Source organism: Peromyscus californicus, unplaced genomic scaffold, assembly GCF_007827085.1.
Source record: "Peromyscus californicus insignis strain IS unplaced genomic scaffold, ASM782708v3 Scaffold_2__1_contigs__length_46816999, whole genome shotgun sequence".
Lineage (NCBI taxonomy): Eukaryota > Metazoa > Chordata > Mammalia > Rodentia > Cricetidae > Peromyscus > Peromyscus californicus.
Window position 1 is genome coordinate 42,520,057 of NW_026294540.1, and position 143,739 is coordinate 42,663,795.

Below are 143,739 nucleotides of genomic sequence, written 5' to 3' on the forward strand. Positions count from 1 at the left end.
CGCAGGTCCTCTAGAAGAGCAGCAAATGCCCTCAACTGCTGTGCCATCCCCCAGCCCTGTGCCATTCTCTTTTTATTTCTACTGTCTGCCATAGTTTCTTTCCCTGTTCTTTCATGGGTGTTGTCAAACCTGTGTGATCCATTTACTCTTCTGCATGCCGCGGTCCTATGTTACCCTAGTTCCTGAGCACTTATACCCAGATGGCCTACCTTCACTCCAGATGCATTTGTCCAACACAGAAAGGCAGGCTGTTTTAAGTCCATGAGCCCCTTCCCTTACGTATATAATCCTATGACTTGGCCAATCAGAGGCCAAGCTTCAGAAACACTCTCGGCCCTTCCTGGTTAATCCTTCATGATATCATTGCTCTTTGCCTCAAATGTGTTTCTCTGATTCTGTGTGTAGCCCTTTAGTTCAGCTCCTTGTTGGCTTATGCAGCTTCTCAGGCTGTTGCAATAGCCGTAGCCCGGGCTCACAGTCATCTGACTGGACCTTTCCCTGGTGTGTTCTGCACTCTGCCTCAGAGTCATCATGAGGGGCTGCTTTGATTAGTGTGATGCTCTCAGAACACTCTGTGTCAGCCGGTGTTTCGTCACTGTAACAAACGCCCAGACGATCAACTGAGAGGAAAGCCTTACTTTGGTGCACACGTTGGAAACTACAATCCACACTCCACGGGCCTCACTGCTCTGTGCTGAGGCCACACACGATGATCTCAGCACACGGTGGAGCAAAACCATTTATCTCATGGATAAGATGCAAAAGAGGAAATATCAGGGTTCTCCAGTTCCCTTGGAGAGCACAACCCCAGTGATCTAACCTCCTTCTCGTAGGCTTGCCCTCCCAAGGGTTCCACCACATCTCAACGGTGCCATGGTCTGGGGACCAGACCTTGAACACTCGGGCCTTTGGGGGACATTCCAGATCCAAATGACAGTGATATGGAAGGCAGTACGATTTTGTGAGCCTGCGTGCAAGGCCTCAGTTTCCCTGCTTGTACCTACTATGCCAAATACTTAAACAAAAGGTGATTGTTTTGTGTGCACTATAGAGGGGAATGTGTTGATTCCAATCCTAGGTCTTTAAATCCTGCACCCGGGATCTCTCGCTGGCAGTCTTGTCTTGTCTACGATCACACGCCTATTTCAGCATTTCTCTGTTTCTGTCTTAACATTTCTACATTTATTTATTTATGTATGTACTTACATAAGTATATGTGTGCGGAGAGCAGACAAATTGTGGAATTTGGTTTTCTCCTTCCACGACGTGGGTTCTGGAGATCAATCTCAGATAGCCAAGCTTGGTGGCAAGGACCATGGCCCCCCAAGCCATCTCACCAGACCAGCTTCTCTCTTTTCATTATTGTCCCCCACACCCTTCATTAAACCGTGGTGGCTTCCCTAAAATAAAGATATTTAACATGTACCCCAACATTTAGGTTTTCCTTTTTCCTATGTCCTTCCAAAGACAGATATTAATGCACAAAGCAAGCAAACACAGACTAGGACATGCCCATGCCCATTTGAGACCTAAAACACAACAATTTGATTTAAGCAAGATGCTTCCAACATCTGCTTGACTTAATGCTTAGAAAATGCTATTTCTGAAAATGATGTTTTTGTTTGTGTAAGACTATTATGCCACAGCTATTTTACTGTTATTGAAGTTGAGAAATTATGTAGAAAATACATTTTTAGACGGAGGAAAGAAAAGACATAAAACAAGCTTTGGCTTGAGTTTTTCAATTAAAATAAATGATGGCTGTATCTCTCAGCCTAACGTTTCTCTTGTGGGTGAATAAGCGGCCGTCAGGTCCTCATGGCCGCCGTCTCTGTGGGCCTGGTTGCTTGCACACTGTCTCTCTGGCTGGACACCCCAGGCTTGCTGAGGTTTTCTCACCCCCATGTCAGTACTAGTCTGAGTACTAGCAGTGTTCTCCTGGCGTGACTGATTGCAGCCACACAGTTCCAGTCACAAGCGAACTAATCTCTCTTCCTTCCCTGCCATTAATGCCTCTTCTTTCCTCTCTGGCAGTCCGGATGCTCCCCACATGGTAAGACCTCTATTCTAATCCCCCTCTCTCCCCAAAACTATCCTGGAAGGTCTGGAGGCCTCTTTCTCCTATGAACCCATAAAAGCTGTTCAAGTCCCCTGGATTTCTAGTCCTGCTTTGTCGACCGTCATCTGTGTGGTTACCGGGTAAATAGTTCAGAAACAAGGTGGCATTCTCTGCCATTCTGTCTTAAGTGTTTCCGAGTTCCTGAAGGTTGCATTCCCAATCTTGTTTTATGCCCTAAGATTTATTTAGCATGGTATCTTTTCAGAGAGAAAATGATTTTAAGCTGTGCTATTAGAATTTTGATCTTGATTAGTTTATTTTGGTTTGGGTGCCAGGGATGGTATCCAGGGCCTTACACATGATCGCCAGGCCAGTGCTATCCCGATGAACTGCAACCCCAGTCCCTGGACACGGGCCCAAAGGCCCAGGTGCAAAAGGTTTAACTCCCAGACTGGTGCTCCTGGAAGGAGGTAGAGCCTTTAAGAGGTAGAAGGAAGTTAGGTCATTGGTGGCACGCTCTTGAAGGAGGTTGTAAGACCCACCCCCAGTCTGTCAGTCAGTCTGTCTGTCTGTCTATCTCTCTCCTGCCATGACTTCATTACATGTTCTTTCCACGTGAAATGGAGCTCAGTGAGTTATGGACTGGAGCCTCAGAAAACTGCGAGCCAAGAGAACCGTTCATCTTTTCCGGTTGATTGCCTCAGGGATCTTATCAGGGTAAAGGAACACCAACTAATGCAGGGAGAGAAGGCCGAGTATCGTATTTACCAGTAGCTCCCCTCTTCGATTCTGGGCTATTGGCAGCTCCCTCTCACCCTTCAAGTCAGTGGAGTCTGAAGTGACTATGACACCCTCACTGGTAGCTTTTCATTGTTGATGCTTGGCTGTTTAGTATTCTCCTCCCATGCCACAGGGATGGTGGAGGACTTAGCTGACAGGGCAGCTAGCCTGGTCCCTCACAAGGGGTGATGGTTGGGCTGGAAGGTCACCCTGGCAGCAGACTTAGCATGACCAAGACAGACTCTGTTATGTTAAATCGTGTTATTTGGGGTTGTCTCTCGGTATCACTCGGTACAACAGTCCATTTAACTGTCTACTATTATTTTAAATCTCTAGTGGGTGGGGCTTGAACTGAATGACTGTGAGCCAAAGCAGGCTTGTGGGAGAGTGAGTCCCTCAAATACAGCCTGTCGGAAACTGGATGTGCTGTACCCAGCACAGTGAGGGAGGCAAAGGGCTTGGAGTGGGGTTCAGATCCACGTCATCAATTTACAAGCTATGTGTCCTGAACTGGCCAGCCCCAAATCGACAGGGGCTTCACCTCAAAATCCTCTTTATATTTGGAAAAAATATTGAGGATCCCAAAGAGAGTTTGCTGAAGTGTTCTTTTTCGGGGAATATTTACTATGTTAGACACAAAATTCAGAAATTTAAATACATTCATCAACTCACCTAAAGTTAGACAAATAAATGCATCATGTAAGTACACTATATTTTTAATGAAAAATATTCTTTCAAGAGGCAAAGTTAGTGAGAAAGTTCATTGACTTAGAGTTTGTAACTCTCTTGAGTGTCTGATTTACTAGAAGGCAGGGGCATTCTCAAAAACGGTCTCTTCATTTCAGCTCTTGTGTTATATTATTTCAGATGAGGTAAATGAAGAAAATCCTGCTTCATGCAGACATGCAGCTGAGAGACATTAAAAATAGTTCATCAGTCCTTTTATATAATGATGAGTATCCTTTGATTTGACATCCAAACTTGAGACAATTGAAAATTTCTGAAGTTTATTACTATGTATAGTATGAGGCTGTTATTATTTGTTGTTGTTTATCTTACAGTCCATTTACCTATCTTATACTTTAGGTGCAAATTTTTTGATTTTATAGGTCATTTGAAATTACTATCTCACCAAATGTTGTGAAAATTGCCTATAAGAGAAAAACCTTCCATTTTAGAGGGAAGTTCCTTAAGGGAAGTGAACAACTCAAAGGTTTTAGGAAGTTCCTGAAACTGACCAGATTCATAGGGCCCTCCACAAGTTCTTATAAGCAGAGGCATTTAGACAGGCTGAGAGCTACCTAGAAAACCCTCAGACAAGCCAGACTGCCTAGAGCAGTGGTTCTCAACCTGTGGGTTTTGATCCCTTTGGGGGTTGAATGACCCTTTCACTGGGGTCTCCTAAGATCATACAAAACACAGACATTTATATTATGATTCATAACAATAACAAAATGACAGTTATGAGGTAGTAACGCAAATAATTTAATTGGTTGGGGGTCACCACAATATGAGGAATTGTATTAAAGGGTCACAGCATTAGGAAGGTTGACAATTACTGGCCCAGAGACTCAGAGGAGCAGAATTGTCTGAAAAAGGCAGCGACCAGCCAAGCTGTCTCTACGAGCCTCAGGCCACCTGAGCTGCCTGAAAGTGATGTCCCAATCCATGGAGCTGCCTGCAGGTGTGCAGTGCACTCCAGGTTTCTGGCTTCCATGACCTGTTAGCTGTCCTTGGCTGGGCTTGGTGATACAGCTGTCTTGGAGTTGTTTCTGCGCCTGTGAGTAACGCCTCACCCATTCCCTGTAAATAACCCCAATAAAACACATTGGTTCACCAAGTTTGGCTTTGGTACTATCCTCATTTTAGTCTGCCATGGGTTCCCTATATGGGGTGAGTAGGTGTATGTTCACACCTCCCTAGGAGCAGAGTCACACAGCACTGAAGGATGGTGTTTGTTCAGATGTTGATGCTTTTCACAGTGTGATATGAAGAGTTCAGATTTTATTTCTCTCTCTCTCTCTCTCTCTCTCTCTCTCTCTCTCTCTCTCTCTCTTTCTTTTTGATGCAGCCACTGGTCCCATCACAAGGTCTTTAAGGATTGAGAAGCTGTGGCGTTCTCAGCAGCAGATATACAAGTTTCTCAAAAGTCTAATTTTGCATGAAAGTTTGTGTTTTATCACTGGCCACAAATTTTATCAGCTGTCTTCCTTGAAATGACAAGCTCACTTTGCTTATTTGTTTATTTATCTATTGAGCACATAAACATTTGCCTGGATCCTAAGCCCAATAACTGCTATTTTGTGGCCTTTCTCTCAGTCACATCCAGCTTTCCCAGAATAAGCAGCTAGTTGAGCTTGTCATTCAAGGGGACTCACACGTGCTTCTTCAGGGGCCTCACGTTAGCTATGACATGCAAGGACTTTCACGTTCACCTCTCAACTCATCACACAAACTACTAGGAACAAAAAGACATATATTCAGGGGTGTAACTCAATAAACCCAGTGCTTCCCACTGCTTCAGCAAGGACCCGCAGCTCGGCTCCTCATCCCTCTCCTGGTCCAGCCTGCTGCCATTCCTTGGTCATTGCTTTCATTTGGGGCTGCTTCTGTGCCATTGCTGGGAAAGCCTGTCCAGAACAAGCTAACATGTTAGCATTGCTACAAGAAATAGTTTGCACTTTGCAAGCCCAGATACTCTGAAGCGGTCTCAGGGATCCCCTTAGGAACTCTGCAAGCCCAGATACTCTGAAGTGGTCTCAGGGATCCCCTTAGGAAACCATTCAACCATCCCAGGTTTGTTTCTGTTGCTGTGACAAAACGTCCTAACAAAAAGCAAAATGTGGGAGGCAGAGCCAGGTGGATCTCTGTGAGTTCGAGGCCAGCCTGGGCTACCAAGCGAGTCCCAGGAAAGGCGCAAAGCTACACAGAGAAACCCTGTCTCGAAAAAAAACGAAAAAAAAAAAAAAAAAAAGCAAAATGTAGGAGGAAAGAGTTTATTTGGCTTACGGTTCCAGGTTGCAGGCCACCATTGTGGGGAAGTCAAGGCAGGAGCTTGAAGTCGCTCATCATATCACAACCTCAGTCAAGAGAAGAGAAAATGCACACATTCGTACTAACACTCAGCCTCCTTCCTATTCTTACACAGTTGTGACCCCCACTTAGGGGATGGTGCTGCCCACAGTGGGCTGGTCTCTCCCCACCTTAATTAGGGTAATCAAGGCAGCCACCCACGGACTTGTCCATAGGCCAGCCTGAGCTAAACAGTCCCTCACTGAGATTCTCTTCCCTGGTGAGTTCAGATTGTGTTAATAATGAGCACTAATCACCACACTAACCCATCTTAGACAACATGGCAGTAGTCAAACTGGAAAATCGAATGGAAGATTAACAAAAGTACGTATAAGGCACTTAGGATGCTGCCTGGAATACGAGAAGCCCCCAGAGCATCACTGTGTACCAACTGATGCTGTGAAGGCATCCTGCTCATGTGCTAGTGTTGATTGTAACCTTTCATTTTTCTCCACACACTCATCCTTCTGGCAGATACCCACTTTAATTAATTGCTTCCTCAGTGCCCTTCTGTTCTCTCCTTCTTAGCGCCAGCCAGGATCCACTCAAGTACAACTGGTCTGACCTCTGTCACACTGTCACGGTGACCCCTTCCTTCTATTTCACAATGCTTGACCCATTAAAGAGCACAGTTGCCGTCACAGGCAGTTCTGGCTTCTGGTGTTAGACCCTCTCGAGATTCATCTTATTATTCTAGAGATTGGGAGTCTGTCTGAGGCAGAAGAATCTAAAGTTCCCAGCAGGCCTGGGATACATACACAGTAAGACTCCATCTCAAAGGAAAACTGGAAAAAAAGAATAGTATTTTTTTTATCATTGAGATTAGGATTTTTTTTTTCTGGTGAAGGTTAATGAAATAATGTACTTAAAACTAACTGCCAGAATGCTTACCTATGGCATGCATTTGTCTTCTGTATCGGTTTTTTTTTCCTCTTCGACCTCTGTCTAGTCCTCTGCAACATCACCACTGAATTGAATTTCTCATGCATTGTTCATTCATTTGGTCGCAGTGCACGTGGGTATCATCTGTGACTTCATCACATTGTGAAATATTTATTCATCGCTTCTCTGAGAGAGGCTGCAGTTAGGACACAAGACAGGCAGCAAGAGCTATGGGCCCACAGTGGAAGTTGTGTTCTTGTTGGCAGCCAATATAGCTTCTCCAACAGCCTCAGTGCTCTTCCATGAAGGTCAACCTCCTCGGCAAGGCAGCTAGGATGTGGCCCTAGCCAGCTTCCCTTTGATGCTCTTTATGAGACTACTCATTTCTGTCTCTGAATGGTTACAGTTTCCAGCTTACAGGCCAACACTTGCCTGTCCCCTCTGTTTGGAATGCCTTTCTTTATCTGCCGCAGCTTGCCTGTAACTGTCATCCTGAAAGCCCTTCCCCCACCCCTGCTCCACGACTTCCCTTCTCCCTTGCCCTTCCGTCTCATTCTGTTCCCAGGCTCCTCAAAAGACGTGTGCTCATACATGGCTCATGGTCACTCTGTGTGTCTTGGTCCTCCGGGTGGGGAATGATACACCAGGAAAGAGCTTCCCCCTCCACTGTCATGCCATAGGAGAGCCTGGCACACATAATTCCTCCATGAGTGTTTGTCTGTGGATGCGTGAAAACGTTCTCCACTAATTTTGGCCAGCTTATTTAGTCAAGATCCTAATCTTGTTGATGTAAAATGACCAGCTAGTTTTTAGCAATAGCATTGAATTTCATATAGACTGTGCAATAAGTGGAACACACACGTCATTTCCTGATGCTCCTGATTTTCATGATGGACTCCTGGTCTTTATAACCATGGGGTGGGGAAGGGGTCTGACTCTGGGAAGGAGGACAACATAGCCAAGTGGATCATTTGGTTCTAATGAGAAGTTCTAGGAGGTGGCTCATTTGTGGACAGACACCTTTACACTTCTGGGACATTCAGAGAATAGAAAATCAGATGTCAAATGGCTTCAGATTTCTGGGGCTTGTTTGGGATGCCTCTAGAGGTGAGATGGTGACCTGAGTTGTGTTTCTTGGCTCTAGGTTTGGAGTTGGTAGGTTGTGAGAAACCTTTGGTGTAACATCTTCGGGTGAAAATCTTGGTTGAGTGTTTGGTTTGACAGAAGGTACCTGCCTATGATTTTTAAATAGTTTTGAATTAAAGTGAAACAAGACCCTTGGATTTGGAGATATCATTTTAGATCATCCAAGTGTTTTTCATGAGCACTTGCTGTGGGATGTGGTCCCAGGATGGAACATTTTGCTGTCTCTTATCTTCCTGTCTTTCTTCCATGGAGGTGAAGATCCTCTTATAACCATGAAGGTTAAAGCATTTGGTGAAATGATCTCTCCAGTTACCTAAGCAGAGTGCAGATTCTGGGTTGAGGGAAAGGCTAGCCTGTTGTGGGATACTTGTACACTGTATGAAGATGGATTGCCGTGATTGCTGTAATAAAAAGCTGAACGGCCAATAGCTAGGCAGGAGGTATAGGTGGGACTTCTGGGCAGAGAGAGGACTCTGGGAAGAAAGAAAGTGGAGTTACCAAGCAGACATGGAGAGGAAACAGGAGGTGAAAGATGAAAGAGAGGTAACGCCACGTGGCAGAATGAAGATTAATATAAATGGGTTAATTTAAGTTATAAGAGCTAGTTGAGACAAGGCTAAGCTAAAGGCCAAACTTTCATAATCATTAAAGTCTTGGTGTCATTATTTGCAGGATGGCAGTCCAGACAAAAAAAGTACTACTACATTTGGCACCCAATGTGGGGCACGTAAATCCACATAAGGCCTGAGAAAGCTTTCTGGCGACCATGGTCTCTCTGGTAGGCTCAGTGCTAGTGGCATACAGAGGTGAGGCTCTCTTAAGAGGCCCTGCTATCAAGCACTTGAATGGGGTTTATGAGCAGCAAATGGCTATTCGGTGGCAGGAGATTAGGTAGAAATGCTTACTATAGTTTAGACCCAGAACTTCCCAGAGCTGGGGTGGGCAGACCACCTCCAGGCCAGGGCTTCAGGCATGAGGCTCTACTCTCACTGACCCACAGTGGGCAGAGTCAGCCACCAGACCCTGTGTGCTAAGCAGAGCTTTGTGGTAGAGGGCCTAGCTACCACTTAGCAGTTTAAGGTTTGGCTCACCATCAGAGAACACTGCAAGTGAACAGCTGCAGGCACTTAGTAAAGTCAGGTCCAGGCCAAGAAAACCTCTGAACAGGTTACAACATGCTTTAAAATGTGCTTAGATTCTGAAGAAAGAAAAGAAAGTGAGTATCAACTTTAAAATACTTTAAAAATAGTAAAGTCTTTAAAGAGAGAATAAAACAATATGAAAAGAATAAGCCACATAAAGACAGGAAATACACAGGATGTCTGGATCCTGTATGGTGTTTTGTTGACTTAGAATTTTTTATTTATTTATTTATTTATTTATTTATTTATTTATTTATTTATTTATTTTGGTTTTTCGAGACAGGGTTTCTCTGTGTAGCCTTGCGCCTTTCCTGGAACTCACTCGGTAGCCCAGGCTGGCCTCGAACTCACAGAGATCCACCTGGCTCTGCCTCCCGAGTGCTGGGATTAAAGGCATGTGCCACCACCGCCCAGCGACTTTGCATTTTTTAAATGCTAATGAACAAAAAACAATAGCTGCTGAGAGACATTGGATTATGGAAACTGCTAAATTAAGCTAACCTATATATTTAAAAAATGTCTTAACTTCAGAATGGAAGTCAAAAAATATGTTGTGCTGAGGGAGAGGTTTTGCTTTTGTTTTCACAGGAAACAAAATGCTATAGATTTCTTCAAAATTAATAAAGATCAGATTTGATTGGGGAAGACTTCCTGAAAATCTTGGCTACAGACATGAAGAAAAAAGAAATCAAGGAAAACTATAAGACAGGTGACATATATGCTGCTCCCTCTACATGGGGACAGCTCTGAGACTGGATGAGATGTGATAAATCTTGTTGGCTACAGAGTCCTCATGACTTATTATTACATGCCATCCTTTCATATGACATGGATAGAGATTTATATTACAGTTTGATTATACAGTCCAAACAAACATAAAGTTAGCAGATGCCTTTTACCTGCTCAAACACAAAACAAAAAATCATCTTTAGCTGATTTGAGCATACCACAATTCCATACTTGTGTTAATATATATATATATATATATATATATATATATATATATATATATATATATATATATATATATATATATACTGTTATCTTTAAAGGTTTGTGTGTTCAGAAAAAAAGGATCAGACACCAATGAAGACAAGTAGCCCAGGTGACCCAACCTGTCAGAATGCCTCTGTTATAGTGTCCTCAAAATTCTGAATCCAGAACAACTTCAAGGATGCTAGCGGTTATTTTTGTTATAACACACTGTATATATGCTTCTACTCTTGTTTAAGGTATTTTTTATATTGATACAACTTTAAGGTTATTTTTTGTTATACTGTATATATGTTTCTATTGTTGTTTAAGATATTGTACATGTTCAGCTCATTTAAAAATGCAATATAAAGTTCTAGTCCTTGAAAGCTATTATTACAAACTGTTTAGGATAATTAAGAAATGCAGATTAGTAGTTAGTCATCCTTAACAATCAAACTTGTAGTCATATTAGGTATGTTTTCAAGGTTAAATGGATATATTTTAGATAGATAGGTGGTGTTCAAACATTTCAGGCTGGGCGGTGGTGGTGCACGCCTTTAATCCCAGCACTTGGGAGGCAGAGGCAGGTGGATCTCTGTGAGTCTGAGGCCAGCCTGGGCTACAGAGTGAGTTCCAGGAAAGGAGCAAAGCTACACAGAGAAACCCTGTCTTGAAAAACCAAAAACCAAAAATAAAAACATTTCAGAGACCTACAGAATATGACATTTAAGATGTTTTAATAACATAAGGCTTTTCGTGACAGTGAGACATGTCTGATCCTGGCAGCACAAATCTAGGATGATGGACATTGAAGAAACTCCATTTGGAGTTGACTTTTATTGTGGTAAAGTTAGCCACTGGGCAAGAAAATGCCCTTGCATTAGCTGCTGTACAAACTAGAAAAGCAAGACACAAAAGAAAGTGACTGTCAAACTTTGCCAAAACAAGATAGGACAGTCCTTCAAAATTCCTGCTTCATAGAAAAATCTGCCAGATATCCTAGGCCTATAGGCTGAAGATGGATTCTCCAACATTGCAGAGGAACTTTGGGTGACTGTCCAGGCAGCCAGCTGTTTCTGTCATTTCTGTAGTTTTGGAAGTTTCTTGCTCTGTATTTCCTGTTTACTCAGGTAATATTATATCCTTCTCAGGTCTTTGATGGGGTTGAAGACTAGATAGTTATAGTTACAGTTTTTATTGTTACCAAATTCAGAAAAGAAACTCACAAAAGAGGTGTAAAGTTTATAAGGTTGAGAGACATAAAAGCTTAAATTGTTTATCTAATAAAACGTTTTAAGGTCTAGAAAGATATTTTTAGGATGGTAATACAAGTTACGATGAAATGGTTTAGGTATAAAACTTTAGACTCAGCAAGATAGTATAGATAATAAAGTAATCTCTCCAAATTTGCCAAATACAAATGGCCTGGACATGGTAAATGTAATTCTTACTTGATAATTGTTCCTGTTGTATATAGTTTTACTGTGTTAGAATTAAAACATTTCCTTTTCATTTAGACAAAAGGGAGAAATGTTGTGGGATATTTGTACACTGTGTGAAGATGTATCGCTGTGATTGGTGTAACAAAAAGCTGAACAGCCAATAAAAAGCTGGACAGCTAGAGGTATAGGTGGGACTTCTGGGCATGGAGAGAACTCTGGGCAGAAGGAGGCAAAATCACCAGGCAGACATGGAAACAGAAGGTGCAAGACGGAAGAGAATTAACAAGCCTTGTGGCATACCGTGGGTTAATGTAAGTGGGTTAATTTAAGTTATGAGAGTTAGTTGAGACAAGGCTAAGCTAAAGGCCAAGCTTTGGTAATGACTAAAGTCTCTGTGTCATTATTTGAGGGTTGGCAATCCCAATGAAAAAAGTGCCACACTAGCCAGTGGTTAACGTATGACGCTGTGGCTCTGAGTTAATGATCTGAAGTCCTAAAGAACTACTTTTTTGCCTTTCTTGTCCTTCAGATTCCAGGCATGACTTTAGTTTGGGAAACAATCCTTCGGATCCTTCATAATTCAGAAAGCCACTTCCTGGTGTGGGAAAGGAATTGACCTCCTGGAATGTGCCAGGGGTTACTAATTTGTTTCAGGCCTAAAGCTAGGCCTGGAGGGACAGCAAGAGTCTGAAGCTGTCCAGTGGCCTTTGCCAAACAGGAATGGGAGGCCTGAGGGCCCATTCAGAGTTCCAGCAGAGAGGCAGCAGGCTGGAGGGGGCTACTCAGAAGGCTTTCTCCCAGTCTATCATATGGCTTTTGATTGATCTGCTGCATGCATGCCGTACCTCTGTCTGGGACCAGACCCCTTCATCCTCTCAGCCCAGAGACGCGCTGTCTCTCCTTTAAGAAGTTACGCAAAAGTCACTTCTGTTTTTTATGATCAGTTCCAAAGGGCTTGATGGATGTCATATATTCCTCTGTGTTCCGACGTGTTCCTGCCATCTGCCTGTGCTGAAGCATCTACTGCATGGCAGGCTACGGACATTCTGTCTCTCTAACTGGACTAGGGAGTTCTTGGGCTCAGTGCCAAGTGCATGTCTCAGGGCCTAGCAAAGGCCCATTAGCCAATAGTACACTGTCATTTGAATAAAGAGTATTGCCTTAAAAACCTGGCGTTGCTCTAAGATCAACCATCCATAGAGAAGCTGTTAATTAGACTGTTGGCTACTAATGCCTTTATGAATATGTATTTACATTATTTTCCTTAGGTATTTATATAGATTGTTTTAAATTACTTAAGTTTTAATTATTTAAAAACCACCAACCTGTTCCAATCATGTTTCTAGAGGGTCCTCGAGAAGCAATAGCTTGTGCTAGCTTGAGCTTCTCACCCTGCCCTCCAACAAGGAAAGCTGGACAATCCCAGAAGCCAGGATGGCGGTGACAATTCAGATTAAGGTGAGAGAATCCTAAGAAAACAGAACTGTGGCCTGCTCTTCTCCATGTCACTATACTGGAGTGCTGGAGATTTATTTTTTTCCTGTGGAGAACTGTCCCCTCACAGTGGGTCTTACAGGCAAGCCTCAATCCTGTGTCTGTCAGTACCACTGTGAGCAGATTTCCTCTGAGAGTCTTTCTACTAGTGATTGGGAGAGGACTTCCAGGGAGTCTATTTATCATATGACCAGAGTCACTGAAAGGCAATCCCTTTTCAAATGTGAGTTATGGAGCTGTGGGATGAGCCATTTATCATTGTCCTCCGTGGAGAGGCAGAAGACGGGCAAGTTCATTACTGAAAGGATGTGCTATTGTCCTTAAGGTCCAATTTCCCACACTTGTCCTGGAATACAATTATGTTGTATTGTGATGAAGCTTTTCAATTAAAAATTTGTATTTTATTGATTTCAATTATATGTACATGTGTGAGTCTGTTTGTAGGAATGTGCATGTGAGTGTGCCTGTAGAAGCCAAAGGCATCAGATCACCCGGGAGTTTGAGTTACAGGCAGTTATGAGCCAACAGATGTGGGTACTGGGAATGGAACTCGGGTCCTCTGGGAGAGCAGTACATGCTCTTTAAACACTGAGCCATGTTGTGGGATATTTATACACTGTGTGAAGATATATTGCTGTGATTGGCATAATAAAAGCTGAACGGCCAATAGATAGAAAGAGATTAGGTGGGACTTCCGGGAACAGACTTCTGGGAAGAAGAAGGGTGGGTCACCAGTCAGACAGAGAGGAAATAGGAGGTGCAAGATGAAAGAGAGGTAACACCATGTGATAGAAGATAGATTAATATAATTGGGCTAATTTAAATTATAAGAGTTAGTTGAGGCAAGCCTAAGCTAAAGGTCAAGCTTTTATAATTAATAAGCAGTCTCCCTGTTGTTATTTGGGGCTGGCAGCAGAAAAGAAAGTCCGTCTACAGAGCCATCTCCCCGGCCTCTCAGGATAGATTTTGATGAAAACTCTGATCCACTAAGCTCTCAAAGTTGTTTTTCTTCAGTTGAGTTACTTGGCACCTAGACTCTTCTCTCAATTTACATCTTGTTTATATTGTGCTAGAAGCTTTAGAATTTCCCAAGAAGGGTCAAGGAGTCAAAGCAAGTCAGCTAAGAATTTAGAAAGAATCTAGCACTGGTCTTCATTAAATGTGAGACCCTAGTCAAGAGATTGGCACTAGTCAGCAAGAGTGGAGTTGCAGACACATTGAAACTAAGAACTATGACTGTCAAAGTCCTTATGAGCAGGCCTGCTCTGAGAGTCTTTCTACCTGTGATTGGCAGAGAGTCTCCATTGAGTCCATTTGTCCTTATGACCAGAGTCACTGAAAGGCAACCCTGACTGCCTCCAGACTGGCATGGTTTAAACTCAAGCCAGGGATACACACTTGGTCTTATTCATGTCCTTAGAAATGCAAGAGAAAACCTGTGTTTCTGGGAAGGGTTCTCTGATTTTCTCTTGTAATTGTTTTCCTCTTCAGTCCAGTACAATGTAATTAGGTAAGCCTATCAGCCGGCAACTCTTCCTAGGTGGGAGGGAGACCCTTCACGGTTCTGTGCTGGAAGGGACTCTGCTTATGAGGCTCTCCTACATCACTATACTCCTCTATTGTTTTCTTTTGTTTTTCAAGACAGGGTTTCTCTGTGTAGCTTTGCTCCTTTTCTGGAACTCGCTCTGTAGACCAGGCTGGCCTCGAACTCACAGAGATCCGCCTGGCTCTGCCTCCCGAGTGCTGGGATTAAAGGCGTGCGCCACCACCGCCCGGCTTACTCCTGTATTTTAATTGATTCATTTTCATTATATATTTTGAATAAAAGTGTACCCTTCCTCTTCTATCACGGTGAACACTCAAAAGTACATTTATAAAAAATTAGCTTTACATCAACATCTATTAAGAGCGAAACTCCGGGCCAAAGCTATTGATCAAATTCCACTTAAATAGAGGATATTAAGTAAATTACTTGAGCTGATTAAAAACACCTTCATCAAAGTAGAACATCGGTGCCAACAATATTAAGAGTTGAATTATCGATTTTGCTTTTTATAAAAACAGAATATAGTCCATTAGCAGGGAAGCGAAACGATCCCTCCTCCTTCACTTTGGGCACAGTAAGGGGAGTGAGTGATCTTCTGCTGGGGATGGGGAAGGAAGGACCGGGAAGGGAAGGGCATGAAGGCAGAAAGGAGGCCCTGAGGTCAGAACCCCAGAGGAGGAGGAGGAGGGCGCGGTCCAGTTGGGCGGCAGGACCACCTCCATCCGCGGCTGCTGCGAGCGCACACTGGGGCGCTCCCGCTCCCGGCCGCCAGAGGGCGCAGCCCGAGCCGGCGCGGCGCCGGGAAGGAGGAGGGGAGCGCGAGAAGGGTCAGGCGCGCAGGGCGTCCGCGCAGCTCGGCTCCGGGAAGGGCGCGCAGCCTCCGCCTCCGGGATGCGGCCGCCCGCGCTGCTGGCGCTGCTCAGCTGCTCCGCGGGTAAGTAGCGCGCGGCCCGGGCGCGGCGTGGGGAGGGAGCCCGGGGCTGCGGGCCGCCCCCGCGCAGTTCCGGCTGCCGCCCGCCCCGTCCCGCCCCGTCCCGGCCGCAGCGCCCTCTAGCGGCGCCACCCCTGGCCCGCGCCCTCTCCATCTCCGCCTTCTTCCGCCGGGGCAGGCGGGCCGGTGGGGAGGGCGCGGCCGGGTCGGGAGCCTGCGCCGCGCAACTGCTAGAAACTTTGCGAGAGGCCGCGCCGTGCCCGCCCCGTGCCCGCCCCATGCCCGCCGCCCGCGCGCCCTGCCGTACACACCCCGCGCCCCACTATGTGCACCCCGCCCTGTGCGTCCCCAACAGCCCCGCCGCCGTGTGCTCCGCGCGTCCCTCCGAGTGCATCCCGCGCCCCGCCGTGTGCACTCCCTGCCCCACCGTTACCTACCTCGCGCCCCACCGCTTGCCGTGTGCACTCTGCGCCCCACTGTGTGCACTCTGCGCCCCACTGTGTGCACCGCGTGCGACCCGCGGTGCGCACCCCCTGCTCCTCGCCTTTAACACCCCACTCTCCACCTTGTGAACCCCCCCCCACTCCCCGTTCTCCACGCTATTCACTCATGGGCCTCATGTTCACCACTTCCCCCTAGATGTGCACCCCTGCGCCCCACCTTGTGCACATCCCGCGCCCTACCGTAGTGTGCATTCCTGGTGTCCCCCCCCCCTCCCCGTGCATATCCTGAGTCCCACCGTGTTCGACCCCTCCCTACCATGTGCACCCCACTCCCCACGCCCCCGGGTGCATACCCACATCGCGCTGTTTGCACCCGGCTCTCCACCTTGTTCACCCCCTGCGTCCGGCCCTGTGCACTCTGTTCCTCCGGCTGCGCCCTGCCATGGGCATCCCCTCCCCATGCTCAACTGTACGCACCCTGGATCCCCAGATGTGCATGACCCGTGTCCCACTAGGTGCCTCCCAAGTCCCCAGTCATACACACTCTGCCCTGCCTTGAGTACCCCATGCGCCCCACCGTGGGTCCCTTGCAACCCCACCCAACCTTACACAAGCTTCATCCAGCCGTTAGCACACCCTGTGCCCCAAGGTGCCTACCGTGTCCGTTGTGCCCCACCCCCCATCCTGATTTCCCGGGACTCCCCTACCACCTGCACCCCAGGAACCTACAAACTTGACCCGCCTTCTTCCTAAGGCAGTTGGGCAAGGAGGCGGGGGGGGGGGGGGGGAGGGAGGGAAGGGGAGGAGGGGCGGGGAGACCAGGGGTGCCCTGCTGAGCCTTGGGGCCTCGGGGTGGATTCCCTGGGAAAATCAGAGAACTGGTCTCAGGCAGTCCCGTTGCCCAATCCTTTCTTTCCTGAAGGCGTTTTTCCTCCCCCTGTTAGCTAAGATGTGAGAAAAAGTTAAAAAGTCACTGTGAATGACTTTTTATGATATTTGTTCAAGTTTGAAAGCGTGGGTTAAAAAAAAAAAGGACTCTTTCAGCTTGTCATTATAGTACTTTCTCTAACCCTGACTTGCCTGTGTTTCCTGTCTCTGAAAAGGCAGAATTTCAGATTTTTAGAAATGGCGGAATAGTGCAGTTTAGGGAAAGACTTAGTCCACCAGAGCCCTGACAGCTCGTTTTTATTTGGATTTATGCTTTCCGAATAGGGACATTTTTGTTTTGCTTCTGAATACCCCTGGCATTTCTTCAGGTGCTCACTAAGTGTGAGAAAATTGAGCTAGATTAGCTCGTAATTAATTGTTCACTCACATGATTAATTTGGCAACACTGTAATTTAAAATGTTAGGGCACCTTGGACCTAGAAGGTGGCAATTGATCATGGGGAATTTGGCCAGAGATCATTGGTTGAAGAAGGCGTCGAGGAGCCCCGGGAGAAGGGCAGGCAAGAGGGTGGGGAACTGGTGACTGAGGCTGCCTGTTGCCTGGAGGGTTTACAGCTAACCAAATGGGTGGGTGGTGTCTGAAATTAGCATTCTATTTGTAGTATTGCCTTTAATAGTAATATTTGTATATCACAGATGCAGTATATAGGCTGAAAGCTACATGGGTTATTTTTGTATCTACTTTTTAATACCCTTAAGGGGATATTTGATTAGATAATACAGGAAAGGACACCCAGAATGAACTAAAATGTCAACACATTTTTAGAGATGCCTCCGAACCTCATGAAGTTGTTAGATAAGCACAATAAATGAGATACAAAATTCCTTAAAAAGTTCCCGTGAGAGGCTGGAGAGATTGCCCAGTGGTTAGAGCACTGGCTGCTCCTGCGGAGGACCTGGGTTCAGTTCCCAGCACCCACATGGCAGCTCACAACCATCTGTAACTCCAGTTCCTGGGGTTCTGATGCCCTCTGCTGGCGTCCATGAGTACCAGGCACTCATGCAGCATACATACAAACTGCATGCAGGCAAATTATTCATATGCTTGTAACAAAAATAAACGGAACAAATCCAAGTCCCTGTGAGACTCTTGGGTCTTGTGACTGGCTTCTGTGAGCTAGTGCAGGAGCGAGGCTTCTTTCCTTCCGGCCCAGTGTTTAGTGTTCTATACTTTGATATAAGGGGAGGGACATGGAAATGTCTGAAGGTGTGGCCCCCACTTAGAATTCTGTTGGAAGAGAAAATGTGCCATGCGCTCTGAGTCGTGGAATAATTTTGAGAGTTTAGAAGTACCATACCCCTCCCCGCCCTTTTTGTTTTTGGAGACAGGGTTTCTCTGTACACAGCCCTGGCTGTCCTGGAACTCCCTAGACCAGGCTGGCCTCGAACTCACAGAGATCCGCCTGCCTCTGCCTCACAAGTGCTGGGATTAAAGGCATGCGCCACCACCGCCCAGTTTACATACATCCTTTTAGGAGTGGTCTGACTGGGCAGATTCCTCACACACTAGCACATTTTTTTTTTTTTCATTTTGAGGAAAGTCAATATAGAAATTTTATTTTAAACCTGTGTGTATGCAGACAGAATTCATGGTGGATTCAGTTCTAGTGTCTGGAATGAGTTCCAGAGTGGGATTTACAGCCTTGGTCGCCATTCATTAGCTGTATGGCTTTTAGTGGCTTTGAACCTTCCTTGTTTTATATAGAACTCAAGGCACGGACTTGATAGACCCCTGGAAATTTTGCTGTCTCGTACAGTTTTAACACACCGAATCCATCATAGAAGAGACCGCTGTCTACCTTGCAGCCTTTGGCTCTCCTTTTCCTAGCCAGACTTATTTGGATTATATGGGTTTAAAAGGGTGGGTGGAGGGGTAATGGAGATGATGTCGTTATAAGATATTTTTAGGTGGCTCTTGCAAATTGGGGTGCCCAAGGAGATATCTGTAAGGATTATGGGGAAGCTCATTGAAAGTGGCTGGTGCAGCCAGGAAATAGACCTTTGGGGCTTAGTTCATCGTCCTTTTCGTTGAGTTGAGCCGATCTGGTGTCTGGAACTCTGAAGGTCACATTGTGACCGTGAGATGACCTTGAGAATGGAAAGAAGGTAGAGAGAAGGAAACAGCCTGGGTCCCGGACGGATGCATGGATGCGGGGTGTCACGCCAGCCCTGTCTGTCACCTACTTGCAGCCTTGTGTAGCAGGAGATTGTATGCAGCCAAACCCAATCTTAATTGATACCTCTGCGGAGAAGATGATTTGAACCAATGGTGAAATAATAGCTATTAGCTTTATCTTTCACATCCCTGTCTGTCCTCTGAGTGAGCCAAGATTGGATTTCTTAGCACCTGCCAAATTGGGATGATTTTTTTTTTTCTTCTGAGCCAAGTCTTGCTCAGATTCTTTTCATTACGGTGAGTCAGAAATTTTCAGACAGAAAGAGTCAAACCTAACTCCGAGTTTTTTTGTGTGGGGTTTTTTTTTTTTTTTTTTTTGGTGTTGTTGTTTTTGATTTTGCAAATTCCCCTTTTGTAGATACTGCTGACAGTGGCTGTAATTCTCCAGATAGATTTGTTGTCCTTTGAGACCCACCCTTAGCAAGATGGCATAATCTGCTTGGTCATGGACATCACCCTGTAGCTCAGTCCAACCCTATAATACCGTGACTTCAAAGTTCTCCCCCAAGCCCACAAGGAAACCTCGTGCAGTGGAGGAACAAGTTTGAATTGCTAGACAGAGTTGATTTCAAAATCATTAAAAAGACCATTAAACAGAAAGGCTGTTTGGAGTGTCATTATTCAAAGGTAAGTTTTGAGGACTTACTGTGTGTCGGGTGCTGAGATGTCCCAGGAACAAGGCTGAGCTGGCTCCACCCTGAGGGGGATGGTAGGAGGGAAAGGAGCATTCAGTAATTAAGCCAGAAACTAATTGCATCCTCGGACGCTTTGAGAACATGTCTCAGGGAGGTCTTGGCCTTCTGTCTGCTCTGGTGCAGCAGTTCGAGGCGACAGAATGACACTTGTTAATGGTGGGAGACTTTCTGGGTCACCTGTGTGGCATCGAGAGCCTGGGATGTTGTGAAGCAGTGGTTCTCGGCCCTCCTAATGCTGCGACCCTTTAATACGGTTCCTCATGTTGTGATGACCATCCCCCACCACACACACCACCATAAAACCATTTACGTTGCTCCTTCATAACTGTAATTTGCTACTGTTAAAGAATCGTAATGTAAATATCCATGCTTTCTGATGGTCTTAGGTGACGCCTGTGGAGGGTCTTTTGACCCCAGGGGGTCGAGACCCACAGGTTGAGAACTGCTGTTATGAGGCCTCCTACAAGGCACAGGACAGCTCCCACAAGGACAGCTCTGCCCCGCCATCATCATAGTGTTGAGGTTTGAGAAACCTTCAGATCAGTGAAGGCTTCCTGGAGGAAGTGGTCCCACCGTAAGCTCTGCCCGGAAGGGGAAGGAGAAACCAGGTAACTGAAGGGACAGGAAGCGTGCCAGCGGGAAGAAAGTGAGGTGAAGGGTTCAAGTGGAGAAAGAGCAACAGCTGGAGAGTGTAAGAGGTGGCAAGACATTCCGGGCCGGGTGAGGGGGGCCCCTGTATACCAGGTCGCTGACTCATGGGTGGCCTTGTTGAAGGGCTGAGCATGCTTGACTTCCACCTAGTGAAGCTGGTTCTGGCTGTTCTGTGAGACAGGGATTAGAGGGGCTCGTGTGGACACGGGTAGGAAGATGCCATCATGAAACCTACATTACTTTCTTTGTATGGTAGTTTTAAAAACTATTTTTAAAAAAATGAGAAGCTTCCAGACTCCATGATTGGTTGGGGTAGTGGGCTGAGAGGATTGGGGTCAGAATGAGTCACTTTTTTCGTTTCCTGTTTTATTTTTTTTTCACCTGGAGACTTCAGACTGGTGAGATGTCTCAATGGTTAGAGCACTCGCTGTTCTTCCAGAGGACCAGAGTGCGGTTCCCAGATCCACGTCAGCCAGCTTACTACTGTCTGTAACCCCAGCCACTAGGATCTGAAGTTCTCTCCTGGTCTCTCCAGGCATCTGCACGCACACATACACACACACACACACACACACACACACACACACACACACACAAAAGCACTTTAAAAAAAAATCCAGGGCCTTTGTGCAAGGTAGGCATGCGCTCTACCACTGAGCTACACCCATGCTCTGAAATACCAGAAGATAGTGTCTGGATTCTGATGTAGGCACTTAGAGGTGGGCCAGAATTAAAAGAATTGTTTTTATTGTGGTTAAATATATATAATAGAAAATCCATTAAGTATAAGTTGAGGTATACAGTCATAATTCGACTTTTAATTTTGAGGGGAAGGGTGATGATTTCTGGACAAGTTGAGTTTAGGGGATGGACAGTTAGAAATTTGGATCAGGAAGCTGGGCAGTGGTGGCACACACCTTTAATCCCAGCACTCGGGAGGCAGAGGCAGATGAATCTCTGTGAGTTCGAGGCCAGCCTGGTCTACAGAGCGAGATCCAGGACAGGCACAAAAACTACACAGAGAAACCCTGTCTCGGAAAAAACCAAAAAAAAGAAAAAAAGAAATTTGGGTCCGAGCAGGTGGTGGTGCACACCTTTAATCCCAACACTCTGGAAGCAGAGGCAGAGGCAGGTGGATCTCTGAGTTTCAGGCCAGCCATGGCTGTTACATAGAGAAACCCTGTCTTGAAACAAACAAACAACAACAACAAAAATAAAGAAATAAAGAAAGAATTTTGGGTCAGGAGCTCAGAGGAGCTCACCTACTGAGGAGGAACTTGGGGGTGGTTTTTGGAGGTGGCATTCTGAGCAGTTTTTTGTTTCTGTTTTTTACTTTTTTTAAGGGAGAAAGGCTGGACAAAATAATTCATTTGTGCTTTGCCCCCAGTGTACGCATGCCGGAGACATTTTGACTTTTGGGGAAGAAAGCCGTCCTCAAAAATAGGAAGCCGAGGGTTTAGGAAAGAGAGTAGCAGTCTCATTAGAGAGGATTTGCATAGATCAGCTATGACAGCACCGTTTTCTCCGGGGGGTGTGACTTATCTTCAGCTCTAATAGAATTCGCCAGGAAAGGGAAAAGGTGATCTACTGCTGTTTGTATTAGTGCATGCTGGGAAAAGCTCAAGGCCTCTCATACTTCACTCGAATTGATCTTCTGCAGATCCTTGAGGGCGACTGTGCACGAGTTTGTATATCGTTTATGAAGTGAAGGAAGAGAAGGATTTGAAAAGGACAAGGTCATTATGGAAATAGCCCCATGTAGTTCCCTTGAGTTCTTGGGTAGCTGTCTGTCCCGATGCGTGTCAGGTTTTAGTGTACGTGATAGTCCCCTCAACATTTCCAAATGCCTACATTTGTTAACATGTAGATTCCAGGTAACTTAGTCTGTATGGTATAGCAATATACATGAGGCTGGACTGAAACAAGACGGTTTAGCTCTTGAAGCTGAACATTGGTGGTGGATGGTAGGATGTGGCAAGAATGTATGCAGGCATGTAGGGAAGAGGCACGTGGGGTAGCCTGTTACATTACAACCCAGATCCAGTACCTGGAAGCCTAGGCTGCTCCTGAGTGAGTGGGTAATTACCCCTCCTTAGGTGAGTGCCTCATGACTGACTGACCATGATCTCTTCCCAGGCCCCACCAGCCTTCAGTGCTTACCAGCTGTACACACCAGTAGTTTTATGTCAACTTGACACCAGCTGGGTCATTTGGGAGGAGGGAACCTCAGTTGAGAAAATGCCCCGACCAGATGGGCCTGTGAGCAGGCCCGAGGGCCATTTCCTTGATTGGCGATGGATGTGGGAGACCAGATCACTGTGAGTGGTGTCACCCTGGGCGCTGAGCAAGCCACGAGGAGCAAGCCAGTAAGCAGTGTTCCTTCGTGGCCTCTGCATCAGTTCCTGTCCCTAGGTTCCTGCCGTGGCTTCCCTGGTTGACGGACGACAAGCTGGAAGCTGAAGGAAACCCTTTCCTCCCCCAATTGCTTTTGGTCATGGTGTTTTATCAGAGCAGTAGAAACCTAAGTAGGGCAACAGCAAAACCTCCAGTGCATCCCTCTGAGGCCAACCTTCTCCAAACCTCCCTTCCAGGGAGGTGGTTTTCTTGAGCTCTATTTCAAATGAGGCTTGTGGCTGTGTATTTTTAACAAGGGGCCCAGGTTACCTGTGTGCACAACCAGGTGTGGGAACTCCTTCTGGTCCACCCTAGGCTCGGGTACCACCTGTGACCACCACTGGGTGATTTTCGTGAACATCCATAACGTGTAGAGATGTCTCTGAACGGCCCTGCCTTGAAGAGGAGCTGTGTGATTGCTACGGAGCAGAACCCCAGCTCGCATCAGTCAAGGGGGCTTCTCCACTTAGGGAAGGAAGTAGGAACTCTAGAACCCAGACCCAGAAGTCTTCCACTGGTTCCAGCATGATGTTCTAGTTGGCTTTCTATTGCCGTGATAAACACCATGACCAGAAGCGACTTGGGGAGGAGAGGGGTTGGCTCACAGGTTATCGTCCATTATGAACAGTCAGGGCAGGAACTCAAGGCAGGAAATGAAGCAGACGCCATGGAGGGGTGCTCTTACTGACTTGCTCTCCATGGCTTGCTCAGCCTGCTTTCTGATACCACCCAGGACCCCCTGCCCAGGGGTGGCGCCACCCACAGTGGGCTGGGCCCTCCTCCAGCAATCATTAATCAAGGAAATGCCCCACACGCTGAGCTGAGGGAGGCATTTTCTCAGCTGAGGTTCCCTCTTCCCGGGTGACTCCAGCTTGTGTCAGGTTGGCAAAAATCTAACCAGCGTATATAATTTGACAGATTTTCATATCCTTCTGAAGGGACTCTCATGATTTTAAGAAGAACTAGAGCAGTGAGTTGTTCTAGCAAAGACTTTTAGTGCAGACACAAGGCAGTCTGCAGGCTTAGACTGTCTCAGACTGTAGACCGCACGGACTGAGAGGTGCTGGGGGGGACTGTCTGAATCTGCTATTCCATGCAATGGACAAGCTGTCCAACAGTTAATCGTGCATTGTGTTTTTGTAAAGTAGGCCTGGCAGTTATCATTCAACAGTGTGATTGCAGTGTAAAGGGCTTTTACAAAGCGCTCATTTCCTTGTGTTTGAATGTTTGCTTTGAGGTCCACTTCAGTGTGTTTTGGAGAGGGCCGTGTGAGCAGGGAGGTTTTTGGACTCTGTTTCATGGACATTCATGGAATGTCCTTATAAAGATAGGTTTTGAATCTCTCCTCCAAACTGTTGGAGTTGAAATTTTTTTTTTCCATCAATCAAGATGTAAATCAGAGAAGCAAATTCTCTTTCTTTGTAAATGTGTGTGGTTATTCCCATTCCTGTCCCATGTGCTGTTCTTGTAAATACAGTGCTCTTCCAGCCCACGGGGTCTCTGGGCCAGGCTGTCTTTCAGCCTGGTGTCATGCCACTCTTTATGGTCTACCAGTGCTGGGGCCTGAGGTCTTTTCTACGACCGCTCCTCTCTCTTGTCAACTTGAAGGACGTGAGTCCTTTAAAGAACTCTTTAAAAATTTCTCTTAAAGGGTGCTTGAGAGGTGGTTTAGGTGGCTCAGTGGTTAAGAGCACTAACTGTTCTTGCAGAGGACCTGGGTTCAAGTCCCAGCACCCACATCCAGAGGCCCATAATTGCCTGTAACGTCAACTCAAGAGAGTTGATGCCCTTTTTGGGTCTCCTTGGGCACTGAGTGTGTGTGTATGTGTGTGTGTGTGTGTGTGTGTGTGTGTGTGTGTGTGTGTGTGTGTGTGTTTTCCAGGGGTTGCCTGGAAGGGACCAGATTCTTGGCCACAGGTACAGTACCGAGTGAGCAGGCTTGTGGCTTCTGTCTCCTTGCACTAAGGCCCCAGCAGTGCTGGGCTCCCTGACTTCATTCTGTGCGCTGTTCCATGCAGAGAGAGCTGCTTTTGGAATCGTGTACTTAATTTGTTCAGCGTCCAGGAGCTGGCTCACCTCATATCTGCTCACCCCGTGGCCGATTCTTCCTGCCAAGTCCTGAAGGTGGAATCATGTGTTCTGTTGTTCTGCACAGCCTCCCTGGGCTCACCCCCCCCCCCCCCCCCCGCTCCCCCATAGCCACCTGCATACCTGCCTGTCAGGCTGAGGCTTCTGTCCCTCTGCCTGACAGCCTGAGATGCAGGCTTGCAGCTCCCCCATCTCATTGAGGCCCAGCTATGTTCTTGCACCAGTAGCCTCCCAGCTGGCATGTGTGTGTGTGTCCGTTTTTATCCCCCAATATGTCATTCAGTTCACTGTCTCAGAAGTCTATCTAGGAATCACAGCCCCATATTGCATTCCCTTCCTCAAGATGTTTTCATGCCCAAGGGGGAAAAAACTAGGTTCTTAAGGAACCCCTTCATTATGTTCATCTACCCCATAACTCCTGCCCTCCGTGTGTTCCCACCAGCAACTTCTCCTTCCCCGTCACTAACCCCCAGGTGTCCCTGCTCTGTCAACTCTGCCCACCCCAATCATCCTCCCAGGTGTCTCTGCCTTGGCCACTCCCTTAAGCTAAGTGTCCCCTCCCCAGCTAACACCGACTCACCCCCCTCATGTGCTTCCACCTCAGTCACTCACCCTCCAAGTTCCTAACCCGGGCATTCCCCTGCATAGGTGATTCCTCCCCGGCCACCAGGGGTCCCCAACATAGGGACTTCCTCCTACCCATCACCCCGTCTCACAGTTTTGTTTCAGCTGTTGTTACCCCTTCCCTTAGGCGTCCTGGCTCTTGTCACCCCCTCCCTCAGGTGTCCCTGCCCAGTTTCTCCCCTACACTTTATATCATCCCTCGGGTGTCCAAGCCCTAGGCATCCTGGCCTGTACCGTGCAGTGTGTGGGAAGTCTGTTTCTAGGCCTCCTCGGTACCTCACTGCAAGCCCTCTCTGGGCGTGGAGTCTAGTGATGCCCACCCAGAGCCAGCTCCAAGCCCCTTGACTGTGGACAGACGGGCTCCTCCGGGGGGCGGGGCCTCCATCTTCAGCATCACATGGTACTGGTACGGATTCCAGCAGACCGAGTTATTCTCGGTCGAGCAAATGGAAGTCCGAGCAAGTGAGGTCGGAGAAGTTGGCTGCTGACACCCGCGACATGTTGCACACCCCCCAAGGCCGCCTCCGTCACTCGTGGGCGGGTTCTGTGTTGGCCCCAGTGTGGAGGGAGAGGCCCTTCACCCTTTGGGTGGGGCTGCTGGGGGTGACAGGTCCGTCCAGGGAGGACGAGGAAGAGGAGGGCTGTGTGCCTGTGGCCTTGCTCTGGGCCGAGTCTGCTCCACTGTGGGTGTTGGCGTTGGCTTCTCTCCCCTCAGCGGAAGTGGGTTACCTTCAAAGCATTCATTAGAAGGGAGCAAATTGGCCTTGAGCTGTGGTCCTGGAGTGGAAGGCTCCCTCCTGGGACCTGCAGTGAAATTCAGAAGAGCTCGGGGAGGCAGGGCCAGCCCCTGGAGGCTGCCAAGGGAAAGGGAACCTTTGGTAAGTAGGTCACAGGAAAGCAAGCCAGCCCCAAGGCTTTCTTCCCACAGGGCCTGAGAAGAACAACCCCCTCTCCCCCCATGTTGGTGATTGTATCAGATTTTATGCCACCCTCCTGGCCTTTGGGCAGGACTTGCAACTACCTGACAGACAGATGGACAGTCCGCGTTGTCTTGGTCAGCAACATAACCTTCACTGTGGCCTGAGCTTTTTGTTTGTGTTGTTTCGGAGACAGTCTGTGGAGCCCAAGCTGACCTTTAACTCATGACCCTCCTGCCTCCCTCTCCTGAGCGCTGGGATTACAGGGGTGCACCAGCACGGTTAGCTTACCCGAGCCTTTCTCTCTGCCTCGCTGGACCCTAAAGGCTTCACTGTCGTCTCCTCGGTCCTCAGCTCCTCCAGAGGTGGAGAGAGCTGGACGCAGAGTGTGTTTTTTGTGGTTTTCAGTTTTGTTTGGTTTTTCTGATGGATGTTTCCGGAAGGGTGGGAATTAGGAGGCACAAGTGTGTTGGCTGCATGGAGGCAGCGTCTTCCATCCATCTGCAGGAACCAGGAAAGACCGGGGATGCGTGCTGCACATACTGCAGTTAGCACCTTCAGGCTTCTTAAGCACCAGGGCTTCATCTAGCCCATATAACTGCATCCCGGGCTACTTGTGAAATCTCGATTTATCTTGCCGTTACAGGTGTGCTCACACATTCGTTGGAGTGAATTATTTCAAATTTTCGTGAAAAGGGCCTGGTTTCTATTGCCTGCCCCGATATGCACTTTAAATATAGTCCTCCATCTCAGTTCACCAGAATTCATGTTGAAAATAGAGAAGAGAAAATGACTCTTAAACAGCAGTCTGGCACGTAAAAGCATGGTTTACCTTGGAATATTTCTCCAGCTTCACATTAAGGCACTAACGCCAAATTTTCAGAAATGCTTTCCCGTGCCAAACCTAGAAATCAGCATGAAGTGAAGCGGTGAATATTGAGCCCCAGGTGGTCATTCCTGGGTGTCCCTTTGGCCGGGAGGATATGGACTGGACAGGAAGAACCCTCCTCCCCTCTTCCTTCCCCTCCTTCTCCCTCTCCTGTTCCCCTCCCCCTCTCTGAAGTTGCCAGACCTTAATATTAAAATCGAAATGAAGTCAACCACGAACATTAAAAATACAGGACATCTCCTGTAGACGCGCCGCCTGGGCTTAAGGAACTTAAGGAACTCCGAGCAAGTACAGCATATTCCACACGCAGTGCTCAAGCCTCGTCATTTTACACTGTGAATTATTCAGCCTCTGTTTGTATTTATATTTCATATATTCTGCCTGCTCCTCTGATTAGCATACCCCAAATCTGCAGTGCGTCAAAATGCTGAAATTAAAACAACAACAGAAAAGGAAATACAAAAGCAAACAGTGAAAATGAAAGCCTTGGTTCTATTAATATCGAGACCTAATTTAAGACAAAAAATAGTTTAAGACTTTCACACTTGAGCTGTCGAGAGGGTTGTCTTTGCTTTGGTAGTACGAAGTTAATATTTGTGGGAATGGCTGAAATAAATGGACAACTGTTTTTCAACCTTATTTACCTCATTTTCTTACTCTTTTAACCCACTGACGCCTCTGTTTCATCTTTCCCCAAGAAACCTGGGTTTTGTTGGGAGGGATTCTGCAAATGACTCATCACTTTATGCTTTGATTTATTATGTGCCTATAAAATACACTTGGTGCCTTCATGATTTTGTTAGTTCGATTTAGATTATAGAAAAATGTCAGGCTAAGAGGGGGCTGGGAAGCGATGGACACACTCATGGTGTCGCTTTAAATATTACCTCATCTCTGCTGTGGGAAAAAGAGATTTTAGTTTCACAGTGGAGTGACGGAGACGATGACAGGCTTTTTATTTGTAAAGGATTTTTTTAAAAAAAAAATCGAGATCTGTGTAGTTTGGGATAGATAGAAGTCACATTAAGCCTTGTCTGCACGAAGGCCTGCTGTCCCCATCTCAGCAGGCGGGATCTGTGGGGCTCGCTTGGCTTATTGGTGGTCTCTTCCTCTATGAGCGGGTCTCCTTTAAACAGTGACACAGGCAAATATTAACTGCTTTTTTAAAGGAGAGGCTCTGCATTGGTGCCTCCTAGAACCAGTGCAGAAAAAGGACCTTCCACAGTCTGCTCTCCCATCTCAAGTCACTGACACAACCCCACGAGTCGTAGCCCACCGGCTTTGCAGACAAGTCAGATGAAAGAAAATTCCAAGCGTTAGATGATGCCAGTGGACCTCTTACATGAGAAAGTGACTTTATTTAATAATGGAGGAAATGATAACCAAGAGACCGTTGATTATCTAGGTTAGAAATAAGAACTGATTGGAAGGAGTGTTTTCCTTCCAGTGCTGGGGATTGGGCTGAGTAGTCCATGTTAGGCAAATGTTCTGCCGCTGAGCTATATCCTCAGCAAGCTGGATCTTTGAATGGAAAGCTACATTGACTTTGTTAGTGGAATGTGAGGCCCATACTGCTCACCACACAGCTGAAAACCCAGGAAACAAATTCATAGAAGGGAACAGGCTCGTTCAAAGCCCATTCTAAAGGAGACAGAGGCAACTCTCAATCTCAGATGTCCGCCTCTAGGTGTTTAAGGGGCAGAGAGCTTTTATGGGATTAAAAGGGGGGTTATGAACAGACAGTGGGCAAAAGAGCCCATGTGCTGGCCAGTGTCTTGTGTCTTCTGTCTTCTTTGGCAGGGCGAACCTCACCATGGACTGTTCTCTGTTCTGATCAGCCAGAACTTGAGGAAGGGCTTTCCTTCCTTCCCTAAAAGGATTCGGAAGAGGGAAGGTAGAAGAAGAAGAGGAGCACTAGATTTCTTTTTAATTTTAAAGATTGTTTTGTTTTATGTGTAGGAGTGTCTGCCTTCATGTGTGTATATGCTCCATGTGTGTGCAGTGTCTGCAGAGGCCAGAAGAGGGCATTGGATCACCCTGGAAACTGGAGTTAGAGATGATTGTGAGCTGCCAAGTGGGTGCTGGGAATTCAGCCTGGGTCTCTGCAAGAACAGCCAGTGCTGAGCCGTCTCTCCACCTTTCCCACACTATCCATCCATCCATCATTTATCTATCTATCTATCTATCTATCTATCTATCTATCTATCTATCTATCTATCATCTATCCACCCACCCATCCATCCATCCACCCATCCATCCACCCATCCATCCAGGATCTCCCTATGTATCCCTGGCTGGCCTCGAACTCTCTGTGTAGATCATATTGACCTTGATCTTGCAGAGATCTGCTCGAGTGCTGAGATTGAGGGTGTATGCCGTCACACCCCCAGCCACGGACAGTTTTAAATGAACTGCTGGAGGCTGACCGCAGTTTCTCTGGTCTGTAAGTTCTCAGCATGTTCAGTTCCTAGAGTCCTACGGTGCCAAGTGATGCTAACATGTGACCATGCCTGATGGCTGTTTGTTTCTTCAGTGATATTAGAGGTTAAACCCATAACCTTGTAGATGCAAAGCACATACCCCCCCACTGTGCTGTAATCCCAGCGTCTACATTTACTAAATAATTCTGGTTTTGGTATCTCTTCTCCTTGAGGGTTTGATTAATTAAAATATTTAATTTTCTTTTAATTATGTATATGTACATTTAAAATTTGTCTGCGTGTGAGTTTGTGCATACGTGAGTGCAGGTGCCAGTGGGGACCAGAAGAGGGCGTCAGATCCCTTGAAGCTGGAGTAACAGGTGGTTGTGAGCCACCTGACATGCATGCTGGGAATCATGTCCTCTTTAAGAACAGTAAATGCTCTTACCTGGTGACCCATCTCTCCAGTCTCAGAGTCTCTTGGGAGCAAATGAAATAAGACAAACCCAAAATATTAAGTACTCAGAAATAGGATTTAAATGGTATTTGGGTTAAATCTCTGCTTTAACAATTTGGGCCTTGACTCACATGCACGTGCGTGCGTGTGTGCGTGTGTGCGTGTGTGCGTGCGTGCGTGCGTGCGTGTGTGTGTGTGTGTGTGTGTGTGTGTGTCTGGTGGCTTGAATAAAATGTCCCCTATAGTCTCAGGCATTTGGTCCCGTGTTGGAAGCGCTGTTTGAGAGGCTTAGGAGGTGTGGCCTTGCTGGAGGAAGTGTGTCACTAGAGGTGGGCTTCAGGAGTTTTCAGTCTCTCACCGTGTGAGTTCCTGTCTGCCCGCGGTTCATGAGGTGAGTCCTCAGCATCCTGCTCCAGCCCCCGTGGGTGTTCATCCTCCATGCTGGACTCTCCTCCCTCTGGAACCAGAAGCCCCAAACAAACCCTTCTGTAAGTTGCCGTGGTCATGGCATTTTATCAGAGCAAAAGAAGAATAACTAGCACTGTGTGCCAGTATGTGCATGGGAAGGTGCATGTATGTGTGTAAGCGTGAATAGATCATATCGTGGTGAAAATAATTGGGAGTGGGCAATGATCTCTCTTCTACTGGATTAGATAGGCGCCGCCTGGCAAGGTAGCCTCTCACTACATACGTCCATACATACATACACACACACATGATTCCCAGCATGCATGTCGGAGGCTCACAACCACCTGTCACTCCGGCTTCAAGGGATCTGACGCCCTCTTCTGGTCCCCACTGGCACCTGCACTCACGTGTGCACAAACCCACACTCAGACACAAACAGATACACATAATTAAAAGAAAATTAGATATTTTAATAATTAATTAATCAAGCCCTCAAGGAGAGGAGAGACCCAAACCAGAATCATTTAGTCGATGTAGATGCTGGGATTACAGCACCATGGGGAGACCCCGTGTCTCAGTGTTACTGAGCTAGGTCGGCGTGCTGTTTGTTAGTCAATACGGTTATATTCCTGTCTGTGTGGAGTTTGTAATCAGAGCCTATTAGGAACGGTCCCCAGATATGTATTTCCCGTTGGCGCTGAGTTCTGCATGAATGATGGGCTGGGTGGGGGACTGGGGCGGGTGTACCGAGTGCGCAGTCGCAGGACCGCGCTCGCTGTCGGCCCTAATCCACATCCCACACACTGCGGCTCCCTGGGCTTGCGCTTCCGTTTCAACTCTGCCTTTTGAAATGTCATTCTGGAAATGGAAGCGATTAAACCGTGTTAGTCATTTACTTTTTAGTGTGACCGCGTCTTAGATTATTTCCTTTGAGCAAATGTTAACGGGTGGTGTGAGGCAGTGGATGTCTGGGGAGGTGGTGGGGAGGGGACGGGGTAGCTAGAGGGATCTGAGCGGTTGGGTTGTCTCCAGCTGGTACAGTGGCATTCCCCAAGGACCCTCCCATGATGCTTCCTAAGCTGCATTATTGCCTTGGTGTCCTAGAACACTCTATGCCGCGTGCCTGCCCTGGCGCGGTGCCCACCTCCTCTGGGGATGCTGCCTGGAGGACCCGAACCCCGGGCCCTGCAATGCTCTTCTCTATCTCCTTAGGAGAGACTCATTATACAGTGAATGTTTGTTTTGTCCCTTACCCTGCCGGACTCTTCGGCTTTTAGCATTTTGCTTCACATTTTCAGTGCTGTGTTATAGTGTTGTTGTTATTATTTTTAATGCTCAGCCTAAGTGTGCCTCTAAGGAGATCTTTGCCTTTTTATGACTCGAACTGAGAGCGCTCAATCATTCTGAATGGAGGATGATTTTAATTCCTTCAGTGTCCTGCCCAGGAATTTCAGAAGGATTCTGCATGTTCTCCTTCTGGCTTGTGAACGGTAGCGCCTGCGATTGATTCTAACCCCACAGCCCCAAACAACAAGCTCACCCCCAAAGACACTTCCGTTGCTTTGGCAGGGAAGATGGAGGTGGGAATTTGGACTACCAGCCCCTGCATCCTCAGGAATTTTCCTTTGCTAAGAAGGTATCTAAAGCAAGAATTTGAAGAAATATTTTTCCTACATTTTTTGGTTGTTTATAAAGATTCTAGTGGCTCTGCTGTTTTGTTTTTTGTTTTCCTGCTTGGTAGCCCCAGCTCATTAACTTTACAGTGATGAGAAATTTCAGGTCTAAGATAAAGAAAACCTGTAATACTTGTTTGTAGCAATGAAGCTGTTAAGAAAAGAGCAAAATGTATCTTGTTAAAATAGTCTTCCCCTCCCCTTATTATAAGCAGAATTGTTGAATGTGAGAACAAACCCAGACTGCTAATTTTAATGTAAACATGTTTCTCTTTTTCCTCCTAGCTTTTGCTTTGGTGTCTGAAGAGAGAAAGGAAAAGGTCAAGCCTTCCCAGGTACTTCCCTAGCTATCTAGTCTAAACACTCCCCGGACATTCTTTCAGATTTAATGAGAAATGTAAAGATTTTATCCTTAACAGTTAACATTCTTTTGCTGTTGTACAAATCGAGATATTGTTGAATATCTGTTTCTGTGTGTATATGTGCGTATGTGGATACTTGTGTGAGTGTTGTGAGTGTGGAGCCTTGTACGTTGTTCCTCGGGCTCAGTACGTGTGTGTGTGTGTGTGTGTGTGTGTGTGTGTGTGTGTGTGTGTAGTGTACTTGTGCGGTGTATGTGTGGGGGCATGTACATGTGTGTGTTTAGTTGTTTGCCCCAAACATGCATACGTGGAGGCCAGCAGAGGATGTCGGGTGTCCTGCTCTGTCACGATCCACCTTATTCCTTTGAGGTGGGGTCTCTCCCTGAACCTGGGGCGACCTCAGCGATCCTTCTGTCTCTACCCTTGACAGCTCCCAGGTTACAGGTGTCAAACCCACACCTGCATTTGTATATAGGTCCTGGGGATTCGAACTCAGGTCCCCAGGCTTGTGCAGCAAACAAGCACTCTAACCACAGAGCTGCCTCCTTCAGCCTTGCCTTGCCTTCGATACAGGCTCCTTCCTTGGCCTGGGTCTTGCTGGTTAGGCCGGCCATGCCGGCCAGCCCCAGGAATCTGCCTGTCTCCACTTCCCCAGCTCTGGGATGACAGCATGCGCCACCGGACCTGGCTTTTTATGTGGGTGCTGATGGTTGGATTCAGGTCCCCATGCCTGCGTGACAAGCCCTTTACCGACTGAACTGTCTCTCTGGCTGTCAGTATGGATTCTGAAGCCCGAACAGCAAGCTGTGAATACAGTTGATTGTTTTTGGTGTGTGTGGGCTCATGTGTGTTGTATGTGTGCTCACTTGCATGTGTGTGCATATGTGTGTGTGTTCCTCTGTCACTCTCCACCATAGAGACTGAGGCAAGGTCTCTCCCTGGACCCAGGACTCCCCTTTTCTGCTAGCCTGCCTAGTCAGCGTGCTCCAGGGGTGTTTGATTATTTCCTCCCACTCTGTACCCCAGCTTTTCTGATCTGGGGGGGGGTCTGTGCTCTGCCAGCTCCCCGCTTGCACCCTGCCCACCGAGCCATATGCTCAGCCCCAGAGTGTTTTGAAAACTCTGACTTAATAGTTCAGACAGACCGACTAGTTTCAGTCATTTTAGGAGAAAAGGTTTTGATACCAAGAGATCTTTGGGAAGCCCTACTTGGGTAGCTTTGTTTTGCCAAGTCTCAGGGTCTCCTGCCCTGGGCTTCATCTTCCAGTCTGTGAGAGGATGCTTGTGACAGGGGTGGGGAGAGTCCAAAACCTGACTACTGCTGCCTGGAAGATGGATCCATGTGGGAAGACATCCTGAGGACCAGATGAAGGACTCCACAGGTGACCAACTGCTGGATTCCTTGGACACTCAGAACCCGAAGCCAGGCTTGGGAGCTGGGCAGAGTGGGTCACACTTTTCCAAAATCTCTGAGCCTCCATTTTTGATCATTGGTGATGCTGGATAATTTCGTGTGTGTGTGTGTGTGTGTGTGTGTGTGTGTGTGTGTGTGTGTGTGTAAACCACTTGAGCTTTGCATGGGCTCAGTTTAACAGGTGAGCAAGAAACAATATTTAAAAACTGTGACTCATTTTGTTATGTTAATTAAGGCTCCATTGAGTCGACATTTCACTCCACAATTGGTATAAACTCTTTTGAATAGAATATTTCTTTGAGCAACAGAGCATTATCTAACTGTGCTATGGGATCCCTCCAAAGGGGAAATGATGCTAATAATTTCTTATCATGTTAGGACTCTTTAGGGCTAGTAAAAGCATTTGAACACATTTTATTTAATTTGATCTTCTCAATGACTCTGGTATTGCTAAGCAAAAAAATAGATATTCCCAGTTAAACAGAGGGAATTTGGCCTGAAAGCAATTATGTGATTTTACCAAGGACAAAGGATTATTAGAAGTTCAAGTTCAAATGTTCTGAGTCCTGTGTTTTCAGCCTGTGCTCCATTTTAATTATAACGTGTGTGTTTGATAGGATTGAGGCTTGCTCATAAAGAGTTTAATGTGCTATGCAAGGGTTATTAGCAGAGAATTAAAATTTTGTTTAATGAATTTAGAAATTATGCGTACTTAAAAACGATTTTTAAATTTTATTTCTATGTGTGTGAGTGTTTTGCCTATATGTATTTTCACCACATGTGTGCAAGTGCCCGTAGAGGCCAGAAGAGGGCATCAGATGCTCTGGAACTGGAGTTACAGGTGATTATGAGGTGTCATGTGGGTGCTGGGAACTGAAGCCTTGTCCTCTGCAAGAGCAGCCGGTGCTCTTAACTGCTGAGCCTCTCCTAGCACTTTTATGCAAACAACTTGCAAGCATCCCGTTTTGAATTGTCACTGTTCAGACCTTGAAGCCCAGGTAGAGGGGTTGACCTGGTCATGTCTGCATACCTGAGTTGGGAGCGGTGTGTGAGATGGACGTGCTAATAACAGATCTCTTTTTTGTCTGTCTAGTGGCTGATGTGCAGCCTTCACAGAGAGCACATTTTTTTTTTTGATTAATATTGATAGTCAGTGGAAGAAACTTGTGGCATCAGAGATCATAAAAGAAGCCCTGCACTTTCTTCCTTGGAAAGGCCTTTTCATGAGGGGAGCAGAAGACAGGATTTTAAATGTTCTGTCAATTCCTCCATTTAGCCCACTTTTCTTTCTCGAAGGGGAAATTACTCAAGACTATTTTGGTTCTGTTTCAATCCACCCAACTCAGCCGTTCCTTGGGTATTTTATTTTTACAGTTTACAAATTGAGTTGTTTGAAAAAGCTAATCATTTCCCTGGCTTTTGTGTCAGCCAGTCTGAGCTGCAGGGCTTAACAGCAAAGAAGAAGATATGGGATCCGGTTTGCTCTTCTCTGATGTCACCGAGCTGTGTGGTGGAAAGTCCGGCAGGTGTCCAGGGCTGTTGAAGTGACGCTGTCTGGAACCCCTGGCTCTGCCTGGGTGGTTTTCATCTTCCACGTTGCTGGAGGTGACTCTGGTTGTACATAAATGCGTGCTGTACTGATTGTTTTTCCAACGACCTCCAGGCTGGTGCTCTGAGGAGGAAGGGACTGGGAAGACCCAGGCTTTAGTCCTGGTTTTGTGGCCTGTGACTCGTGAGCCCTGGGAAATGGCTTCGTGTTTTCTGAGAGAAATGATGGTCTTGTTTGGAGAAGGGCAACATTAGACATGCCATCCTGTCCAGGGCTGTTGCTTCATCTAAACATTCTGTGTTCCCACAAACCACACAGCCGCAGCCGGTTCTGTGGCTTAACAAGAAGGGGCGCGGCGCCTCAGGCAGGGGACAGGGAGGGTCATGGTGGGAGCCGGTGGTGTCCTTGTGCCTGGCAAGGCTGAACTGAGAGTGGGAGGGGGTCTCCTGACCAGGTGTGGCCTCTTGATGTCTGCTGGTATGCCAACCCGGCTTGGAACAACACCTTCAGAGAAGGGGTTGAGCATCCCGTCTTAGTAGACTCTTCCCAAGTTAATAGTTTCATCAGGATTTCACGGTTGTTTACCCGGGGTCTGACAGAGCAGTGTCTGGCTGTGGCATCTTCTCTACTCAGTGGCCTTTCTACTCTGGAGGCAAGGGCAGTTTCATAAAATGCCGCCCATCAGGTCACATCCCTGTCTCCCGCTCTGTCTCTGCCTCATCACACGGTCCCTTTGGCATTCTTCGAGGACATTCCTCTTTGTGGCTTTGCCTTAGCTTTGAAGCGGCTCCAAATCTTGTTGGTCCAGGCTCACAACTGCATTTCTCATTTCAGCCTGTAAGAAAAATCGCATATTGGTAGTGTCTGATTGCCATAATTACAGCGTAGAGCTGCCAAAATGAAAAACGAGCAATTAGGAGGAAAGCCTCGTTCTGGTCTGAGGAGAAGGTGTTGGAAGTGGCAGGTTGAGTTGTTGACACTGAGCTTTGTCAGAGAAGTTGTGCATCTCCAGTGAGTTACTCAGGGTCAGAACAAGTTGTCTCTGTGCCTGTGTCTAGATTCGTGTGACCAGGGCTCAGCAGCCCTGAGGCACGCTTTCGTGCCCAAGAGGTCTAGTGACTGTGTGTGTTACTATAACAAAATGCCCGAGACTGGGTGATTTATAGAGAACTGGCGTTTATTTCTTTTAGTTCTAGAGGCTGGGGAGTCTAAGGTATAGGAGTGGAGGCCTTTTGTGCTTGAGTCATTCCATAGCAGAAAGCAGAGAAGGGCAAGGAGTATGTGCCAGAGGAAGAGAGGGCTGGACTTGAATTTATAACAGATCCACACTGCATAGTGAATTCACACCCACAATAGCACTGTGCATACATTACCTCATGAAGGTTCCATCTCAACACTGTAGAGTTGGGGGATGATCCCCTCCCCTCCCCTCCTCTCCCCTCCCCTCCCCGCCCCTCCCTGCCTGACTCCCTCCCTCTCTCCTCCCTCCCTCCCTCCTTCCTTCCTTCCTTTCTTTGTTTCACATGAGTGTTGTCTGTCTTGTGTATGTGTGCTCTGTGCTTGCAGTATGCATGACGTCCAGAAGAGGGCGTCAGATCCCTTGAAACTGGAGTTACAGATGGTTATAAGCTGCCATGTGGGTGCTGGGAACAGAACCTAGATCCTCTGCAAGAACAGCAAATGCTCTTAATAACTAGGTCATCTCTCTAGTCTCTAGGATGCCCCCCCCCCAAACGAGGTTTCTTTGTGTAACCCTGGCTGTCCTGGAACTCGCTCTATAGACCAGGCTGGCCTTGAACTCAGAGATCCGCCTGCCTCTGCCTCCCAAGTGCCACCACGCCTGGCTTGGGATGGCATTTTCAACACATGTTTTGAGAGACACAGTCAAGCCATAGCAGTGGCCACCATCTGTCCTCCTCTAAGGCTGTTTGTGGGAACCTTAGGGGTGCTTCTCAGGCAAGAAAGACTGTGTTAGCATTCCTTTTAAAAATGATTGACTTATTTTTATTTTATGTGCATTGGTATTTTGCCTGGATGTATATCTATGTGAGAATGTCAAATCTCCTGGAGCTGGTGTTACAGACAGTTATGAGCTGCCATGTGGGTGCTAGGAATTGAACCCAGGTCCTCTGGAAGAGCTGCCAGTGTTCTTAACTGCTGAGCCATCTCTCCAGCCCATGTGTTAACATTCTTTATAACATTGTGTCTTAGTTACTTTTCTGTTGTGATGACAAAACACCATGATCAAGGCAACTTACGAAGGAAAGCATTTAATTTGGGGCTTATGGTTCCAGAGTCCATGACCATCATCGTGGGTAGCACAGCAGCAGCCAGGCTGGTGTGGTGGTGGACAAGTAGCTGAGAGCCTACATCTGATCCACCAGCACCAGTCAGAGAGACACTAGGAAGGAGTTTTGAAACCTCGAAGTCCATCCACAGTGACTCACTTCTTCCAACAAGGCCACATCTCATGATCCTTCCCAGCAGTTCCACCAGCTGGTGACCAAGCTTTCAAATATATGAGCCTGTGGGGACCATTCTCATTCAAACCACCGCACATCATGTAAAGACAGTAGCTGGGAGATCTTTCATCCTGAGGAGAGCACTGCCAGCATTTGGACTATGTCTGACATTCTTATAGTGTTTTAGAGTTGACAAGGTCTTTAAAATTAACTTCTCCCCAAATGCCATTTTATACAGGGGGAATAAGCTTTTAACCCAAATAAATGACTTGCCTAAGATCACATACAGAGGATATAGCCTAAGCTGGAGAGATGGCTCAGGGGTTAAGAGCACTGGCTGCTCTTGCAGAGAACCTGACTTTGATTCCCAGTACCTACATGGTAGCTCACAAACATCTATTAATTCCAGGTCTAGGGGATCCAACGCCCTCTTCTGGTCTCAGTGGGTACTGCACACACATGGTGCACATACATGCAAGCAAACACTCACGCACATAAAATAGGCACAACTTTGTGGCAGAACTTCTGGAGCAATGCAGATGCTCATGGTTCCTGCTTTGCCCTCTTCTGTTCTAGCCTCCTTACTTTAGGGAAGCATTTAGCCCCATCCTCAAGTCCTGGCACCATGTGTTAGCCCAGATGATTTGTCTTTATTCACGGTGTTGCTAGTTCAGTTAAATGATGGAATTCATCTTTGTCTCTTTCATTTTAAATACAGGATTTGGAGCAGAGTAGTCTATCAAGGAAACATGGCGTAGGTAAGCAATGCACTTGTATTATTTTTACATATGTGTGGTGTGGTGAGTGTGTATATGTATATTTGCATGTGTATGGGTGCACGTGTGTGCAAATGTGTAGGCATGTGTGTGTGCCTATGATGGAGGCCATCCTGTGTCTTTCTCATTTGCTGTGCATTTTATGTGCTAAAGCAGAGTCTCTCCCTGAACTGCTAGCTCATCAATTTGGTAAGCCTCGTCGTCGTCATGGGCTATCTTGCCGCAGGCTTTTCTGTCTGCCCAATGAGTCTGGTTTTTATGTGTTTTTTGGGGATCCAAACCCAAGGCCCTGTGCTGTGCGGACAGCCCTTAATCCACAGATTTTTTTTTTTTATTAGCCAAAGGACATACTTTATTAGCTCCTGGGTTCTAGTTCTCTGTCTGCTGTACAGTTTTGGTACCCTGTAGTATCCAGTCTGGTGGGCAGCAGTGAGACCCACTTTGCAAGCGGCAGGAGCATCTCTTCAGATAGTGGAGGGTTTGCCAATGTGCTGGAGGTTACCACCTCCAAAGGGACGCTCCACAGGATTCCTGGCCACATCCTGTGCATGCGGCCAGCGGTTCCTCTTGGCGTTGTGCTTGTGGTAGGCACGGCCAGCCTTTAAGGTGGGTCTGTCAGCTCTGCCCCGACCACCCATCACACCGACAACAGCGCTGTTGGCCGAGGGAATGACCGTGGACTCTGACGGCGGCTTCACTTGGATCTTCCTGGTCTCCAGGCTGTGGGAGATGATGTAGCATAGTTCCTGGTGGCTCGTGCCAGCTTGCCCCTGTCCCCAGGCTTGTCCTCCAGACGACACACGATGGGTACCCTCAGGCTTGGTGTCCACGGGTAAAACATGGCTGATATTCAGCTGGGCCTTCCCGCTGCAGTTCACAAACTGTCCAGTGTGGATTCCCTCCGTGGCGATGAGCAGCTCAGTCCGCTTCATAAATCGGTAGGGATCGCGAAAGGCCACTTTCCTGCGGGGAGCACTGCGACAACCAGGGTCGTGAATGATATCCTTTACAATGCCCTTAATATAGCCGTGCCACTCAGCGAAGTCCACAGCACGCAGGCGCACGGCGCCCTTATGGTGTTTCATGTGCGCGGAACACGGAACCGGTGTCTTTCCGCTGTCCTCGGATCACGTGACCCATGGCGGTCTGCCAACAAGCACAACTGAAAAGAGGGATTTTAAAAAAAAAAATTTTTTTAAGATATGGACTCACTATGTAGTTCTGGCTGGCCTCGAACTCACGAAGATCCAGCTGTTTCTGCTTCCTGAGTGCAAGGATTGAAAGTGTGCGCCACCATCCCCATCCCCAGCAAGGAATGTTTAAAACCTGTATTTATTGTAAATTATAGTCTAGCGAAGTTAATTTTCCTTTTTGATAGCACTTATGAGGAATATTTTGTTGTTTGTGGCTAGCCTGAAGCTTGTCATCATGAAGACCTAGGGAGAGCATAGGAGAGCCGTTTTCAGAGCGGCATATGGCTTCCGATTCGAGTGAAGTACTTACTGTGGCATCCATTTATTGCTCACTCCTGGAGGAGAGACCCTGTCGATCATTGCCAGCTCTGAACATGTTTGCTGAAGGCCAGCTGTAGTGAGTTTAGAGAAACAGCAGCCTCAATGTACAGGAAAGAGGGGACTCACCTCTCACAGCTCTGTCCCCTGGGGAAGCGGAGAGTCAGGTGGCCGGGTGGCATTGCCAGTGAAGGCTACGGAGATCAGCTCTGGGCTCTGGCCTCAGCCCGAGTGTGACTCACTCGAGGGAACACTCAGGTCAGATGCAGAAAACATTTCTTACTTCAGATGTATAGAACGGCAGGAATGTAAGCATGTACACTCTTTCCAGCAACAGACTAGATTAATCTGGGGTGGGTTGGGGCCAAGGAGCATGTCAGTCGCCTGCCATTCATTATCCAACATTCCTTTTCCCTTCAGCCCCACCATCCAGACCCAGATAACTCTACCAAATGGATCCTGTCCCCAGGACAGTTTCTTTAGTCCCATTTTGGAAAGACCTCGATGCCTTAGGATTTACTTGGCTCCTGGTACCATTTCCAGCTTGAAGACAGTTAGTCCACAGTCCAAGCATCTAACCCCATGTATAAATCCCTCATGATCTGGCTTGGCTGGGCCCGCCTACCCTCGAACTTCATCACCTGGGCGCCATAAATCTTTTTGCAGAATGCTCCCAGACTCCTGCGGGCATTGGGATGCCCCAGAGCCTACCGTGGGCTCTATGGTAACCCCACTTCTTCCTCTGCTACTGTCCTCCTGGAAGTGTGCAGAAAGCTGCAGCCCTCCCAGAGAAATTCAGCAGATCCTCTGTGGCCCGGCCCCACTGCCCGCCCCTCTCCCACAGCAACCCGTGATCGACTCTATCCGGTTTGGTGTTTCCAGGCCCAGGCACTGGACTGGGCTCCGATGCCTCTGCACTGCTCCTGTGTTTCTGACTCTGAGCAGGTGACCGACGATGTTTGCAGACCGAGTGTGTAGCGTACCTAATTGTAGTCCACAGAAAAGGAAGGGCCAGTCTGATCTCAGCTATGTGAAAAAGTGAAGGACGAACAGGACTCACGCAATGAAGATGCCTGAAAGGGGAAGAACTGGCTTTTGTTTTTCTAGAAGAGCATTTTCCTCGCACGGAGGATCTGTTGTCTTTGTGAGAAGAACAGTGGGAGCTTTGCCGCACCGGCAGAGGCAGCAGGTCTTGCTTACGGTGGCGAGCCTAGGATGAGCCTTTTGACAGGTGGATTGCTGTAGTGCAGAATTTATTAGGAAATAATCTGGATTTATGAGATGCTGTAAGGATTACTGCAAAGAATGCCTGCATATCCACCACCCAGGTTAAGAAGTAAAACATTACTGAGAGAGCCGAAAGCTTTAGTCCTTATCCTCAGTTACGTGTATCACTTGTGGAGTCTTTGACACTTTTAAGTGACATACACATAGTGTGTATACTGGGGAGTTTTTATTGTAAATTTTACACAAACCAGAGATACCCAGAGAGAGGAAGGATCAGTTGAAGAATGGCCGTCATCATCTTGGCTCATGGGCATGTCTGTGGGGCATTTTCTTGACCCCTAACTGATGGAGGAGGGTCTTGCCCACTGTGAGCGGTGCCATGACTAGGCAGGTGGGCCTGGGCTGTACGTGAAACTGCCCTGAACAAGCCAGAGAGAGCAAGCCACTAAGCAGCGTCCCTCCATGGTCTCTCCATCAGTTCCTGCCTCCAGGTTCCTGCCTTGGCGTCCCTGGGTGATGGTGTAACCTGTAAGCCAAATTAACCCTTTCCTCCACAAGTTGTTTTTATGCATGGTGTTTATCACAGCAGTGGAGTAAATTAGAACAGTTAGCTACTTGATGTATATTTCGGCTTATATTTTACAAATTACTGATTTATACAGTTTTTTCCTTCTTTTTTTTTTGTATCTTGGCAGTATTACAGCATTTTCCCTATGAGATTTATCTAGAGTGTCTGGATTTATACATGTTGTCATAGTTACTGTTTTCATTAATTAGTAATAGTTAGCCCATGCTAATCAATTTTTATTGCTGATTTATATATATTACTGGTAGATAGTCAGGTTGCTTCCATTTTTTTCTTTCCACATGCTTTCTTAAGGTTGACTAAAAGGGTCACTAAGAAAAATACACCTTCAATTTAGTTAAAATTTGAAAGCAAATCCCCTAAGCTTATTTATTCCATTCCCTTTTTTTTAGTATTTTAAAATCATTTATTTTATGTGCATGAGTGTTTTGCCTACATGTATGTCTGTGCACCATGTGTGTTTAGTACCTACAGAGGCCAGAAGAGGGGTCAAATCCCTCAGAACTAGAGTTATTGATGTTTTTGAGCTCTATGTGGGTGCTGAGAAATGAACTCAGGTCCTCTGCAAGAGTTACAAGTGCTCTTAACCACTGGCCATCTCTCCAGCCCCTATTCTGTGCTTAATAAAAAGCCATCTTTACAACTTGGCTTTGGTAGGTAAGTTTATATCGGTTGTTCTCAACCTGTGGGTCACGACCCCTTTGGGCAAATGACCCTTTCATGGGGGTCTCATAGCAGATATCCTTCATATCAGATATTTACATAACAATTCATAACAGTAGCAGAAGCAATGAAATAATTTTGTGGTTGTGGGTCACCAAAACATGTATTAAAAGGTTACAGCATTAGGAAGGTTGAGAACCACTGGTTTATATTACTGCTTCAGGTGAAACAGATCACAGATAATGTTTTGCCTGAGATAGAAGACTCCCCTTGTAAACCTTACCCCTGCGCCCACTGTATGCAGCCTGGAAGCCAGCTTAAAATAGAGTATATCCGTGAAATGTTCCTGTTCATGTAGGTAAGGAAAGGAGATAGGCCATATCCAGTAGGTTGCCCAGAATTTCCTTTTAAAATTTTTATTGAGTTTTATTTAACCAAAGAGTATTTCTGATTATTTTTAGGACCTAGATGGCTCACTGTGGAGCTATCAGTTGTGTGAGTGTTTGGACAAGTGAGTAAATGAATGGAGCACTGGAACCGAATGGAACGATTAGACGTAACAGGGCACAGTTAAAGTCCCATTGGCATCCTTGAGCTGAAGTGTTAAAGATGGAGACCTCTGGTGGGAGGGAGGTCCTCATATCGATTTGCTGTAGACCTGGCTGGAGGCCACCAATGACGTCTCACCGTACCTTGGGCTGTTGTCTTGGCTCTGCTTCTTTATTACAAGTTCAGGATCTGAGGTGGCCTGATGTGCTTCTCTGAGACGTGACCTGGGCAGCAGCCACACCGGTTTGGGGGGTTCCCCCAGAGAGTTGGGGACTTGCTCCTCGCTCACTGTTGTGGAAGGCTGGCTGTATTGAGGTGGGTCCTGCCGTCCGTCAGCGTGCCCGGGGCACAGTCTTCTCTGCGAGGCTTGCCGCCTGCTCCTGCTTCTGTGGGATAGTTGTGGCTGGTTTCCTGGAGATAACACCCAGTCCTGGCTAGGTGCCTTGCGAACTGGGGTAGGGATTATTGCGTTGCTTATTTGAAAATCCTTGTGACCTTATGGGGCGTGGACAGCCGCTTTTAAGTGTTGCTGTAAAAGGTCATCCAGAACATTCTGGAAATACTGCATATGAGTTTGCTAAGGCTGCTGTAGTTTAGATATGACGCGGTCTCTCCAAAACGGTATGTTGAAGGCTTGGTCACCAGCCCACGGCACCATCAGGAAATGATGACACTTTGAAGAGGGGAGAAGCTGGGTGACTGGGACCAGGTCCTTGAAGGGGATCCTGGGGTCCAGGCTTCTTCCTGCCTTTCTTTGTTTTCTAGGCTTCAGGGAGGTGAATAGGCCCTGTTTGTCCCTTTTGTCCCCCTGTGACCACGGTCCCTGGCAGGAACAATTTATAGGAGGGAAGGTTTATCTGGGCTCCCGATTTCAGAGCAGTTCAGTCAGACAGGTGGGGGAGTTCTTAGTGGTGGGACTATGTAGCGTCTCCCCAGATCACAGCCAATCCGGAAGCAGAATATGAGCCAGGAGGCAGTGACCTACTCTGCAGGCAGACTCAGTATGATGGTTAAGGTTCCACAGCCTCTCACAATAGCAGCGGCAGCTGTGACCAAGCTTTCCAAATGAGCCTGTGAGGGACATTTCAAATCTGAACCACAGTGGGCACCATGCACCACACATTCCCTTCCATGACACACTGTGCCGGGGTCCCGAAAACAATGAGGCCGAGAAACCATGTGTGGGGACCACCAAAACTTAAGCCAAAGGAAACTTTTGCTTCCTATAAATAGATTGTGTTGGTCTTATGTAACAAAATGGTTTGTTTTGTCAGAAGTTTGGAGGCTAAAAGCTATGGTGAAGCTGCCTGTAGGGTTGGCTCCTGAGGGCGATGGGGGAAGACCTTCTCCAGGCTCTTTCTTGGCTTACACTGTGTTTTCACACCATCTTTACAATGTGGGTTTGAGTGTCCAGTTCCCCTCCTCTAAGGGTTAGGAGTAGTCATACTGGGTTAGGAGCCTCTGTCATGACCTCACTTTAGCCTGATGACTCTGGAAGACCCAACTCCAAACAGGATCGTGTTCTGAGGACCAGAACTCAGCACATGCCTTTTGGAGGGGGCACAGTTCACCCCATAGCACAGCGTAGGGTTATGTTGGGACCTTTGGGAAGTCACTGGGCCGTGTGGCAGGTTTGTTTTGCAGACACAGGGGGAAAGGTAGTTTGTTCCCTAAGGCGTGGTGTAATACGGTGAGCTTGTTTGCTTGACACTTCTAGGAAGGAATTTTTGGATGTTGCTTTAAAGGTAGAGAAGATAGTGGTTCTCGAGTTATATAAATAAAAATTTCTGGGATTGGTGAAGTGACTCAATGGTTAAGACCACTGGCTGCTCTTACAGAAGACCTGGGTTCAGTTCTCAGCACCCACATGGCAGCTCACAGCTGCTGTAATTCCAGTTCCAGGAGATCTGACGCCCCCTTCTGGCCTCCACAGGCATTGCATGCACATGGTACACATACACACATGCAGGCGAACACTTCTACACATACAATTTTTAAAAGTGTACCATTTCCCCTTCAGAGCTTGGTGCTTGAATGTTTGCCTTAAAACTGTGCGCTTATTCTTACGTTCATTTTAATCACTGTCAAAAAAAAAACAACTTGGAAACTTTTTGTTTGTTTGTTTTAGACTTAAAAGAAATTGTGTTTGTCATCCAGAGTCAAAGTAATTCTTTTCATGCCAAGAGGGCGGAAGAGCTGAGAAGGGACATCTTAAAGCAGGCAGCAAATCTGACACAGGTATGTGGAGAAGACCCGGGGTGGCTAGGGGTCGTTGCGTATGTACTGAGATATTTATGTTTCCCCGAATCTGTAGAAAATCATTTTTATTTAGGTGAGAATAACTCTCTGGACTCATCGTACTAATTTAATATTGAATATTGCTGAACACGTTCTCTCATAGTATATGTATGTTTAATTACAGGAGTTACATAATTTTGTAGGAGTACCATGGCTTTGTCATGACAGAATAAAATGGGAGAAATAACGTTTTAAAAGAACTAGAGCTAATTAACATGCAAACTCTTGGCAACAAGTTCTAAGGCAATTTTCATGTTGAAATAACATTTTCATTAATCTTACTGTAGCGCCCTCTCTATGAGGCTCTTCCTGTGTTTTTCTTTTTTAATTGGATGTTATTAATTGAATCTTTGATCTGACTTATAGTGTAATATCCCAGGATTATGGAGAGAAAAATATGCACACAGCTACATTTTAATGGCATTTGAAAGAGGTGTGAACTGAATCTCAGGCTGTTCTGAATAATGTAGGTGGTTTGAACAGGCTCCGCCTTCTCGTAGGTCATTCCCTTTAATTGGTGAGGGCATAGTGCAAGCCTCCTAGTGGGTATCTCAAGCCACAGAGGGACCCGGATTCTATTTGCCGTGTTCCTCCCTGGCACACCTGTATTACCTAGATAAAATTAATTTATAAACTAAGCACGATAAGAGATTAGCGGTATCTAAAAGCAGAGTAATTAGAACAGTGTATTGTAATGGAGCTGTCAGCACATTACCATGATGCTTTGGACAGCACCAGGGGGCGCTTGAATGATAGCGGTCAGCTCTGCCTGACAGGACTGGTCGTCACCAGTGGGTGAGTATAAACTGAGGCTGTGCTGGACACAGGCCTGTTGGGTGTCCTGGCAGGGCATTGAGACGGCACGCTATTTTACCGGATGTCTCAGAATAGCACGTAGTTTTAAGGATGACAGTTACGTATGATGTGTTCCACGGTTTTTCAATTGCAGTTGACTTGAGACTGAAGATAAGGAAAGGGGTCTGCTGTCCTGTCTGTAGATGCTTTCTTCTTTTCCTCGCTCCCCTGCCTCCTTCTCCACTTCCTCCTCCTCCCCTTCTTCTTCCCTTTTCCTCCCTTCCTTCTTCTTCTCTTCCTCTTTCTATTTCTTCTCCTTCTCCCTCCTTTGAGACAGGATCGCACTATGTAGCCCTGACTGGCTTGGAACTTGTTATATAGGTCAGGCTGGCCTTGAACTCACAGAGCTCTGCATGCCTCTGCCTCCTGGGTGCTGGAATTAAAGGCGTGCATCAACATGGCTGGCAGACATTTTCTTCTCTAAGAAGCCCAGAAACACAGGCACACAGACGCACACACAGACGCACACAGACACACAGACACACAGACACACACACAGACACACAGACACACACACAGACGCACACAGACACACAGACACAGACACACACACACACACACACCCCTCCAAGTCCCTCTCTCTGCCTCAGTTGCCTTGGCTCTCAAGACCGCCCATCTGTACTCTCCCTTGCTTGTCCTCTCTGTTCCACTAGAGGTGCTGATGAGAGGCGGTGTCGGAAGCCATGGGGAGGAGAAGGGAACACTTTTGGGTTCAGGCAACCATGAACTGAATAAACTCCCCCAGTGAGAGAGACCTTGTATGGTTAGTGATCGCTTACTCCCGTGGGAACCGTGGGCACACTTTTCCTTGTGTCCTGCTCTCAGAAATACCTTCCATCTCTCAGAAGCAGTGTTTATATGATATCTCACTGTTTAAATGGTGCTGTAGTTCTTGTCAGTAATATGGATGCTACCCTGCGCCAACTAAGCCTAGGTGATTGAATTCACTCCGTATCTTCTCTTCTGTACGGTCACTCCCACCCTTTTGTTTTTTCTCATGTCCTGGTGTGTGTGTGTGTGTGTGTGTGTGTGTGTGTGTGTGTGTGTGTGTGTGTGTGTGTGTATGTGTGTGTGCGCATGTGCACCTGACAGTCTCCCTGGCACTTCATGGCGGGTAGTGTTCCTGGGACTTGGCTCATCGTGATGATGAGACCTCTGGGTACCTTTTGATGGGAAGCAATAGAAATTATAAAGTGTTCCTTTTTTATATATAAAAAAAGTGATGCATATATATATGGAAGGTGCTGCTTGGGACTGGCTTGCCTGTTTTCTTTGGGGCTTTGGTTACTGAATACTTAACACTGATTCTAGGCTCTGGGGGAGGGTGGCTTGAGGCTCCCACCAAAGCCGGACCCATCAGTTGTGATTGGGAATGGAAATGTGCCCCTTTGTGTCTCCTGTGGTTTGGTTTGGTGTCTGGGGATTAGCATCAGCTTCCTGCACATTCGACAGGTACGAGCTCTACGCTGAACTTCACTCCCAGCTCCTCCCGAGAGAGGGGGTGGATCCAGAACAGTGGTGACCATCAACAGTTCCTGTGTGTGTGTATGTGTGTAGGTGTATATACATATGTGTGTATATATATACATGTGTGTATATGTATATGTGTGTGTATATATGTGTATATATATGTATATATATGTGCATATAAACAGGTGTGTGTATATGTGTGCATGCATGCACACTGGGGCCTGTGCATGTGTGTAGGCCAGCAGACAACCTTGGTGTAGTTCTTAAGCAAGCCATCCCCCACTTCCCTCCCTCCCTCCCTCCCTCCCTCCCTCCCTCCCTCACCCTTCCTTCTTTCCTTCCTTCCTTCCTTCTTTCCTTCCTTCCTTCCTTCCTTCCTTCCTTCCCTTCCCTCTTTCCTTCCCTTCCCTTCCCTTCCCTCCCCTCTCCTCCCCTCTCCCCTCCCTCCCTCCCTCCTCTGTCTGTCTGTCTGTCTGTCTCTCTCTCGTGCACACACGGGTGCAGTGGTGGGGAGAGCTGCCTTCCGAGCCCTGAGATGACAAGCAGGTGCCACCAGGCCTGGAGTCTCTGCACCGCCTTGGCCCACAGCTGCCAGTCCTGGCCCCACGTCTGTATCGCATACAAACCCGTTGGGTCTTTCCAGTGTGCGCTCTTACTCGCTACCTGTTTGACGTCCTCTTCCACAGATTTTGAAAGCAGAGCACAGGCTGAATCCCGTCAACTTTTGATTACTCAGAACCAGGCTGTGTTTGTGTGGCTCCCCCCGGCTCCCCCAAATTCATTCTCTTCTCTGAGTTACTTTCTTTTCTGTTGTAATAAATGTTTCTTTTCTTTTAAAAAAAATTTAAAAAGATTCATTTATTTGGCTTTATGTGTATGAGTATTTTTTGTCTGTGTGTCTGTGCATCAGATGTACATGGTGAAGAGGCCGGAAGAGGGCATCAGATCCCCTGAACTGGAGTCACAGACAGTTGTGGGCTGCCATGTGGGTGCTGGGAACCGAGCCTAGGTCCTCTGCAAGAGCAGCCAGTGCACTTAATGGCTGAGCCACCTCTCCAGCCCACAATGAATATCTCAAGGGCACAGTTCAGTCACATCAGGTATATTCCTGTTGGCAGTACATCTCCAGAGCTCCTTTACTCCATAAAACCAATACTGTGTACCTCTAAACAGCTCCCTGCTCCCCCTTTCCTGTAGCCCTCAGTAACTTTCATTTAACTTCCAGTCTCTCAATCCGACTGCTGTGGACGTCCTAGACGGGAGGGGGGGAGTCCTGGAATAATCATCCTTGGGGACTCGCTTGTTTCATTTCATCGTGTTTTTAAGGTTTCTTTGTTCAAAAAGAATGGCTGGGAGCTGGAGAGATGGCTCAGTGGTTAAGAGCACTGGCTGCTCTTTCAGAGGACCTGGGTTTGGTTTCCAGCACCCAAATGGAGGCTCACAGCCATCTGTAACTCCAGTCCCAGGGGATCTGACACCTACTTCTGGCCTCTGTGGGCACCACATGTATGTGATTCATAGATACACAGGCAGGAAAAGCACACATATATGTAAAAATAAAATGAAGAAAAAAATAGCTGTTAGTACTTTCGTTCAGGCTAGTGACCTCAGTCCAGTCTGATAGAAACTTCCATCTGTAGATAACCTTGTTGCTCCTGTTCTGACTGGCATCCCACCAAGGCCTCTTCATGGCACCTCTTGTCCTGGTGTCTGTCTGTCGTATGTTCAGATACCAGAGCAAGGCAGGACCCACTTCTACTTTTCTTGGATGCACCCTCTACCCCGTACCTACTGGAGTGCCAAATACAATATTAGAGACAGTGTTTCTATTGATGTATTGTCTCAACTTTTGGAAGCATCTCTGTTTGTCCGAGGCGATTGTCTCGTTACATCCTCAGTGAGTTAGGACACTGGTTGCCACTAGGTGGCGATATTGGTTTTACATGTAAAAAGATGTAGTTAAGTAATGCCATTAAGTGGGGTGGGGCGGTGTTTAATTTTCGTGATAGTAAATAGAGTCTAAAGTGATAAAGAGACCCCCCTTCTGATTATAAGATCAACTGTTACTGTTACCCTGACATTACATCCCCGGGTGGAGCTCGGAGGGCTAAATAGAGAGGCCGGATCTGTAGTGCTCAGACTTAATTTGCTGAGGAGCGTTGGAGTGCGCTGTTTGCCTTAGGCAGGTTCAGATGTGGATTAACAAGGCTTTTGTCAGTCAAAAGATTGCAGAATTTGCAGCTCTGCTTAGTTCTGGATCTTTCCCTCTTATGTAGCTTTTTATCTCTCATACGGGATTAAAACTTTGGTTTTAATTCCACGAATGGCAATTCAGAGGTTTAAAAATAGTTGACAGCTAGTCCTGGGTCTGTAGGCAGTTCTTGGGGGTGGGTGGGGGGCAGCGATGAGATGCTTTGCCTTGGGACTCTATGAGCACTTGAGAAAGGTCATTTTCTGAGAATTAATTGCTGAGCTGTGCCAACAGAGCGAGGAAACGTCGCCTTATAAAGCAGGAGCGCTCCCTAGTTGAAATCAAACTGGAAACTGTTTCAGGGAATTGACATACTTTTGGGAAAGTGTTGACAGCTTTGCCTGCCTCGGAGCTGTGATGGGGAAATGGGAAAAGCTGTCAGTCTTGCCGGGACAGTGGTGGGCGCATGCAAGGGCCGCAAATAAGGGGGGCCCCCGTGCGACGGTGTGCGCGGGACTGTGATGGGTGGGTGAGGGGTGCTCTCCCAGGACCTGAGCAGGAAGCCGTTAGCTTACAATGTTCATCTCTCGGAATGCCTTCTGAGACCATTCCTAAAAGTTGCCCTGTGAGGGGCAATCAGCAGTTAGCTTTTATCATTTGAATATTTATCTGATAGCTCAAAATATCCGTGCCTCCCACGGTAGCAGATTCCCAGAACTGCTGTTTATTTATTCATCGCTCCTATCAGGTTGCACGCTGCTCTGAAGCCTGCCGAAAAATCAAGGCGCAAAAATGGAATCGGTTCTGTGATTACGAGTCTCCTCCTAGCTGCTCCCTTTGTGTTGGTTGGGGCCGTTACCTGGGCTTGCTTTGCCTCAAGGTACTGAAACATGGTCTTATTAAAACCACAAACATTCCTCATTATTACAGCGTGAATAAGAAATAGGTGCCTGAGCTAACTCTATGTGAAATTTAGTAGTGAGCTCCTAGTGGCCGCTGGAGTGGCGGAACTATTTTTCTTGTGTTCTAGAATATTCCTGTTCGAAGCATGACGTGCATTTTATAGTCACCTTGATGTTTATAATTTTCTTGTTTTGTTTTTTTGAGACAGGGTTTCTCTGTGTAGCCCTGGCTGTCCTGGAACTTGCTCTGTAGATGAGGCTGGCCTTGAACTCATGGAGATAGGTTGCCTGCTTCTGCCTCCTGAGTGTTGGGATTAAAGGCCTGTGCCACCACCTCCCTGCCAGTTTCTAATTTTTAGCATCATGGTTTTTTTTTCTAATCAGTAAATTACCAGGTTTTACCCAGTGCCGACTGCAGCTGTAGGCTGCTCCAGTGTGAAAGATTACAGAGGAACCTTAGAAAAGGGGCATTCCAATTCTTTTTACTTTGAAGGCAAGCGGTAACTGTTTCATACTGTGCATGATGCCATTCGGTAGAGGTTGGGTGTACAGCACAAACATGCTACTGTGCTTATGCAGCAGGCGTTTGTAACTTCATTAGGCCCATTTGTCTATATGAAAAGGAGATTTTAGACAACCTGCAGGCTTGCGAAAACCGTGATGTCCATGCGACACTGTTTAAGAAGCAGGGTCCAATGTAGAGAGTGAATTGGTTCATATCGGTTTTGCGTTTGAGGTTGGAGACGATGGAGGGGTGAGAGTTCTGTGAAATTAGGTAGCAAAGAGGAAAAATCAGCCAAGGGATGTGGATTTATATCCCAGTTCTGGGAGGTAACAATGTGAATTCTCAGAAAGGCGTTCTCTGGGATGCCTGGCGGGGTCTGGAGTTTGTACAGTCATGCTTGTTGGGTAGAGCAAGCATGTGGGGGTGGGGGGCAAACTAGGATCCTTTCAGGTTAGAATGGAGAGAGAAGAATGTTCACCATGGTCGATGAAATATCAGGTCCCTAAATAGGAGGGCGACTGCGGATTTTGAAGGAACGCCATTTCTCCTACAGGTTTCTTTTCTTTCCTTCTTCTTTTTTCTTTCCCTGCTCTACCGATGGAGAAGTGACGTGAAATGGTAAAACTGACTGTCTAGAGAGGCATGCAGGCGAGGAGCTTCGTGAAGGAAGGGCCCCGGAGAAGCGTGTGTGTGCCGCTTTCCTAATAAATCAGGCACCGGAGTTGATTTCTGTTTAAATACATGTTAGGTCCGCGGCATCTGGTGCCAATTATGATTTGAATTTCGGTTTATGAGCCCAGCACGATTCCTTCTCACAGGAATTGTTGTTTGTGTTCCTCTTCTCCTGTTACAGCTACGTTGTGATGCAGGGAAAGGCTGTCATCTGGGTCTTTTTTTTTTTTTTTAACTTAACCTTCCACAATGTGGCGTCTAGTTATCAAGGGTACCTGCCTAAAATGATGGGAACGGAAGGAGTTTCACTGTAAGATGAAGTGGGAAGAACCAAGGAAGTGAGACACAAAGCTTAACAACATCACGGGTAGCACTTTCTCACCCAACGGGGATCCAGGCACCTTTGAAGGTGGTGTGATGAGAATGTCCATTGCATTCAGCACAATGAAAAGCTCCCTGTAGATGGGGCCAAGGCAGTAAGTCACTGTAGGAGGACTGGGTAGGTGGGGGGTGTTGTGGGGAGCAGGGACCAAAGTTCAGAACGATGCTGCAGACTGAAACACGGGCTGAACTGTGGACAAATTAGACTTTCACTCCTCCAGGCAATCAACCAACAGAGAAAACACCGCAAGTGAGTGGTGCTTGATTTGGGTCCGGGCAGATCACTCTGCTTTCGGCCACAGTGGGACTGTGCCAGCTCCGTTAGAGTCCCTCTCCCCTGCCCCGCTCCTCCACATATAGCTTCTAATTTCACTGCCTTCTTTTGTGGGGAGACTCTAAGGCTTATTTAAAACCTGGCAGAACCTCAGCCTTGCCAATAAATTATTCCTCTTGCTTGTTCATGGAAAATTGTGGGAATTGCCATTTTCTGGAGCTGAGTTAGTCAGGCCTTGGCTCATTAGATTAAAACAACCTCATCTCCATAAAACAAGCCGGGGAAGCTGGCAGAGCCTGGCGCAAAGAGCCTGGAGAAGGACGGCCTCACACTTGGTAATTTTAGAAATGTGTTTTATTGGCAGAGAGACGGTGCGAGGTACTTCATTAGAAGGTTAGTGTTGAGAATCAGCAGTGCGACTGATTTTATGGCCTTCGCCTTTTCTTTTTCTGTCTTTTTTATTTGTATTTTTTATTTTTTTTTTAGATACAATCTTTACTTATGCAGTCCTGGATGGCCTGGAACTCACTGTGTAGACCAGGCTGACTTTGAACTCATACAGATCTTCTTGCCTCTGCCTCCTGGTGCTGGGATTAAAGGCGTGGGATACCACGCCTGCCTTGCCTCGGCTTTTTGATATTATCACTGTATTTTCCTTTTGAGATGAAAACAAATGGGCGCTTATTCACTCACAACTCTTTCTTCCGGGTAGAGATTGACAGGTGTTAATTTGTCATATAAGGTCTTTTTTATTACATTGGAGACTTTATTACAGAGCTGTTGAATAAGAAGTTATCCATCCTTCCATCTACTGGATATCTATTATTCATTTTATGAATATATATTAATAACATTTTTGTACAACAATATATTAATAATCATATACAATGATAAATATATAATAAAAATAAGTAATATTATTAATAAGTATTTTTTGCAAGTAACTGGGCAAAATATCCCAGGAGAAAAGAAATTCTTTTACTAAAATAACTGTTTCTTCTTAATCCACAGCTAGGATTTTTGGAAGCACCTTTCCTTTATTTTAATGCTTTAAAATGTCATTGTGTATCCATTTATTTTGTGTCTGTGTCTTCTGATGCACTCCTGCCGTGCTGTGTGCCGTGGAACTCAGAGGGCAGCTTACTGGGGTCAGTTCTCCCCTTCCAGAATGTGGGTCCCAGGGACTGAGCTCAGGCCATCAGGCTTTGGTGCCTGAGTGCCGTTTCCTGCTCAGCCCCTACCAGCTCGGAACCATGCCTTTTATACACGTGCCTGGACTTAGTGTATTCCACGCAGCACAGGAAATAGAACATTGCAGCTCAAGATGGCGGTTGCCCAGCAATAATGAAGTCTTCCTATGGCTGAGAAGCCATCTCATCAATAGTTGTTGTCTGCTTTTGGCTGGCTGGTACCTGGAGTATTTGCTGCCCTAGATACCTGCCCAGTGTGAGTCTGGAGAAGCTGCGTTTCTTTGGCTTTTGCTTCCCAGTCTATCAGTGAGGAAAGTCAAGGCAGGAAGTGAAGCAGGAACCTGAAGGAGAACCCGTGGGCGAGCACTGCTTGCTGGCTCACTCATTGGCTCACACTCAGCCTGGTTCCTTTTACAGCCCAGGCCCACCTGCCTGGGGTTGGTGCCACCCACAGTGGACTGGGCCCTCCCACATCAATCAGTCAAGGCAAGCTCTTGTAGACATGACCGTAGGACAGTCGGATCTGGACAGTCCCTCCTTCGAGACTCCCTCAGAGGACTCTAGGCTTTGTCAAAGTGGTAGCTGAAGCTAATGCGAAAGGTCGTGAAGGAAGCAGGTGGCAGGTGCTCCATTCTCCCAAGCGTGGCAGACACCCTGTGATCCAGCATGGTCAGTGGGATGTTGTCGTGTAGGGTCTGGAGTCAGGAATCTGCAAACGCAGATCACTTTAGGACTCTGTCCTCCAGAGGTAACATCAGTGTCATTGGAAACAGGAGGACCAAGTACATGCAGGCGAGTGCCTCATGCAGGTGATGAGCTGGTGTCGGCAGGGGCAGCCTCTCCGGGTTGTATGTCACTGGACGTGGTACCCTGCTCTGGGTCAGGGGGCCTATTGTACTGTGGGGAACGTGTGCTTCCAGATGGGTGAGTTGCTACATGGCTGCATACAAACGTAACACCCCAAGAATACCGGCAAGGACACGTCTAACCGCACCTGAAGAGACATGCACAAGTTAGGGCATTTGAAGCAAGCCTTGAGATTGTAAGTTTGCTGGGCTCCTGTGGATGGAGGCAGGAGATGAGGTCTGACTGGATGTATGAGTGGATGAAGAAAAGAAAGATGTGCTACTCTGAGCCAAGAGGCTGAGTTTGTGTTTGGGAAGGTGGCGTGTAAGGGACCATCGAGACATCTAGTGCGTAGGGCCAGGCTTGGAGTGGAGACAGTTGGGACCTCGGTTGGCATCATAACTGGTTTTCAGTGGGTGCACATCACCCTCATTCTTATTCTGGGGCCCTTGCTGTGCCCTGTGCTTTGCCGTTTGCAGGCAGGAGCGCATGCATTTCACTCCCGGCCAGTCAGCTTTCTGCAGAAAGGAACCCGCTGTAGAGAGAGAGGTGAGTGATTTGCCTGTACCATCTCTGGTGGAGCCAGGCCAGAAGCACCCGTCAGCAGGTCTGCATGGCAGTCATTCTGGGTTCATTAGTGAGCAGTGGCTTCTTAGGCCAGCCCTTGACCTACGTTGGCATTATGCCTGGCATTGGTCCTTGCGATTCTCCGGTAGATTGGCTTCTGAGTGGCCTGGCCCTTATTGGAATGTGAGACCCCAGCGGACGGGGACTCTGTGGCTCTCTTCTTCAGCTCTTGATTATATATATTCCTGTAGTCACGCCTGGCGCGTTAGTTACCTGTCTGTGCCATGATGAAACACCACAAACAAAGCAATGTATGAAAGAAGGAGATGGTGTGGGCATATGATTCCAGAGGGTTTGAGTCTGTGATGGTGAGGACGGACAGCGTGCAGGGGGCAGGCATGGTGGCTGGAGCAGCGAGCTGAGAGCTCGTATTTTGAAACCCAAATACAAAAAAGAGGGGGAGGGAGACAGAGGGGAGGGTGGGTGGAGGGAGAGAGACAGAGAGAACACTGGGAAGAGTACAGAGGTTTTTGAAACCTCAAAGCTGGTCTCCTCCTGCAAGGCCACACCTCCTAGCCCTCCCCGAACAGCGCTACCAACAGCTGTGGGTACCAAGTGTTCAGGTATGTGAGCTCAGAGGGACAGTCTCATCTCCTTCAGGCCACCATACCTGGTACACAGTAGATGCTCAAAACATACCGTAAAGCAACAATGATAATCATAGTTATTAAGTGCGTGGCATGTAATAACTCACTTATCCCCCTCTGACGATTGTGTTAGCTCATTACAGGAAATAACAGGCCCGCAGCTAGTTCAGGGAACTCTCTGAAGGTCACATGGCTCAGAGAGAAAAAAAAAAAAGCTAAGATTCAGATGGGAATACTTGGCTCCTAAAAATCAGGTCTTTAAACACCAAGGTTTACTGCTTTTATGAGGAAATGATTAGTTAAATATATATGTGCTATAAAAATATATTTAGTAGTTCAGTTCAAAGTACATAGCTTGTAAATAAAATTTATAATGCTGTAATACATTTTCTTTCTGGAAAAAACAGTTAATGATTAAGACAGGTATATGGAAAAGATATATATATCTATATATATATACACACACACACACACACATGCATACATATACTTGGGTTCTTGGAAAGAATATTAGTATAGTGTCACTCATAATATTCTAACCTATAAATGAACACTATATTTAAAGGTTATAAATCTGTCTCATATATGTTCCAAGAAGCATATCATACAGCCCTATTATGACAATAAGTATATATCTCTTACAGAAAGAGTTATAATAATAAGCAGATGTGGATTTTTATTATAGTTTACTTATTGGTCTAACAGCTCAGTTCGGTGCCCAAGGGCTACACAAGAGTTGGGGTTGGATTTCAGGATCTTAGCATCTTTACCTAACACCTGCACACATCTTGGTGATTGCTCTCTGATCTAGCACTTGAGGCTACATGGTGGGGTGATGAGGCCGTAAAGTCTTGATCTTCAAAGCTTAGGCCAGTGTATGAAGGTAAGGACAGATCACAATGGCTGAGAAATATCTGTGGACGAAGAGAGACCAGGGGCTGGAGAGATGACTCCGCAGCTGAGAGCACTGGCTGCTCTTGCAGAGGACCTGGGTTCAGTTCCCAGCACCCACGTGGCAGCTCAGAACCTTCTGTACTCCAGCTCCAGGGGATCCAGCGCCCTCTTCTGGCCTGTGAAGGCTCCTGCATGCATGTGGTGCACACACATACACATATAAAATAAAGTTTTGAAAGGAGAGATGAGCAGTTGAGTTAAATCATTGAACCTTTTCTTCCAGACGGAGGCAGAAAGTTGAGAGTGGTACGAAGCTGAACCCGTGAAATGATTAAACTCATTGACAACAGCTGAGATATTCATTTGCTTTGGTGTATATTCACTTGTGATCCTCTTCATTTGTCCTATTCATGTCTGTGGACATAAAATCTTCATGGTCCCCCTTGGTGTGAGGGTTGGTGGTCTTGGGCTATGGATGTAGCTCAGTACTTGCTCAGCATGTGCGGAGCCCCAGGTCTGATCCCCAGTGCCACAAAACAGAACCAATCAGATGACTAAGTCGTTTCTCAACTGTGACCCTGGCATCAAGGCCCCTTTCCAAATGAGGAAGATGAATATGTGTATGCACCAGGACCCACCGATGAATTAGACTGCTGGCTTTAAATTTGTTTGCTGGGGCTGGAGAGATGGCTCAGTTGTTAAGAGCACTGGTTATTCTTCCAGCGGACTTGGGTTCGATTCCCAGCAGCCACAAGGTGGCTCACACCCATCTGTAACTCCAATCCCAGGGATCCAAAGCCTTCTTCTGGCCTCCGCTGGTACTGCATACATGAGATACAGAGCTGTACATGCAGCCAGACACACACACACACACACACACACACACACACACACACACACACACACACGTTAAAAGTTAAATTTGTTTGCTTTCAGTATTCATTGTCTGCTTTAAATATGAGCATGTGTCTTGCAACAGATGAGTTCAAAGGAAGTACTGAGGCATCATCCTGGGGGCCTGTCTTCAAAGAGATGATGGCACCCAGGAGGTGGCGATGAGGCAGAAGTGGGCTTTGGTTCAAACATGGTGATCATATTGACAGGTTAAAAGTCCTGTGATCAGTCTTTTTGGTCCCCTACTCTTGCGTTTACCCACATTTGACCAGCTGTATCTCTCATCCCTGTGTGCTGCTTCTGTTCTACGGTTACCTGTCTGCACACATCTGCATAGCCCTTTAGATTTGAAACAGTGCCTGGCTAGGGCCAGGCCGCATTAGATGGTGGGCACCTCTACTGTCCTCAGAGTAACCACGCACAGCATTCTCTTTATCTTCTCGATTTTTTATTTGGAAACTCTTCTGCCTCCCCCCCTTTCCCTCCTCTTCCTCCTCCTCATGTCCTCACAGGTTTGGTACTCACTGTGTAGCCCAGGCCGGGCTAGAATTGGCAATAGTCCTCCTGCCTCAGCTTATGCGCTAGGATTGCAGGCATAAGCCACCAGTGGTTGTCAACTCTGAATTTTCTTTTCTTTTTGTGCGCATACATGTGTGCGTGTGCATGTTTGTGGGTCTGTGTACATGGATATGTGTGCGCATATATGTGTGCATGTGCATGTGTGAGTGTCTGTGCGTATGTTTAGCGGTACACACCCCTGTGCAAGCCAGAGGAGGTTGTGAGGTGTCCTGCCCTCTCTCTCTCTGCTTTACCCTGTGACAGGGTCTCTCACTGACCTGGAGCTTGCTGTTTCTTCTGCTAGGCTGGCTAGGCAGCAGACCCCAGGGGCCCTCCTGTCTCTGCTCTCCACATTGTTGGGGTCACAGCCGTGTACAGCCATGCTCGGCTTTTACGTGTATGCTGCGGAATCCAAGCTCAGTGAGCACTCTTATCCACGAAGCCATCTCCCCAGCACCTCTTTTTTTTTTTTTTTAATTCTAATTTTACTTTTCAGTGCAGGGGATCAAACCCAGGGATCAAATATTAGGGATCAAGCACTCTACTCCAAAAAATGCTCCTTTCCAATGGCTCATTAAAAACATTTGTTTTGTGTGTGTCTAAAGGTGCCATAGAGCTGGTAACATAGCACCTTTAAACACAGTCTAAATCTTGTAGTGATGGATTAAACATAAATTAAATCATTTGATAGAAAATCTCATTGTGGCCTTTTAAAACAATTCTTTTTAGATATTATAATTGTGCCTGCATTGTGTGTGTGTGTGTGTGTGTGTGTGTGTGTGTGTGTGTTGCATCACACATGTGTGTGCGGAGTCAGAGAACACTTTGTGGAGTTGTTCTCTTTTTCCACCTTTATGTGGCTTCTGGGGATTGAATTCTGGCTGTCGGGTTTGAGCAGCAAACAGCTTTACCCACTGAACCCCCTCACCAGCCCCTATTGTGACTTTGGATTATTTAGAAGCATGTGACTAGAATATAAGCTCAGGCTTTTTAGCTAGAGTAGACTAAGATGTCTTTATAGCTGAGGTGAGCTCGGCTTGCTCTCACATCAGTCAAGATTCCTGAGTGTGGCAGCTGGCACCTGCTTGTCACTTTTGAGCACACATTCAGGGAGTGTAATTCACAGGACACGTGTTTATTAAATACTTCTTAAGAGATACGGGGCCACAAAACAGACAGAAACCTGGCCTTTCTTGTAGTCACAAATAGAAGTAGATAGACCTGTCAGACAATTTAGTGAATTGAAAGTAATGAAGTCAGGAGTGGGTTTAGTCCACTGCTAACCCATAGAATCTGTTTCAGAAGAGGGTTTGACTCCTGTTTTGTGCTGGCTAAGCTCTTGCTGAATTTGTATTGTGGTAGAAGTCATTCAGAAGCTGGCATCAGCCTCTGCCAGCAAAGTTGCTGTTGGCAAGGAAGCCTGTGGCCGCCATACGTCCCACCACTGGGATGTGGAATACTTATTTGCAAGTGGAAATCTGAGGAATGTTCCTTCCTCTTGTGGTGGTTGGAATGAGAACGGCCCCCATAGGCTCACATATATTTGAATGCTTGGTCCGAGTGATGGAACTGTTTGGGAAGGATTTGGAGGCCTTGTTGGAGGAGGTGTGTCACTGAGGGTGGCTTTGAGGTTTCAGAAGCCCACTCCTTTCCCTGTTAGCTTTTCCTGCCCCGTGGTTTTGTCTCCAGATGTGAACTCTTAGCTGCTGCCCAGGTGTCAGGCCTTCGTGCCTCCTATCATGCTCCCAGGCTTGACTGTTGTGGACTCTAACCCTTTGAAATTTGTAAGCCCTAGGTAAGTACTTTCTTCTGTGAGTTGCCTTGGTCGTAGTGTCTCATCATAGCAATAGAAGAGCAACCGAGACAGAAGCCGGTACCAGGAGTGGGGTTTGAACATGAGGAGACACGTCCATTGGAGACTGTAAGCCCAAATTAAGCATTTTCTTTTATAAGTTGCCTTGGTCACGGTGTTATCACAGCAAAAGAAAAGTGAGACGTGTCTCAATTTACAAAAAAAGATATATGATCATATGGTAACTTTACTGAAGGCTTTTGGAAACATGCAGCTCGTGATTCTGTCACAACAAAACAAACGGTCACTTCCTGGTTCCCTCAGTTCTTGCTCACATGGGAAGCTGCTTTATTATAGGAATCGTACCAGCTTCTCTATTTGACATAAAGATGTTTCCATTGTTATAATACTTTTATCATAATTTTATTTTGTTTTGTTTTTCGAGACAGGGTTTCTCTGTGTAGCCCTGGCTGTCCTGGAACTCGCTCTGTAGACCAGGCTGGCCTCGAACACAGAGATCCACCTGCCTCTGCCTCCCGAGTGTTGGGGTTAAAGGCGTGCGTGCACCACCACTGCCCAGCTAACTTTTATGATCATTTTAATGGCTACTTTGTGATGCATTAGCACTTGCTTTCCATCTCAAGATTTTCACAGTATTTGCTGTACTTCTTATCTGGGTCACATGAACGTCCACACATAATTATTTCAGTATTATGCAAATACTAATATCATTAGTTTATACATGATTTTTGCTTTTCTGTAATCCTCCATGAATATATATATATATATATATATGCATATGTGCATACATTACAGTAGAGAGGCCCTGAATTATTGATTTTGTTCTATCTTGGGTAACTGTTAATTCAGCCTTTAGGCTTGCTTTTTTTCTGAGCGTGTCACATCGTTCGTCTGATCTGACTTTTGACTGTGTTTTTCAAATTTGTGCGTGAACACTGGAACAAATACTACACAGAAGAAGGGAGTGGGGTGAACTTGATATCCAGCGGCAGCAATTTATATTAAAAGCTACCTCCTCTCCAACAATGCATTGGTTTGTACTGGAGGAGTGGTGTGGAGTCAAAGTGATTTTGACACCCTATCTCAAGGGCGTCAAAATCAAGGGTGTGGGTGGTGCAGCAGTCAGCGCGGCGTGTGTGGGTGGTGCATGTGTGGGTGGTGTGGTGGTCAGCTCTGTGTGTGTGGGTGGTGCAGCGGTCAGCACGGCGTGTGTGGGTGGTGCAGCGGTCAGCACGGCGTGTGTGGGTGTTGCCGTGGTCAGCGTGGCGTGTGTGGGTGGTGCCGCGGTCAGCTCGGCGTGTGTGGGTGTTGCAGCGGTCAGCGTGGTGTGTGTGGGTGGTACCGCGGTCAGCGTGGCGTGTGTGGGTGGTGTGGTGGTCAGCGCTGCATGTGGGTGGTGCGGCGGTCATTGCAGCTGCCCCATAGCACTCCCGATGGTAGGAACTCATTCTTTTTTTTTTTTTTTTTTTTGGTTTTTCGAGACAGGGTTTCTCTGTGTAGCTTTGCGCCTTTCCTGGAACTCGCTTTGGAGACCAGGCTGGCCTCGAACTCACAGAGATCCGCCTGGCTCTGCCTCCCGAGTGCTGGGATTAAAGGCGTGCGCCACCACCGCCCGGCTAGGAACTCATTCTTAAATTCCTTGTTGGGGTCGCCCTGAATTCACTTTACAGCTGACCCACAGTAGGAAACTCAGTAGCGTGTGTTGCAGGAAGAGGCTCAAGCATGTGAGAGAAGACGTTCGGACTGCCGGCTTTCCTAACGACTTGAAATACAGCAAGCAGCAGTGATGTTTCAAGCTAACGCGCACAGCCTTGGGGTCGTTACACTGTCTGCATCCGTGTGTGTTTATGTAGCCATGGTGCCTTATTTTAGGCTTTCTTAGTTCCTTCTGCATTTATCAATCTGTGGGCCTTTCAGTAAGCCATTCCTATTGCCTGAGTCATTAAGGTTGGTAGGTCTAGTATTTAGAGTGGTGTTTCTATGGTGCAAAACATCTTTAGAGGGATTTTTGGGTATTTTAAGCACAAAGTTGGCATGCGGGGTAGATGGGATATTGCATTGTTCTGTTCAGACAGAGGGTTTCACAGAGCATGCTTTGCCTCCGTGTGTATAAAGGTTTGTTTTGTGCCCCTCAGTTATCCCTGACAAACAACCCTGGCTTCTCTCCCTGATTACATTTGCAAATCTCCAGTTATCCCCGTGAGCACTCTTGGGGTCTGGGGGCAGGGAAGTGGGTTGATCTCCTCTGAGACACGACGACGTCATTGCAGTAGACCCTGAAGCAAAGTGAGGGACAGGGTGATGCTAAGGGTAGCGTGGCGACTCTGGGGACAGCAGCGTCATTTGAATTTTTTGAGGGATTGTTGTATTCTTACTCTTCCTTCTTGTTATGTTTCCAGGATCTCCCCAGAGTGCTCCTTCTCCATCAGTTGGCGAAGCAGGAGGGTGCTTGGACCATCCTTCCCTTGTTACCACAGTAGGTGCCTTTAACTCAAATGCTGTCAATCATTGGCGTTTGGGCCTCCACACTCTTGCATACCTTAGTAACTTTTTCAAATTGTTAAGAGGTTGTATGTTTCCTGAGATACTAAGTGGAGTAAGTTTGAGTTTTGTATTTTGCAATTACTGTATTAACTAGATTTTTCCCCATGATTGGCTCTTAATAGTAATTAGTTTTTGCTTACTTTCTTTTAAAAATGATTTAATGTAGGTTAGTTACTATATATATGAGTGTTTGCCTGCTTGTGAGTATGTGTATTACCTGCATGCAGTACCCACAGAGGCCAGAAGAGGGCATTGGATCCCCTGGAACTGGAGTTACAGATGGTTGAGACCAGTCATGTGGATGCTGGGACTCAAACCCAGGTCCTCTGCCAGAGCAGCCAGTGTGCTTAACTGCTGAGCCATCTCTCCAGCCCCATAGTTTTTATTTTTAGATGTGTTTCTGATGAATGCTTCAAACTCAAGTTTGAAATTGTTCTTCTAAACTGATGCTGTTATGGGCAGAATGAATTGTAAGCACCTTTACCATCTGGAGACCACCGGTCCCTGGATTTCCTTGCAGTCGAAGCTGAGACACAAAGCTGAGATACAGAGAACAGTCTAGACGTTTTTCCTTCTGTTTACCCTTCACCCATTTCCTAGATAGTGGTTTAAGTCTTACTATAAACTCCAAAAAAGAAAAAAAAGGAAAAAGAAAGAAAAGGAATATTGCTGGGTAGTGGTGGCACATGCCTTTATTCCCAGCATTCAGGAGGCAGAGGCAGGCAGATCTCTGAGTTCAAGGCCAGCCTGGTCTACAGAGTGAGTTCCAGGACAGCCAGGGCTACATGGAGAAACTGTCTCAGGAAAAACAAAAACAAACAAATCTTACTGTAAACTCATCTGCTGCATTATATAGTATGTGTGCTGTGAATCCGTTTGCCCTAACCCAATTCTTCCCGTCAGCTTTTCTGTAACGTATAGCAAGAATTCAGCGTGGATCTTCTTCTGTGAAGAAGAGACGAGAATACAAATCCGCAGACTCCTAGAAGCACTCTGGCGATATGACCCATCTAAGGTGCGCACGACTTTAAAACCATGTTTTGACTCGGGGGACGATAATTCGGAGAAAATGTGATTTTGATTAAGAGATCTTTGATATAAAAGCTTGATTTCTGAAAGCTCTGCTGTAAAATTCTCTGAGGTTTATAGCTGACAAAGAGCATAAAATGAACCATTTTATGTGAAAAATGTATATTTATATGTGTTGGCAGCATAAGGAAGTTAAAAACAACAACAATACCTTTTTGGAGTTACCAACCAGTTTTCCATAGGAACAAAATTAAATAAGCCATTTTTCTCTGTCAGAAAAGGCCACACATATAACACACAGAAGTAGTTTTTTATTTATTTATGTTTTATTTTATCTTATGTGTAGGGATGTGTTGCCTGCATGTATGTGTGTTCACCATGTGCAGGCAATGCCCACAAAGACCAGAAGAGGGCGTCGGATCCCCTAGAACTGGAGTTACAGATGGTTGTGAGATATGTGGGTGCTGGGAACCAAACCTAGGTCCTCTGTAACAGCAACAAGTGCTTTTAACCACTGAGCCATCTCTCCAGCTCTCAAACGGATCATTTTGATATCTTATGATCCTGGGTCTGATATCCACATACCCAACTCACAACCTGATCACTTGGGATAAGCAGACTTGGATTCTTTCTGGTATTGGTAGGAACTGGCTCCATCCACCCCGAGGCTCACTCCAGACAGGAGTGTGGGTAATGTCTGGGGGTGCAGGCCACGTGTGCTGCTGCAGAAAGAAAACCCCGACAACACTCATCATTAGATTGGTTTCTCAAACACTGCCTAGCTCACCCCTGCAGTGCAAACCGCCGAGTCTGGTGGATCTTAAGTGTTGGAAGGGTCCGTTATGATTTCTTTCTAGTGTTGATTTCTGAGAAGCCACTAATAAAAATGCATGGGCAAGCGGCGAGGTGGGGGGAGAGTTAGGAGCGGGTTTGGCCAGTCCTTCCCCATGATGCCATCCCGCAGCCATGGGCATTGCTGCTGTGTTTAATGCAAACCGTTTGTGAGGCTTTTGTTTCCTTCAGAGTTGAATGTTGGGGTTCCAGTCTCTTGCGTTTGTGTCACCCCAAGACTCCTGCCCCGTTACCTGTGGTTCTAATTCTGCAGGGAGGTGGTGACTCACAGTGACTTTTTAACGAAAATTGGAGTGATAAATGAAAAAAGTTCAAAGCGAGTTCACAAGAAGCAAGTTCAGAGCGGAGGCCAAGGGAGAGGTTTGCCCTTCCCTTTTGAACTCCGCAGCGCGGAGAGAAGAAAATGCTCGAATGTTTTCTCTCTCTTGAAAGTAGCGTGACGGACTGTAGATGACGTAATGTGGAGGTCAGGTTAAACCAGTGGGACTCGTTCCCTCTGCTCTTGGAAATCTTAGGAGGAAAAGAAGCCGATAGCAACACAAACAAGCCATATCAAAATAGTAACTGCAGCGTGCATCGGGGAACCGGGTATTTTGATTCTGATACTGTTTTCCTTGCTACCTTCCAGTCATTCTTAGAAATGCAAACTTGGGCTCTTGTTCAGTGTTTTAAATGTGTAAGGTTAAGTAATTGGAAGTAATTGATCTCAGTGGAAGTGCCTCCTCAGCTGGTTCTGTTAATCTCCTCTGTCTTGTTTGAACCTGTCTTTACCACTCCATAGTATGGTTTTAATATCTGTATATCTGATAAGGCACTTTGATTTATTTTTAACAGCAGTGGGGCATGGTGCTGGCTAAGGGTAATTCTAGTAGAATATCAGCTATCTTTCCAGATTTATCTTTTTTATTATTGTTCTTTCCATGAAGCCACTAAGAAAGCCATTCATTGGGAAGGAAGATGTACGGTCCTTTCCATGGTCTCCATTGAGTCCTTCCTTAAAATAGTTTATAACCTCAATAAAAACATTAATAGACTATCGCGTGTGCTTTATAATAGCTGGGCATTGTAATCAGGAGATAAAATAGGACGTATGTTTTGTATAAAACAATGTTGTCATCGCAGGTCTAGTCGTGAAAGCTCAGTGAGAAGGGGGTGAGGGGACCCTGAGGACGGGGCCTCCAGGTCTGGGAGCAGATCTTCCTGTCCCAGCCGCCATCATTTTCTGACACCTTCCGTCATTTGCTACATGCATGTCTCCTGGGCTTGCTTTTGCTCGGTGGCTGTGGCGGTCTGAGCCAGGCTGGATGTGGAAGGTTTTGACTGCACTTGGAACACAGATATTATTCCTCTGGCTGCTAGAGCCTGTGAGGCCCAGCCTGGTCTGGCTGCCTCTTTCCTAGCAGGCTCCACACACCTACTGTGTGCCGGACGGCGGGCGTTCTTACCATTGAAGATTTCAGCCCCCCCACCCTGGGGACTTCACCCCAACTATATTTACTGTTCTTTCTCAGATTCTTCTTTTCACTGGGGGCTTCTTGATGTTATGTTTGCCTCAAGAGGTTTACCTCTGTTTTCTGGGACACCCTCCCCCCCGTCAATTATTGCACTTACTTTAATTTCTGTCCGCTCTGTATCACAAGCCACATCCCTGCTTCTTGTAGGTTCTTGATAAATATTGAGTGAGTGAATGGATGAACTCTGGAAGGAAGTTTTCAGAGATTTATTGAAAACCTCTGTGGTTGGGGCTGGAGAGATGGCTCAGTGGTTAAGAGCACTGTCTGCTCTTGCAGAGGACCCACGTTTGAATCCCAGCATCCACTGGGCAGCTCACAACCATCTCTACTCCAGTTCCCGGAGATCTGGTGCCCTCTTCTGGCCTCTATGGGCACTGCATGCCATGTGGTGCATAGACAAAACACAGAGGCAGAAGACTTGTTCACATAAAATAAAAAAATATATATATGTATGTATGTATATATATCTTTTATTTTACTCTTATGTGGAGTAGTCTATAAAAATAGCACTTAGGCTGGCAAAATGGCTCAGGAGTAAAGGCCTCTGTAGCCAAGACTGTCTAAGTTTGAATGCAGGGACACACAGTTGTCCTCTGACTTCCACATGTGCACACACGCACACACACGCACACACGCACACACACACACACGCACACACACGCGCACACACACGCACACACACACGCACACACACACGCACACACACACGCACACACACACGCACGCACACACACACGCACACACACACACACACGCACACACGCACACACAATCAAAATAATAAGGCCATTTACAGTGAAGAAAATATCCTTATATTTATGGCACACGAAAAAATGTAGGCAGTAAGACAATTTTTGAACATTGAAAAAAAATCTTATATTTATACTATAATGATGGCTAATATTTTTCCACACCAGTGACCTGACCTTGAATCATCATCTTAACTATAAAGATTGTGATAGATTTATTATCATACTTGTGTTAATTATATTTTTATTTGGATCCTGCAGAAATACATAATTTATGATAACTCTGTCTGCCAAGATATTTAGTTAACTAAATAGTTTAGCTTTAATATTTTAGTTAACTAGTTCTGGTGCTTTTACTTTGTTTTCAGTCTTACATGAAATGGCTTTTCAAAAACAACGGTATGCCATCTTTTCATTGAACAGGAATGGTTTTTAGGAAAAGCGTTGCACGATGAGGAGTCGACCATCATTCACCATTACGCCTTCTCCGAGAATCCTACAGCCTTTAAATATCCCGACTTTGCTGCTGGCTGGGCCCTTAGTGTCCCACTCGTAAATAAGTAAGAGCTTTTTAGACGTTTCGGGGAGTGTCTTGTGTCACCGAGTTTTGTTCCTGATGACTTGTAGGTTCTCAGATGAGTCTTTCAGAGGTGTTCTGCGGGAGTGGGAAAAAGTGATGGACGGGAGGGTCTTGCCTCAGCTGGGTCCCTTACGGAGCCAGGCAGACACATCACTCCCCTTCTGTCTACTTCCCAGTAGTTTCTGGCAGAATGAAGTGACTAATAAGTCATGAGTCTAAGAGAAGGTACCAAAGGGCCAGAGAACACGGAGGAATTGTGACCGTTGTGCGGGGAACCTCCTGTGCGACCATGTGACTTTGAGACCAGTAAGACAGTAAACAGTGACTTGGCAGGGATTGGAGAGGATGCTGATTAAGGGATTGACTATGCAGATACAGCAGGGCCAGGCTCTGGCCAGCTCCCGAAGGCACCCTGGGCAATCAGGTCTGGCTGTTTGTGTGTGTAGCTGCAAAGTAAAGGTGACTGAGTTCAACTGAGGAGAAATGTGGCTTTTGTTAGCTTATATTAATTATTCTTTGGAAGGTGGAAGACTGGAAAACATCTGTGGCCTTTGTTCAGAGATGGAAGGGTCTCTCTCATTTTTCCTTGCATGTCCTATTTCTAGGATTTGGGGTCTTGAAAGTGTTTTGAGCTACTGTAGAGAAGCATGCACATGTGAGTTCACAGCTGTCCTGAATTTGGGTTTGGTAGTTTTGTAGATGTCCTCTGTCCCAGTCCAGACTCCACAGCTGCCCAATGTAAGCAGAGCTCCTGCTGAGATAGGAGAGACCTCAGGGCTTTGTTGTGTGGCTGTGTGTGTAGGTGTCTTAGTCTGGCTGGCTATAACAAAGTACCACAAACAAGGTCATTTATAAGAAAGAAAGGTGCATGCCTGAGAGTTTGGATGTAGATAGATTTTTCTTTGGGCCACCAGCTCACAAAAAATGACATGGAGACTTATTATTATGAAAGCTTGGCCTATAGTTTAATCTTGTCCCACCAGCTCTTATAACTTAAATAACCCATTTCTATTAATCTACATTTTGCCTCATGGCTCTTTACCTCTCTTCCATCTTGCATTTCCTGTTTGCTCTGCCTGTCCTCTAGGACCTCTCCCGTGCCTAGATTCATCTCCTCTTCTCTCTCTCTCTCTCTCTCTCTCTCTCTCTCTCTCTCTCTCTCTCTCTCTGCCCGGAAGTCCCACCTAACCTCTTCCTGGTTAGCTATTGGCCATCCAGCTCTTTTTTTTTTTTTTGGTTTTTCGAGACAGGGTTTCTCTGTGTAGCTTTGCGCCTTTCCTGGAACTCACTTGGTAGTCCAGGCTGGCCTCGAACTCACAGAGATCCGCCTGGCTCTGCCTCCCGAGTGCTAGGATTAAAGGCGTGCGCCACCACCGCCTGGCTGGCCATCCAGCTCTTTATTAAACCAATCAGAAGGTGCCTTGGCAAAGACACATCTTCACAGTGTATAAGAAGATTATTCCACAACATTTGGAGGCTGGAAAGTTCAAGATGAGGGAATTTACAGTTTCAGTAGCTGGCAAGGTCTGAGATCCTCTAAGTTTAGCGCTAACACCAACTCACTGTGACCTCTGAAGAGCACAGCTCCCTTGGACTGCTTTTGGATGGCTGCAAATGCCTTTATGATGGCTACCGACCCCCTCCCCCTCTAAAAGATGAAAGCCCCTCCTCCTAAGAGGAATCTTATGTAGTCAACATAGGAATGTAAGGACACAAGTATTCATCAGAAGCTGTAGCAAACTATAGCTGATGGAATTGGGTTAAGAGCCTGTTTTTTTTTTTTTTACTTGGAGTTCAGAAAGCTCCCAGCATGCCCCTGTAATGCTGGCAAGATAGAGAAACGTACCAGGTGACCTCTGCATTCAGTGTCCTCTGCTCCTTACCACACTGAACAGTGACCAACACATGAGAGCTTTAGTCAATAACCATGGTCTTTCTCTGTCCATCCATCCATCCCTCCCTCCCTTCCTCTTCTTCTGTCAGCAAAACAATCAAGTAAAAAAAAATGTACACTCTATCACAGCAATGAATCAAACTCTGGTCCTTTAGACTATGTGTTGCTTTCCCCGGATGCAGGCAAGGAATAAAAAAATAAGATAATTAAGCCCATCTAGTATTGCAACTATCTGTGGCAAGATTTATTAAACTATTATTATTAAAGCTTGCTCTCTCCCTTCCCCCCTGTGTGTGTATGTGTGTGTGTATGTGTGTGTTGTGTTGATCACCCACTGAAAACAGCTAACAGTTTGAAAGTGACCTTAAAGAAACCAGCTATTCACCATAAATGTTGGAAGCAGCATGCGGATATAGGTTGATAACATCTGACTGTGATTTTGAGTTCTATTCTGGGCCAGCAAATTCTTTCCTTGTAAACTCTGGTTAAAAATTTGATCAGGGGTCTGGAGAGATGGCTCAGTAGTTAAGAGCACTGGCTACTCTTCCAGAGGACCCTGGTTTGGTTCTCAGAACCCACAAAGCATTTCATAACCATGCGTGATTCCAGGTGCAAGGGATTCAGCGCCCCCTTCTGGCCTCCATGGGCACTGCATGCAAGTGGTACATGGGCATACCTGCAGGGAAAGCATCATAGAAATAAAATAAGTAAGAATTTTAAAAATTAAGACGAGATGTTCTCCATTCCTTTCCCTACAGTGTTGAATAAGTGTAGAGAAGGCCCTTTGTTAGAGACCGACAGAAGCACAGGGAGAGACGTGGAGAATTAATTTGGCTTGCTCTTGGTCTGACTTATGTGAACAGGAAGACTCTCTTTTCCCCCCTTTACCGTCACACTCAGGGATCATGGCAGCGTTTGTGCTGATGGGTAGCGAGGGCCAGTCTTTCAGGGGTGGTTCCTTACGTTTGGTCTTAAAAATGAAAGGGTTGCTCATGTGAAGAGTCATATGGAGGACTAGATGGGACCGGAGGGGTATGCTCCAGGGAGCACGTGGGGATTAAGACTCTGGACGCTGGTGGAACGCAGAGCCCCCCAGGCCAGGCAGGAGTGTGGGGCTTTACTCTGTGTGGGAAAGGAACCACGAAGAATTTTTTTTTCCAAAGAAGAAAGTGACCTGAAAGAAAACTGGTATTTTCATCTAAACCACATGCTCTTATCTTAAAATTTATATTTTCATCTGTTCTCAACTATTAGAAAGTCTCATAAATCTAAAATAACAAAGTCAAATGTCTCTATCGTCTAGGCTTACGAAGAGGTTAAAGAGCGAGCCCCTGAAGTCTGACTTCACGATAGACTTGAAGCACGAGGTATGCCTTGATTTGACTAAGTCTTAATGATCAAGGACCCACCCTTTTGGTTGGGGGTGGAGCTCAGTGGTTGCACACGCATCCCAGCTGGAAAGGTCATGACTATGGCTGCCAGCTCTGTCCTGAAGAAAAAATAGTCATGTGTTTTGATGCAAAAGGTTTTGTTTTTGTTTTTGTTTTTTTTTTCCTGAGACAGGGTTTCTCTGTGTAGCTTTGGAGCCTGTCCTGGATTTCACTCTGTAGACCAGGCTGGCCTCGAACTCACAGAGATCTGCCTGCCTCTGCCTCCTGAGTGCTGGGATTAAAGGCGTGCGCCACCACCGCCCGGCCGAAAGTTGTATTTTAAATGTTATATTCCCTAAAAGTTTTTTTTTTAATTTTAATATCCCCTAAAAGTGCCCCCCCCCATACCCTCGTGTTCTCGCCACGGAGATGATTTCCCAGCAGTAGGTGGAGAAGCAGTGGGGGTGGGAGGGAGGTTGGATCTCATGATTCATGCTTCTTTGCTGTTTTAGGTGAGTAGATGGGCCCGGAGGTGAATTTTAAAAGCATGCCAAAACATCGTTGGGAATGTCTCTGTGTGGCTTGGTGCTTAAGCACGTTGTCCTCTTCCGGACTCTGTGACGGTGAAATTGTCCCAGGAGCATTTCTGCACCTGGGAGCTGATTTGTGTGGTGTATGCAGCTCTGGCCACCAAAGGAGTTTCACTAAAGAGTGCTCTCTGTCTCTTTCTTTTTTAAAGATTGATTTTTATTTTGTGTATGAGTGTTTGTCTGTGTGTGGGCATGTGTACCATGTATGTGCAGTACCCACAGAGGCCAGAAGGGGGCATCACATCTCCCGGAACTGGAGCCCCAGGCAGGTCTGAGCCACTGTGTGGGTGCTGTGAACTGAAGCAGGGTCCTCTGTAAGAGCAGGAAGTGCTCGTAACTGCTGAGCCATCTCTCTAGCCCCATATAGTGGTCGCTTGTGAACATACTATTATTCTTTCTTGATAGTGAGTGCCTGCTTGGCTCCTGGTTGCTCACTGTGTCAATCATCGTTTCTATGAATATTTTTGGTACATGCCACAATTATCTCAGAGTGTTTCTCTATTGCAAGAAAATTTAAAACTCTTTTGACTGCAACTTAACTTTAAAAAAATGCATTTTTTTTTAAAGGCTGGGCAGATGGCGTAGTGGGTAAAGTGCTCTGTGTAAGCATGAGGATTTGCGTTCAGATCCCTAGCACTCACATAAAGAGCCTGGCCCAGCAGCCCAGCTGTCATCCCAGTGCTGGGAGGCAGGGCCAGGCAGATTCCTGGAGCTCCCCAGGCCACACCCTCTAATCCTTCCCAGGCAGCTCCACCCCTGGGGAGCAAGCCTCCAGACCGAGGAGCCTCTGGGACGGTTCTCATTCATGCCTCCACAGGTGTTTCCAGCAAGTCAGCCGCTGGTGGTTCTGAGCCCCAGACTGCAGTGGCGTTTCCTGGTACTGGTTTCTGTGCCGACTCAGCCTGCACTTCCTCAAACTGCTTCCTGTCGTCTTTGCGATTTTTTTCTTCATGGTTCATTTTTTCTGCACGATTCATGGTTAACTGTTTATTGCTGATTGATCAGATCAATCTACGTGGCATTACCATTTTTTTTAAAAAAACTGGGAGGTGGTTTCTGTTGAATATTAGCAAATTGACATTGTTCAAGCTAATGTTCTTTCTAGAAGGTGTATCCTGCTGCTCCTGGGGGCATTATGTACCTTCCTATATTTGTGGTTGTTGCTTAGCCCTCTCCTCTTTAACACTGTCTTGTCTTGAGCAGATTGCCCTGTACATCTGGGACAAGGGTGGAGGCCCTGCCCTCACTCCCGTGCCTGAGTTTTGTACCGACGATGCTGGGCCCCACTGTGCCACCACGTTCCATTCTCTTCTACCGCTTTGTGTAAGTAAAGAGAAGCAACCCTTCCCTGCAGAGCACAGGAGAATGCACATATTGTGTGTATAACATTTGCATGTTGTGGACATAACATCCTAGTAATTCACTTCCTTAAAAATAAATCGCTTTTGCTCCGAGCCAGGCTGCAGCCATATGCCATATGCCTTATAGGTAAGTACTGTTGCTACTCCTACCTTCTGTATGGAGATGAGAGATGCATGGAGAGTCAGTGTTCCTGGACCCAGGTGACCTGCTTACCACGTGATAGCCAGTGTGGGGGAGATAAGAACTCGTGGGAAACAAAAGGGTCATTCAAGGGATAGCATGCTGGAAGGTGGGAAGTGCTGTCTCCCAAAGAGTGTCTTAGAGAAGCAGATATGTGAACGGGCAGGGAAAGGAGGTGAAGTGGACACTGGACAGGGAAAGGAGGTGCAGTGGACACTGGCAGGGAAAGGAGGTGCAGTGGACACTGGCAGGGGAAGGAGGTGCAGTGGACACTGGACAGGGAAAGGAGGTGCAGTGGACACTGGGCAGGGGAAGGAGGTGCAGTGGGCACTGGACAGGGAAAGGTGCAGTGGGCACTGGCAGGGGAAGGAGGTGCAGTGGACACTGGGCAGGGAAAGGAGGTGCAGTGGACACTGGCAGGGAGAGGAGGTGCAGTGGACACTGGGCAGGGAAAGGAGGTACAGTGGACACTGGCAGGGAGAAAAGGTGCAGTAAGGAGGTGCAGTGGACACTGGGCAGGGAAAGGAGGTGCAGTGGACACTGGGCAGGGGAAGGAGGTGCAGTGGGCACTGGACAGGGAAAGGTGCAGTGGGCACTGGCAGGGGAAGGAGGTGCAGTGGACACTGGGCAGGGAAAGGAGGTGCAGTGGACACTGGCAGGGAGAGGAGGTGCAGTGGACACTGGGCAGGGAAAGGAGGTACAGTGGACACTGGCAGGGAGAAAAGGTGCAGTAAGGAGGTGCAGTGGACACTGGGCAGGGAAAGGAGGTGCAGTGGACACTGGGCAGGGAAAGGAGGTGCAGTGGACACTGGGCAGGGAAAGGAGGTGCAGTAAGGAGGTGCAGTGGACACTGGCAGGGAGAGGAGGTACAGTGGATGATGGGCAGGGAGGATATGTGTGCTGAGGAGGGCTTTGTCAGGAAAAGCCTGCTACTCAAGGCACCAAGAACATTACAGAGCAAACAGGTTTTGTGTCTAGGAAGACTAGCTGCCCATTGGGAACTGCAAAGATTACAGGTCCCCTCTACTGGCACACTGTGCGCTCTCTCTCTGTCTCTCTCTCTGTCTCTCTCTCTGTCTCTCTCTCTGTCTCTCTCTCTGGTGTGTGTGTGTGTGTGTCTCTCTCTCTTGTCTTGTGTCTCTGTGTGTGTGTGTGGGTGTCTGTGCTCCCACCATGGACATGAAGAATCTGAAACTTACTAGTTAATTTTTTTTCCTGTCAGGGAAAATACATTCAACAACCTCACCCAGTGGGTATTGTTCTCAGGCCAGTTATAGATAAGGCTGCATGTACATCCGTCCCTCTGTCCTTACCCCTTTCTCCCTGTCTTTCCCTCTTTCCTTTCTCTCTGTCCTCCCCGCCCCCAGCTGCAGCACGTTAACATTGCTTTCCTGGGGTGCTCACAACCACCTCACAGCCTTTGCTGTGCTTTGCCTTTAAAGACTAAGGAGATAGGCTGCCCCTTCTGGAGCTACCTGAGGGGCCAGATGTTCTAGAAATTGAAAGACTCTGTAGCAGTTAATGCTCTTAGTCACCTAGGTGTGGCTTTTCTAGGCTAGAGAGCCAGGGAAGGAAAGCTCCACCCGGGTCCCCTGAAGGAGCAGCCACTGCAGTGTTGGGCACTTGGAGAACTGCAGTGTTGTTGGGCACTTGGAGAACTGCAGTGTTGTTGGGCACTTGGAGAACTGCAGTGTTGGGTACTTGGAGAACTGCAGTGTTGTTGGGCACTTGGAGAACTGCAGTGTTGGGTACTTGGAGAACTGCAGTGTTGTTGGGCACTTGGAGAACTGCAGTGTTGTTGGGCACTTGGAGAACTGCAGTGTTGTTGGGCACTTGGAGAAGCCTCCCTGCAAGAGTGAGAACATCGAGCTGGGTTCAGCACCTCTCACTCCAGCCTTTTCTGTCTCTCAGCCCATGGTCATGTTGTTGGTTGTTTCTGCTCTTTTGGGGGACCTGCCACCCAGTTCCCAAATAAACCACACATGGAGACTTATTCTTACTTATAAATGCCCGGCCTTAGCTTGGCTTATTTCTTGCCAGGTTCCCTTGACTTTAAATTATCCCGTCTATCTTTTACTTCTGGGCTTTTTTCTTTCTCTACTCCTGTATATTTTTCTTTGTTTCTTACTTTGTGGCTGGCTGTGTGTGGAGCTGGGTGTCTGGCCCCTGGAGTCCTCCTCCTTCTCTGGATAACTACTACTTTTCCTCCTCCCAGATTTCTCTTCCTATTTATCCCCTCTGCCTGCCAGCCCTGCCCATCCTTTCTCCTGCCTCCCTATTGGCCGTTCACCTCTTTATTAGACCATCAGGTGTTTTAGACAGGCACAGTAACACAGCTTCACAAAATTAAACAAATGCAACATAAACAAAAGTAACACACCTTAAAATAATATTCTACAACAGTCATACCCTTTGTTGATACGTGGGGATGGGAGTTTTTGTTCTGCTTCTTAGAAAGGTGAGTGCAGGCATTTTCTGTGACACCCAAGGCCTGTCCACATGCCTGCCTCCACCACTCTCGCAGCACATGGCCTTGCTTTTGATTTCACCTGGAACAATCAGAACTCTCACAGGACACTTAGTTTCCATGGAAACCTATGGTCTACTCTCACCGTGGACCCGGAGACTCCGAAACTTACTAAATTATTAATCCTTTTTTTTTTCTTGTCAGGGAAACTACATCCAACACCCTCATACAGTGTGTGTGTGTTCTCAGGCAGGTTGTGAAGAAGGCTGTGTGTACCATCCTAACACATGCACACACGTACACACACCCCACAGTGTGCCAGTAGAGGGGAATCTGTAATGTTTGCAGTTCCCAGTGGGCAGCTAGTCTTCCAAGACACAAAACCTGTTTGCTCTGTTATACTCTTGGTGCCTTGAGTAGCAGGACAGAGCTGGGGTACATCACTGTGGACCAACCCCACCTTCAAAGTCGTGGCGTCACCATGACTGTTATTACAGGCTGAAGACAGATTGGGGGGCGATTAGTATATTTTCTGTTGCTGTGGTAAACTCTGACCAAAAAGAAAGTTGGGAAGGAAGAGGTTTATTTGACTTACCCATCCTGATCATAGTCCACCATTGATGGCAGTCAGGGCACTCAAGGCAGGAACTGAAGCAGAGAGCCTGGAGAAACACTGTTTACTGGCTTGCTCTCCATGGCTTGCTCAGCCTGCTTTCTTATAGAACCCAGGACCACCTGCCCAGGGAGGATGCCACCCATAGTGGCACACGGGGACCGGGCCCTCCCACATCAGTCTTTAATCAAGAGAATGTCCCACAGACATGCCCACCGGCCAGTCTGACGGAAGCCGTTCCGTGATTGAGAGTCCTCCTTCCCAGGTGACTCTGGTTTGTGTCAACTAGACAAAAACTTGAACCAGTAAGTGGGGCCAGCACACCTGCCCCCAGGAGGCAGTTGACGTCCTTGGGTGTGCTCGGTCCTCAAGTTCTTCCGTGCCTGCTTCCCACCCGTGTGAATTTCCTCCCACCAGGGGTTGGAAGCAGTTCTCTCAGGGGCAGAGGACACACACCCATGGCCTAGACTTGAGAGGACATACATAAAGAGCTCATACGTGACTTTCAGCACCAAGTACGGCCAGACCCAGAGAAGCAGATTTCTCCCACCTTTGCATGAAATCATCCACCTTTCTTCCCCTTTGTCAACATCTCCGCCAGTTGAGAAGAGGAAAGGAAGAGAACTAACGTTTATTAGTTACCTACTATGTGCTTAGTAAGTTAGAAGTGACAGCAGCCTGCTGCCGGTTCTCACTGCTGACTTCTCAGTGACCAGGTGGAAGTTCAGAGAGCTTAGGGACTGTGTTAATATGACTCACGGTCTGCAGGGCTGAGCTGGGATGCAGGCCCAGGGCTGAGCTGGGTGCAGGCCCAGGGCTGAGCTGGGATGCAGGTCCAGGGCTGAGCTGGGGTACAGGCCCAGGGCTGAGCTGGGATGCAGGCCCAGGGCTGAGCTGGGGTACAGGTCCAGGATTGAACTGGGGTACAGGTCCAGGGCTGGGCTGGGATGCAGGCCCAGGGCTGAGCTGGGATGCAAGTGTAGGACTGGGCTGGGAGATAGGTTCAGGGAAGAACTTGATGTAGGTCCAGAGCCAAACTGGGATGCAGGTTCAGTGCTGGTTGACTCCAGAGCCTTCCTTTTCTGAATCCACACAAATCCCCTCTCTTTCCTAAAACTACCATAGATAGAATAGATAGCTATGACATGGATGAAGTTTAGCTAGAGATGTAAGACCTACCATGGCGTGAAGTCTAGGTAATGCTGACCACGAATGTGTGTGATTTATTTCCTTTCTTTCTTCCCCCTTTTAGGGAACGCCAGTGAAAAAGGAGGAGGTTTTTGTTGCAGTGAAAACATGCAAGAAATTTCACGGCGACAGAAGTAGGTTTGGGGCTATTCATTTTCCTTGAACTTTCAAGATCCAAAATGTCTTTGAAACAGTGCAAGCCATGTGTAAATTCAAGATGGGAGATCAGGCTAGTGGATGCCGAAGGGAAAGTGTTTGGTTTTTTGTTTTGTTTTGTTTTTTTTTGTTGTTGTTGTTTTTGTTTTTCAAGACAGGGTTTCTCTATGTAGTTTTGGTGCCTGCCCTGGAACTTGCTTTGTAGACCAGGCTGGCCTCTGCCTCCCGAGTGCTGGGATTAAAGGCATGTACTACCACTGCCCCCTGGGAAAGTGGTTGTTTAATCAGGTTCCTTGCTGGGCCGCTCCAATCCCTGAGAGATTACTTAGGAGAGGCAATTTTGTACTGAAGTGTGAGTGGTTACAGCTCTTCTAATATTGTTGAGGTCAGCACCTTAAATTGACAGTGGGAAACCCAGCTCTGGCAGCCTTGGAGCTGGTGTGTGGGTGATAGTCTGTTCTGTAAAGGGTCCCACTGTGTGCAGGCTCAGTGTCTGAACCGTGTGGAGACTACCAGAGGGGCTTCCAAGGTAATACAGTCCCCACAAGAAAATCTCCTCTTATATTTATTTTACATGTACACATTGGTACTTTTTTTTCGAGACAGGGTTTCTCTGTGTAGCTTTGCACCTTTCCTGGAACTCACTCTGTAGACCAGGCTGGCCTCGAACTCACAGAGATCCACTTGGCTCTGCCTCCCGAGTGCTGGGATTAAAGGCGTGTGCCACCACCACCCAGCTCACATTGGTACTTTTTAATGGAGGTCCACGGATTTGCTCATTGAGTATCTGTATTGGAAAAGAGAAAAATAAAAGTGACTTTAGAAACTGTGGCCTGATGTACGGAAACCCTGGTGTGCAGATAAATGTTGTTTTCTTCATTTCTGCTGTTTCATTATAGAGTTTTGCTAGTTATAGGGACAATGTTAAATGAAAAGACCCATCCCAAATATAATTGGCACAATTCCTCTTTTTATGTTTCATTTGAATCAACACTTTCTGATGCCCAGAATCCAACATTCTTTTGCATGTTCTAATTTTAGTACATTTTATGAAGAGTGATTTGATTGCCCAGGGTGTTGTGTATATATAGGAAGCTTCCTAATGCAGCTGTCATGGTCATGGGATTAGAGTGCTGGGAAATTTGTGTATATTTTATGCAATAATGCAATCCACATAGGTTATATTTTAAGGGAAAAGATGTTTTTAAATGAAAGAGTGCCCTAATTTGGACTTATAGTGTGACCTATGACATCATCACCAATTAAAAACCAGTAAAAGTGCATTAATCATATCTTTAGACTTGCCTAAATTTGTCATGTCAAATCCCAAATCTGTTAACTCTGGTTGAGTAAATATATGTATTTATTATGCAAGGAGGCTTACATACTGTTAAAAATCAATAAAGGAGTTGAAATAAGACTTTTATTTATCATAAATTTAACCTAAATTTAGTATTTTGAAGGGCTCTGTAGGGTGATTTTGAAAAATATCTTTGAGATGCTGGAATGGTTAAGAGCACTGGCTGCTCTTCCAGAGGACCCAGGTTCAGTTTTCAGCACCCACATGGCAGCTCACAACCATCTGTAACTCCAGTTCCAGGGGATCTAGCGCCCTCTTCTGGCCTCCATGGGCACTGCACACACATGATGCACAGACATACATGTAGGCAAACACTCATACACACACACTAAAAATAAATCTTTTTAAAAAATGGAGAAAAGGGCCGGGCAGTGGTGGTGCACGCCTTTAATCCCAGCACTCGGGAGGCAGAGCCAGGTGGATCTCTGTGAGTTCGAGACCAGCCTGGGCTACCAAGTGAGTTCCAGGAAAGGCGCAAAGCTATACAGAGAAACCCTGTCTCGAAAAACCAAAAAAAAAAAAAAAAAAAAAAAAAAAAAAAAGGAGAAAAGGTGATAGATAAATGCACTAGATTTTTTAAAATTTTGTTTTTCTGGAAAAATAGTTGTATTGATTTGGTTGATCCTGAAGCCGCTCTCAGAATAGTGATTATTTTTGCAATATTGATGTTAAAAATAATGTGGATAGTAAGAGATGACACTGTAATTTTTGCTTTAAAGCTTTTTTTCAGATGATAATGAAACAGAAAATAATTAATGGTCCCGCCTGTTGTATTTTTCATAATCTACAGAAGTGTATGCTTGTTCATTTTGAGTTATGAATTTTGAATAATTTATTTTCTTATTTCTTTAAGATTGAGATCATTTTTTTGCAGATATCTATGAAATGCTTTTATACTTGGATTTAGAGTTTAAACATTTTTTAAAATTATAAAAAATCTTAGGGTTGGGGATTTAGCTCAGTGGTAGATCACTTGCCTAGCAAGCGCAAGGCCCTGAGTTTGGTCTTCAGCTCCAAAAAAATAAAAATAAAAATAAAAATCTTAAAAATTCATTTCTGGATCTGTGGTGACTGAGACACAAGACCTAAGAGTGAAGGTTTCTCATGTGGGTTTCTGTCTTTAAACTTCCATGCCATGATTTGTGAAGACAGCTTTGTAGCGAGCTTGGTTCCTCCCTTTGCTGCATGGAAGCAAAGCCTGCCTGGTCACTGGGCTCTGCACATCTCCTTTAAACACAGTCCAGGGCTGGAGAGGTGGCTCAGAAGTCAAAAGCATGTACTGCTCTCCCAGAGGACCTCCATTTGTTCCCAGCACCCATGTCAGTCAGCTCACAGGGGATTTGACACCTCTGGCACTCATGTACACCTACCCACATGCAAGTATACATGCACGCATATAATTTAAAGATAATAAAAATAATTTGTTAAAAAGTCTAATCTAGCCAGCAGTTGGCTCACAGACTGACCAGTTATCCTATCAGTGACAGACAATGCCATAATTATTTCTTCTCCTCCTCCTCCTCCCCCCCCCTTTGTGTGTGTGTGTGTGTGTGTGTGTGTGTGTATTGGAGCCATTCACTAATCTGATCTTATGTTAACAGTTCCTTATGCTATGACAGTAACTGTGATTCCCTTGATTTTGTAGAGACAGGTGATCTACATCCCACAGCCTCTTATTACCAGAAATGTGGGGGAGTCTTGCGACAGTCATCACATGTTACCAGGGAAACCAGGGTCCCCTCTTGGGGTTCTTAGTCTCATTAACCGAAGAATTTAAGAACAGACATAAGCACAGCCCCAAGACAATTTAATTAATGTTTAAAAGGAAACTTGCAAGGCAGGCAAGCTGTAAGTCTTGGTAGCTGCCCGGATGTGGGAGATAGCGAAGAGGCCATGGCATTTGAGTTGGGTGGGCATAGAGGCCAGCCACATGATGGAGAAGGAGCCATGCCAGGGAGGGAGCTTTAGGAAAAGCGTGAGAAATCCAGAGTACCAGCGAAAGCACGCTTGGGCTCCAGCCAGCATCTGGAGAAAGGAGAACAGTAGAAAGAGAAGTTACACTTTCCTGAAGGTGGGCAGACCCAGCAGAAGCTCCCAGGGAGGCCTGTAATGACTGTGCGGGGGCAGGAATTCTGGGAAGGAAGAGGACGCTCGCTATCTTATTAAAGGGATACTTATTCCTCCCACCTCTTTAGCAAGGCTGAAGGTAAACCTGTCTTCCTGAGGGGTGTGTCTTTACCTGCCCAGTTGGAGGAGACAATGGCATGTCTCCATCCAGAGGTAGATTCTGTGATTGATTGATTGATTGATTTTATGCTCGGTGCCTGTGGAGGTCAGAAGAGGGCATCAGGTTCCCTGGAACTGGAGTCAGGATGGTTGTGAGCCGCCCTGTGGGTGCTGGGAATGGAATACAGCCAAGAGCGGCAAGTTCTGTAAACCACTGAGCTGTCTCGCCAGCCCCAGGTACACTCCGTTCTTCTGGCTCGGAGGTGACGGCGTTCCCTTAGTGGACCGCCAATGCTGCTCTCCCACCGTGGAGAACAGGAGGTAGGAGGACTTGGGCGTTTTGCTCTAGCCTGACTGTACTCCTTGCAATGTATTACAAACCTCACCTGATAAATTGTCTTCGATATTCATGTCGATGCCTGGCTATGCTCAAGGCCAGCTAGGGGTTGGACAGAAGCTGTGCAAGCAGGCCTCGCCTTTGCAGTGGCAGTGAGGAAGGACAGCAAGGCATTGAAGCCCACACGTGACCCGCAGCACGTACTGGGTGGGCCCCGTCAAAGCATATTACTGTCCAAGCAGAAGACACAGGGATAGGGACGGGTGTTCCTCTTTTCCTGTTCTCTGGGGCAGAAATCCTTGAAGGAACAAAGGCCAAATGGCAGTGAAGGGGAGGAAAAAATATAAAACAGATAAGAAACCATATTTTTGAAAAATTGAGAGTGGGCCATGCTGTTCCTTGCAAGCCCACCTGCTTCATGACCTCCCGTCACCTCCGTGGAAGAGGATGAGGGAGAGAATGACAAGGGTTAATGTACATGGAATTCATATTTTTATATCATCACGATGAACTGATAACAAGACCAAGTTCAAATATCTTAACGATTTTACTTGTATCCCTAACCACGAAAGAGCACTGCTACTGAATTTGCCTGGATTCTGCAGAAATAGAATACCAAGTTCTCGGAACATAGCAAAAAGTATTTTACTTTTTTTTTTTTTTTTTTTTTTGGCTCTAAGGAGTAATCAGTGTTGACACCATTTGAAGCATGCGAGTAGGGAAAAGATCCCTGATTTTTAATATGCATCTCAATGACTTCCTCTTGGGTTACGGGGTCTTCACTTTGCAATGTAAGCTGTCAGAAACCCTTCCATTTTCTCTGCATCGGTCTGTGGTGCACGCACGCACGCGCATGTCTCACATTCCTGGAGTAGGCAGTTCTTGTTCACCACGTTAGGTGGGGTGTGACATGGTCTCCTGTGGGCTCCCTCTAATTAAGAAGGTTAAGTGTGATTTCCTCAGCCATTAGGTCTTTTTCACAGCTTTCCCCAGCTCTTAAAAACAGACACTGTTGCTTCCAGATTAAGAAAAAGAAAAGAAAAAATCCCATCTGCTGTCTTTCCTGCCATGATCTGGTCCAGGGGAGGCAAATCTGAGCGGCTTTTATTAGGCAGTGTTGTGGCTGCCGTCTCTGATGAAGGAGGCCGCAGGTACTGTAACACAACCAGCTTCCTGACAAGGCGAGGCTTGCGGTAAAATGCCCCCCCAATGGGAGGCCAAGCAGACAAGGGGATGAAGTGTGAATCAGCTGAGGGGAGTCACGGGTTGCTGGACCCGACCTGGCTGTGGAATGGCTGACTGTGTTCCAAGTGTTGCCTTTGATCAGCCGGGAAGGATGGATTTCCAGCTTAGGCCCACTGAAGTCTTTAAAAAACAAGGAATTGACACACTTGTGTGTCTTTAACACTCTCTGGCGAAGAAAGACACTCCAGGAGTTCCCCTTTGTGGCCACTGGCTTGCACCTGGAGAAAAGGGGACATTGGCCAGTTGATAATAGTGAATTCCTCAGAATCAGAAGAGCCCTTCACTCTTGACTGTGCGGCACGTTCACATTTAATGGATTGAACGTTTATAAAATGTTCAAATGTCACCTGTCACAAGAGGCAATTTTGCAGGTTAATTCATGGGTAAAGTGGGTTATTCTGCTGTCCCTGCCAGTGAGATATGTCTTCCACTGACTCCAGAAAGATTTATACTACCTGCGCTATTGAGATTTTTTCTTCTTCTTTTTTGAATAATGACTTTTGAATCATAAATTTTTACTCTGCTCCAATTTAAAATAACTCAATGGCAAACTTCTTTGATTCAGTATGATTTTATTCTATAGAGGAAAGTTTGGATGCACAATGTCTCCCATAAGGCTCATGTGTTTGAACATGTGGCCTAGCTGAATAACATGAGCTCTAGGCTCAGTGAGAGACCCTGCCTTGCTGTGGGATGTTCTGTATGGCAAATGTGTTGCTGATTGGTCAATAAATAAATCACTGATTGGCCAGTGGCCAGGCAGGAAGTATAGGCGGGACAAGGAGGAGAATAAAGCTGGGAAGTGGAAGGCTGAGTCAGAGAGACACTGCCAGCCGCCACGATGAGAAACAGCATGTGAAGATGCCGGTAAGCCATGAGCCACATGGCAAGGTATAGATTTATAGAAATGGATTAATTTAAGATATAAGAACAGTTAGCAAGAAGCCTGCCACGGCCATACAGTTTGTAAGCAATGTAAGTCTCTGTGTTTACTTGGTCGGGTCTGAGTGGCTGTGGGACTGGCAGGTGAGAGAGATTTGTCCTGACTGTGGGCCAGGCAGGAAAACTCTAGCTGCACTGCCTCAGAAAATATAAGAAAAAATGGATGAGGGCACCCCAAGCCTTCCACTTACCTCTGTGCTGGCAGATGCACACACTCACACAAGCATGCACACATATCTCATACACATGCCTATACACACATACACACAAAATACATTTTACATTTATTTTATTTTATGTATGTGAGTGTTTTGCCTTCATGGATGTATGTACCCCACATGGGTACCTGGTGCCCAAGGAGGCAAAAAGAGGCCATCAGATCTCCTGTAACTAGAGCTACAGACAATTATGAGCCACCATGTTGGTGCTGGGACCTGAACCCGGGTCCTCTATAAGAGCAGCCAGTGCTCTTAACTGATCCACATTTCTAGCTTCCAGAAATATTTTAAGAATCCATTTATGGGCCAGTTAAATGAAATAACCTGTTGGAAAAAGAGAAATGATTCACAGTTCATCTAAACAAAGCAGTTTTATCAGACAGCATTTTATTATCTGGAGGTGAAGTGGGATGTGTGCACACGGGGCCGTCCACAGTACTTCAGGTAGAGTGGTCAGTTCCATGGTCATCAGCAGGGAACCCTGGCATTCCCTGCAGTGCAGAATAAACACTAAGCCTTGGGACACTAAGAAAGAGTGAGTGTTGCTTCTCTGTGGGGTCACGCTGCCATTTAAAATTTCACTTCTTTGCGTTGTGCCTGTGACAGTCCCCTCTGTTGTGTTTTCAGTCCCCATCGTAAAGAAGACATGGGCGGCACAGGCAAGCCTTATTGAATACTACAGTGACTTCGCAGAAAGTCCCATTCCCACGGTGGACCTGGGAATTCCCAATACGGACAGAGGTGGGTCCTGAATTCTCACTACCCCCTTTGATTTACTATCCCCGTACTGTGTAAATTCAGCAAGTCAGCATAAACTGCGATCTCAGTACTAGGATTTCTTATGTTAGTTTCTCTCTGTTTCCACTAAGCATCTTTACCTGTGGATGTATGCTGGCTCTCACACGGGACTTTTAGTACAGACGGAGAGGCTCAGCATTGTTGGTAGGGTGTTCTGTACCCTAGCATTGAGCATGTGGCAGTCACAATATGATTGACCGGGAGTGGTTTCCAGCTCCACAGTTCATCGTGGCTAGAATGGCGGTGCCAAGTTAATTTGTCAGCTTCTCACTCAATGCCAATGTCCTCCCAAGTCTATGGTCTAGTTCATACTTTGAATCTCTGAGCGCTTGGCGCATTCTGTAGGGCTCAAGTATTCAGTTAGCAATATTATAGGCATTAATATTTGACTAGAAAGTGGTTCTGGGTCTACCAGGATTTCCTTCCAGATGGGAGAGCTTTCTAGTGAAAATCATTTTTGTTTCGTTTGGTTTTGAGACAGAGTCTCATGTAGCCCAGGGTGTGCTGGCCTTGAGTTCGTGAGCCTCCTGCATCTGCCTTCCGAGTCCTAGGATTATAGGCATTATCTTACTAAGAGTTTCCATTGCTGTGATAAACACCACGGCCAGAAGCCACTTAGGGGGGAAAAGGCTTAATTCAGCTTACATGAGAATTAGGGAAGGCTAATTTCTAGGGACGTTCCAAGTCATTATTGTGCATATCAGCACTCAGGCTCGTCTATCACTTTAAAATTCAAACTAAATAAATAATAAATGTATGCTATACATGTAGAGCAAATAATACATTTACAGTTTTCTCCTTACCTTTCCTAGGTCATTGTGGAAAGACGTTTGCCATTTTGGAAAGATTTCTGAATCACAGCCATGACAAAATAGCATGGCTGGTCATTGTGGATGACGACACACTAATCAGGTGAGAGCCCTTCTCCGCTGGGGACTGGCTCTGACTGCTGTGATAGGCATGGCTGCTTCCGGCGATGGTGGGGCAGCAGGGACGGGATGGTTTTAAGATACTGAACATCTGGTGATGAGAAGCAAGTCACTGCCCCACTGACTGTCTTCTGGCCGTGCTCAGCCATCGTTAGCGGGGAGGAGGCACCAGCTGGAACCTACACACAGTTTATGTTAAAGAGACGGAGCTGAGAGTCTCAGGAGACCAAGACTGTTAGAGTTTGCAGGACACAGAACTAGAAAAGAGACAGATGTCCAAAAAGACAACCCTGGGCATCTGCAGAGGGCCCTCCTCAAGTGTTCAGTAGAGTAGAATGTCTGCGTGAGGAAGCTTCTAGATGCTGGGACAGAACCCACCGAACTCATGCAGGGCTGGGCAGTCCCTGTTCCCACTGGGCACACTGAGGTACCCTAACCCAGTGACACACTCCCAGAATTGATACTGTTAGCATTAGTTATTATATTCTTATTAAATAATCATCACAACTATTTCATATTTCAAAGGGGATGCGTGGAAGGTGTACTCTAAGTCTGAGATAATCTTATAGACATGAAAACTATTATGAAGGATTTTTAAAAGCCTTTTTGAGCAGGGTTAACAGCAAATTAGACACTGCAGAAGAAAAATATAGACATTCAATGATATGACAATAATTACTAGCCAAAGAAAAACGCAAGGTCGGAGGGAAGTGCTATAAATGACATTATTGTATCAATTCATAAAAATTAGAATTAGTAGTTAGCTTAGATACATTGCTTCAGTGTGTTGATTTCAAGTGATATAATTAAAGCTACTATATATTTTATTTTTTAAAAGATTTATCTAGCTGGGCGGTGGTGGCGCACGCCTTTAATCCCAGCACTCGGGAGGCAGAGCCAGGCGGATCTCTGTGAGTTCAAGGCCAGCCTGGGCTACCAAGTGAGTTCCAGGAAAGGCGCAAAGCTACACAGGGAAACCCTGTCTCGAAAAACCAAAAAAAAAAAAAAAAAAAAAAAAAAAAAGATTTATCTAATTTTATATGTTTGAGTGTTTTGCCTACATCTATGTATGTATACCGTATGCATGCAGTGCCCAGGAGGCCAGAAGAGGGCGTCAGATCCCCTGGAACTGGAGTTACAGATGTTTGTGAACCACCATGTGGGTGCTGGGACTTGAACCCTGGTCCTCTGCAAGAGCAGCCAGTGCCTTTAACTGCTGAGCCATCTCTCAGGCCCCCACTGTGTATTTTCACATAGAAGTCTCAGGGTAGTCTTGCTCTCATTTCTCTTGGTGAAACATGTAGGAGCAGAGTGACTGATTTTTTCAAAGAAACGTATCATGTCGATGTTAAATGTCCTCAAGATGAGGACTTTTTCTGCCCTTAGGAAGCATACAGTGGGATGGTTGGGGAAGGGTCTAATGTATGCACTTTCAGGAGAGGGAAAAAAGTCCATAGTACGTGCTTGTGTGCTGGTTTTTTATGTACTCAGAGGACAGCCTGTAAATGAGCCCCTAGAGTAAATGGAAATAATTGGTAAATCTGGGGAAAGGGTCCTTGGGGCTTTCCTCCTGTTTTTTGTAACTTTTCTGTAATTGTAAAATGCAGCTCCATAATAGGCCAGAATGGAGCATCCTCTGGCGTTGAAAGGTTGGTGTTCTGCCGGTGAAATCCTCTGCACTGCCAGGCTCTACTCATCCAGCACGGGCGGGACTTGCTGGAGAGCACGGACGTGCTGTTTTCCTACATGGCTGAGACTCAGAAGTGCCTGAAATGGGAACAGATTGCTAAGTGAAATGCTTTTCCTGGGCCAAATCCCCATAGATGGAGTTGAAATCTATGTGCTTCATCCGCGTTCCTACTCTCGAGTGAATGTGAAGTGGGTGATAATGATCAGACTCCATTTGTGGTCTCTGAACCGTGAAGCTGTATGGTGAAGAAGCCCAGAGGAATCTTAAATCACTTCAACCTTAAAATATGAATGTTGTAGGTGGAATTGATAATTTCACAATATGTAGGAAGAAGAGAAAATAATTCTCTCTTTTTAAATTTTTACAATTTTTAAAAATGTTTTATTTCATGTCTATGAGTGTTTTGCCTGCATGTATGTATGTGTACCACACACATGCAGTGCCTGTAGAAGTCAGAAGAGGGCGCTGAATCCTCTGGAACTGGAGTTAAGTGCTTGGGAGTTGCCGTGTGGGTTCTGGGAACCGAACCCAGGTCCTCTGCAAGAGCAGCCGGTGCTCAGTGTTGATCCACCTTTCCAGGCCCCCCTGTCTTTTTAAGCTCAAGCAATTCCTGTTTTTCCCTAGAAAGTTTGGGGGGATTTTGGCCTTTTACAGACTGAACCCTTAGAAATCCCCAAGTGTGGATCCTCCATCAGCAAATACAGTCAGCCTCCCCATACAGATTAATTTCTCAGACGGCTTCTTGAAGCCAGATTCCAAATTGGTGCGCTTTGAATGTATAACCTTCATGCCAAAAAACAGACATGTTTTATGCTCACTCAGAAAGTGCCAACATCGGCAAAGGCTGTGGTCTCCAGATGTTCTAAACCTGCCTGTAAACTTGTAAGCCCCTGGAGCGCACACTTGTGTGGAGGGTTTGCGGCTGCCTTTGTCTCGTCCTTCTACAGTAAAAGTTGCTTTCCCCACTCACAGCTTTACTGTCTGTCTGTCTGTCTGTTTATCTATCTGTCTGTCATCATCATCTGTCATCAGCCATCATCTATCATCTATCATCTATCATCATCATCTATCATCTATCTATCTATCTATCTATCTATCTATCTATCTATCTATCTATCTATCTATCTATCTATCTATCTATCTATCCTTCTATGTAGTGTCTAGAAAGGGTGATGGATGGATTCTTCTTGTATGTTTGGCTTTTTCTTCCCGTTCACGGCGACTCTTCTCAAGTGGGGGGACAGTGAGTGTCTGGGACACCTGCTCCTCCCGTATTCACTTGGCAGTGTTCTGATGCAGTTCGGAGCCTGTGCTACCCCCCTGAGAGCCCTTGAGCTCATGGATCAGGGTCTCAGAGGCACCTTGAAGTTTAGCCCTTTAACATTTTAACCCAAAGTTATGGGCTATGCAAAAACTAGTTTTAAGGATCACTGGCCAGTGTTATAAGGGAAAGTTAAGACTTGGTGGTGGATGACCTGGAACTCTCTAGAGTAGAGGAGGCCTCAGGAAGGCATTTCTAATGTTATCATTGGTTTTCTTTTCTCTCCCTCCCCCCACTCTCCCCCTTCTCTTTTCCTCCCTCCCTCCCTGCCTCCCTCTCTCCCTCCTTCAATTCCCCTCTCTCCCTCCCTCTCCCTCCCTCCCTCCCCCTCTCTTCCTTTCTATCTTTCTTCTCTAGCTAACCTAGAACTCATTGTGTAGACCAGGCTGGCCTTGAACTCTCAGAGGTCTGCCTATCCCTACCTCACAGCTGCTGGGATTAAAAGCGTGACCCACCGTACCCAGCTCAAAATGGTCTAATGCTTAAAAACAGGGGAGCCCTTGCCTTTGTTACATCAGCCTGCTGGTTGGCTTTTAAAAGTGAGTTTTCTGTCTTATTTTCCCACGATCTGGTTTATTCACCTCACTGCAGCTGTGTTTACAGCTTGTGGCATTCTCTCTGTCCTCTGTAAGCTGCTGCCATTGTCGACATTGTGCAAGGACAGGTGGGCCCCCAAGTATTCAAGGGATGCACATGTAGACCGTAGCTCATTCCCTGGGAAGCCTTGTTGAGGAAAGGCAGCACACTCCGAGGGTTTGTAGGGGGAACCTGGCTAGCCCAGCTGGCCCCACCTGCTGGCCCCAGCCCGACAGGAAACCCCCAAGCCCGCGTGCCCTTCGGAAGCTCTTTTTTGGCCATCAAGAGTTAAAACAACCTTGTCCGTTTGAGAAGAGGTGGGGTTTGAGTGACACTCCCTTGGAAACAGCCTGGCAGAGGAGATTTACTGCAATGGACTACCTTTAGTCATTCCCCGCCACCCTGCTGCCCCGAGGGAAGCCCCTGTGCCTGGCAGGGCTGAGTTCAAACTGGATGAGGGGCACCTCTGATGTCTCGCCTTCTCTTCTAATGTAGAGTGTTCATATTTGGGGTATGTGTGTATTTTTTAAAATCCATTTATTCCACACTTGAATTCCACCACTAAACGCCCCATTCTGAAGCCACATTAGAGTTCAATAAGTCCTCTCTTTGCTCCTCAGCATCTCCAGGCTCCGACATTTGCTTAGCTGCTACGACTCCAGGGATGCGGTGTTTCTGGGTGAGCGCTATGGCTATGGCCTGGGCACAGGTGGTTACAGCTACGTCACAGGAGGAGGCGGGTGAGTGAGCCATTTCCTGTCCAGAAACCCCTTGCAGGTGCTCAAGGCCTTTAGATAAAATGTGACATTGGCGTGTGTCCTGGGCTCACACTCCTGCCAACTTTAAGTCCATTCCCGAGGGGTTGGGGATTTAGCTCAGTGGTAGAGCGCTTGCCTAGCAAGCCCAAGGCCCTGGGTTCAGTCCTCAGCTCTGGAAAAAAAAAAAAAAAAAAAACTTAAAAAAAAAAAAAATGGAGCTCCAGGAGTCCAATTGGCTGAGAAAGAGGAGGGTTTGAGCAAGAATTGTTGAGACCAAGGTTGGATAAAGCCCAGGGACAAATAGCCAAACGAATGGAAACACATGAACTATGAACCAGTAGCTGAGAAACCCCCAACTGGATCAGGCCCTCTGGATAAGTGAGACAGTTGATTAGCTTGATCTGTTTGGGAGGCATCCAGGCAGTGGGACCGGGTCCTGTGCTGACTGCATGAGTTGGCTGTTTGAAACCTGGGGCCTATGCAGGGACACTTGGCTCAGCCTGGGAGGAGGGGACTGGACCTGCCTGGACTGAGTCTACCAGATTGAACTCAATCCTCAGGGGAGTCTTTGCCCTGGAGGAGATGGGAATGGGGGGTAGGCTGGGGGGAAGGCGGAGGGCCGGGAGGGGGGAGAACAAGGGAATCCGTGGCTGATATGTAGAATTAAATTAAATTATAAAATAAAAAAAATCCATTCCCGATCATTTCTAATACATATTACAACATAAACGCTATGGAAATTCCTCTTTCAAGGTGAGGATCTGATTGTGTGGCCTCAGCGGGCCTAGAACCCCTCCTCCCTCTGCCTCCAGAGTGATGAAAGATCGCAAGTGTGTGCCACGATGCCTTGCTAGAAATAGGTTGTATATTGTGTTCTTTACAGGATGATGAAAAGAATAAAACTCAACAAATATTTTTTCATCTGTGGTGGGCGGAGTCCACGGATGTGGAGCCCCTGGGTTCAGAGAGAACTGTGTTAAACATTTTCTTTCCACACAGGCAGAAATGGTCTGCAGTGCTGAGCCCTGTTCCGGCATGGAGACTCTTTAGATGGTGGTTGTTCCTTCAATAGAAAAGGAAACATTACATTTGAGAAATATGAACAGAACTCATAGTAAAGAGTAGCTTATCCTTTGAAGGAGTAATGTAAAATTCAGGTCAGCGTACTTGGTAAGAATCTCCCTGAATTAATGCTTGATTCTAGACTGCCAACTAGTTTAGACTGTCATTTTAGATGGAAAAGAATGCTTATAGATTTTAATTTCAGAAAAAAAATAAGTCATTAAACTTTTAAATTTAATATATTTAAATATCCAGTGCTTAATAAATCATATTTGATGAAAGAAGAAAGTAGATCTTAGACTTAGGCAATTAAATAGTATTTGTGTAGAATTTATAGGTTTTAAATAATAGCTAAAAAAAAAAATCAATCGTCTTAAATGAAGCACCTGCCTGAACTCTATGGGGAAAGATTTTTAATTTGATTTTTTATGGGTAAATCAATTGAGCAGTTAATCTTTTCTATTATTGCTGCAGTCTTTACCATTCAGTGTTCAGGAGGGCATTAACTAGGTACCAACCACAGACATTTATGTTCACGGTATGCCGGGCAGTATTGTATAAAGTGTGTAAAGTGTCTGAAGGACCAGGGTCTTTCATTCCTGTTTTATAATACCTGGGTTTGGAACGCTTCTGCCTCAGGCCTTTGCATGTCACTGTTACAAAACACTTGGGCCTGGGTAACTTCTAACACAAAGAGGCTTCTCTAGGTCACCGTTTCAGAAGTCCGGAAGCTTGGCCGACATCTGCTCAGCCTTGGTGGCAGCCTTCGGGTGGCATCACATGGAGGGTGGCATCACATGGAGGGTGGCATCACATGGAGGGTGGCATCAGGACTGGAGCACAGGCATGAGGGAGAAACCGTGCTGAGACAGGAAGTGAGAGTGCTTGAAGGGACGGCTTCTTCCTTTCTGAGAACCCCGCAGCCAGTGGAGAGGAAGCGTCCTGCTCCGTGCTGACTTGATTTCTCCGTGTCCCGTGACCAGAGTGGAAAGCCCACCACTTGTCGAGGTTCTCAGGCCCTTCGTGACTTGGCGTGTGTCCTTTGGACCTTCTAGCCTCGTCTGTCTGCATTCCCATCCTGATGAATCCATGTTGAACGTGTTGCAATTTCCCAGAAACACTTGTTCCCTCTTCTCTGTGACTATGGTTCCCGTAAGCATTGTTCCCCGTCCCGGCTTCCTCTTTCTCTGGTTCTCCTCATGGATTTCCAGTCGCTGTCATTTATCCTGTTTCCCTGCAGTGCAGCCTGGGCCTGCAGTCAGGGTCAGGTGCTCTTCCAAAGCACTCGCACAGTACATGGTGCAGCCCATTACCATCTAATTGCCGATTTACTTGCCCATTTCCCGCTCACGTTATGAATTATTTGTGGACAGCACCTGTGTCCTCCTTCCCATTATGGCCCCACTTTGTAGCAAAGGGACTCATTGCTTTTCAAGGAACAGAGAACAAGTAAATAAAGAAGTGCATGAACACTGGCATTTAATTTCCACATAGGTGACGTGACTCATGCAAGGTTCGGTTTTTAAGAGTCCCTTCATTGAGATGCAGAAGCAATCTTCATGAGACGATCCTTTCAGTCAATCTTTGGTAAAAGCTGCAGACAATATTGTGTACTTTGTCCGGGGCCACTTAGGATTTTCTAACGATTTGGCCGAAGAATGAATGACTTTTATGAAGAGCAGGTTAGGGGCTGGAGAGATGGCCCAGTGGTAAAGAGCAGTGGCTGCTCTTGCAGAGGACCCAGGTTCAGTTCCCAGCACTCATATGATTTGTCTGTTACCTGGGGCATATGACGCCCTCTTCTGACCTCATTGCGTACATAAACATACATGCAGGCAAACACTCAAACATATAAAATAAAAATAAAAATAACTACCGAGACATCTCCCCAGTCCCCCCAGTTTTTAATATTTAAAAGTTGGCAGATAGAACACTCAAGCGTTCTTTCCTGTCAAGCTGGGATTGGTCACTTTCCCTGTGGGTGGTCCACTTTATTCAGAAAGAACTTGTGGACAGTACTAATAAGTTTTGCTAAAGCCTTCATGTACTTAGTGTATGTGAATAAGTAAAGTTACTTTGTGTGCAAGTTGTCTAAAGTATAAAATAACTAATGGGAATTCCACACTTAGACTTTATCTTCCCATGAAGTTGGTCTTCTAGGAGCCGACCACAGTGCAAGTCCTCATCTATTCTCATTCCACTGGTGGGGGTGGTTGTTTTTGCTCTTTTGGGGGGCCTGCCACCCAGCTCCCAAATAAACTACACACAGAGGCTTATTTTTTTTTTATAATTTTTTTTATTTACCCTGGTAATCAGATCGGTGAATACCCTAACTGTCATCATAGAGCTTCCATCCAGTAACTGATGGAAGCAGATGCAGAGATCCACAGCCAAGCACCAGGCTGAACTCCAGGAGTCCAGTTGAAGAGAAAGAAGAGGGATTCTATGAGCAAGGGCATCAGGATCATGATGGAGAAACTTACAGAGACAACCAAACCAAACTAGTAGGAACTCATGAAATATAGACCAATACCTGTGGAGCCTCCCCACAGGACTGGACTAGGTCCTCTACATAAACGAGACAGTTGTGTAGCTTAATCTGCTTAAGGGGCCCTCCTGGCAGTAGGATCAGGATCCATCCCTGGTGCATGAGCTGGCTTTTTGGAGCCCACTACCCATGGTGGGATACCTTGCACAGCCTTGAGGCAGGGGGAGGAGCTTGGATCTGCCTCTACTGAATGGACCAGGCTCTGCTGACTCCCCATGGGAGGACTTACCTTCTAGTAGGAGGGAATGGGGGTGGATTGGGGAGGGGGGAGGCTGGAGGGACAGGAGGAGGGAAGAGGAGGGTCTGTGATTGGTATGTAAAATGAATTTAAAAATTTCTTAATTAAAAAAAAGAAGAAAAAAATTTTTTCTTTCCTTTTACATACCAACCCCTGTTACCCCCTCCCTCCCCTTCTCCCGCTCCCCTCCCCCATCCTCTCCTCATAGAGAGTAAGGCCTCCCTTGGATAGTCAACACAGGCTGGCATACCAAGCCCCTCTCCCCACATCAAGGCTGAGTAAGGCATCGCACCATAGGGAATGGGTTCTAAAAAGCCAGTTCGTGTACCTGGGATAAGTTCTGGTCCCATTGCCAGGGGACTCACAAACACATCAAGCCACACAACTTTCACCCACATTCAGAGGGCCTAGTGCGGTCCCATGCAGGCTCCCCAGCTGTCAGTCCAGAGTCCACGAGCTTGGGTCAGCTGTCTCTGTGGTTTTCCCATCGTGATCCTGACTCCCCTTGCTCCTGTAATCCCTCCTCCCTTTCTTCAACTGGACTCCAGGATCTTGGCCAAGTGCTTGGCTGTGGGTCTCTGCATCTGCTTCCATCAGTCACTGGATGTAGGTTCTATGATGACAATTAGGGTAGACACCAATCTGAGTGCAGGGGAAGGCTAGTTCAAGCACCCTCTCCACCATTGCTATGAGTTTTAGCTGGGGACGATCTTGTGAGTTCCTGGGGTCTTCCCTAGCTGCAGATTTCTCCCCATCCCCTTAATGGTGCACTCTGTCAAGATATCTCTTTCATTGCTCTCCCTCCCCATCTCTCCCCCAACTCGGCCATCTCGAGCCCTCATATTCTCACCTCCCATCCTCTCCTCTCTATTCCCCACTCCCAGTTTACCCAGGAGATCTTAACCCTTTCCCCTCCCTGAGGTGATCCATGTGTGTTCCTCTTAGGTCCTCCTCTTTACCTAGCTTCTTTGGGGCTGTGGATTGTAGCCTGGTTGTCCTTTGCTTTACGTCTAATACTCACTTATGAGTGAGTACATACTGGGTTTGTCTTTTCTGGGTCTGGGTTACCTGACTCAGCATGATTTTTTTTTTCTAGTTCCATCCATTTGCCAACAAATTTCATGATGACATTGTGGTGTTTTTTTTTTTTGTTGTTGTTTGTTTGTTTGTTTGTTTTTTTTTTTTTTACCGCTGCGTAATACTCCATTGTATAAATGTACCACATTTTCTTTATCCACTCTTCAGTTGAAGGGCATCTAGGTTGTTTCCAGGTTCTGGCTATTACTAATAATGCTGCTATGAACATAGTTGAGAAATGTCCTTGTGGTGTGGTTGAGCTTCTTTTGGGTATGTGACCAGGAGTGGTGTTGCTGGGTCTTGAGGTAGGTTGATTTCCAGTTTTCTAAGAAAGTGCCATATTGATTTCCAAAGTGGCTGCACAAGTTTGCATTCCCACCAGCAGTGGAGGAGTGTTCCCCTTTCTCCACATCCTCTCCAGCATAAGCTGTCACCAGTGTTTTTGATCTTAGCCATTCTGACAGGTGTAAGATGGTATCTCAGAGTTGTTTTTTTGCATTTGCATTTCCCTGATGGCTTAAGGATGTTGAGCAATTCCTTAAATGTCTTTTGGCCATTTGAGCTTCTTCTGTTGAGAATTCTCTGTTTAGCTCTGTACCCCATTTTTTAATTGGATTATTTGGTATTTTGATGTCTAGTTTCTTGAGTTCTTTATATGTTCTGAATATCAACCCTCTGTCAGGTGTGGGGTTGGTGAAGATCTTTTCCCATTCTGTAGGCTGTCTTTTTGTCTTATTGGCCGTGTCCTTTGCCCTACAAAAGCTTCTCAGTTTCAAGAGGTCCCATTTATTAATTGTTGCTCTCAGTGTCTGTGCTACTGGTGTTATATTTAGGAAGTGGTCTCTGTGCCAATGCATTCAAGACTACTTCCTACTTTCTCTTCTATCAAGTTCAGTGTGGCTGGATTTATGTTGAAGTCGTTGATCTACTTGGACTTCAGTTTTGTGCACAGTGACAGATATGGATCTATTTGCATTCTTCTACATGTAGATATCCAGTTATGCTAGCACCATTTGTTGAAGATGCTCTTTTTTCCATTATATAATTTTGGCTTCTTTATCAAAAATCAGGTGTTCGTAGGTGTATGGATTAATGTCAGAGTCTTTGATTTGACTCCATTGATCAGCGTGTCTGTTTTTATGCCAATACCAAGCTGTTTTTATTACTATAGCTCTATAGTAGAGCTTGAAGTCAGGAATAGTGATGCCTCCAGAAGTTGCTTTATTGAACAGGATTGTTTTAGCTATCCTGGGGTTTTTGTTTTTCCATATGAAGTTGAGTATTGTTTTTTCCAGGTCTGTGAAGAATTGTGTTGGGATTTTGATAAGGATTGCATTGATTCTGTAGATTGCTTTTGGTAAGATTGCCATTTTTACTATGTTGATCCTATCTATCCAAGAACGTGGGAGATCTTTCCATTTTCTGATATCTTCTTCAATTTCTTTCTTCAGGGATTTAAAGTTCTTGTCGTACAGGTCTTTCACTTGCTTAGTGAGTTACCCCAAAGTATTTTATATTGTTTGTGGCTATTGTAAAGGGTAATGTTTCTCTGATTTCTTCCTCAGCCCTTTTATCATTTGTATATAGGAGGGCTACTAATTTTTTTTGAGTTAATCTTGTATCCTGCCACATTACTAAAGGTGTTTATCAGCTGTAGGAGTTCCTTGGTAGAATTTTTGGGGTCACTTTTGTATACTATTACATCATCTGCAAATAGTGGAAGTTTGACTTCTTCCTTTCCAATTAGTACCCCCTTGATCTCCTTTTGTTGTCTTATTGCTCTAGCTAGAACTTCAAGTACTATATTGAATAAATATGGGGAGAGTGGACAGCCTTGTCTTGTTCCTGATTTTAGTGGAATTGCCTTGAGTTTCTTCCCATTTAGTTTGATGTTGGCTGTTGGCTTGCTGTATATTGCCTTTATTATGTTTAAGTATGTTCCTTGTATCCCTGTTATCTCCAAGACCTTTATCATGAAGGGGTGTTGGATTTTGTCAAAGTCTTTTTCAGCATCTAATGAGATGATCATGTGGTTTTTTTTCTTTCAGTTTGCTTATATTACATTGACAGATTCTCATACGTTAAACCATCCCTGCATCTCTGTGATGAAGCCTACTTGATCATGGTGAATGATGTGTTTTTGGATTCTGTTTGCTAGTATTTTATTGAGAATTTGCATCAATGTTCATGAGGGAGATTGGTCTGTAATTCTCTTTCCTAGTTGTGTCTTTATGTGGTTCGGGTATCAGGGTAACTGTAGCCTTGTAAAAAGAGTTGGGCAATGTTCCTTCTGTTTCTATCATATGGAACAATTTGAGGAGTATTGGTATTAGCTCTTCTTTGAAATTCTGGTACAATTCTGTGCTGAAACCATCTGGCCCTGGGCTTTTTTTGGTTGAAGACTTTTGATGACTGCTTCTATTTCCTTAGGGGTTATAGGTCTATTTAAATTGTTTATTTGATCTTGATTTAATTTTGGTATGTGGTACCTATCCAAAAAATTATCCATTTCTTTTATATTTTTCAATTTTTTGGAGTACAGGTTTTTGAACAATGACCTGATGATTCTCTGGATTTCCTCAATGTCTGTTCTTATGTCTCCCTTTTCATTTCTGATTTTGTTAATTTGGATATTCTCTCTCTGCCTTTTGGTTAGTTTGGATAAGGGTTTGTCTATCTTCTTGATTTTCTCAGGAACCAAATCTTTGTTTCAATGATTCTTTGTATTATTTTCTTTGTTTTAATTTTATTGATTTCAGCCCTCAATTTGATTACTTCTTGTAGTCTACTCCTCCTGGGTGAGTTTGCTTCTTTTTGTTCTAGAGCTTTCAGGTGTGCTGTTAGGTCAATAGTGTGAGATTTTTCCAGCTTCTTTATGTGTGCATTTAGTGCTAGGAACTTTCCTCTTAGCACTGTTTTCATTGTGTCCCTTAAGCTTGGGTATGTTGTGCATTCATTTTCATTGAATTCTAGGAAGTCTTTCTTTCTTTATTTCTTCCTTGACCCCAGTGGTGATTCAGTTGAACATTATTCAGTTTCCATGAGTTTGTAGGCTTTTTGCATTTTGTGTTGTTGTTGAATTCTAGCTTTAAGCCATGGTGGTCTGATAAGATACAAGGGGTTATTCCATTTTTTTTTAATCTGTTGAGATTTATTTTGTTCCCGAGTATGTGGTCAATTTTGGAGAAGGTTCCATGGGATGCTGAAAAGAATGTATATTCTTTTTGTGTTTGGGTGGAATGTTCTGTAGATACCAGTTAAGTCCCTTTGAGTCATAACCTCTGTTAGTTCCCTTATTTCTCTGTTAAGTTTCTGTCTGGCAGACGTGTCCAGTGGTGAGAGAGGGGTGTGGAAGTCTCCCACTATCAGTGTGTGGGGTTTGATGTGTGATTTGAGCTTTAGTAATGTTTCTTTTACAAATGTAGGTGCCCTTGTATTTGGGGCATAAATGTTCAGAATTGAGGCTTCATTGGTGGATTTTTTCTGTGATGAATATGAAATTCCCTTCTTCCCCTCTTTTGATTGACTTTAGTTTGAAGTCTATTTTGTGGGATATTAGGATAGCTACATCAACATGTTTCTTAGGTCTATTTGATTGGAAAGTTTTTTCCCAACCCTTTACTCTGAGGTAGTATCTGTCTTTGAAGTTGAGGTGTATTTCTTGTATACAGAAAAAGGATGGATCCTGTTTTTTTTTTTTTGTATCCATTCTGTTAGCCTGTGTGTTTTTATAGACAAATTGAATCCATTGATATTAAGGGATATTAATGACCAGTGATTGTTAATTCCTGTTATTTTTTGGTGGTAGTGTGTGTGTGTTTCCTTTCTTTAGGATTTGCTGGTGTGAGGTTATCTATTGCTTGTGTTTTGGTGGTTGCAGCTAACTTCCATGGGTTGGAGTTTTCCTTCTAGTACTTTCTGTAGGGCTGGATTTATGGATATGTAACATTTAATTTGTTTTTTTCCATGGGAATAATTTGCTTTCTCGATCTACGGTGGTTGAAAACTTTGCTGGGTATAGTAGTCTGGGCTGGCATCCGTGGTCTCTTAGCATCTGCAGAACTGTCTAGGACCTTCTGGCTTTCAGAGTTTCCATTGAGAAGTCGGGTGTAATTCTGACAGGTCTGCCTTTATATGTTACTTGACCTTTTTCCTTTGCTGCTCTTTTTTTGTTTGTTTGTTTTTGTTTTTTCCAGACAGGGTTTCTCTGTGAAACAGTCCTGACTGTCCTGGATCTCACTCTGTAGACCAGGCTGGCCTCAAACTCACAGAGATCCGCCTGCCTCTGCCTCCTGAGTGCTGGGATTAAAGGCGTTACACCACCACCACCCGGCTTTTGCTGCTCTTAATATTCTTTCTTTATTCTGTATGTTAGTGTTTTGACTATTATGTGGCAAGGGGACTTTTTTTTTTTTTTGTGGTCCAGTCTATTTGGTGTTCTGTAAGCTTTTTATATCTTCCTAGGCATGTCCTTCTTTAGGTTGGGAATGTTTTCTTCTATGATTTTGTTGAATATATTTTCTGTGTATTTGAGCTGGAATTCTTCTCCTTCTATCCCTATTATTCTTAGGTTTGGTCTTTTCATGGTGTCCCAGATTTCCTGGATGTTTTGTGTTAAAAATTTGCTGGATTTAACGTTTTCTTTGACTGGTGAATCTATTTCCTCTATCATATCCTCTGTAACACGAAATCTAATAGGTCTTTTAATAAAAACTCTGGGAGCCTGTTATTGGGGTAAATGCTGAAAGATCAGAGAGACAAAAGAACAAGTCACCGCCACATCTCACCTCACCAACTCCATGAATCTTCTGACTGAAATCCTCTGAGTCCTCACCCGAAAGGCTCTAGCCAAAAAAGCCTTTAGTTCCTGTCTCCTCAGAGTTTATATACTTTTCTTGCTGGAATTAAAGGCGTGTGATTCCTAAGTACTGGGATTAAAGGTGTGTGCCACCACTGCCTGCCTCTGTTTTCTCCTAGACTGAGTCAATCTCATGTAGTCCAGGGTGGCTTTGAACTCACAGAGATCCAGAGGAATCTCTGCCTCTCGAGTGCTAGGATTAAAGGTGTATGCCACTACTACCTGGCATCTATGTTTAATCTGGTGGCTTATTCTGTTCTCTGATCTTCAGGCAAATTTTATTAGGGTATACAATACATCACCACAATCCTCAACACGTGAGATTCTCTCTTCCATCTCTTCTATTCTGTTGGTTATGCCTGCCTCTGTAGTTTCTGTACGTTTACTCAGATTTTCCTTTTCCTGAATTCCCTCAGTTTATGCTTTCTTTATTGCCTCTATTTCAGTTTTCAAGTCTTGAACTGTTTCCTTCACCTGTTTGATTGCTTTTTCTTGGGGTTCTCGACTTTCTTTAAGAGATTTCTTGGCCGGGCGGTGGTGGCGCACGCCTTTAATCCCAGAATTCGGGAGGCAGAGCCAGGCGGATCTCTGTGAGTTCGAAGCCAGCCTGGGCTACCAAGTGAGTTCCAGGAGAGGCGCAAAACTACACAGAGAAACCCTGTCTCAAGAAAAACCAAAAAAAAAAAAAAAAAAAGAAAAAAAAAGAGATTTCTTGATTTCCTCCAGTTTTGTGTTTGTCTTTTCCTCCATTTCTTTAAGGGAATTTTTTATTTCCTCTTTTAGGGCCTCTGTCATCTTCATAAAGTTGTTTTTAAGGTCGTTTTCTTCTGGATCATCTGCTTTGGGATGTTCAGGTCTTGCTGTTGTAGGATCACTAGGTTCCGGTGGTGCCATATTGCTCTTTATGTCGTTTAATGTGTTCTTACGCTGCTGTCTACCCATTTCTTCCTTTAATCTGATCAGGTGGAGCTCCAAGGTCGCTTTTCTTCCAATTGGTGCATGTGGGGCCTCTGGTTCCTGTGGTTGTTTTTCTTCCCAGCTGGTCCAGGAGGGGGCTTATAGCTCTGGTGGTCACTGTTCCCAACTGGTGCAGGGTAGGATTATGACTCTGGTGCCGCAGGGGATAGTTGGCTAGGGGGTGGGGGTGGGAGGAGCCTTCTGCCCAGTATCTGGGGCTGCATTGGCTGAGGGGAGGGGCATGGAATGTTCTAGGGGCTAGAGAACTGGGCTGACCAGTCTGGAGATCTGGGCCTTCCCTGTTCCCAGTCGGAGCAGGGTGAATGTATGGCTCCGGTGGTCACTGGTGCCATGCGGGGTGGTTGGCTTGGTGAGGGGACAGGGGAGGGTTTATTCTTGTTCCAAAACCAGACAAAGAATCAAAAACAGGAAATTATAAACCCACCTTGCAGATGAACACAAACACTAAATTTCTCAATAAGATACTTGCAAACTTGTTGCACGAATCCTAATTGATCTTATAATAAAAACCTGGAGCCAGATATTGGGGTGAATGCTGAAAAATCAGAGAGATAAAGGAACAAGCCACTAGAGAAACTTCTCACCACTACCGAATCCTCAGGCCGAAAGTGAGGTGAGACCCTGTCTCCATGAATCCTCAGCCAAATGCCTCCGAGTCCTCAGCCGAAAGGGCAAGAGACTTATTCTTGATTATGAGTGATCAGCCTTAGCTTGGCTTGTTTCTAGCCAGCTTTCCTTAACTTAAATGATCCCGTCTGCCTTTTGTCTCTGGGCTTTTCCCGTTCTCTTACTTCTGTAAATCTCACTCTTACACCGTGGCTGGCTGTAGCTGGGTGGCTGCCCCTCATGTCCTCCTCCTTCTCTCTCTCCTCCTTTCTCCCAGAGTTCTCCTTCTGTTTGTTCTCTCTGCCGTCAGCCCCGCCCATCCTTTCTCCTGCCTCGCTGTTGGTGGTTCAGATCTTTATTAGTCCATCAGGTGTTTTAGACAGGCACAGTAACACAGCTTCACAGAGTCAAACAAATACAAGGTAAACAAAGGTAACGCACCTTAAAATAACGTTCTACCACACACTGGAGCTTACACAGAGAACAAAGCATTTTCTTCCCTCACACAAGCCCTGTCGCTGGGGTGGGGAGACTGGGTGTCGCTGACTGTGCGGGAGTTGGGCTGAAAACACGTGGCGCTGGGGTCTCACTGGTCGGATGTCTAGGAAAGGTCTTGCCAGTTTGCAGACCTGCAGTTCCTCGTGTGTATCGTGACGGGAATGTCCCCCTCCTTCTTGTACTCTTGTGTTTCCTTATGTGTCAGCTTAGGAAGAACTTCTGCTTGTTGTTCAGTCTTCTGCGTTTTAGCAAGACCTGCAGCGCTGTTGTCCTGGTGTTTGCACTGTCAGCCCGATGTTTGCACTGTGGTCCCGGTGTTTGCACTGTGGTCCCGGTGTTTGCACTGTGGTCCCGGTGTTTGCACTGTGGTCCCGGTGTTTGCACTGTCAGCCCGGTGTTTGCACTGTCAGCCCGGTGTTTGCACTGTCAGCCCGGTGTTTGCACTGTCAGCCCGGTGTTTGCACTGTGGTCCCGGTGTTTGCACTGTGGTCCCGGTGTTTGCACTGTGGTCCCGGTGTTTGCACTGTCAGCCTGGTGTTTGCACTGTCAGCCCTGGTGTTTGCACTGTCAGCCCTGGTGTTTGCACTGTCAGCCTGGTGTTTGCACTGTCAGCCCTGGTGTTTGCACTGTCAGCCCTGGTGTTTGCACTGTCAGCCCGGTGTTTGCACTGTCAGCCCGGTGTTTGCACTGTCAGCCCGGTGTTTGCACTGTCAGCCCGGTGTTTGCACTGTCAGCCCGGTGTTTGCACTGTCAGCCCGGTGTTTGCACTGTCAGCCCGGTGTTTGCACTGTCAGCCCTGGTGTTTGCACTGTCAGCCCTGGTGTTTGCACTGTCAGCCCTGGTGTTTGCACTGTCAGCCCTGGTGTTTGCACTGTCAGCCCTGGTGTTTGCACTGTCAGCCCTGGTGTTTGCACTGTCAGCCCTGTGTTTGCACTGTCAGCCCTGTGTTTGCACTGTCAGCCCGGTGTTTGCACTGTCAGCCCGGTGTTTGCACTGTCAGCCCTGTGTTTGCACTATCATCCTGGTGTTTGCACTATCAGTCCTAGTGTTTGCACTATCATCAGCCCTAGTGTTTGCACTATCAATCCCTGGTGTTTGCACTGTCAGCCCGGTGTTTGCACTGTCAGCTGGTGTTTGCACTGTGGTCCTGGTGTTTGCACTATCGTCCTGGTGTTTGCACTATCATCCTGGTGTTTGCACTATCAGCCCTAGTGTTTGCACTATCAGCCCAGTGTTTGCACTATCAGCCCGGTGTTTGCACTGTTGTCCCGGTGTTTGCACTATCAGCCCGGTGTTTGCACTATCAGCCCTAGTGTTTGCACTGTTGTCCTGGTGTTTGCACTATCAGCCCGGTGTTTGCACTCTCGCCATCCCTGCGCTTGTCTCTGGTGTGTGACTGTGTCCAGCAGACCCCGGTGGGCGGAGAATCACTTTTGTAACCTCTGTCTCCACACTTCCTCCAGCGCCGTCCTGGTAGGTGGGCTTGTGGAAGATCTTTGCAGAGGAGGCTTTGCTGAGTTGTTTTACACAGTGAACTTGTTTGAGTTCCTGCTGTGTGCACGCACTGGGTTGTGAGAAGACGTGCATGGATTTTGGTTCAGCTGCGCCACCTTTGGGGCTTTGTGACCTGAAGAGGACCAGAAAGGGAACCAGAAACCCTTCTCTCTTTTAAAAAGACTCTATCACAGGGGAGTAGTTTCACCTCGAGGTCGTTGCTATTGAACACTGCTGCTGCACCCCGCCCACCTCGGCTGTGGGGTCCCGATGGTGCTCAAGGCCCACGCAGGGACCGGCTCCCTTGACCCTCTGTAGGAATGCGTGGCTGCCCCCGGGCCCGCCTCTGCTGCACAGACCGCCAGGGGCAGAAGCCAACCATCCTCCCTCGGGCTAGGGCCCTTAAAGTCAGAGGAACCAAGGGCTCAGCTGTCCAGGGAAGCCCAGGAGGTTTGGGTGCTGGTGGCGCACGCCTTTAACCCCAGCACTCGGGAGGCAGAGCCAGGCGGATCTCTGTGAGTTCAAGGCCAGCCTGGGCTACAGCGCGAGATCCAGGACAGGCGCAAAGCTACACAGAGAAACCCTGTGTCGGGAAAAAAAAAAAAAAAAGAAAGAAAGAAAAGAAAAAGAGAAGAAATGAAAGGCCTTAGCTGCCTAGGATGCTGAGGGAAGCACAGAAAGACACAGTGGGCTGAAGCTTCCCCCAGAAAGTCCCCACGTCCCGGGCCGAATGGTGCCACAGCACTGTTCAGGGTATGTCACAGTCTGTCCACCCCTTCGTTAGTTACTCCTCTGTTGCTGTGACAAACACCAAAAGCAGCTTGGGGAGGAGAGGGTTAATTTCATCTCGGAGTCTGCAGTCCATCATGAAGGGAAGGCAGGGCAGCAGCTGAGCAGAGGTCATGGAGGGGCTCTGACTTCCTCCCCATGGCTTCCTCGGCCTGCTCTTACACATCCCAGGACCACCTGCCCAGGGCGGTCAGCGCCCACAGTGGGCTGAACCCTCCCACATCAATTATTCACCCAGAATATGCCCCGCAGACTCACCTGCGGGCCTGTCTGGTGGAGGCTCTCTTTCTAGATGACGCTGTTATGTGTCAAGCTGACGGACAACAAAGACAGTAATGTTAGGAAAATCACATCACGTAGTGTGTCTAGGGGAGACACACACAGCTGTCTGCTGGGTAGGGAAACGTCTCTCAAGGTGATTTTGCTTTCATACAGTGTGCGGAGTCAGTGGAAGTGTGCCCGTGTCAGTGATGGGCACCGTTCTCCGGAGTGTGGCCTCTCAGCCGGAGCCCTCATTCCCATTAACCGGCTGCATGGCGCTAACCCCCCAACTCCTTTTCTGTCCGCTCCCACCAGCATGGTCTTCAGCAGAGAAGCCATCCGGAGACTTCTCGCCAGCAGCTGCCGATGCTACAGCAATGATGCTCCCGACGACATGGTCCTAGGCATGTGCTTCAGCGGGTTGGGCGTCCCTGTAACCCACAGCCCCCTCTTCCATCAGGTGAGAAAATGTTTCCCTTCCCCTCTCACTGAGAGCGTCTGTGTCTTTCTCCTCTCGTGTTTTGGAAATAATTTTAGGGAATAGGATAGGTTCCATGGGGAGTGTTCTTTTTATTTTTTACGTGTGTGTGTGTGTGTGTGTGTGTGTGTGTGTGTGTGTGTGTGTTTTGTCTGCATGTATGTAGGTGTAATCATGTGCGTGCCTGTGCCCACAGAGCTCAGAAAATGGCATCCTGTTCCATGAATCTGGAGTTATGGATGGTTGTGAGCTGCCATGTGGGTCCTGGGAACTGAACTTGGAACTCTGGAAGAGGAGCCGGTGCTCTTAACTGCCATCTCTCCAGCCCTTCTATGAGAGATGTCCTTAGCAGATCTTGTGCATGTCATGTGCGTCATAAAGACGAGGCAACAACACCTAGAAAACCAAGTGATATTGGGCCAGTGGCCTTGCAAGCAGGACCAGGAAGCACACATTCCCTCCCCTCCCTCCCCTCCCCTCCCCTCTCCTCTCCCCTTCCCTTTTCTCTGCTCTCCCCTCCTCTATTCTCCTTCGGGAAGGTAGACAGACACATTGATTTGGGGGACAGGAAATGAAGCCATAGATGTCAGCCAAAATTGCTGCCCTGGACAGGAAAGAAGAACTTGTGTCTTTCCAGGCTGGCGGCCATTGGGGAAGATTCCAAGTTTATGGGAGCCTGTTTTTTTTTTTTTTTTTTTTTTTTGGTTTTTCGAGACAGGGTTTCTCTGTGTAGCTTTGCGCCTCTCCTGGAACTCGCTTGGTAGTCCAGGCTGGCCTCGAACTCACAGAGATCCGCCTGGCTCTGCCTCCCGAGTGCTGGGATTAAAGGCGTGCGCCACCACCGCCCGGCCCGGGAGCCTGTTTTTACTCTGGCTTGTTGAGGTTTTCTGGGTGTTTTCTCCTTGGTTTACTTTTAAACAGGTGACTAAAGTCCACCGAATTTCAAGGTGGTGTCTGAACCTGTTTCCCATATTACAGAAAATCAATAAAATGATTATATTAGTCAGTAAAAGGATAAGATGATGTTTATAGGGGTGATAGTTCTCATGTATCCTTGATATGAATTTCAGAGTTGGAAAAGGGAATTCTTCCCATTAATTTTAGTAATATTTTAAGAACCTAGTCAACTAATGTTCTAAAAATAATAATTTGTAATTCACATCCATTTACTATGCACATATCCTTTTTAAGAAACTTTTTAGAAGCTTTTTGACATTTGAATATAGATCCATGTATATTTGAAGGGCCCACCATATATTCAGAATATAGCCTCTGCACTTTTTAAATTATTTAAAATTATTATTACTATCTTAATGTATGTGGGTGTTTTGCCTGCATGTGTGTCTGTGCTCTACCTCAGAGGCCAGAAGAGGGCGCTGGATCCCTAGAACTGGAGTTACAGATGGTTGTGGGCCACCGTGTGGGTGCTGGGAACTGAACCCAGGTCCTCTGCAAGAGCATCAAATGCTCTTAACCACTGAGCCATCTCTCCAGCCCTTGCCTCTCAATATCTACCCCTGGCCCCTCTCTCCTGCAGTACTAAGTAGCAAATGCTAGCACAACAACATAGAAAATTGAGCACGGCGGAATTTCACTATAGAAAAACAACTTGAACAAAGCAAAGAAAATATAAGTATTAGCAACAAAGATAGAACCTGTATTGGTGTCTGAGAAAACACAGGGAGGTTGAAAATAAACCTTTATAAAAGGAGGCTCACAGGAACCCTCACTTCTGACCCCCGGAGAAGGCACATGATGCTCACAGGAACCCTCACTCCTGGGCCCCGGGGAAGGCACATATGCACCCAGGCCTCCAGAGGTCTTTCCCATTTCAGCCTGTGTCTTGTGCTATCTTTACGATAACTCAGAAGGTGAATTATTGCCTGTCCCTTCCTCTCAGGCTCTATGTTATGATGTTTTATGTCACAGTGTTTCACTCCTGGAAAAATAATTAAAACTGTTTGTGTGTAAGGGAAGTAATTTATCAAGATTAATTGGATTTTTCTATAGCAGCCCCTTCCTCCTAGGATAAAATACATTAGTCAATAAAATGATAAGGCAGAGAGACAGAAAGATAACGTAATCCCGAAGTGAAAGTCCTTTGAAGATAATTCAGAAACGATTTCTTTGGAGTTATGTGTTCTTCCTCACGGTGTTTCCTTTCATTCCCATGGTAAACCTGAACCCTGTGTGAAGTCACGGAGTGTTGATAACCTGTGCCCCCAGCTGATACTGCCCTGTCTGCGGTCTTCAGCATCTTTTAAAGTGTGATCAGATTCAAAGAGGGCTTTACATTTGCAAGGTCTAAACCCAGATCTCCATGCTGTATTCGTGCTGAGAGAATCTGAGACGTTGTGCCCCCCCCCCACTCAGATTCCTGCTGTGTGAGAGATGGAGAAGGGGGTCTTAGAGTGTTCTCAGTGGCAGTCCTGGCCAGGCTGCCTACCTTCTGTTCCTGACAGGGCATATCATTGTGAAATCCTAGGTTTAGAAGGGCACTCTAAGGAATGTTAGATCAACCCTCCCAAAATCCGATTTCACTGATGGATATGACAGTATGCAATGGCCAGTGAGTTCTCTGCACAAAATACAGATATTAAACTAGACAAGGATTTGTAAAAATAATGATTTCAGGACTCTGGACATCAAATAAAAACTAACAATAAATTGAGAAGCAGTGATTTCCAAAAATCCCCTGCTTTATGTCCTTTTGAATATGAATAATGGGATGCGAGTCCTTCATGCCCAAAGTCACTGCCATTCTGCCTGCCCCCTACCCTTTCAGTGTGGTTACAGGGAACATCATTTTTAGCTGTATGTGCCTCACTGGAATAAAGAAAAGCTCTGCTTCCAGAAGAGATTCTGTGGCTTGGGGAAGAAGAGATGAAGACGTAGAAATATGTCAGCCAGAATAGTCAGTTTTGATATGGAGCCAACAAAAATAGGCCACATCTCCACCGCTCTACCCATAGGTCGGTGGCTTGCTTAGCCATCACCAGAGAAGCTTGTTGCTGTTCTTGCAGAGGACCCAGGTTCAGTTCCCAGTGCCCATGCTCTGTATCATCTGTAACTCCCATTGCAGGGATCCAATGCTTTCTCCTGACCTCCGTGGGCACCAGGCACGCATGTGATACATGCCCATACCTGCAGGCAGACACTCCTACACATCAAATAAAAGAATCCAGAAAGGTGTGTTACGTAATCATCCTAAAATTGAGACAATTTTAATATTGTAAGCACAATAATTTACTACATAAAACAAATCGCTGTATAAATGTATAGGCAAATTAAGGACACTGACAGGAATGGAATGCTGTGGTTAATGCGGACCACATCATGGCTGGTTTCAATTTGCCTTTGAGCACTGTGGCTTTTGACCTCAATCCTGTCACTTTGGGGCCTGTCTAATCCTGCCTGTGTTTCGTTTTCTGAGTTGTAGAAAATTTGGATGGTGATGGTATTAACCCCTTTTAGTTTTCCTTAGGTTTAGTCCTTGTTTTCATTTCTACCTCTAGACCAGACTCACACTCCCTTCCCTACAGCGAGCTTGTGGTTTCTTTTCTGAAGGCCACCACCTGGATCTGTTGGAGCAGTAGGTGGCCAGGACCTGAGAACACCTTGCCCCAGCTCCTGCATAACCCAGGCTTGGCAGTTTCTCGGAAGAGACCCACTAAATAAGTTTCCTTCCTTTTTTTTTTTTTTTAAATCAAATATCACACAGTGCTGACTTAAGAGATTCACCGATCAAACCGTTTGCTTTATGACCATGCTGGAACCGTCTCCCGGAAGCCAAGTGTGGAAAGCAGACTTAGAAAGTAAAGCATTTGAGAAATTAAAGACAACAGATATGGAATTCGAGGGAAAGTAGTAGAAAATATGTCCCTTCTTGCTTCAAGGCTCCCATAGTCACTATTGCATATTAAAGCGAAGCAATGGCAATCTGAATCAGCGTGTGTCCTGGGCCAGCTGCTCTGGCAGGCTTTAAATCCCAGCACTCAGGAGGCAGAGGCAGGCAGATCTCTGAGTTCAAGGCCAGCCTGGGCTATGTAGAGAGATCCTGTCTCAAAAAAGCAACACAAAATGTTATTTTGAAATAATAATTTAAAAGATTTACCTTTACTTATTGTGGGGCGTTTACCCAACCACCCCCACAGTTCCCCAGAGTTTTCTTGAGTGCGAGCAGCAGGAAATATTAGATCGAAGGATTTATTGTGGAGAATATCGCGGAGATAAACAGATAGAAAATAAAGGATAGCCTCGAGAGGGCCTGGAACCTATTCCAACCGGCCCCGACTGTCTCTGCCCCAGGGTTTTTATAGAGATGCCAAGGGGTGGAGCAAAAGACCTCCTCCCCCAGCACAGCCAAGTGCAGACCATCCCAGACACCTGCACTCAAGCCCGTGGTCCTAATCATCCTCTATGCGGACCTGCTGGGTAAAGCCACGAGGAACCCGAGAACGGGCTCCCACAGGTCCCCCTTTCTTAATATATAAAAAAATAACTATTAATGGCTTACAGCAATCTCCATAACTGTTACACCTCCCAATATGGGAGTAGAGGATGATAAAGATGGCATTTCTCTTTTGAATTAGCTCCAAGGTGACTACAGCAGTCTTAGCGGCCTCAAGCCCTTTCTAAACCAAAAACTCTTAAGGCGACTACAAACTTAAAGAATCCCTTAGCTTCATCATTACCATTAACAGGTTAACATAAATATTGTTATACATAGTCACAATTCTCTCAGTCTTACAACTCAAAGCAAACTCTTAACAGAACCATTTGAATTAGCATATATGGTGCTATATATAGTTAACAATTTTCTCCGTCTTACAACTTTAACTCAATCATTTGAATTTTCTTCCTAACAGAACATAGGAAAAACTTCAATGTATTCACATCAAACTTAAATATTTCCTTAACTCTACAAAACCAGGGTGCATTAATAAATAGGTTTCTGCAAACAATTCAATCTCATAACTCCTCCTTTTATTTATAATTTTTTAAACAAAATCTCAAACCTAGTTAGAGGAACCCAAACTTATACAATTCCTACAAACCCATATTGAAAAGCAATATTTTCAATCTAACCATTAACACTTTGAAAACTTAGCAAAACATCCAAAAGCAGTTTCTTAATAAAACTCTTTACACTTTAAAAGTAGTCTCAATATACCCCATTTGCATTTCTTACTAACAAAAACATGACATTAATCCACTCAAACAACTTTTGAAATTAGACTAAGGAATATTAACTCTCCCCCTTTTCTTTATAATTTAAGCAAAATCTCAAGCCTAGTTAGAAAACCCAAACTTTTCCATTTAAACAATTCCATTTGTAACACAAAACCAGTTCTGTAAGTAATTTCATTTTTACATAAACAGTTCCACAAAACAATTCATGAGTCACCAATTAATAAAGCATATATGCATACACAAAACTGCATCTTGATTCTAGGTAGAAACAATAAATTTCTTCATTTAAACAGTTCCATTTTTAACCCAATTCCAGAAAACAGTTCCTAGGTTATTACTATAAGTAAACTCAAAATTGTCCCATATCAATGAAATCTCTATTGTTCATTTCATTTCTTTTTTTTTTTTTTTTTGGTTTTTTGAGACAGGGTTTCCCTGTGTAGCTTTGCGCCTTTCCTGGAACTCACTTGGTAGCCCAGGCTGGCCTTGAACTCACAGAGATCCGCCTGGCTCTGCCTCCCGAGTGCTGGGATTAAAGGCGTGCGCCACCACCGCCCGGCTCATTTCATTTCTTAAGTCTTAAAATTCAAACGATAAATTCTGGTACTAGCCTTCCAAATATGAGAAATCCATAACCAAATTCTTTTTGTAATTTTATCTCATTTTAAGTTCAAAAAGTTCAAACAAGAAATAAATTCTAGTATCAGGCTTTCACTTCCAAATATGAAGAGACATTTTTCAACCAAAACTTTTTTTTTTTTTTTTTTTTTTTGGTTTTTCGAGACAGGGTTTCTCTGTGTAGCTTTGCGCCTTTCCTGGAATTCGCTTTGGAGACCAGGCTGGCCTCGAACTCACAGAGATCCGCCTGGCTCTGCCTCCCGAGTGCTGGGATTAAAGGCGTGCGCCACCACCGCCCGGCTTGAACCAAAACTTTTTGCAGTTAACAATTTTTGTTCAAACAAGCGTCTCTGAACTTATTCTCAAACCAGAGACCCTTTTAGGTACAGTAGTATTCTAAACCGCACCGTTTTTGATGTTAGCTCAGGTTTTTCTGTGTTGCGTCGATTTTCCATTTATCTCAGCTGTGGATGCCTTGTGCTGGTTCTGGCGTCCGCCATTCTTAGCTTCTTAGCGGCTTCTGGAACTTTTGAAACCATTCAGACTGCCTGCTTTGCAGTCTGCTAGGACACTAACTTCTGTATCTCAGGTTTTTTCACCATATACATTAAGCATAGACTCACACTTAACATTTACACTTTTTAAACTCACATATAACATTTTTTTGCCTTGCAAAGCATTTAGACTCACATTCAACATTTACATTTTACAAACTCACATATAACGTATTAACATCTACTTATTTATACTCCTTAGGAAACTATAGAACTACTTTAGCAAGTATATTTCTTATTACTTATTCATTCCATCTTATTCTTATTTAAACTTACATTTACAACTAGCATCTTTACTTCTTACAAGCTTATTACTACGTGTCTTAAGACTACTTAGATATTTCTTGCAAGCTTATATTCTTAAAGGAACTCTATAGATCTATTTTACAAACTTATATAGGGCTACCATTAACATATATTTAACTTAGCAAACACCTAAAGATTTCTTAACAGAGATCTAACAAGAGAATTTTTACAAACTCATATCTTATTTTCATCTTTTTCTACTTCTTACTCTTAATTATTATCACTATCTCTATTAGAAAGATTCTTAACTAGACAGGAAGTACGTACATCATTTCTAAAGTTTAGAGTTTATAGTCAGCTTTGCTATAAAGCACTGGGATTTAGTGAGTGTTGTTGTTATAGAATTGTGATAGTTGCTGCTAGGGGACTGTAACATCTTCCGGACGAAGCCACACTCCAAAGTTGCCCGTTCTCTCAGCCGTTCTGGAACCGGCAGAGATGCACTGTCGGCGGTAAACGGTTTTTAACTAGAGGCTGTTCCTTCACCCAAATTCATAATGGCTCCCCTAAGTACTTCAATTCAGACAAATGTTTCTATTACAGCAGTACTTTTGGTTTGTTCTACCGAAAAACTTCACTTCACGCTGAGGGTGAAATTACCGTATTTAGCTGCCGTAAAGCTCTTTGACAAATACTGCACAGCTATTAGGTGATATAAAGTATTTTTCTAAAGGAGCTAGTAAAGCCAAAAGCGGCACAGCTCCGAACTCTGTTTCCTCAATGTTTGCATTAACCAGTGACAAAACCTCAGAAACACTAATCGAGCCACTTTCATTCTGGTTCCTTTATAGGAACGTCATTGGAGCGGACCTTCCTTAGTTCCACGCTCCTTACCAAATGCTCCGGTAATCACCGAGCTTCATTCTCCTCTTGTGAAAAAACACAAACATGCCCTCGACCCCATATTAACACAGGATCGGGACCCTTCCATAATCCCAAGCAGGGATCTTTCCATTTTGAATTATCCTCAGCTAAAGGACCAGGAAGATTGGAGTGAGCTCTAATATGGCCCACAAAGCATGGCAGCTTTCTTTTGTGGAATAGCGTCTTGGATTTGTTGAAACATTTTGACTGGATTGTTGTTAGTTCCAGTATTTTTACCAAAACTGTTACTATTCAGAAGAGTTAAGAACATAGATGTTCTTTCATGAAACATATCCTTCATTAGCTTACTCTGAGAAAAAGCATTTTCAGGATTTAGCATTTTCATTTTATTAGCTTTAACTACTGATGTTATTAGCAGCTGTGATATTTAGCATTGATTTCTTATAGGGAACTTTCAGGTGAAGTTTTTTTTTAAGACAGATTTTTCTGAAGTTTGTTTCCCATCTATAAAGCAGTCATTTCTTTTTTGAATGCCTGTTTCCTTGTCTCCTTATTAGATTTGCAAAGGAATTACTCATTGCAGGCAGTTTGTTCAAAAGGCAAAGAACTTTTTAAATTTCAACATAATTTTCTTCATATCTAAGACAACATTCAGTGTATAAACTGCTTTCTCTTACTTTCCTAAGGATTTTAAAGTGGCTTGTTTGCTCTTATAGGTAGCTTTTTGTCATCCAACTATCGTTAAAGACTTTGCACAGCTATTAGGGTAAATAAGGCATTTTACCAATGGAGCCCCAAACCTCGAAGCCCCTAGCTCTGTGTCCTTTCAATTTTTCATTGGAACTGACACTTAAACTCTTAGACGATTTTCCTCCTTATTCTTTTAAAAGCTGTATTTTAAAGTTTACCATGAACGTATTTTCGAGCTGACAAAAGTGTTTCAGGGCAATGTCGCCATCTTTAACGGAAAAACTACCTTTCCCAGAATGCATTTCCCTTATATCAGTCCATAACAATATCAGTCCCTTATATCAGTCCCTTATATCATTTCCCTTATATCAGTCATTTCCCATAGTTCTTTTTGGGTCTGAGAGTCAACTGGTTCTTTTACCAGACTCGCTTACAAATTCTTCCCCGGGAGGTTTGAACAAGGTTTTTTGCTTTTGCAACGGGAGATTTGAACAAGCATTTTACATTTTCAATTATGGGACATTGGGAGGGTTCTGGTCTCTCCTTAGCTGGCTTTAACAGGTGTCTCTCCTTTTGCCACTGGCTCCCAAATCAGAACCGCACCTGCCTCATTAGCCGACATTGAGGCTAGCATTTCTGATAGCAACTTTCCTAGGGGCTTGTGTTTGTCTTAGCCAGTTAGTGAAAAACGAGATCATGTACAACAGCTTTTCCATAGCTCTTTCAGAAAGATTTTCTCCCACTGATTTTATTCTCATTTTGCTTGTTCCTTCCCCCGCCAGATGCAGAGCTTCAGGTATCTGTCTGCAGCTCTGTACCTCTGCTAGCTGCCTTTGGAGGTAGGGGCTTTTTTTTCTCCCCACGAATCTGCCTCAAATTCTAGCAGCTTTTTCAGGTCACATATTTTCTGGGGAGGATTATGTCCCTTCTGTTTCTTCGGAGTCTTTTTCCCAGATAGTTCCCAGTTTGGTCTCAGTTTATCCCCTCTACCCCAGACTGAAGGTAGGGACTTTTTGTCTGTTTTCGGGGTCTGTGTGGTTTGCATATAGACTGAAACTCTAACAAGGGAGGTTTTTGCCATTTCTAAACTCCCATTAGGACAGATTTTTTGACTTATTAGGCCTTCACCTGGCCCAGTCCCCCAGTGGGTTGCATTTGTCTGGGTGCTCAAGGACAGTGCTTATGCCAGAGGCAATCACTCCTCAGGGCTACACTCCCTCATCTCAGGGAGTCAGTTGAAACAAAGCTTTTCTCAAAGAGGTGCTTTCTCTGACAGAAAAGAAAGCTTTACTCCTGGATAGTTCTGTTCTGCCCTGGCTGGGCTCTTTCCCCAGACAGCGTTCTGACTCAGCAGCACAACTGCTTCAGACATAGTTCAGCTTTACTGTTGTCCCAGAAAGGTCCTTACTCTGAAAGGAAAGCTTTTTCTCAGTTTTTTTTTTTCAGCTGTGGACCTATCAAACCGGGACTTGTAGGAAAGTGGACAACTGTGCCGTTCCCACTGGCTTTAGCTTTGTTCATTAGCAATCTTCCCCTGGGTCCTGCACCTTCCTGCCTCAGCTTTGTGCTCCTGGAAGTTTTCAACTGCAGGAACCCTAGTATCCCCGAAATGCACCCCAACTCAGAGATGCTGGCCAGTCACCTCTGGGTTTTTGGTCAGAAGCGAGGATACAATGCTAACAGTTTGCATTGCTTCAGGGGATCTTTGCATTAGGACGATTAGGAGCACCTTTTCATTCTGAAACGCTCACTCAGAAACAAAACCCTTGATGCCTCAGCTCAGGTGTAACTGAAAAGCTTGGCTTTTTTGCTTTTCTCAGGTAGTTTCCCGCCCTTTTGGGCTCTCTGTAGCTCTTTACCCACACTCTCCCAGGAGTTTCCCTCAGGATACTCTGACCCACTGTCTTTTACTAGCTTGAAGAGACAGAGCTTAGAAGAGGTTTTTAGGAACTTGTCCCTGCCTCCTGCATTGCAGGGAGGATTTTTAAGGCTTGAAAGTCAGAACTTAGGTTTTGCTGTCTTAAGAGGTTTCTTATTTTCCCTTAGAGCTAATCACAGGTGATCCCCATACTAATATCTTCAGGTGATTCTAATTTTTTGTCCTTCTGAGAAAGTTAAAGGCTTTAGTTTTCAAGTTTGAGAGCTTTTGAGAAAGATTAAGGCTTTTTAGAGAGTTTTTTTCCCCAAAATTTTCCAAGAAAAGCTTTTAGTTTAAAATAATTTTTTTCCGAGAGAAAGACCAACTTTTCCCAAAACTTCTCAACTTTAAACTTTGACTTCTTACACCCCCATTTTTGCCTCAGGGAGAAATTACTTTCTCTTGCCACTTGGACTTTGCATTTCAGCTGTCCCCAGGTCAAAAGCTTCCATAGGAAACTTTTTCTTCCCCATAAGCTCAAAGAAGAGTTTTACTACCCAAAAAGCCCAAAGAAAGACTTTTTCCCCAGTTTGCATTCAGAGCCCCCAAAGTTAGAAAATTGAAGAGTTTTTCCATCTAGTTGCCTTACTTATTTTTTCTACACAATCTTACACTTCTAAGTTTTTCCTAAACTATATTACTACGCTATACCTTATACTTATTTTTCACAGATAGAAATTGAGAAAGGGATAGAAGATAGAAAATTTTGACAGAAGAGAATTGCGCTGCAGCATCGCGGACATCCTTCCAGTCTGCTTTCCTTTTCTCTCGAGGATAAAACCCCTGACTCTCAATATATATAAAAATATATATTTTCCATAACACCGGCATGCCTTATCCACTGGCAGGGCTGAACTCAGCACTTTCGCCAAAAATTCTGTAATAAAACTATTATTTTCCTTTATCTTTAGTCCCTATTACTTTGTCTTTAGTCCCTGTTCATTTGTCTTTAGTCCCTTTTTTTTCTTTTTTCTTTAGTCCCTGTTCATGGCGCCATTCTGTGGGGCGTTTACCCACCACCCCCACAGTTCCCCAGAGTTTTCTTGAGTGCGAGCAGCAGGAAATATTAGGTAGAAGGATTTATCACGGAGATAAACAGATAGAAAATAAAGGATAGCGCCGGGCGGTGGTGGCGCACGCCTTTAATCCCAGCACTCGGGAGGCAGAGCCAGGCGGATCTCTGTGAGTTCAAGGCCAGCCTGGACTACCAAGTGAGTTCCAGGAAAGGCGCAAAGCTACACAGAGAAACCCTGTCTCGAAAATCCAAAAAAAAAAAAAAAAAAAAAAAAAAAGAAAATAAAGGATAGCCTCGAGAGGGCCTGGAACCTATTCCAACGGGCCCCGACTGTCTCTGCCCCAGGGTTTTTATAGAGACGCCAAGGGGTGGAGCAAAAGACCTCCTCCCCCAGCACAGCCAAGTGCAGACCATCCCAGACACCTGCACTCAGGCCCGTGGTCCTAATCATCCTCTATGCGGACCTGCTGGGTAAAGCCTCGAGGAACCCGAGAACGGGCTCCCACAACTTATTGTGTGTGTGGTTGAAGGACGCCATCACAGTGTGCATGTTATGGCCAGATGAGAATGTGCTAGAATCAGGTCTCCCTCTTCCAAGGTATGGGCTCGAAGGATGGATCCAGGTCCTCAGGCACCTTCACTGGCTGAGCCAATGATTTTAAAAAAAATTGACAATAGTTTTTTTCATATAATACATTCTGAGTACAGTCACCCCCACCCCCCAATTCCTCCCAGAGCCTCTCCACCCCACCCACCAACACACACAAGTCCACACCCTTTCTCTCTTTAGAAAACCAACAGGGATCTAAAAACAAAATAAGATAAAGTAAAAAGAAACAAACCAGAATAGAAGGGCCAAAGAAAAAAAACACAAGAAACACATAGAGATTTAGATACACACACATTTTCACGTACAGAAGTCTCATAAAAACACAAAATTGGAAACCATAGTATATGAGCAAAAGACTTGTAAAGGGAAAAAAAAAAGGCCAGACAAAAATCAAACAAACAAACAAAAAACTCACCAACAAAAACCCTCTAAAAATAGCAGTGAGTTCATCTTGTGTTGGCCGTTCTCTGCTGAGCGTGGGGCCTGCCCAAGTAAGAGCGGTTTGCATACCCAGCGAGACTCCATTGGAGAAAACTAGTTTTTCCTTTGCAAGCAGCTATCAGTCGGAGAGAGCTTCTGGGTTAGGGATGGGGGTCTGTGTCCACTCCCTCCCTCAGCACTGGGGTGGCTCAGACCTAAGCAGGTCCTGGGCATGCTGCCACAGTCTCTGCGGGTTCGTGCGTGCATCGGTCCTGCTGTGTGCAGAAGGCCTTGTTTCCTTGGTGTCCTCCATCCCCTCTGGCTCTTACAGTCTTCCCACCTCCCCAAGGTGGGGGATTTGATGGAGGCGTCCCCTTTGGGACTGAGTGTTGTGGTTCTTTGTGTTTGCTCCCATTACTGCAGGAGGAATGAGCCGAGATCGTTCTTAACCCCAGGAAACTGTAACTGTGTTCTTTGTGCAGGCTCGGCCAGTCGATTACCCCAAGGACTACCTCTCCCATCAGATTCCTATATCATTTCACAAACACTGGCACATTGACCCGGTGAAGGTGTATCTCACCTGGCTGGCGCCCAGCGAGGAAGACAACACCACATGGCAGACACAGAAGGATCCAAGAGAAGAATTATAGATGCAGAACCTGGGAGGAGCAGATGAAGAGATTCGCCCCATGGGCTGGGCTGTGGTTCGGCTGCTTGTGTAGGCCACAGGAAACAGACACTTCTCAGCCTTTGTGGAAAGAGGGTATTTCTTGATGGGTGGACTCATGGGGGAACCTGGGGAAAATCACTTGTTTTGATTGATGTTGTTATTGTAACACAGTGAGTACTGTGCCTTTTTTTTTTTTTTTTGGTCTGGGCTTTGTGACTGTCACAGGAAATAAATGGTACCGGAAGTCCTTTTCTGTTCTCTTCATTAGAGTGGAGATTCTAACACAAGACTCTGACTGACTGTTATGCTGTGTAAACATCGAGTCTTTTACATGGATTGCCAGTGGATGTACCTGTAAGCCAGCAGTTCTCAACCTGTGGGTTGTGACCCCTTTGGGGGTAAAGTGACCCTTTCACAAGACCACCAGAGAGCACAGATATTTACATTACAATTCGAAACAGTAGCAAAGTTACAGTTATGATGTACAAAAGATAATAGTGTGGCTGGGGGTCACCACAGCGTGAGGGATTATGAAAGGGTCACAGCAGTAGGGAGGTTGAGAACCACTGCTTTAAAGGGTCCTCCTATTGATGGTGGAAGTTAGTTTCCCGGGAACTCAGTAGGAATGAGATACTGAGGCTGATTCATAAAACGTAAAACTCAGTGTGAAATCCCCTGGCTGTACAGTCATGGCTGCTGTGTTTTACCTTCTCTAACGGCTGCACCCCAGAAACAGAGACTCAGGGCCCTCTGCTGAGGTTTCTGCTGCTTTTGAGGTGTGCATTGGTACCGTTCTCTCGGAAGCCGTCTGCTGTAGTGAGCGTACGGAGTGCCGCCAGGAGTTAGGATGCTGGGTCCTCAGGTCTCTTCAGTGTCAGCCAACCCTGTGGGAGTCCCAGGATATGAGCTGCGCCTGGAGGTGGTTAACTCTTGCTTTTCTGAGTGTTACATAGTAACTTGTTTCTGGCCCAGGAGAGACAGCCTCCACCCTGGTGGCTGCAGGGTTGACTCTCATAGAAGGGCAGCGTGGGGTTTGGCAATTTCCCTGGGTCCTTACAGAATGACATTGGAATAAAGTGTTTTGAAGCAGCCCTCATTTTCAAACCATACCTTTTAATGTGTAGTAATTTAACAATTCAGTATTAATGTATGAAAAAATGTTGTGTGTTGACATTTAAAGCGAGGTGATTTTGTTATCAAAATGTATTTGCACATGATTTGATCTCAAGCTCCTAAGTTTTGTAGATTGTAATGTTTCCCTTTATGTTTTCCTCTGCAGTTCATTAACCTTGCTTAGAAGGCTTCTAAACCCCATAGGTTCAAAGCCACACCACCAAAAGTCTTTGTGTGTTTATTTTTTTAACAATGTATTTTTTTCCCCATGTAGCTTACTTTTGACTCATGTCCAAATTCATGCAATACTATTTCTCCTTCTTTGCCAAATTCAGTTAAGTATCAGGACTAGTGTGTGGCAGTGCTGTGCTCTGGTGGATCACACTGGATTCAGTCTGTGAAAATGGATTTTGTGGTTCAGCCGGCAAGTGGACTGAGAACAGTCCAGTGAATGAAAAGGGCCGTAAGGGTTTCTGGGTGTCGTGCGGGTGGCTCCAGCATCCTTGCTATTACAGCTGTGAGTGTGGCCCTTGCTATCATAGCACTTACCTTTTTGACATTGCAGTAATGCCCTGGGGAACCAGTACAGTGCAGGGGAGCCTTCAATCCCCCTGACCCTCGCCTCTGCTCAAAGCCTTCAGTCCGCCCCTCCCCACCTCTGCTCATGAAGTGTTACCAGCCAGAGAACAGAGTTTCACTGAACAGGACGGAAGCCAGCATGTCTGAACATGAAGCCCTGTGTCAGCCTTTCCTCTCTGTTAGGATCTGGGCCTTCTGCTGGCTCTGGGGATCCTTCCCTGGCATTTTTAGATAACGTGGTTGAGTTTGTTTCTTTTTGGAAGTAGAGAAGCCTCACCATGAATAAAACATCTTCAGTTTACTTCCGATTCTGCATTTTATCTATTAGTTGAGACTGGAGAGAGGATGGGGAGGAGTGTGCAGGACAGGAATTGAGAAATTGGGAACACTCACAGGGCAGTAAAACAATCAATGCAAGCTAAAACACCTTAGGAAAAGGCAACTGAAATTAAAAACACGGTTTATAAAGATATTGTGCTTTGATATAGAGCAAATGACAGACCGACTATTTGCATACCAACTGAGAATTGATATCTTTTTTTTTTTTAAAAAAAGCCTTAATTTTTAGCCTGGATTTTTCAGGGCACATGCATCCTCTTCAATGTTCTCTTTCCCTTTAAGTAAGGGTTTCTTTACCAGTGGATATTTTTATCCCAAGGATTTAGCACCAAGGATTTATGTGTGGATTACCTGGTGGGGTCGTTTTTTACTTTTAAGCCGTTTCTCATGACCTAGCTCATTGCCCGACTGCGCAGGATTTCTTTACATTCTCACAACTAAATCAGAAGCCGAGACACAAAAATAACCTTTGTGGAATCCTTGGAAACATAATCGCGCGCCAGCCTGAGTAATGATGCTATGCAGGGGCGGGTAAATGCCAGTGTTCTCTGCGTGTCCTGATTGATTGAAGACATTCAGTACGCCTGCATCCATCATTGTTATGGATGTGTATGGAGGACCTCAGAGACTCACAACACAGTAGACATTTGTAAGGATGCCTGTGGTGCTTGCATTCATGGGGACGTTGTTTCTGTGGAAGAAGATCAATCAATTCGTCGTTAAGTACACTAAACAGACTTACAAGGGTGCCCTTGCCCCCATTCACTGCTTCGCTCCTGCCATCTCTGAATAACTGGCATGAAAAGGTGCTATTGTTTACGTCCCCGAGCCCTCTAAACAAGTCACCTGCAGAATGTGTTTTCCTCCTTTCTATAGAATAAAATAAAAAAGCCTTTGTTTATCGTCTGGTTTGGCCCGTGTTCTCTCTTTAAAGGCAGGGGAGGGGGATTTTCAGGAATAAGGTACAGAGACAAAAAGCTGGCTTCTGATATAATCACAGCAGCGCAGTACTGGTGGCCAGAGCTGCAGAAGGCTGGCTGAGGCTTGGGGACTTCTTCATAGGGGACTAGTCAGAGGGCCTGTCTGAGAAGGTGATTTGGGGGTGAAGATCCGAAAGACTAAGAAGGCTGAAATTTAGCTAGTGGCTATGGGGTTCAAAGCCAGAGGGGCTAGCCATGGCAATGGCCTCCAACATGAAAGCAAGTGGGGACTGTTCCTCAGCCACCACTGAGCCATGAAGTGCCAGTGATGGGCAGCAAGCAGCTGGGTGTGGAAGTCTGGGGCTCGGTGACGTCAGGGCTTTCATACTGAAGTTAGGTGTAGATGTGTGTCTGTCTTTGTGTGGGTATGTGCATGTGAGTGTAGTGCTCATGATGGCCAAAGGTTTCAGATCCCCTGGAGCTGGAGTTACAGACAGTTAGGCGCCTCCTGGCATGAGTGCTGGGAACTGAACTCAGGTCGTCTGGAAGAGCGGCCAGTGCTGTTAACCCCTGAGCCATCTCTCCAGCCCTACCATGAGCATTTCAAAGGCCTCACCATCTCAGGAGTGGGTAGAACGAGCTGCAGAGGAAGCAGAGTGAAGGGAAGAGACAGCCTGTGAAGGGACACATTGATGTGTGTTCCTAAGGGGTGTGCGCTGGATGCCAGGGGTGTGTGGTAAGGGAAGCCAGGGGAGGTATTTCAAGAAGCAAATGTTCCATTGTATTCAAACTGCCGAGAGGTCCATTAAGAGGGGACAGAAGTGACCGTATGATTCAGTGGCTTGGAAGTCACAAGTACAAGTTGAAGTTGGAAACAACTGTGGTAAACCCCTCCCTCCCTCTCCGTCTCTGTCTCTGTCCTCCCCCCCCAACACACACAGAGTTCTGAGTTTGTTCAAAGTCAAGGGGAGGAAGACAGCTTGAGACTTGGGGTTTGTGGAGTTTGGCTTTCATGATGGAAAATTCTGGAACTGTCCATGTGAGGACAGTGTCCCTGCAGAGAGTGAGGTCGACTTCCCTGGCCATGTTAGTGAATGGAGCTGGGATTCATGGCTCTGTGTTTGTGGGGGATCTGGCTGCCTAGGAGAATCTGCTGAACAGTGAAGAGTTGAGGCAGATAGACTTACTGCAGTGAACATGTGGATCGTTACACATCTGCTCATGTCAATCCCATTTGAGACAGGCCTCTGTTGTGTTTAATTTTATAACGTGTGATTTTCTGTAAAGCAGCCTCATGAGTTACAATAAGGAAAACTCCCTATATCACGATGCCTTAACATATCACAGGCATGCCTTGAGCAGCAAGTGCTAGGACTAGATTTTAATTAATTTTTATCTTGTGTGGATATGAGTGCTTTGCCTACATGTATGTCTATGTACCGCATGTGTGCCTGGTGCCTGAGAAGGCCAAAAGAGGCCATCGGATCCCCTGGAGCTGGAGTCACAGCTGATTGTGGGTGCTGGGAATTGAACCCAGGTCCTCTGCAAGAGCAGCCAGTGCTCTAACCACTGGGCCATCTCTCCAGGCCCAGAGCTAGAGTTTTGAACTGAGGCAGGCATTTTGGCTCCAGAGTATGTATGTTTAATTCCTCCTGCAGTTTACCCAGAACATGTAGACTTTCCAGACTGAATGTATGAGGAAGAGAGCACAAGTTAACCATATAATAGACCCACAGACTAGAGCTGATTAAGCAAAATATGATTATTTATTGAATGAGTTATAGGGCTAATACGTGCTGTCAGATTAAGAAAATAAGAAACAAGATACTTGAGAATATTAAGCATTCGGACTGCCACCGTGGAAAAGACACCCTGGTGGTGGGGAATGCGTTTGTCCCCCTTGACTTCACAGTTTTACTCAGTGTGTGCCTCAGTGAACTCACATCTGGCCACCAGGAAGCACCTGAGTCTTCTCAGTGGCACTGGCTGTTTCTCAGGCTGGAAGCTGTGTCCAGCCTATGTGTCTATTGCTTAAAGAATAGGTAAATAAACTTGCGGCATGTCTTTATGACGCCTGCACATCTTTACAGGGCAGTAGCTCATATGAGTGGCCTACAGGTACAGGAGCCATCACAGCGTAGGTCAAAGTACACCATCAAAGGGTAAGGCTTCCATGGGATTTCAGCGATGTGATTTGAAAGTCACAAAAATGAAAAAAAATGAACGTGGTGGTACATGCAATATATATATGTATATATGTATACATACACACACACACACACACACACACACACACATATATATATATATATATATATATATATATATATATATCGCAAACATACACAGAGTTCAAGATACTGGTTGCCTAAAGGGAAAAGAAAGGGAGAAAAACTAAGCACTGAGGGACACGAAGTGGGCGCAAAGGGAATGCTTTTCTAGTTGTTATACGTGTTGGTATATACATCAGTTACTTTTCTGTTGCTGTGATAAAATCCCACAACCAAAAGTGATTTCTGGAAGAAAGTTTATTTGGCCTTACGGCTCCAAAGGGAGAGTCCACAGCTGTGTGGGCAGCAGGCAGCCAGAGCAGAAAGCTGAGATCACATCCTCAACAGCAAAATGCAAAGCGGTGAGAGTGAACTGGGAGTGAGGCCAAGCTATCCACCCTCATCACGTTATCCTAGTCCCTAACTCCAGCAGACATTCCCTGGGAACCCACCACCCAAGCAGTCAGTTAAACAAATAGGCCAGCAAAGCAGGTAGGCAAGCTTCAGACCTTCATTTTCCCTCCTCTCCCCCAGATCCAATCCCCGCAGTGTGGTGGTTTGAAAGAAAATGGCCCCCAAAGGGAATGGCACTATTAGGAGGTGTGGCTTTGTTGGAGTGGGTGTGGCACTATTGGAGGAAGTATGTCACTGCGAGGGTAGACTTTGAGGTCTCCTGTGCTCAAAATACCACCCAGTGTCTCAGACCACTTCCTGTTGCCTGCAAGATGTAGGACTCTCAGCCACTTCTCCAGCACTATGTCTGCCAGCACAATGCCATGTCCCACTGTGATGATAATGGACTGAACTTCTAAACTGTAAGCCACTCAAATTAAATGTGTTCCTTTATAAGAGCTGCAGTGGTCGTGGTGTCTCTTCACAGCAATAGGAACCCTAACTAAGACACCCAGTCTCATCCTGAAGTCTATAGCAGATTACCTATTGTGGCCTCTTCTCACTCTCTATACCATTAGACTGGACCAGAAGAGAAAGTTCCCTCAGCACATAACAATCAAAACACTAAATGTACCGAACAAAAAAACAATATTAAAAGCCACAAGAGAATAAGACCAAGTGACATATAAAGGCAGACTTTCTAGCATTACACCTGACTTCTCAAAGGAGACTCTAAAAGCCAGAAGGGCCTGGACAGATGTGCTGCAGACTCTAAGAAACCGTAGATGTCAGACAAGAATACTATACCCAGCAAAACTTTCAATCACATAGGTGAAAGAAAACAGGGCATTCCATGATAAAACCAAATTTAAGCAGTATCTACAAATCCAGCCCTAAAGAAGGCACTAGAAGAAAAACTCCAGCCTAAAGAGGTTAAACACATCCGAGAAAACACAAGAAATAAATAATCCCAGACAAGCAAATCAAAAGAGGACACACACACACACACACACACACACACACACACACACACACACACACTCCACCACCACCACCATCAAATCCATCAACAACAACAATAAAATAACAGGAATCAACAAATACTGTTCATTGTTCTCTCTCAATATTAATGGTCTCAACTCCCCAGTAAAGACACAGACTTACAGAATGGATGTGAAAACAGGACTGATCCTTCTGGTGCATCCGAGAAACACACCCCAACATCAAGGATAGACATCACCTCAGAGTAAAAGGATGGAAAAAGATAGTCTAAGCAAGTGGACCTAAGTAAAGAAGGCTGGTGTAGCCATTTTTAATATCTGACAAATAGACTTCAAACCAAAATTAATCAGAAGAGATAGGGAAGGACACTACATACTCATCAAAGGAAAAATCCACCAAGAGGACATTGCAGTTCTTAACATCCATGCACCAAACACAAGGGTACCTGAGTCCATAAAAGAAACGCTACTACAGCTTAAATCACAGATTGACAGTGGGAGAAGTCAGTACCCCGCTCCCGATAAAAGACAGGTCATCTAGACAAAAATGTAAATGTAAACACCAAGTTGACCACAAGCTTTTTGATCGACAGTGGTGTCCTGCTTGTAAGATATGCTAGAGGGATAGTGGCACAAAGCTTGGGAATAACCAATCATAACTGGTCTTACTTAAGGCTCGTTCCAGGAGATGGAACCCACATGCAACAAAGCTTGGGTGACCAAGAACCTGAGACTAGAAAGCCCAGAGACCTAGGGTAAAACCAAATACTACTGTTCTAAACAAACAAACAAACAAATAAGCAAACCATAGCAACAAAATGACTCCTAATGACATTCTTCTATGCCCACAGATCAGGGCCTTTTCCAGCCATCATCAGAGAAACTTCCTCCTGCAGCAGATGGGAACAAATACAGAGACCCACAGTCAGAAATTATGCAAAGAATGAGAGACCTTGAAACACTCAGCCCTAATGGGATGTCTCCGTCAAATCCCCCCTCCCCTCCAGGACTCAGGAAACCCTGGAAGAGGAGGCATAAAAAGTATAAGAGCCAGAGGGGATGGTGACACCAAGAAATCAAAGTCCTCTAAATCTGTAGGATTGATGCACGTAGGAATTCACAGAGACTGGGGTAGCATGCACAGGGCCTGCACAGGTCTGTACTAAATGGGATCCTAGAGCTGAAAGAAGTGGACACATGCCTCCATCCCTAACCTAGAAGCAATCTGCAATTGATAACCACTTAAAAATGAAATTTTCCATCAAGGGGTTCTACTGGGAAAACAAACTACTCGTAAGAGTAGGCCGAATGTCCAGTAGTAGATGGCCAACAGAAAATCAACCCAACAGCATCTTCAGAAGAGGTCCCTTGTCTCATAATGTCATATTAGGGCTTTTCCTTTTTTTTTATTTTATCTTATTTCTGTTTTTATTACATATATATATATCCTATAAATCCTTTGTGTATATACTATGGCTTCTAGTTTAGTGTTTTTATGGGATTCCTGAATGTGTGAATCAGTGGGTCTTGTGAGTCTATATCTGTTTTCTTTTCTTTTTTTTCTTACTTTCTTTTTATTTATTCAATGTGTCTTTCACATAATGCATCTTGATCCCATTCATGTCCCTTCACATCTGTCCTTTGCCCCTGCAAACCCCCTCCACAAATAAAACAAATTTTAAGAGAAAAAAAAAAGGAAAAAAATTAAAATCTCGTCATGGAAGCTGCAGTGTGACACAGTGAGTCACACAGTAAACCCTTCTATCCATATATTTTCACTGCAAGTGTTCATTGCAAGAGTCACTGGTCTGGTTCGAGGCCTCCGGTTTCTACTACACTATTGATGTTGGGTCCTCACTGGGACTCTTGGACATCCTGTTGTTGCCCTGTGTTGTGGAGATCCTGCAGCTTTGGGTCTGTAGGTCAGGTCCCTTCTTGTGCTCCAGCAGATCATAGATGGGGTGGATGTTGGGGTGGGTCGAATCATAACCCTGGTTCTGGGCCTGGGCAGCTGCAGGGTTGGTCAGCCCACCAGCTCTCCCCTGTCCTCACCTCTCCAGCATTGCCCTGACTAGTTCACCCTTGCAGCAATAAGCAAGGGGCGGCGTCAGTGCTCCTGCTTGCATGCCCTCAGGCTTGGCTCTCCCACACTTACACCTTCAGGGCCACTCTCCTGTGTTGCCCAGGCAAGGTGTAGGGGCCTGTTGTTTTTTACTCTTTTGGCTCTTTGAGGGGCCCACCACCCAGCTCCCAAATAAGTCCACGAAGGCTTATTCTTACTTATAAATGCCCGGCTTGTTTCTTGCCAGCTTTTCTTAACTTAAATTATCCCATCTATCTTTTGCCTCTGGACTTTTATCTTTCTCTATTTCTGTGTACTTTTTTTTTTTTTTTACTTCTTTCTCCGTGGCTTGCTGTGTAGCTGGGTGGCTGGCCCTAGAGTCTTCCTCTCCTCCTCTTTCCTGCTCCTCAATCTTTTTTTTCCTCTTTTTCTCCTATTTATTCTCTCTGCCTGCCAGCCCCACCTCTCCTTTCTCCTGCCTTGCTATTGGCCGTTCAGCTCTTTATTAGACCAGACAGATGTTTTAGACAGGCAAAGTAGCACAGCTTCTCAGAGCTAAACAAATGCAACATAAAAGAATGCAACCCATCTTTGCATCATTAAACAAATATTCCACCACATAAACAAATTTAACACATCTTAAAATAGTATTCCACAACAGGGGCCACTCTCCCAAGTGCTGCAGCTGATAAGGGGCAGGGACAGCCTTCCTGCTTTTATGACCCCAGGGCCAGCTCCTCCACCTACCTCAGGTGTTGATGGGGGTGGGGGGTGGATCTTTTTTTGCCCGAGCCTGCCGCCATAAGATAGATGAGTAATGGGGACAGCTCTCCCATGCTCACAGCTTCCGGGCTGGCTCACCCACACCTCTGCCGACAAGATTGACTGCTGTGCTGCCCTGGCAAGGTGCAGGGCCGACTCTCCCTAGTGTTGCTGCTGGTGGGCATCAGGGAGGGCTCTGCCGTTCTTGTGACCTCAGGGCCAGTTCGGGTATTGATGAGCAGGAAGGGGAGGGCATCTTTCCCCCACCCATGCCACCATATAGCAGATGAGGGGTGGGGCTAGGTCTCCCACACTCACAGTTTCAGGCTTGGCTCACCTGTGTCCTTGTCAACAGGGTCTGCTCTACTGTGCTGCCTGGGTGAGGTACACGGCCTATTCTCCTGACTGATGCAGCTGGTGAGGGGTTGGGTCGCGTCCTCCGACCCCTGCAGGTGGCAAGGGGTGAGGGGAGGAAGGCATCTTTCCCTTACCCATGCCACCACATGGGATAGGAGAGGGGCATGACCTGCTCTCCCACTCCCATGCCCTCAGGGCCATCTCGCCTGTGCCCCATGCACACAGGGTCAGCTCTATTGTGCTATCCAGATAAGGTGTAGGACCCTCTCTCCGAGTGCTTGATCCAGGGCGGGACGGGACCATTTCTCCCTAGTATTGCCGTCAGTGGGGCGAGGGCCGACTCTCTACTGCTCTGTCCTCTCTGCTTTTGGTGGTATCCAGGGGCCAGGGACATCAACAGAGACCACGGCTGTGTCAAGCCAGGAACCCAGACATGGGTCTCAGCAGCAGCCCAGGCCCAGACATCACCTTGGCTCTGGGTGGCAATCAAGCCACTCACCTCAGCCCACCCCCCCTTCCTCTCTCGCCTCTCCAGATGTGCCTCTACCCACAGGGCCTGAACCATTCATTCTTTCTTTCTCTTTCTCCCATAACGCCATACCTCTGCTCACTCTAACAGTGCCCACTTGGCTGGTACTGCAAGGTGCCGGGAGGGCCCGTGTTTTCTCTCCGAGCCCGGGGAGCACAGCCCCAGGCTCGCGTGGGGGTCCCGCTCAGTTCTTGTCCCACGCAGTTCGCCATGACGCTGGGTTGGGCCATACTTCCTGACTGATGTGGAGGTGCCGCTGGAGTTCTGTGATGGGCTGGGGCTAGACTCCCCAGACCTTGTTTGGCAGAATTACCCCACCCCCGGTCGTATGATGTGGGGCCGAGGCGCTGCTCTCTGTTTCTTGTACCTTTTCTTGGCCTCTTTTCCTTCTGTTTCTTTTATCATATTCTGATGTGTTAGTTTTTGTTTCATCATTTTAGACTATGCTTATTATATTATATTATATTATATTATATTATATTATATTATATTATATTATATTATATTATATTATATTATATTATATTATATATTATTTTAGAAGCCTGTTTGTTTTCTAATGAGAGACAGAAAGGGTGTGGGTCTGTATGGGAGAGAATTGGGGAGGAACTGGGAGGAGAAAGTGAAATCAAGGTATGTTATGTGAGGAAAAAAAAATCTTTTTTTTTTTTTCGAGACAGGGTTTCTCTGTGTAGCTTTGCGCCTTTCCTGGAACTCACTCTGTAGACCAGGCTGGCTTCAAACTCACAGAGATCCGCCTGCTTCTGCCTCCCAAGTGCTGGGATTAAAGGTGTGCACCGCCGCCGCCGCCTGGCTCTATTTTCAATAATAGGAAAAATACTGTGTAAGTGAACGCACCAGTGCTTTTTATATGCATGTTGTGCAGCTTAATTGCCACAAACCAGGGTCAGCTGAGAAGAGGGATGAGTTGTACATTTTCCTGAGAACCTCAACTAAGAAAATGCCCGCATCACAATGACCTGTAGGTGAGTGTAGAGGCATTTTCCTCATTAATGATTGATGTGGCCGAGTCCAGCCCAATGTAGATGGAGCCACCCCTGGGCAGGTGATCCTGGGGACATAAGGAAGCAGGCTGAGCGAGCCATGGGGAACCACCAGTGAGCAGCATTCCTCCATGGTTTCTGCCTCACTTCCTCCCTAACTTCCCTGGAGTGATGGACTGTGATGTGGAAGGATAAGCCAACTAAACAGTTGGTCTTGACCAGGGTTTATTAGGGCCACAAAGTCATGTAGGGAAATGTTCAGAGGTTCCAAAGATGAACATGGTCTTGTTTTAGAGGGGCAGGGGAGCAGTGTACACCTACTGCCAGGAAACTTCCCTTGTTTTACTGTTTCCAGACACTGTCAAGCAAGTGACTTGGGTAAGTCTAGGGATGATGTGCCTACTTATTCATTTGTTTGATTGGCAGATGAACTGTACCAGGCATTGGGGTAGTGTCAGGCACAAGGCACTCGGAATTCCACTTCCACTACTGCCTTTCCCTGAGACAAACTTTCTTTAAAAAACAAAATTCTCTTTTTAACTATAGAAGTTAAAATGAAGATCTGCCTTGTGGCATTCTGGCCTCTCTGCACACTAGTGTGCTGGACATCAGCAGATGTTCCTAAGTCTAGAATTTCTCTTAGTCCCACACCTACATTGAATGGGTTTTCTGCTCCTTTATACTGATGTAGAATGAATCCTACAGTCCTAGATCTGACTCCTCCACGTCATCACAGGCACTTCACTTCCTGTCTCTGGGCATAACCATAAGAAGCAGCTGTGAGTCTATTGTCTACATCTAGAACCTGCCTTGCATTGTTAAATATCCCCAATGGGTACCACATCTGCCCTGCATTATGACAACTCATTAATTTCAAGACTTCAAGATTCTCCAATTAGAATAAATTACCTGCCTTATCCATTTAGAGAATTTTGTCGTTGAATTTAATCAATTTGAAATATATTTGTCTTTCATTCTCAGGCTCAAAAGCATAAGGAAATGCTGCCACAAGACCGTTTTAAGGCAGCAATATTTTATGAACACAAAAGTTAACTGTGGGCCACTCAATAAATATTTATTAAGTATTTATTGTCTTCTTGATCCTGGAGGTGGAATGGTGAGTAACAGCAGGCATACTTTATGCTTTTGTTGAATTTATAATCATGAGCATAAATAGTAATTAAAACCTGCTTCATAATAAAATATGTAATTACAAACTCCGATAAGAGCTGAGGTTTGCTTTGAGACTTTTAGAAAAACAGGTCAGCATATGGAGTGGTCAAGGGAGTGGTTGGGGTGAGGCAACATGCAAGGCTTTCTGTGGAGGATTTACCGCTTTCTTGATAAGCTAAGTCTGGCTGGACTGCTCTAGAGCCAGACCTGGCCTGCCCTTTGTAACTTGCTTTCTTCCTTTAATATTTCAAGGACATCTTGCATGTCATTAAATATTCTGTAATAAAACCCACATCCTGTATTTCATTGTATGTTCAGAGCAAAAATTTCTTGGGAATCCTTTATTATCCGATATTTGGTTAAAGCCATGTCAGACGGAGCAGGGGAGGGCTTCTCAGCATACTTCTGTCTTACCCATGTTTCCAGGGATCTTTAAGGCCCAATTTTGTTTGCAATACTACCTTGAAATCCCACCTTACCCCAGTCAGAAAGGATACCATCAAGTAAAACCAACAACATACCTTGGCAAGAGCAGGGGGAGGGGCTGTTTTACACCATTTGTGGGAAGGTACAAGTTAATACAGCCGCTATATAAGTGAGCGTGGCGGTCTCTCAATTAGAGACACACACCCTGAAAATACAAGGACCATGTGATCCAGCTGTGTGGTTTCTTTGTGCTTATCGGAAGGACTCTAAGAAAGTTCACCGCAGAGATAGCCACACCCCTGTGTTGATTGTGGCACTGTTTACAATAGCCCAGACAGGGACTCAGTCCAGCTGTCCGTCAAAAGAAAAGTGGACGAAAGTGTTATTATATATGCACACGATGGGGTTTCGCTCAGCCACAGAGAAGACTGAATCGATGTCGTTGTAGGAAATATGTTGCCCTTGAGGTCATCACGCCAAGCAAAATAAACCAGAAAGACAAATATCATTTGTTTCCTTCCGTGTGTGGGGTCTAAAGAGTGCACACACCTACCAGAAAGTAGGAAAGCAGTTGTTCAGCGGGGAGGGACTGATGCTCGGGTGGAGGCGCAGCCAGGTGGTGAGGGAAATGAAAGAAAAACGTGTTTTCTAAAGTACAAAACCAAAAGTAGGAGGGAGGAGGGGAGGGGGCAAGAGGGGGTGACGGCGGGGAATAGAATCGGCTCAGAATCTCAACTTCCGTGATTTCATCGGGCCAACCTGGATGATTCGGGATGACCTTTCCATCTCAAGATTCATTTGTAACGAACTTGCATTCATTCATTCATGCATTCATTCATTCATGCATTCATTCATGTGTGTGCAGTCACCACGGCGCTCATGTGGAGGTCAGAGGACAACTTGCCGAGTCAGTTCTTTTCTTCAGCCGTGTGGGTCCCTGGGATTGAGCTCAGGTCCTCAGGCTGGGTGGCAAGCACCCACCTTTACCTGCTGAGCCACCTTACCAGCCCTCCATCTCAAGATTCTTAATCTCACCCGCAAGCTCATTTTACCACTTAATGCATTCATAGGTTTTGAGAGCTAGCATGCCAATATCCTGCCTCCCACACTGTGTTAGTTCCTAGTCTTACAGAGACAACCAAATACTCGATAAAAAGAAAGGGGTCCCAGTTCAAGGGTACAGTCTGTGGGGGAGCCACGGCAGCTGGAGCCCAAGGCAAACTGGCAACATCACATCCATAGTCAAGAAGCAGAGAGTGACGGGGGCCGTACCAGTCCACTTTCTCCTTTTTAATCGAGGCTGGGACCCAGGCACATGGAATGGTGCCACCGACGTGTAGGGTGGGCCTTCTCATTGCTATTGGCTGAATCCGTAAAGTCTCCTTGGGAACACACTATGCCCAGAGGTTTGTTTCCATGGTGATTCTAATTCCCATTGAGTCAACAGTCGAGATTAACCATCTCCCACTAACGTGTGTGGAAGTCAAACTTACCTGAGGGTCTCTTCGGTAAAAACATTTTCAGGCTGCACATACGCTTATGTTGTAGTGTGGCCAACGCTTTCTCATGTAAGTCAGTTCCACATGTTTTCAAATGTTTTATTTCCATTTAATTTTTAGATTTAACTCAAGGTGTGTGTATGAGTGTGTGAGTGTGTATGTGTGTGTGTGTGTGTGTGTGTGTGTGTGTGTGTGTGTGTCTATGTGTGGTTATATGCATATAAGTACAGGTGCCTAAAGGCATCACCAGAGGGCATCAGATCCCCTGGGACTGGACTTAAAGTCAGTTGTGAGTCACCATACATGATCCTCTGAAAGAGCAGCAAGTGCTCTTAACCATTGGGCCATCTCTCCAGCCTGAGTTCCACGGGTCTTATAAACACGCTGGATTCTGTTGGCATTGTTCTCTGGGTTTTGTTTTTGTTTTCCTGACGGTGGTGCATGTTTCTCTCTCCTTCTCATTGCACAGATTTAAAGCCCACACACTGGAGACCTCTAACATTTCTGTCACACCTCACCAACATGTCTCTTTGCACACCCTCATCCTCTGTTGTGAGCGCCACGGTGATGGGAACCGAAAGCAACAGGTGTTCTCAACTGCTGATCCGTTTCTCCATCCCCAGCCCAGATGTTTTCTTTTTCTTTTTTTTTTTTTATGGTTTTTGTTTGTTTGTTTTGTTTTTCAAAAGAAGTTGCCAACCTTCTGTGGGTAATGGACAGTCGAGCATCAGATTAAATAATCTTGGACGGATCTAGGTGGGGTCTTGGAGACTCCAGTCAAGGATTAATTGTCCCATTTCAGGGGTTTGCAGCAAGGCAGCACGTCACGGCAGGATCCTACCAGGAAGCTAGACTTCTCCTATGTCCAGGAGACGAACAGAGAAAAAGATAATAAGAGTCCCATGGCGGAGATATCCCTTTCCACCCTCCAATGACTTAAGGACCTCGTAATAGAACTCAACGTCTAAAGGTAACATCACCTCACAGTGGCACCTCCCCCAACCCTAGGTTTGACGATTTAGGAAGACATTTAGACATCAGTCTTCATATATATCTGCATGTGTGTGCGTGTGTGTGAGCATGTGTGTGTGCGTGCCCACACACACAGATTCACACATACATGTCCCCCAGTTGCTCATGGATAAGGGTGAGCAGTGGCCACAGGGACCACTGCCATGAAGCACACTTTGGAGGGATGGGAGTGGACAGGGACCAGAGAGACCATTGTGTAGGGCACTCTCTGAGTGGGAAACCAGACAAAGCCCAAAGAGGTGATTGTGGCCTCTGACATCTTATGCAGGGTTTATATGATGTCCAGAGTCTATAGCTTTTCCGTGAAGGGCGTTTTCCAGCCCCCATGATAGATAAGCCTGTTTGGATGAATTCTTAAGGGAATGGACAAGGTGTGTATTTCTTCTTTGCCCAATTCCTCCAGCTAGATAGTGATCTCATCACCTTCTGGGCAGTTCAGATACAAACCAGACCCCATGTGACCACAACTGCCCAGCTTCAGTTTCTGGTTCTACAGGCTATTAGGAAGACAATGTCCATCTCCAAGGACCTTCAAGGCCACTGATAGCCTGCTGGCTACCCAGTACTTCTCTGCTCTGCCTAGTTATGAGACAGGCAGTTTTCCGTAGGGATAAAAGAAAGGAATGTCTCCTTTACTCTGAGACCGTGGCCTTCCATGGTCCCAGAGCTATTGGAAGAAGTCTTTGATTACATTGACCAACCTCAGCATGGCCTGAGACATGTTTCCTGTGTCTTTTAGATGGGATTCCTGACAACCAACTTCAAGATTCTCTAATGGTCCAAAACCTTTCGTGTGAAGACAGCCTTCATCACTCCATTGAGTTCATTAGTGCTCATGTTCAGTACATCATGTGAATGCATATTTCCAGTTTGCCTTTATATTTAAAATAAGTCAAATAGTTTAGATCTTTTAGTTATTTTAGCCGTAAAGTTAATATCATCCACCATACTCCTCAGAACAGAAACAAAAGACCTTCTATTAAATATAAATTGCTAAACTAAATTCTAAAAGGTACAAAGAAATTCACTCACATTATACCTGTAGTTTGCTTTGGACCTTTACGGTTAGCTGTTGTGAAGTCTTGGGTGGCAGTAAGGTTTACTGAAGTTAGGGAACATTTGGTATTATGGACTGTGGTGCTGGAGGCTTATGCTAAGAGCTGGTCACTCAACTTCAAGATTAAGGTGCTGGGAAGATGGCTCAGTGGGTAGGAACAGTTAGCACACAAGTGTGAGGACCTCAGTTCGAATTCACAGGACCCACAGAAAGCCAGACCTGGTGTGTGTGCTGTCACTCAGATAAAGTACATCATTGAGACAATTGATGGAGTTTGAATGTGGACAGTGGGTTAGTTAATCTAACCCACTGAATTTGATTCTGATGGCTATTTGTGCTCTTCTTAGAAAATGTACAGCAGGCAAAATAACTCACCAATTCTTTCACACACATTAAGAATGAACCATATACTTATACCAGCAGCGTAATTATTCAGGCAGACCCAGAAACTTTTTGAGAAGGGATATTTCTTTACTTGGCTCTTTAAGTCGACATTTAAAATGTCTTATATGTTTTACTGAGGAACAGCCCTTGTCAGTGGGATAAGGAGAGGACTGGTGGTCTTCCACTAAGAGCATTCCCTACTGTGTCAGTTGAGGCTTACCTAGCTCAGGCGTGAGCGTGATGGGGGCACCATCGCTTAACACGTCTCTAAATGTGGACACCAGATCGTAGGGACTGATAAGGCATGCTGACTTCCCCTTCTCTGTTGGAGCAGGGAACCCTACTGCTCATGGATTCCTCGAAGTGTGCGATATTGACTTTGCTTCTAGTTTAGTTACTGTACTTTGAGGCTCTCTTTTCCCTGGGCCACATTCAACCTCCTTCCCTCACACGCTTTAAACTCTCTTACCTCCTGCTGAGACTGTCTTTAATGGGTCTCCTGAAACTGTTGGCTCGTCTGTTTGTGTGATATATACCATCTATTTATAGTAATAAAAAAATCATATTTTTAACATTTTGGGAGTTAGGTTTTGTGATGATATCAAAACCTATGATAAAAATTAACTACAATTGCTGAAGTACTGCCTTGATCTATCTAGGTGGATTACCATGGTGGCCTAATACCTCCTGTCAATCATTAAAGAAAAACAACAACAGCGTGGTACTTTTCCTTTATAGCCAGAACTTTTAAGTCATTTGGGCACGAGTCTTAAACTCATGCCCCAAAATCATTTTATTATGTTTATGCATTCGTATGTAGTATGGGGTGGGGGGTAGTGTAGTGTAGAGGCCTGCAGTTGACATTAGTGTCTTCTGTGACTGTGCCCCACTTTATTTATTGAGGCAGGGTCTCTTGCTGAATGTGGAACTTGTCAGTTCTGGCTGGTCTAGCTAGCCAGCTTGCTTCAGGGACTGCCTGTCTCTGCCTCCCAAGTGCAGGGATTTCAGGCATTACCATGCTCACTGTGATGGCTAGTCTTGGTTGCCAACTTGACTATATCTGGAGTCAACTTAAACCCAGCAGGTGTGGGAAATTTCTTGATTGAATGTTTGAGCTGGGTCCATCCACCCTAACTCTGGGCACACCTTCTGGTAGCAGCCCACATAAAAAGACATAGGAAAAGGAAGCTTTTGCTTTTTGCCTGCTTTCCTTCACCCATGCTGGCAAGTTCATCTGTGTAGGCAGAAGGGGTTGGCTAAAGAAACCCACCCTGACCCTGGAGCCTAGAACTAGGGAAAGATGGCTCAGATAAGGCCAGTGAAAGAAACATAGTTTGTCTTAAATCAGAACCATCTCTGCCCCTGGCCAGATGTGAAAGAAACTTGTAAAAGCAACCAATCACAGAGCAGGACAGTAGAACCCTGGACCCCAAATCAACCCCTGGTTGACTCCACCCCCCAAGACATCCTATGTAAACTGCCCTGCCTGGTTAGTTAAAAAAAAAAAAAGAGCTGTTCTCTCCACCCTGGTAGAGGCAGCTACTCTCCTGGACTCCTCCCTCTCAAATAAATCTCTTTCTCAAAAGAGTTTTGGGTGTGAAGATCTTCATTCACTGGTGTAGAGAAGACCCTTGCTGAGACATCCCTCAGTGGACAGAGCAAGAAGGAGCTGAACGAGCTGAAAAAGTAACACTTTTCTCCTGAGCCAGAGGAGAATGCTACATTTCTGCAATTTCTTAGGCCTGAGAAGCAGAACTCTGCTAGGAAGTCCCCTCAAGTGGGGGACTGAGCAAAGCTCAGCTATAGTGGCTTTCCAGGAGAAGAGCAGGATTGCCATATCCTGTGGGGAGACCATCCCTCATCACACCAGGTATAGCCTGACTTTCCCAAACAGTCAGAATACCCTTCCCTGCAGAGCTGTCCTGAGCTGCTCAAGGTGTCCGGGATACCTCGTCCTTCAGGGTTGGGCTGCCTCTTGGCAGCTCCAGCCATCAGAGCTGTCCTGAGCTGCTCAAGGTGTCCGGGATACCTCGTCCTTCAGGGTTGGGCTGCCTCTTGGCAGCTCCAGCCATCAGAGCTGTCCTAAGCAGCTCAAGGTGTTGTCTGACTCCCAGGTAGTCAGGACACCTTTCACAGAGTTGCAAAACTCACATTATGGTGCCAAAACCTGGGACTAAACCCACAGAGTTGCAACAAATTTACTTAGAGTCTGTCCTACTGCTGAGACTTTCTTTTTCTGTATTAGAACTACCTTCTTCAGGATTCCAATATAGACTGTCTTAGTTAGGGCTTCTATTGTTGTGAGGAGACACCATGACCACAGCAACTCTGATAAAGGAAAACATTTCATTGGGTGGGTTACAGTTCAGAGATTCATTCCATTATCATCATTGTGAGACATGGTGGTGTGCAGGCAGACATGGTGGTGTGCAGGCAGACATGGTGGTGTGCAGGCAGACATGGTGGTGTGCAGGCAGACATGGTGGTGTGCAGGCAGACATGGTGATGTGCAGGCAGACATGGCGGTGTGCAGGCAGACATGGTGGCGTGCAGGCAGACATGGTGCTGGAGAGGTAGCTGAAAGTTCTACATCTTGTGCAGGCAACAGGAAGTGGTCTGAGGTACTGGGTACAACTTGAACATATATACTTCAAAGTCCACCTCCAAAGTGACACACTTCCTCTAACAAAGCCATACCTACTCCACCAAGGCCACACCTCCTCATAGTGCCTTTCTCTTTGGGTTTGGGGGGCATTTTCTTTCAAACCATCACATAGATTGATGACCAACTGAGGCATCCAGCCTCATGGACTGAACAACTTCAAGATCCTTATCATTTCTTCTGACCACCCTTATCATTTCACTTTCCAGTTATGTTCACACTGTCAGCCCTGTCGTGTTAGACAACCCGGACTAACATATTTGCCCAACTTTAATGTGGGTTCTGGGGATCTGAATTTTGGTTCTTGTGCTCACTCAGTAAACTCTTTACCTGCTAAGCAATCCCCCAACCTCAGACCCTAGAAGGCCATTCTTCAGTAACTTCCATTTTCTTTTCCCGTTTTTTCTTCCTTCTTTCCTTCCTTCCTTCTTTCTTTCTTTCTTTGGTGTGTGTGTGTGTGTGTGTGTGTGTGTGTGTGTGTGTGTGTGTGTGAGACTGGGATTGAACCTAGGGTTTCATGCATGCTAGACAAGTGCCCTACCATTGAGCTATATTCTCAGTCCAATGCATAAAATTCTTAAAAATCATGTGTTAATCATTTATCACACTTTTTGGCAAATGCACACACACACATAAATTAAGGTTTTATAAATTTTCACCTGACGGAGGCTTTAAAGGTACAAATGTGAAAATTCTGAATCGGCTCATCATAGTTATTTGATTTTTGAGGATTATTGAATGTAAGTGAGTATTTTATTGGCAATGCTGCTCAGTGAGTGTGTTGAGTGCTGTTTTATTCCATCTCATATATCTACAGAGGGGTTTTATTACTATTGATCTCCTCTTTGGAAAGGATTTTATTGGCAGTGCTGCTCAGTGAGCTCACTGGTGGTGTTTTATATAACTGGATATGTACTTAATCATTCATCACCAATAACAATATCTGGAGCAGATCCATTGTTCTGCTCCCAAAGGTTTGTCCACCTTAAAGTCACGTCACCACTCCTCAGCCTCTGTGAAGCTGGGCACGGGGCCTCTTCCCTCGAAGGAACCAAAGCCTCTTGATGCACAAGTCCCAGTAAAATGTGCTGCGCACGGTGTATGTATATGACCTATTCCAATCCTCCCCAGGCCTTGTATCATCACTGGAATGTAAATGGTTGTCTGTATTGTGTTGGGAAAATGACAAAAACATTCAGTATAGACGCAGTGCTTCTGAGTGTTTTTAACACAAGCTTGATGGATTCTGCAGATCCACAGCCTGAATACAGAGTCTGTACGTGGTGAGATTAGGATGAGAGAGAGGTGACCTGGCGTGATGCAGGAGAGGCTGTATCTTCGGTACTGTGTTCAGAATGCAGTGCACAGGCGGCCGCAGCTCCAGAAGCGGATGCTTTTAATCGTCCTTAAGCCTCTTGCAGTTCGAACCCTGTTGTTTTAGAGCAGTGGTTCTCAACGTGTGGGTCATGACCCCCCTGGCGGTCAGACAACCTTTCTCAGGGGTCGTCTAAGCCCACTGGAAAACACAGATGTTTGCATTAAAATTCATAACAGCAGCAGAATCACAGTCATGAAGTGGCAATGAAAATAATGTTATGGTTGGGGGTCAGCACAACATGAGGAGCTGTATAAAAGGGTCTCAGTGTTAGGAAGGTGGAGAAGCACTGCTGTAGAGAATCTGGACTGTGATCTTATGGTGCAAACACAGGTCTCTTTTTATCTTTAAATTTCATATATATGTGTATATTTCATGTATCTGAAATAAATTTCCTATATTCATATGTGCGTGTTTGTTTTGCTTGCACGTAGGTGGACTGTATATGCCTGGTGCCCTTGGAGGCCAGAAGAGGGCATCCGACCCCTCGAAGCTAAAGTTAGATGGTTGTGGGCTGTCGTATGGGTGTTGGGAGCTGAACCCGAGTCCTCCGCAAAAGTAACAAGTGCTCTTAACCACTGAGCCGCCTCTCCAGCCCCCAGCACAAGTCTAGCTGCTAACATTAGCTTCGAAGGGATTACCGACTTCCCAGGACAGGCCGACTGATGCCAAGACACTTGCTGTGCACTTAACCCAAACATGCCCAATATAACAACAAAGAGAGTTCTACAAAATGAAGGAAATCCAGCTAAGAAATTTGCAGCAGCATTTGGCAAAAACCCAAAACCAATCAACCAACCAGCCAGAGCCCCACCCCCACCCCCAGAAACTCTTTGAGGTCAGAGCATCTTAGGAAAGATATGAAAACATCCCCGTCATCGGGTGGTGAGATTGATCCTGATGTATCAATACAGAAATGTGCAGTGATTCGCTTGTGTAGATGAAGCTGCAGAAGCCTGCCACTCACCAGGTCAAATGAGAAAGGCCTTCGACCAAAGCAGGTTAGACGAACACAGTGTCTAACGGTCTAATAAGACACCATCCTTTGTCAGAGAGCTGGTTCAAGCTCAAAGGTAGATAATTGTTGTTTTCCTTTCTCTGCTCCTTCTTCTCCCAACAAGCTTGTAGGGAATTTATGTCAAAAGAGTAGTCAGTTTGTAATTACCTTTTCAAAAATGTCAAATACATAGGCTCTTATGTGCTCTTGTCTCAGTTTATTTCCAAATCACTTTCTCCTCAAATCTCACTTAGAAGTTGGGCCTAACTGAATTACATGGAAAAATGTAAATGTGAAAAAGTGAAGGCCACATGAAGCTCCCTACACTTGCCATAAGGCACGTCATCTTATCTACCTCTTTAATTATTTTGCTAATGAGACCATGTATATATTTCAAGATCTCAGACTATATGTTTTATTTATCCATTTATTTTGTTTCTGTTCTGAGGCCTTCTGCATGCTAAGTAAGTGCTCTGCCAGTGAGCTATATCCCCAGGCTCCTATGCATTCATTTTAAGAAGGTTATTTGGGGCTGGAGGTGGCTCAGCAGTTAAGGGAACTGGCTGCTCTTGTAGAGGACCCTGGTTTGGTTCCCAGCACCCACATGGTGACTCAAAACCATCTGCAACTCCAGTTCCAGGGGATCTGATGCCCTCTTCTGGCCTCTTCAAGTACTACATGCATGTGGTACACATGCATACACTCAGGCACATACAGAGACATGAAATTAACGAATGAATCTTTAAAACAAGAATGGTAATTATTTCTTCTAGACCCATAGCTTTGGAGATAGCATGCTTTCTGTTTTATGTAAACAAGAAATCTTTGTTGTGAATGGAATGTCAGTGCTTTATCAGAATGCTGAAGCCCTGCTGCCCAGTGTGCTGTTGTTATAAGGCAAAGTCTGAATTACAATTACCTTCGGGAGACAATTAGGTCTTGAAGGCAGTTCCCTCAGGAATAACATTTGAGCCTTTATAAGAGGGACCTTTAAGGACTGTGTAGTTCTCATCTCACCAGGATCTCAGCCGTGTGCCACCTAGCAGAGGACCCTCTGCACACTCAGCTCTGATCTTTAACCACAAGCTGCTTTTATGTCTATGCCAATGGCCTATGGTACTTCCCTGTGACAGCCTGAATGGAGACAAGCACCTTTTTGTTTTCTTCTGATTATGAAAATGCATGCTCACCATGAAAAAACCCTTCAAGCTATATATAATAGAAACTGCACCCTTTTCTGGCCACCTTGGACATTTTTACACACACACACACACACACACACACACACACACACACACACACTCACACACATACATTCATAAATATTTTAAAACTATTTTTAATAAAAAAGAAGAGATCAATGAAAATTAAACGTAAGTTCATACCCAGAACATGCAGAAAACTCCTGAAAACCAAGAAGAAAAATCAATCCAGGTTTCCAATTCTGGCAAAGATATAAGCAGGGTGAGTCCCAGAAGACAGACTAGATGGTTGAGAAACGTGCTCAACCTCATCAATCACCACAAAATTCAAAGCTGAGCAGCACAGACATCACTACACAACGGAATAGCAAAGTAGACAAAAACCATTTCCACGTGAAACCAGGAACTGTTCCAGTCCTGTGAAGTGGTATCCTTGGATGGAAGTGCAACCGTGTTCAGCAAGGCCACTTGATTCTGAATGTCCCATCAATGCCTGTTCGCTGATGCATCATCAAATCAACTGTCTGCTGGCTTCTGCTAACAGTGAAACAACTGCAGCTTCCAGATGCATGAACACAGCTGGCGGAGGAGAGATCTAAGACTGAGAAAATATTTTCGGTCCATCTTGTTTCTCTCCCTAGACAACTGGGCAAAGACTGTTGTCATAATTTTAGCATCTGAATATATTTGCTCAACTCATCTGTTGAAGTCCCCTTGGAGGGCTACTGTGTTAGTGGAATGTGGGAGCCACACAGCGGTGTCAGAAACCGTCTCTCCCATATTCCCCTCCACCCTGCTGCAAACATTTGTGCAGCTCAAAGGAATGGAGTTTTTAGTTTCTCTGCCGTGTTGGCTCAGAAGCCAGTGACTGTTCGGTGTGATTTAACAGCCTTGCTAGTTCTTGCTACAATTTAAATAAACAGAAAATAAGCAAATAGTGCTATCATCGCACCCATGCCTGTTTGCAGTGTGTCGAATTAAGGGGTGAAAGTACATGGGGAAATGTCAGCCTTCGTAGGTGGGGTTGTGAAGAAAGCTGCCACACGTGATGGCCACAAGAGGACTGAAAGACTATGGCAAGCCACCACAGCAAAGAACACAGGATGTGCTGAGTTTGGGAGATAATGGTAGCAAAAATGTGGCCTCTTCGTTTTCCTCTCCGTGATGGCTAATCTTGGTTGTCCACTTGACACACCTGGAAAGGAACAACCTCAGTGGAAGACTTGCCTTGATCAGCTTGGCCTAGAGCATACCTGGGTGGGCAGTTTCTTAATTGCTGGTTGATGGAGGAGGGCTCAGCCCACCGTGGGCAGCACCATCCCTAGGCAGATGGACCTGGGCTGCTGAGGAAAGGTAGCTGAGCACATGAGCCTGGGAGGAAGCCCATCAGCATCCTCTATGGATTCTGCTTCAAGCCCCTCCTTTGAGTTCCTGCCCTGACTTCCCTGGATGACAGACAGACCTTTTAAGTGAAATAGTACCTTTTCTCCCAAAGTTGTTTTTGGTCATGGTGTTTATCACAGTGATAGAGAAGCAAATTTGAACGCCCTCCAAATATGTCAGGGCAAGAAGACAGAGATGGATGATTCTACTCTAGGAATTGTTGGAGTCACTAGACTGGAAATAGAATCCAATCTACAGAAAGTCTGGGCAGAGAGTCGCCTACAAAGTCCAAGTCAAAGCAGATGAAAGACAAACTCTCCGCCCCTGGCCCTGCTCACCAGGAGCACGGCGTATCAGCCTTCCGCTTGGATAGCTGGGGATGACTGTGCTGAGCTGCAGGGGATCTCTGCAAACCTCCCTCAGAGACACCTGATGTCTACTCCTTCTCCCAAACTTCTTCCGTTCCTACCTTTGAGATGTCTTTCTCCATGTGAATAGGCCCAGTGTCCGGTTCCCAAATGAGAGAAGCGTGTCAGACAAATCAAACCTCAAGCCCAGCAGGGCAGACACCAAGTCCTGCAGCTTCACACCCAGCATCTTGGCCTCATGATGGAAACTTCCAGGCTCCGGAAGGCTTAGTCAGCCCCACCCCTCCATCCCACCTACATGTCACCTCGTTGAACATAATCCCAGAACCATTCTTTGGAGCTCAGGTCCATATTTTCCATCCACTTAAGCAGTTTCAAGTCCTTATGTCTTACCGTCGATACTACTAAATTTCTCATTTTTCATTTGAAGTGAAACAAAACATTTCATTATATGTGATTTTTGAGTGTAGACATGTATGCGGAGTGTGTGTGTGTGGTGTGCCTGTGTGTATGCATGTGTGGAGTGTGTGTACATGTACATTTGGAAGTGAGAGGACAACCTCCACCTCCTTTGAGACAAGGTTTCTTATTGGCCTGGAGCTCACCAGTTAGGCCTGGTTGGCTGAATGAGTGTCTGTTTTTGTCTCCCCGCTCGGGGATTACAAGCATGGCCCCCACAGCCAGCATTTTTACCCGGCTCCAGGGTCCAAACCAGGGACTCAGGCTCTCAAGCCCAGCACTTCACTGACTGAGCTCTCTCTCCAGCCCATGCATTTTGCGGTTTTTGTGGCCATTACAAATCACACTGTTTCTAGTTGTTTGATGCTGGTGGGCGGAGACACTTTTTATGGCCTCCTTATTTAGCGTTCTTAGTAAGTTCACAAGGGAACTCTTCATGTTTTCTCCGTGTACACTCAGGTCACATGTAATGGAGTTTGACTTCTTTTCCTTTGAGGTTATCTGTAGCTGGAGTTTTCTCTCCGGGTCCCGCCAAGTCCCGGCAGTCCAACAGCCCACTTATAAAATAAACACGCCGACGCTTATATTATTTACAAACTGTATGGCCGTGGCAGGCTTCTTGCTAACTGTTCTTACAGCTTAAATTAACCCATTTCTATAAATCTATATCTTGCCATGTGGCTCGTGGCTTACCAGCATCTTCACATGCTGCTTGTCATGGCAGCGGCTGGCAGTGTCTCTCTGCCTCAGCCTTCCACTTCCCAGAATTCTCCTCTCTCCTTGTCCTGCCTGTACTTCCTGCCTGGCCACTGGCCAATCAGTGTTTTATTTATACAGAACGATATCCACAACAGTTATCTAATATTTTTGCCTTTTTGCCCTGACTGGAGT

General features: G+C 45.9%; 1 protein-coding gene, 1 long non-coding RNA gene and 1 pseudogene across 4 annotated transcripts; 1 reads left to right on the forward strand and 2 right to left on the reverse strand.

The window, feature by feature from the left end:
• Window positions 1-3,055: 3,055 nt before the first annotated feature.
• Window positions 3,056-9,294, reverse strand: LOC128120498 (uncharacterized). Of its 3 annotated transcripts, XR_008221884.1 has the most exons (4): window positions 9,031-9,294; window positions 6,803-8,412; window positions 5,849-5,919; window positions 3,056-5,469 (listed from the first exon to the last, which is right to left on the reverse strand). It is a non-coding gene; the product is annotated as an uncharacterized LOC128120498 (long non-coding RNA). The 3 variants fall into 3 exon arrangements; XR_008221885.1 differs by having other exon boundaries at window positions 5,849-6,989; XR_008221883.1 differs by having other exon boundaries at window positions 5,849-8,412.
• A 5,905-nt stretch (window positions 9,295-15,199) lies between these two features.
• Window positions 15,200-120,439, forward strand: B3glct (beta 3-glucosyltransferase). The gene is made up of 15 exons (XM_052754585.1): window positions 15,200-15,472; window positions 32,538-32,587; window positions 38,758-38,797; window positions 45,480-45,589; window positions 62,708-62,784; window positions 63,756-63,867; window positions 67,420-67,556; window positions 70,774-70,837; window positions 72,634-72,753; window positions 77,305-77,374; window positions 84,352-84,465; window positions 85,335-85,434; window positions 89,659-89,778; window positions 104,521-104,665; window positions 117,315-120,439. The coding sequence occupies exons 1-15, from the start codon at window positions 15,430-15,432 to the stop codon at window positions 117,480-117,482; spliced, it is 1,470 nt and encodes a 489-aa protein (XP_052610545.1). The 5' UTR covers window positions 15,200-15,429; the 3' UTR covers window positions 117,483-120,439.
• On the reverse strand, window positions 39,185-39,955 carry LOC128120500 (60S ribosomal protein L8-like; annotated as a pseudogene).
• Window positions 120,440-143,739: the final 23,300 nt, after the last annotated feature.

Coding starts and splice junctions, on each gene's coding strand:
- B3glct (XM_052754585.1), top strand. CDS start 15,430: ATGCGGCCGCCCGCGCTGCTGGCGCTGCTCAGCTGCTCCGCGG. Junction 72,754..77,304: donor ATTCTCTTCTACCGCTTTGT/GTAAGTAAAGAG, acceptor TCCCCCTTTTAG/GGAACGCCAGTGAAAAAGGA. Junction 104,666..117,314: donor ACAGCCCCCTCTTCCATCAG/GTGAGAAAATGT, acceptor TTCTTTGTGCAG/GCTCGGCCAGTCGATTACCC.